Source organism: Xenopus laevis, chromosome 2S (assembly GCF_017654675.1).
Source record: "Xenopus laevis strain J_2021 chromosome 2S, Xenopus_laevis_v10.1, whole genome shotgun sequence".
Classification (NCBI taxonomy): domain Eukaryota; kingdom Metazoa; phylum Chordata; class Amphibia; order Anura; family Pipidae; genus Xenopus; species Xenopus laevis.
In genome coordinates, this window is record NC_054374.1 from 42,039,823 (window position 1) to 42,161,718 (window position 121,896).

The 121,896-nt window shown below is 37.9% G+C and overlaps 3 protein-coding genes and 1 pseudogene across 6 annotated transcripts; 1 reads left to right on the plus strand and 3 right to left on the minus strand.

Moving 5' to 3' along the window:
• Positions 1-11,441: 11,441 nt before the first annotated feature.
• LOC108709373 (uncharacterized protein C6orf132 homolog) lies at positions 11,442-38,364 on the minus strand. The gene is made up of 5 exons (XM_018249143.2): positions 37,988-38,364; positions 22,787-22,887; positions 20,637-20,694; positions 16,960-20,509; positions 11,442-11,897 (listed from the first exon to the last, which is right to left on the minus strand). The coding sequence occupies exons 1-5, from the start codon at positions 38,109-38,111 to the stop codon at positions 11,807-11,809; spliced, it is 3,924 nt and encodes a 1,307-aa protein (XP_018104632.1). The 5' UTR covers positions 38,112-38,364; the 3' UTR covers positions 11,442-11,806.
• A 21,075-nt stretch (positions 38,365-59,439) lies between these two features.
• Positions 59,440-67,549, plus strand: guca1a.S (guanylate cyclase activator 1A S homeolog). 3 transcript variants are annotated; one of them, XM_041583197.1, is made up of 5 exons: positions 59,440-59,607; positions 59,722-59,977; positions 63,987-64,136; positions 64,775-64,865; positions 66,099-67,549. In XM_041583197.1, the coding sequence occupies exons 2-5, from the start codon at positions 59,780-59,782 to the stop codon at positions 66,266-66,268; spliced, it is 609 nt and encodes a 202-aa protein (XP_041439131.1). In that variant the 5' UTR covers positions 59,440-59,607; positions 59,722-59,779; the 3' UTR covers positions 66,269-67,549.
• Positions 67,550-69,092: 1,543 nt separating this feature from the next.
• LOC108709375 lies at positions 69,093-85,177 on the minus strand (annotated as a pseudogene).
• A 148-nt stretch (positions 85,178-85,325) lies between these two features.
• On the minus strand, positions 85,326-120,366 carry traf3ip3.S (TRAF3 interacting protein 2 S homeolog). 2 transcript variants are annotated; one of them, XM_018249145.2, is made up of 16 exons: positions 120,192-120,343; positions 114,971-115,083; positions 109,020-109,435; positions 107,579-107,717; positions 106,257-106,320; positions 104,625-104,649; positions 103,467-103,496; positions 100,996-101,091; positions 95,737-95,808; positions 94,285-94,425; positions 93,210-93,347; positions 92,335-92,479; positions 91,894-91,956; positions 88,746-88,885; positions 88,247-88,360; positions 85,326-85,624 (listed from the first exon to the last, which is right to left on the minus strand). In XM_018249145.2, the coding sequence occupies exons 3-16, from the start codon at positions 109,356-109,358 to the stop codon at positions 85,529-85,531; spliced, it is 1,602 nt and encodes a 533-aa protein (XP_018104634.1). In that variant the 5' UTR covers positions 109,359-109,435; positions 114,971-115,083; positions 120,192-120,343; the 3' UTR covers positions 85,326-85,528. The 2 variants fall into 2 exon arrangements, with proteins under 2 accessions (XP_018104634.1, XP_041439640.1); XM_041583706.1 differs by lacking the exon at positions 85,326-85,624 and adding an exon at positions 87,604-88,161 and having other exon boundaries at positions 120,192-120,366.
• Between the last annotated feature and the right edge of the window lie 1,530 nt (positions 120,367-121,896).

The window sequence follows — 121,896 nt, forward strand, 5'->3', positions numbered from 1 at the left end:
AGATAACGGAATGTGAGGAGCTGCATTTTCTGTTCACTTCTTTTCAGATCCGATTATTAAGAACAATGGCATGTGGCCACCACGGTGTATAGCCACTAATGCATTGTAAAGGGTCTTTGTATGGCCACCTTAAGGATCACAACATCTACATTAAACATTTGTTATAGATCCACTTTAATTGCGTTCCATACCTACCAACTCTGACCTTTAAAAACGGGCACGTAGCAAATGTATTGAGAAAACAATGCTGAATAGGTTTGCAGCTCTAAATCTTTGAAGGCTCAAACTCCCATAGTTTGTGATGAGTAATGCAAAGCTGGCAACTCTAACCACTTAGAAGGAACACCCATGAGTTACAGACCTTCAGTAAATGTTGACAACGGAATCATAGGAGCATATAACCAAATTGACTCACCATTCTGCTCATCAGTTTTACTGCCAGGCCTGGGGTGAGTGGCTCAGAATTCTTCTGAAACTCCTCTGTACACTGAGCTCTATGGAGCATTATAGCCACTAAGACTTTCCAACATAAGATATGCAACTTAATTAGGCACCAGAAGAGATTCTTTATGTTTTTGTTCCTGTGTTAGGAACTTGGGTTGTAGTCTTGGCAATCCTTTGCATATTCCACACTTCAGATCTTCATCAAATACCTACAATACTCTCTCAACCCTGTTTAATATGCTACTAGTTTATATATCTTTTAGAAATAATGTAATTTAAAAAATGCTAAAAATAATTTAGCAGGGTGCACGAATCATAGAGGGAAGTCATCCCCTTGCTACTGTAAAAACGTGGCTGTGCAAGGAAAAAGGAAATATAAATGTAAAGGAAGGAAGGACTTTCCCAAACAATTTTTCAGGATATCCCAGATAATTACATTTTCTGTGCTGTATTACTAGTGGCAACATTTATTCAAATGGTTAAAAGTAAAAATGGGAAAAACATGATGGATACTCATCTTAAACTATTCATTTTTATAAAATGTAACTCCCTGCTATGTCCAAGAAATGATTTGGAGCAGGTAGTTAGAATTAGCAAAGAAAAGATAAGAGCACCCCATGGGCAGAGATCTGTCAAATGAGGTCTAATGCTGATACATGCAAAGTGATGCACTTAGGCAAAACAAACTGGAATTCTACCTATACACTAAAGGGAATTGTATTGGGGCATCCTTAATGAATAAGGATTTGGAAATGATTGTGGATAAAAGAATTTGCAGTATCAGGCATGAAAGGCTGAAAATATCATTTATATAATGAGCTGCACCTTTTGGAAAGCTTGAAAGGCTGCAGCTCGGGTAAAGAGAAGGGTTTGTTTATACACATGGCTTTTTCAGTGGACTGCTTAAAAAAAGCTTGAAAGCTCCTAATATATTGCTGCCTTGAGCCAATCAAGTTTATAGAGAAAGCTCCCTTGTCAGTATGTATGCTTCCATGCAAGCTATTTAAAAAAACTAAATTACTGCATTGTATATTGTACAGTAGAATTATATATACTGTATAAGGCTACACATTATCATTTTAAAGTTTTAAATTTATCAGAAGTCAGCTGCATTTAATTGCTTTCTACAAATCAACATGAATGCAGGTACAGGTGAACGTTGTACTATGTTAGCCAGTCTTAAAGCAAAACTTTTTGCTTTAACCATAATAAAAGTCATGTAGAGGTTCCTTTGTCAAAGCTGATTACCACAGCTCTTTAAAATAGGCATAATCTGAAAAAGTACATGAGTCACAGAGCTGGAAATCTGAACATTTAGACTGTGTTGTCTATAATGTACAATGTATTCCCATGCACAGGGTCATGTTTGTGCAAGCCAGTGGTTTAAAGCAACGTGTTGAAACTATGAGATCACCCCACCTCTCATAGCACACCCAATATGTCATCAGATCATGAACACATCGAAATGATGTAGGCATTCATACATAAAATTAGAAACTCAATTAACGGTGAATCACACACCCAAGGATGGAATCTTTATGCAATTATCTTATTTATTATCTATTCCTGTTATAGGGCTTTAGCTTACTACACAACTGAGAAAGAATAAAATTCTGTGCATTCCTGTGGGAGCCTTCCAGACTTGGATGGCTTCTATTCTCAAGCTATCTTGGTCATTATCACCTTGACCTTGAGAAAGAACCATCTCATTGTTTAAAATGGGCAGTTCTTTGTTTTTCTGTGCTGTGAAGAGATATCTCTATGATCTTGCAATTGTAAAGCCCTTTTATGCCCATAAATTCTTATTTCTTAGGTTCTCAAGTTTATAAAAATTCTGTAATTCTTTGTCTGTAGGTTATGACTCTTTGGGGCAGATTTACTAATCATCAGGCGAATTTTCGCTCTGGCGAATTGTCGTTATTCCGCAAATTCAGTAAAGTGCAGATTTTACTGAACCTTACCTCTTTTGCCAGATTTGACTTCGCTAACTCAAACCAGACAAATTGCTTAAAAGAAGTTAGATCTTCCTCAATTTTCTATCACATCATATTGTGTGTGTTGAAAATGCATTAAAGTTCAAAAAACGCTGGTGACTTTTCCTTTTTTGAAGCGGAATTGCCTGCAAAAGTTCCGACAAACTGTTTTTTGAGTAACCGGTTTTCTCCATACATGCTTGCACTGCCGAAGTAACGCTAGCGAAAAGTCACCAGCATTCGGCGCCCAGGGCGCAATTTTGCATATTAGTTAATTAGTGTACTGGTAGCAAATTTGCGCCTGGCGAAGTGGTGCGTTGTGTGCGATGCAGTTACTGGTGACAATCGCCCTTTAGTGAATCTGCCCCTTTGTGAGTTCAGGATGCATGAAGCGCGTGTCAAATAAACTATCTTTTCACCTTAGTGTTCTCTGGTTCTTGAAATTCCACAACACAACCAATAGAGAAAAAAAGCACAAAGCAGACGTGCAACTAAAAAAGTAGTTTTACTTACAAATAGTAGTAAACACAATGTTTTGCAGCTCCCATCCCTTTATCAAGCATAAAGTTAACAACAGTGTCAGCATTATTTAAAGCTCAGTCAGACCCACATGCTGATATTTCCCAAGTACTGGTGCTTGCAATCATATCACTTAGAGCAGTAATCCCCAACCAGTAGCTCGTGAGCAACATGTTGCTCCCCAACCCCTTGGATGTTGCTTTCAGTGGCCTCAAAGCAGGGCTTATTTTTGGATTCCTGGCTTGCAGGCAAGTTTTGATTGTATAAAAACCTGATATACTGCCAACGAGAGCCTCTTGTAGGCTACCAGTCCTCATAGGGGCTACCAATAGTCAATCACAGCCCTCATTTGGTACCCCAGGAAAAATTTTCATACTTGTGTTGCTCCCCAACTCTTTTTACATCTGAATGTTGCTCACGGGTGAAAAAGGTTGGGGACCCATGACTTAGAGTATGGCTATACACAATAGATCAATAGAATCAGATAGAAGCTCCTCTCCCACTCCCTGGCCTAGGCGTTGATTGCCTGGTCCACGGTGACGAAGGGATCGGCACCCTCCAACAGCAAGTAGGTAAGAAATCACTGGCACTCAAGGGCAGGTGCAAGCAGGGACAGTCCCTTGCTTTTATTAGAAGAAAATACGACGTTTCGGGGTCAGGAACCTTTATCAAGCATATATATTTTCTGCTAATAAACGCAAGGAACTGTCCCTGCTTGCACCTGCCCTTGAGTGCCAGTGATTTCTTACCTATACACAATAGAATCCTGGGCTAACATTATGTTGTATAAACATTAAGGTTATATTATATGCACAGTCAAAGTTTTCATCTCAGCGACTACAGTATATACCAGTGTCTACAATGGATGGATAACATTACTACCAGTTCAGCTACAGAATCAAACACATTCAAAACATACTTGTAATTTAACCCTTCTGGTTACATAATGTGGAACATGTATCAGAAGCTTCTTTCTGTGATGGAGTATGGCCAATTTATATATAAGACACCTGTGCTAACATGATGTTCTACACATTCCAGGTTCTACAAAGTGCACATTACAAGTTATAATAAAGCTATATATATTTATATACACACACATACATACTCTCAATTTGGAATAAAGCATTCCCAGGCCAGCACTTCCCTTAGTAAATCAAGTGATTTTATTTTTCATACATTACAGTGAGGAGCACTGGGAAGTGCTGGCCTGGGAATGCTTTATTCCAAATTGCGAGTATATGATTGATATTTGGCTGTGCACCCCTGCAATTGCTTTGTTGGAGCGAGGATACTGAAGATATATATATATATATATATATATATATATATATATATATATATATATATATATATATATAAGGGGAAGGTAACCGAAAAAACTGCAGTTTAACAGAAATATCCAGCCTCCTGGCTAACAAAATAAATGCTTTGCTTTCTCTCCTGAAGCTGAGAATACCAGCAGTTTGTCTCACACACATTCAGCACTGCTGCTCAGCATCAGGTGTACTAAATAGGGCCTAGGGCCACTTGAAAATCTGGCCTCCGTCCCACCCTACTCTTGTGGATTCCCAGTAAGACCAGCCCCAGATCATCAATTACAAAAACCTTGCAGAGAGACATAGGGGCCGATTCACTAAGGGTCTAATATCGAGGGTTAATTAACCCTCGATATTCGACTAGAAATTAAAATCCTTCAACTTCAAATAGCGAAGTCGAAGGATTTAGGGCAGATAGTTCGATCGCACGATCGAAGGATAATTCTTTCGATCGAAGAAATATCCTTCGATCAAAAAAAGTTAGCCAAGCCTATGGGGACCTTCCCCATAGGCTAACATTGACTTCGGTAGCTTTTAGATGGCGAACTAGGGGGTCGAAGTTTTTTTTAAAGAGACAGTACTTCGATTATCGAATGGTCGAATAGTCTAACGATTTTTACTTCGAATCCTTCGATAGTCAAATTCGAAGGTCGAAGTAGCCCAAAAAAAACGTCGAAATTCGAAGTTTTTTAACTTTGAATCCTTCACTCGAAGTTAGTGAATCAGCCCCATAGTGTTTCTCTGCTAACAGCACTACTAGTCTCACCTCAGTAACAATATCTGAGAATCTGAGAACATACATTCCATCAATCACTTTTCCCCAGGAAACTGAGGACCTTTTTGTCACCATACCACATATCCCCCCCTCTGCTCAAGCCCGTAGGGCTGAGCACAGTATGCCACCAATGCATGTACCCTGGAGAGAGCATCTGCACTCCTTTGCATCTTTCCAGGTCTATATTCAACTGAGAACTTGAAATTTTTAAGAGACAAGAACCATCTGGTGACCCTGGCGTTCTTTTCCCTATTTTGGGCCATCCATTTAAGTGGGGCATGGTCAGTGACAAGTTTGAACTGCCTCCCTAACAGATAGTATCTCAAGCTCTCCAGTGCCCATTTGATTGCCAGACATTCTCTCTCTACAATGGCATACCTGCGTTAAGTGGGAGTTAGCTTCCTGCTTAGGTATGCTACTGGGTGTTCTTCCCCATTCACTACTTGTGACAGAACAGCCCCTAACCCAACCTCAGAGGCATCAGTCTTTACAAGAACTCTTTCTTGAAGTCAGGAGCTATCAGCACAGGGTATCTGCACAGGTATGCCTTCAAGTTTAGAAAGGCTTCCTCTGCCTCTGGGGTCCATGTAACTGTTCCAGCTTTACTCCCTTTTGTGAGGTACGTAAGCGGGGCTGCTAGGGTGGCAAAATTGGGGACAAACCTCCTGTAATATCCCACTATCCCAAGAAAGGCCCTCACTTGCTTCTCGGATTTTGGCCGGGGCCACTCCTGAATTCCCTCAATTTTGGACACCTGTGGCTAGACTACCCCTCTTCCAATAACATACCCCAAATGGCGGGCCTCTTCTAACCCCATTGCACACTTTTTGGGATTTGCGGTCAGACCTGCCTTCCAGATAGAGTCAAGGACCGCTTGTACCCGGGTCAAATGACTTTCCCAATCTGGGCTAAACATAACCACATCGTCCAGGTAAGCTGAAGCATATCCTCGATGTGGTTTGAGAATGCGGTCCATCATTCTCTGGAACGTTGCTGGGGCCCCATGTAAGCCAAACGGTAAGCGTTTATATTGCCACTGCCCCTCAGGAGTGGAAAATGCAGTCTTCTCTTTGGCCCCTTCAGTGAGGGGTACCTGCCAATACCCCTTGGTAAGATCTAGGGTGGTAATGTAGCGGGCCTGCCCTAGCCTTTCTATTAATTCGTCAACCCGGGGGATTGGATATGCATCAAACTTGCTGACCTCATTTAACTTTCTGATGTCATTGCAAAATCGGATGCTACCATCCAGTTTTGGGACAAGGACAATGGGGCTGGACCATTCACTATGGGACTCCTCAATTACATCCAGCTCCAACATCCTTCTAATCTCCTCTTTAACTGCCTGACGTCGTGCCTCGGGCATCCTATAAGGTTTGACATTGACTTTAACCCCAGATCCAGTTATAATGTCATGTTTAATAATATCAGTAATAATATCAGTAAGCCTAGGCTGGTCTGAGAATATTTGTCTATTCCGGATCAGAAACTCTTTCATCTCCTGCTTCTGACTGTTAGTGAGGGTCTCAGCCACTTTTTACCTCAGGCACCTGTGGGATTTCTACCTCTACAACTGCAGGACAGACGGACAGCGCTTCCCTATCCTTCCAGGGCTTAATTAGGTTAACATGGTAGAGCTGCTCTTTTTTCTGCTTGTCTGGTTGAGACACCTTATAATTAACGTCCCCTAGGCGTTCTATAATCTCATAGGGGCCTTTTCATTTGGCCAGGAACTTACTTTCCACCGTAGGAACCAGGACCAGGAAAGTTCGGGCACGAGCCGATCTATTATATATGCGGCTTTGAGCTTGCTGGGCCTGAAGGCATTACCTTTGCAAGACGGTCCTGCATGTCTGCAACATGCTCTACCACACTTTGTGTGGGGTGGCTTCAGACTCCCATGTCTCCTTTGCCACGTCCAACAGGTAAGGGAACTAATGGGCTGTGAAAATGGGGCATTGGGTGCCGATTTCTGACACTCTGGGCATGATTCACAATAGTTTTTTACATCTGCATGTACCCCCGGCCAAAAGAACCGCTGTAGCATTCGGTCTTTGGTTTTCTCATACGCTAGGTGGCCACCTAGTGGATGAGAATGGGCCAGATTGAGAACTGTTCTTCTATATGGCTGCGGGACCACTAGCTGTTCCATAATCTCTCCTCGAACCTTATCCACATGGTAAAGCAAGTCATTTTGTACAGCAAGGTGTGGAAATACACAATCTACCCCAGGATTTTCGGGGGTTCCCATTTTTAACCTTGACATTTTCCCAAGCTTTAGTGAGTGTCGGGTCCCTTAGCTGGGCAGTTCCGAAGTTATCCTGGGAGACCTCTAGCTCAGGCATGCTAGGTTCCTCAATGGTCTCCGCAGTTACCTCAGATTCACCAGCTAATACAGCTAAGGGAAACAACTCACTATCTTTCAACCCATCCTCGGTACCCCTTACAATAACACCTGACATGGGTGGTTCTGTTTTCTCTCCCCCGGACACTCTATTGTCCTTAACAGTTTCTATAGAAGTATCCAGTTTAATAGGGTGAGGTCTCACCTCACCATGCTCAAAACTTTTCTCAGTCTCTGGAGCTTGCTCCTTGCACAGTTCTCGAAATAAGGGAAAGTCTCTGCCCAAAATTACACTGTGCAATATGGGAGACACTGCCACTTCATGGCACACAGTCCCTGCGGGGGTCACAAAAGTCACTAAGGCTGTGGGGTATTTCTTACAGTCCCCATGTACACACACCACTCCTACTTGACGCTGGGTTAAAGGAAGTCCTTCAGGAGCTGTGTGTTTACCAGTGTGACTAAGCTACCTGTGTCTAATAGTGCATTCACAGTGCGCTTACCAATCTGGACAACACAAGTTGGTACATCAGGATCCGTAACGAGACCTGGTCGAGCGAACAGAGACAACTTCCCCTCTGTTCCACACTCCATGGGTTCTGGATGAGCTGGGCAGTTGGTGGCAATATGTCCCCACTCTCTGCACCTCCAGCACTGGGGAGCTCCTCGGGTCTGGCGGGGGCTGTCTCCACGGGGTCTTCCTCTTGTCCAGTCTAGACCTGGGTTACCGGGGTCCTCTGGGCTGGGCTTTTCCGCTGTAGCCGACTTCTTGGATGGGACCACTGCAGGAGTCCTCTTCAAGGTGGGCACCGCCCGCGTAGTGAAGTCTTCAGCAGCAAGGTATCGCTCCACCAGTTCCACCAACTGGCCTGCTGTATTTGAGTCGGCTTGGCTTACCCACCGGCGTAATTCAGGTGGGAGCGCTCTCAGGTATTGGTCCATTGTGACCCTTTCCACTATCTGAGGCGCGTAAAGCAAGTCCGCCTGCAGCCAGCGTTTCACAAGGTTAATGAGATCATACATCTGGAAGCGGGGTGATCCCTTAACCTTAAATTCCCAACTGTGGACCCGACGTGCCCTCACAGAGGTGGCTACTCCCAGTCTCCGCAGGATTTCAGACTTCAGCTTGTCATAGTCGCTTGGGTCATAAAAAGCTTTCTGGGAATCCCCCACTAGCAGTGGTGCAACAATCATCGCTCATTGCTCCCTCCACCAGGCTTGCTGCTCCACTGTCCTCTCAAAGGTACAGAGGAAGGCCTCCGCATCATCCTGCCCAGTCATTCTCCACAGGAGGTGGCTGACTGGGATGGAGCGTGGCACTCCGGGGACTAGGGCAGCATCCCCAGAGACCCTGGCTGTCAGTTGTTTTACCACCTCAATTTGCAGCTGACGATCTTTCTCTGCAGCCTGCGCCAGTGCAGTGATCTGGGCCTCCAACAGACGATTTGCCTCCTGCTGGGTGGCGGTAGACTGCTGCTGTAGCAACTGACTCTCCTGGTGGGCCTTCTGTAAGGTTGCATTGCAGCAAAGCCTTGAGGACATCCTCCATTTCACAACTTTTAAGAGTACTGTCTCTTTAAATCTCACTTATAAGTTATACAGTCCGCACAATACCCACAGGAGACTTACTGTGGTTAGGCAACTTCCGTGTGTGGCAATCAATGCCCGCATCCGAAACACCGATTGTGGGGGGTTCACTCGCTGGTAGGCTGCAAAAGAGGCGACTTCACACACCAGGATCGCATTTAAGGGCTTACTGCCCACGTTTATTTTCCAGCGGCTGCAGAAATTTCCCCTCGCAGGGGGAAGGTAACTGAAAAAACAGCAGTTTAACAGAGATAACCAGCCTCCTGGCTAACAAAATAAATGCTTTGCTTTCTCTCCTGAAGCTGAGAATACCAGCAGTTTGTCTCACACACATTCAGCACTGCTGCTCAGCATCAGGTGTACTAAATAGGGCCTAGGGCCTCTTTAAAATCTGGCCTACGGATTTGGGAATCCGTCCCACCCTACTCTTGTGGATTCCCAGTAAGACCAGCCCCGGATCATCAATTACAAAACCCTTGCAGAGAGACATAGTGTTTCTCTGCTAACAGCACTACTGGTCTCACCTCAGTAGCAATATCTGAGAATCCATGGACCAACATACATTCCATCAATCCCTTTTCCCCAGGAAACTGGGGACCTTTTTGTCACCATACCACAATATATATATATATATATATATATATATATATATATATATATATATATATATATATATATACAGTATATATATATAATTTGCAGAGCTGGATTTCCTGCGTCGGTGGACCGAGTTCCCGCCAGCACTCCCCCCCAGCGAGCGCACGTGCCGGAGCACTGGGGAGCTACGCGTCCTCAGTGCTCCTCAAATAGCAGCTAGGTGGCATGCTGCCCCTAAGATTTTCCCATCCTTGGTCTGGGCCTTTGTGGCCTTGCCACAAATCTGAGCCTTCAGGTTTGTAAATACATATGTAACAGACCAAAGTGACAGCATTCACAGGAATTAGCCTAGTTGAATAGACCAGCCCCCCACCAATGGTTTATTCCCACACTCTAAAGGTAGAGTAGGCACCTAATGAAACAAAGTCTAGACTGCAAGCTTCCCTGCAGCAGCATACCTAGACTGTACCAGGCCCCCCCCCACTTCAATCTCTGGACCTCACGGTCCAATCCCCCCCCCCCCCCGTGACCACTGCTTCCCTTAGACAAGAATCCATAAGGATTTTGTCTTAGTATATATTTCTAGGTCTGTCCATAGATGAACATTATTCAGGCTTAAATGGCTAGTATCCCTTTGCTTTAGAGCATTTTCTTGTGATTAAACTAGGGATTTTCTAAGACTTTTAATTGAAAAGTGAACATTGAAGTCATCAGTTTTTGTCTGCAGCTTAAATGAAGAGTGGTGCCAATGTTCTTCTACATCCTATGAAAACAGGTCTCCATGCCCATGCAGAGGTGTATTTAAAAATGTAATGTTTTAATTAACTAAAAGAGCTGTTCTTATAATAGTCTGGGGTATACATAATGAGATGTCACATTCCTTTTAATGTTCCACAGAAATTACATCCTTTAGTATTTGATGAATGGCAAGGCAATGCACTGATTCCTCATGCAATCTATGAAAATGGCTTGAAAATGAACTTTAAAAAAAAACATTTTTATATACTACATAAAATATTTTATTATTGTAAAATATTATTTAGGAAAGTCATGCAAATGCTATAGGCATTCTTAGTCAAAGCCAAGCTAGCAAGTACATTTCTTGTAACTTTACAAATGAAGGAACAAAAACTAGAACAAATATACAAATATAATGAACATACATTCAAAAGTGCTTTCTGTACATCACAGACAGATATCTTTGTAATTATGTACACTCTCTTTACAAGACTGTCATATTTCCTAAAACATATTTATATCTCTATAAACAAAAAGGTCTTTCTTAATCTTACAAAATAAGTATAGGCAAGACATGGGAAAATGTACATGCAAGGGAAAGACAGAGACAGACACACAAGTAGTTTGAAACTAGAGGGAAAGGCAATAAAACATTAAAAATAAGTAGGCATTTTGCATTAAATAGACAAATAATATAACCAGCAAAACTGCACTTGTCTTTAGAGCTTGTTTTCTCTAACATCACTAAAATATATAAGGATAACTATTCGATACTTTTTTTTCCATACAAATAGCTTTAAATGCATTCATGGACACTTGGGGGCAGATTTATCAAGGGTCGAATTTCGAGGGTTAAACAACCCTCGAATTCGACCCTCAAAGTAAAATCCTTCAAATTCGAATATCGAATTCGAAGGATTTTAGCGCAAAAGCTTCGTTGGAATGATCGAATAAAAATTCAAACGATTTTAAAACTTAGAAAAAGTGCTCTGGAAGGTCCCCATAGGCTAACATTGCACTTCGGTAGGTTTAAAGTGGCGAAGTATGAAGTCGAAGTTTTTTCTAAAGAGACAGTACTTCGATTATCGAATGGTTGAATAGTCTAAGTATTTTTATTTTGAATAGTTCGAATCATTCGATTTCGATCAAATTTGATCGAACTTGACCAATTCAATGGTCGAAGTAACCAAAAAAATACTTCGAACATTCGAATTATTCACTCGAGCTTAGTAAATCTGCCCCTTGGTGTGTATGAAAACTAACCTATACAACAGCAGCAATGCTTTAGCAGGTAATTGTCACCTACCACTCAGCTAGGGTAGGTCTGTAAAGCAGACAACATCAAGAAAAAGGACCAAATAAGATTATTTCAGTGTTCCTTAAGGGAGATTTGGTTTGGGTGACCCAATGTCAACATCAAGTCAACGTGGTATGGTTAATGGTTGCACTTCCACCAGGGAAATGTTCGATCTATCTACTAAAAGGTGGTTGAGAAGTTCAGCAGTCAGAGGCCTCACAGGTATCCTCCTTGGTAGGTATTTGAAATAGGCTGTCTAGTGCCGGGTCTCACACTGAAGGTCAAACCTTGGTAGGAAGTTTGAGGTCTGCAATTATAAACAAAATTAAAGGATCAATATTTTATAATATTTTATTTTATATTAGTATTTTTAACATTATTTAACAACATTGGCTCAGGACTTCATTGGTGAGGACAGTTGCCCAGTGCATGTTAAAGGCACCTCAAGGGCAAAACCTATAATCTAATGTCAGCCATCTGTAATTTACAAACCACACTGTGCACATCTTTTAACAGCTCTGAAAGCTTTGCTGGCTAGGGGCCCACAAGGCCTAGTAAAGCTACATTGTTGTACAAGAATGAGGAAGACAAATAATTACTGTAAAATCTACACATTCTTGCCATGCATGTTCTATATACAGTAATCCTTTTTCTATGAACCACAATATCTCATATTACAATAGATATTATATGGGGGAAAAAAACACGTAAAACACTTCCTTCAGTCTTGTACATTAAAAGTTTACTCATCCAACACATGTATTGAATCAGTTATCTGGAAACCTCCATTTTAATCAAATAAACATTTTTTAAAATGATCTCCCTTTTCTAGGTTTTAACAAAACAAGTTCCTTGTGCGTAATATAATTGATCCTTATGATTGCATTAAATAAATTGTTAGTATACTTAAGGTATAGAGAACCAAATTATGAAAAGGCCCCTTATACGGAGAACCCCAGGTACCATACATTCTGCATAACAGGTCCCTTACCTGTATAACAAATGTGTTACTACTTCTAAAAATCAAAACATGTACCCTGACAAAAGTATAAGCTTTTCTTTCACTTATAAAGTAATTCAAGACAAATCACATACTTTTCCACTCTACCTGCTCCTCTCCACATTCTGAAACAAAGATTTTCAAGAGAGCAGAGATCTCCATTCTCCAGCTATAATTTATATAAATATGTTCTTATATATATTCTTTATATTATGCAATAGCAAGGCTTCAGTCAATGAAATTTCTCTCAACATCTGTTAAGTTCAGAATGGGCTTTTATTAGAAATACTAATATGCTAAACTGTACCAGTGCAGTTGCCAATAGCAGCCAATCAGCAATTCATTTGACCTATTGAAAGCAAATCAAATATCTGACTTCTGACCAGTCTGCAGCAAATGGCTCTTTGAAGTTATACCTACAAGCTCCACCCAACTGTATGCTTCATACCTTTGGTTTCTGAAATGGGCACCCCAAGGCCGCGCTGTCCTAGCACCCAACCGCCCGCCCACCTTTTCGTGTGTAAACCCCCCTCCCCTCACCAGGCACACATATGCCAGAGCACTGGGAAGCTGTGCATCACCAGTGCTTCTTAGAATGCAGCTGGGCGGCATGCTGCCCCTAAAATTTTGCCCCCCTAGGCCCAGGCCTTTGTGGACGCACCGCAATTCCAGGCCTGCTTGTGATAAATCTTAATCCTTAATTTAATACAGAAATGCCTGTTGTGATTTATTTAAAAATAGGTTTATTTAGAGAATTACAGTAATCAGCACTCACAAAACAGTGATACAGATTTTACTCAGATAGCTTAGCAGCTAAATTCTCGGTGGACCTATGGAAATACAGTTTGAAGTTTGAAAATGAAAAATACCTACGCTATCATTTCTGTACTCTTGATACTGCCTCAATCACTGGAATCTTTGGTGCAACAGCTCACCGTTGCAGGGACAACTCAGGTTTACAAACCTCAATAAAACATGTGGAAAAAGATCTGAGGGGTAATTTACAAATGGTGGGGCAGGAAGCAAAGTGCAAAACTTCAGGCACAAGTTGCCATGTATTTCACAAATGGCCCTCTTGCAAAAAAATCTTCAGTAGTGCCAGGCAATCATTGCAACCCCTAACTGTGCCCGATCCATGCTCCCCACCCACTAACATGCCTTGCTCCCCTGTTCACTCTCATGTGGGAGGGCAACTGGGAAGGGGGGGATCTCTATAGTTATAGAGCAGCAGTCCCCAACCTTTTTCACCAGTGAGCAACATTCAGATCTAAAAAGAGTTGGGGAGCAACACAAGCATGAAACATGTTCCTGCGTGGTACCAAATAAGTGCTTTGATTGGTAGCCCCTATGTGGACTTGCAGCCTACAGGAGACTCTGTTTGGCAGTACATCTGGTTCTTATGCAACCAAATCTTGCCTACAACAAGCCTGGAATTCAAAAATAAGCACCTTATTTGAGGCCACTAAGAGCAACATCCAAGGGTTTGGGGAGCAACATGTTACTCACGAGCTACTGGTTGGGGATCACTGTTATAGAGGAAGCAGGACCACTGTGTTGCCCAGCCCCCCCCCCCCGACCACTGGGTCTACTTCCCTATAGTTCTGCCACTGCTTGCATCCTAGAATGGAGTGCAAGGACCTACATGCTGTACCGACCAGCATATACTGCTGCTGCATCAGGTAGGCTGCTGGCATTGTGATCTGCACCTAGTTCTGCATCCAAAATCCAGCACTAGCTGCAGCCAGACCCCAGACACAAATGAAACTTTATTGTGTTAATTAAAATGCAGTTAGACTGCAAACAGTCGAACCCTACCAACTGCTTATTGGATGTGTCCCTGGTTTTTCTTTCAGATAATCTAGTAATGCTATCCTAAAGTGATGTACCTGTAACCCTCCAGATGTGAATTTTGGAAAATGTAGTTTTACATAAGCTTGCCTATCCCCTATGTTAAAGTAGCAGAGGTCAGTGTAAACTCATGGATGAGAGGCATTATAAGTATACTATATAGAATGTAAGTGAAATATTAAAAGCACATAATTGTAATTGCCATGAGAATATATTTTTTTTCTACTAGTCTGATTGATTTAGCAGAGCAATTGTAGGTGTTTAATAATAGGCCCAGTACAAAGGCCAACCTCCTCATTGGTACAACCATTCATTTCTGCTATTCAGTGTCTAATACATTGCAGGTAGCTCCTGTAGAAGGACGTACGTTCTGCAAAATTGGTACTGAAACCATGGAAATTCTTTGTGTGCGAACAAAGAAGTCATTGCCTTAAAGCAGCTCCCACGCAAAATTAGCCATTAAACCCTTCTCAAATTCTCCATGATTAATATTCATTAATCCATCAACAGCAAAAAGACTAAAGGCAAATGCATTCTTAAAGTGGAAGCATAACTAATCAAATCTGATTGACATCACATTTTGTAAAGCTTCTACACCTGATCTAAACAAGGGGTATGATATTTCTCGATGCCTAGGGTAGAAAATAACCACTGTCACTAGCAGTTTTGTGTCTCACTTGCAAATAAAAAAAATCTACAGACAGAAATAGTGTTGCCAAAGCAGCTTGTCCATAGTTGGTGAAACTGTTCTGCAATAAAAAAAAGCAATAGCATATGAAAAACATCTGCTTGAACTGGGGAATGTCTCAGAAGGAAATTATATACAACAGGTACCGTTTTGACTCCATGTGAATGAGCTAGGAGGCATTGACTTCTGAATCACTACTTGTGATGGTAGAATTTGTCCGCCACAAAATTTCTCAGTGAATCTCCAGTGAAATTTGCGAAACGGGCGAAAAATTTGCGAATATCAAATTTTGCCGCTGGATGTCCATTCGCCGCCGTCAAAATTGTCGCTGGTGTCGTATTTTCACAGCAAATTTGTGAATTTATTCGCTGGCGGCGCAAAGCGGAAATTTGCCATGAATTTGCGGCTGCCGAATAAATGCACCCGTCATTACTCACTACAATTGTCTACACTACCAAGTGTCAAAGTCACCATCACCTTACAAATTTCATCTGGCAAGCACTGAGTGAAGTGTCCCCTGGCAATCATGCTTCCCTAGACTTGGCAAAGACCACTGAAATGTATGGCATGAAAATAATAAACCCAATAAACTTACAAAGGAACTGGTGTAGCCCATAGAACTGCATAATACATCAATTTCTGAAAGGGCAAGTGAACCCCAAAATAAAAACTTGCCTAATAGAGGAAAACATAATTCTAAGAAACATTCCAATATATTGCATGTATACTACATAGTTGCAATTTAACTATTCCAACCATTCCAGACCAGTACATTCCTCTGATTGGTTATTGAATGTTTTGCCTGTGTTTATTGTCAGCCTGTTATTCATGTACAGTATTTACTACAATGGCTTCCTCCATTTCCATTATCATGGGTTTCTGAATATTTGTTTTGTGTGCCTTTGTCTGTCTTTGCAAAGTCTAGCTAAAATCTGAATTTGAGCTCTACAAGTTAGGAGAGGTGGCTGTGAGCTGGCCAGTGACTATGGGTAAAATGAGGCACAGCATTGGCAGAAGGAGGGGGGGGGGTTAAGCAGCACAGAGCCAAACAATTCAAGGGAGCAGGGAGGGCACTGTCCACTCGCTAGGGGCCTTACGGACTATTGAACCTATATCTGGGTGTATGTTGATTAAACAACATGTGCATGGAAAAAAAAAAAGAACAAACCTCTGCATATCTATCCACAGGAAGACAAAACAAGTTACTATATTATCTCTAGTTCTTACAGACAGATTATGGAATATTAAATCTACTGCATATGGTGGCATATATCTTTATAGCTATTCATGTTATATGTATCTAAAGTCATCCTATAATGATGAGACAAGGACTATGGCGAGGCAATTTATGAGCCTGAATCATCTCAGCACTGTAAGTAATAAGCAGTAGCTAGTAGTCCCTTTGTATATACAATCTATTTTACAAAATTATAGGTATAAAATATTAATCAATTAAAGACATGTTTAAAACTGTATTCTTATCTACTAATCCAGTGATCCCCCAACCAGTGGCTCGTGAGCAACATGTTGCTCACCAACCCCTTGGCTGTTGCATGGTGGCCTTAAAGAAGACTCTTATTTTTGAATTCTTGGCTTGGACGCAAGTTTTGGTTGCAAAAAAACTAGATGTGCTGTCGAACAGATCCTCCTTTAGACTGCCAGTGCACATAGGGGGTTACTAAATAGCCAATCAAAGCCCTTATTTTGCACACCCAGGAACTTTATTTGTACTTGTGTTGCTCCCCAACTCTTTTTACAGTTGACTGTGGCTCACAGGTAAAAAAAGTTGGGGGGGCTGCACTAATTCATGGTGGTGTATACACAAAGACCTACCTGCTTGGTCTAGAAGCTGGATACTCAGGATTTTGGGCGTTGTATTTCATATCACTTTGAGAAGGTACTGCCCTGATGAGATTTTCTGTGGACACTCTCCTTCCTTGCGCAAGGTACCTTGTTGTAGAGTTGGTACGCCGAGGATCAAAAACCATGGTTGGACTGGTCTGGGGCAGCCTATGGCTATATGGTGTCGGCAAAGCTGCAGACCTTAACGTACTTGTTTTCCCATAGTTTATTGAAGTCTCTGGCTCAGGCATGTACAGTCTTTTCTTAATAAGAGAACCTTTGTGTGAATCTCTAGAAAGTCCAGTGATGGAATGATCATCCAAGTATCTGTCCCTGCTGTTTATTGTCTGGGAAATGATGGTCTGATTTGATTTATAGTTTTGCTCATAGGAGGGCTTACTATAATCAGATATAATATTATTGCCATAAATGAAAGACCTTTCTTTTTGCTCTGTATTATGAATGCTCATGTTTGGCACAGTTGGATTATTCATAAACTGTGCAGGAGGTGGAATCATTTTATATCCCATCTCATCATTTGTCCCCAAAACGGGACTAGATGAAGGGAATGAAGATATATTAAATTTCTCTACTTTTGGAGATATATTATTTTTAGCAATAGGGTGAATGACCTTGATTTGTGGACTTAAAGAGTCCTGTATCTTGTTTGTACTACTGGAATTAAGTATACTCCACCTTCTAGTGTTGTCTTCACTGGGATGCTGAGAGTCAAACATTTGAATGCTCACAGTAGGCTTTGGTTGACCTTGATCAATCCACTCTAAATTGTTTTCATATTTATCTGTACTGCTGCCTAAAAATGAGACAGTACCAGAGTCATTTAAGTAACTTGAGCTACCCTTTAGTAGAGCTTGTTGTGTGGTCTCATCCCTGGGCACAACAACAAATGTTTTAGGATTATTTATATCACTGTTATGAGAAGTTAATGAACTTAACACAACTCCATTAGAAACAGAAACTTTAGGCAGATTACTGCGTTCAATAGAACGTGATCCTTTTTGTGCACGTTTCTTTGCTGCCATGAGCAATGCCATTGGAGAGCATTCATCAACCTTCTCCCCAGTAACTGGGTGATTGAATGCACTTTCATTTTCTCTCAGGGATAATGTTGACTTAACTAAAGATGCTAGAGGAGGTGAAGCTTCCTTAGGCTCTTGATCAGTGTCTGCTTTTAAACTCAAAACTGGCTCTGACTTAGATGGCACTGATGAGACAGGTACTGTGGTCCAACTTCCAGCAGAGACCCTTCTTGCATGATGTGGCTTATATGATGGAATCAGAGTTTCACCAGTATTCAATTCATCTGATGATTTTGTTGGTAATGGAGCTGATTCTACTGTTATCTCCTTGATCATGGGATGTGGAGTTAATTCTACTATTATCTCCTTGGTTATGGAATGTGGAGCTGATTCTACTGTTATCTCCTCGGTCATGGGATGTGGAGCGGATTCTACTGTTATTTTCTTGGTCATGGTATATGATGCAGGCTGTTTATAGTTATAAATTGGTTGACTAGATGCAGGCAAATAATCAGGCTCTGGAATTTTAATATCAGTCATGTTATTCTTTGGAAGCCATTCAGATGTATCAGTATCAGTATCCTCTACAACTGGCTGTTTAGGAAGGAGTGGAACTTTCATCATTAATGAATTAACTAATGTGTTTTCTCCACCTCTTAGTGAAGCTACTTTATCATTAGGTGTCTTTTTTGGACTTTCTGGACCATGCTGAAATTGTTTAAGACTTCCCACTTTTAAGTCTTCTTTTACGGGAGAGGACAGTAAAGCTTCAAGCTCCTGTTTGATTTTTCCAACATTGATTTTTTGATCATTATCGGTATTTATAAAAGATGGCTGAGTATGTCTGGTTTCAGCAGATATATGTTTACTGTGAATCTCTTTAAAAGTATCATCTTTTATATGCAAGATCTTGGGTGGTGTTGATGGTGATATTTGAACAGATGAAGTAGCAAATGGAGGCAAAGGTGGAGGTGCTGGAGGTGCTTTTGGTGGCTGTGGTGGAGCCATTGATGGCAATACTGGTGAAGCACTGAGAGTTGCAGCTTTCGGTGATGATTGAGAGCCTGTTGGCTGGGGAGCTGGGGGAGGGGGTGGAGGAGGTGGTGGAGGATGGAGATTTGTGGCAGATGCCTTCTTTGATAGTAATAGTGGTGAACTTGTTGTTAGAGAAATGGGTGCTGTTGTGAGTGCTGCAGGGAGAGGTGGAGCTGGTGGAACTGATGGTGGATTTGATGGCACTACAATTGGAGGAGGTGGAGGGGCCACTGGAGGTGGGGATAGAGGAGTTTTAATCACTTTTACTGGTTCTGTATTTGATCCACCTGCCATGGCATCTAACGGCTTCTGTATATCCTCATCTTTTTTAGAATGTGGATTGGTATTAAATAGTTTTTGATTTTCTCCTAATATAAGTTTAAGTGAAATAATGTTAACAGTGGGCTTTGAGCTTTTTGACATCTCTGATACATAGCTGTCTTTTTTCAATGCTGTCCTATCCTCGAATGCTTTGGACCCTTCCTTAACACTATTTTTCCCTGACATTGTTGATGCAAAGTCATTGTTAATTTGCCTGACCTTACTGGTTTGTTTCTCAGGATTTTCTCTGAAACAATGCTCCTTAGAGGTATTTAATGCTGTATTTTCTTGGTCAGCACTATTTGAATTAACTTTGTTGTTGCCACTCTCAGTTTTTCCTGGCAGTGAAACATCCATTTTAGCTTTTAGATCTGTTAAACCATAGCTTTCTGTATTTGTATTAATAGCACTAGCAATTTCAATTGTGTGACTGGTCTCCATACTTTTGGCTTCACTTGGTGTATCCATTATGATCATAGATTTTCTTTTGTTTAGTATATCATTTAATGAAGACTGTTCCCGGCCTGTTGAAAAAAGTTTGGCCTGCATAGTTGGATTAAAACTTGATTGCATTGGAGATGGTGGAGGATCTTTAGTATATCTAGTATTATCAGTCTGCTGGTCAATATATTCTTGCAGTTGTATTGATGATGTCCTTGTTGGGGCAGGAGGTGGTACTTTGAATAATCTTGGCAAACTGGAATTGGGATCCATATTGGAATTTGTTTGTCCGTGGCTTGGTTGAAAAATGGAAGGATTTAAGGAGATTCTGTTTGGTAAACCCACTGGTAGATCATTGGGCAGATTATTCAGAACAGTTTCAGATTTCCATTTCGATGCACTCTGTAATTGCTGGTTACTGAGTAATGGAGGAGGTGGAGGAACAAAATTGGGCACTGAAAGTGCAGTGGAGTTGGGTGTGGGTGGTATTAGGTCTGGTGGACTAGGGGTCCCAGGACAAGACTCTGAAGGTGAAAGTGGGCTTTCATGAGGTGGATCAGGGGGTGGCATGTTAGGAGGTGGTGGTGGCGGCATAGATGGAGGTGCGGGTATTTCTTCAGGATAATCATCATAATGCATATTTCCCCTCAGATCTCCTATAGAGCTGTACATTCTGTAGTGCCCATTTAGATTTAATCCATTCTCTAAAACAAACAATGAAAGTGTAGTGAATATTTGGAAGTAAGCGTATATAAAAACATTTGCTTAGCAAAGCAAAAAAGTCTTGTCCCCATATGTCAACCTTAGTGGCATTAAACCAACATATCTTACCAATTGGATGATGTTCAACAAATACCTCTGGTACAGAAGGTGTGGGCACTGCCATGCTCTACAAGAGAAAAATATATTACAACAGGGATTAACACTCAATTAAAAAAAAAGAATATACAGGATCAGTAAAACACACATATGCAATGGAATAAAAGGGATATGCCTTCCTCTAATAAGGAGGGGAGATTAAATTAAATATATACCTTTTATATCTAAAGACCCATGATGTGACTTGTGTATAGGGATCACTTTTTATCAATATATACCAAATGAGTGCACTTCAGTCAACTATACAGGCATCATAGTGCTTATACCCTGCAAAAGAGAGTCTCTAGTTTAGCATTACATTTTCTGTAGTGTACAATTCAGTAATGTAGTTCAACAGCCAAGTGCTCCAAAATGCTGACCTAGACACATTCGGTAAGGTGCAGCAGGAATAAAATAATGATAATAGTTAATTGTGCAAAGCCATAAGTTCCATGCAGGATGTTGCTGCTTTGCAGAGAGATACCAAAATTTGAAATTCAAAATTTGAGTTTGCATTTTTTAACTTGATTTACTGCAAATGCTAATATATGCGAATATACATATGAATAGTTATGAAGAAAATACAAGGTCAAAAGAACAAAAGAAAGCAAACTCTAGCACATTTATATAGAAGCCAATAGGAATAGTCTTGAACAACTTTATTTCCCAGTTAAATAAAACATTCAAGCCTCTTTGAAAATAAATTGTTATTTTATGTAACTTTTTTTTGTTGAAAACCCACAAATATTATGTTGCATTTTAAACAAAGTTGCACTCTCTACATAATAATTTTAATTATTTAAAGAATACTTGCTAACTCTCATTGATTTAAAATTCTGCCAAGTACCCCTCTAAATGAAGACAGAAATGACAAGGTATTTAAGTAAAATTAATAAAATTCTAAACCAACTTCAGTTTTTTTCCTTGTGTGTGCAAAACATTTCTCTACCTATAAAATCTCATATAAAAATCTCATATAAAAGCCACCTTGGGGTAAAAACAAGCACAATTACAATAACAACTAGGGTTGCCAACAATACTGTATGCAGTTGGCATTGGTTACATAGTTGAGTTGTGTTGAAAAAAATCAAGTTCGACTCCTCCAAATGAACCCTGTATGCACTGGGGTTCATTTGTAGGGGTTGAAATTTATTTTTTTCAACCCAACTCAATTATGTTCGTATACAGACCTACTATATCAAAATACTCACATATATATTGCCATTGCCTAGTTATAGGTACTATATTTTTTATTGCCTTTATTAACACTATATACTGTGAAAGAAAAGTTTTTGGCATCTAGTGCAATCCTTTATTGTGGGAATTCTAATACCCTAATCCTATACAGAGGGAGACACCCCCCCCCAAATGTGTCTGATGCACTAACACAGGGATACCCAACCTTTAGAACCCGTGAGCAACATTCAGAAGTAAAAGGAGTTGGGGAGCAACACTAGCATGAAAAATGTTCCTGGGGTGCCAAATAAGGGCTGTGATTGGCCATTTAGTAGCCCCTATGTGGATTGTCAACCTACATTGAGGCTCTTTTTGGCAGTGCACCTGGTTTTTATGTAGCCAAACCTTCAAGCCTGGAATTCAAAAATAAGCACCTGCTTTGAGGCCACTGGGAGCAACATCCAAGGGGTTGGAGAGCAACATGTTGCTCACGAGCTATTGGTTGGGGATCACTGCACTAACATGTAGGAAAAAGGATTTGTAATGAACAAAAACCAGTTAGCCACTGCAAAAATATGTCTATCGGTTAATGTGAAAACCAAAAGCGAGTGAGTGATGTTACCGCAAGGAGCAGGTGTCTGGGATGGTTATGGTCTAATAACTTACCAATTTTACATCCTATCTTATTCCACACCACCAGACCTATGTGACTGTGGTATATTGCAGTATAATGAAATGAATATTTGACAGAGACTTGTTGTTGCTCGAGTATCAATTAAGATGTCTTTATGTACAGAGTAATGGATTGCCCCATCATTCCCTAACATTTTGTTTCCTTCACTGAAACTTTGTTTCAGTTTCCAACTCAAAGCCACCTGTAAGGCAGAATTGCTGGCCTCTGAGCCACCCTAATCATAAATAGTAATAAGCAGTAATAAATTACTTACATTTGTAGAGACTGGAAGCAGAGGTCTAATTCGAGGCCCAGGGCGAGCTTTCAAAGTTGCACTTCCAGAATCATCTAAAAATGAATATGACGATGGCATATCTGGGAAAAGACCACAAAATAGAAAAAAACATTTGAGACAAGGATTCACTGTTCTGTTGGTGAATAAATATTGTAATTACACAGCATAGAACTGAATAATGTAAGTTAAAACTGAAGTACCATTTAAACTGTAGTAAAAAGTGACTTTTATAGTATTATTGAAAATTATGTGCTTAACGTATTTCAGGAATGGATCATGCCAGAGTGTAAAAAGTGATGCTTCTCCAAACTTAATGAACGCTCTTATGTTGCTAAAACAATTGTGAATGAGCCTTCCCACTTGCTTGCAGGATACCACAGATTTTTTTAAAAAAAAAAATGCAATGAAAAATATAAGGACAATGACGCATGGAGATGCACAATAGATATAAACAGTCTTTATACCTGTATAAGGAATATGTAGTATGTATAAAGAAAAAAACTTTGCCAGAGTAAGGTGTAACCAATGCAAACATAACATGTTTGTGCAACTTTTTGAAATAATTTTTGTCTAAAACTGACTCTGGAATTTACAATCAGTTTTATAGACCTGGCAGCAAATTTACTAAAGGGTGAAGTGGCTAACTCTGGCAACAATTTGCCAGCATGACGTCATTTTGCCAATTTACTATGGGTTCTGGCATAAATTCTCTAGCGGAGTGGACCTACTCTAGCTTTACTTCGCACCCTTACACCAGACGAAGTTGCTCTATGGCAAAGGGATGTAACTACGCTAATTCACTAACTTGCGGATTTTACTGAACGTTACCTCTTGCGCCAGACTTGCCTTCACCACTTCAGACAAGGCAAAGTGCAATAGAGTAGATAGGAGTCTCTTCTAAAAAATGCTGCTCCTGGTACTTTAAGAGCGAATTTCTGGGGGAGGGGGGGCAGCAGCAACTTTTTAAAGGGTGATAGGCTGAAAAAGATTGTAAAATTTTTTTTGGGATACCCTCCTTCCCCCTTACATTTCCTAACATATGACACCTAAACTAAACAGTGGCCAAATGTGTAGAGCAATAGAACAACTTTCTTTTATCTTAGAAAGGATTCTCAGGCTTGTGTAGTGTAATATACTTTTTTTAGCATATAAGTCCATTATATTTGAACTTGGCGCAGTTTGCAAATTAGGCATCGCTAGCATAACTTCGCTTTGCTTGACGAATTAACGCTAGTGCAACTTCGTTACCTTTCTGAGCGCAACTTCAGATTTTAGTGAATTTGCGGTGCCCTGGTGAAATGCGGCAAAGGCGTCCCTAGCGCATTTTTGACGCTTAGTGAATTTGCTCCTTAGGGTACAAATAAGACTCCACCGTGTACTGTCATTTCTAATTATAAAGTGGAATCTGGCCTAAATTTACAAAACTCAGGGACAGATTTATCAAGGATTCAAGTTTTTTTGTGGGCCAAAACTCAAAAATATGAATAAGAATTTAGGAAACTCAAAGGTTCAAGATCTATCTAAGTGCAAAAAAACCCTAGAAAACCTCAAATGTAAAAATTCAACGTCTAAATTCCGGTGTGTTCATGTAGAGGTCAATGAGAGTCGTCCTCAACTTTTGGTTGATACAGTAAAAACATGAAGGCAGCTAAATCGCATTCTACTAATCATTTCCAATCAACTGCGTTTTTGAGACTTGAGTTTCTTAATTTTGTATATTAAAGTTTGATGAATTTTCATGTTTTTTTTCGATTTAAAAAAAAAACCCTCAAAATTTCATTTTTTTAAAATTTTTTTGAAAAATAAATATGCCTCCCCATGAAACACTTTTTGGATGACATAGCCTTTATTTGGAGGTTACAGTAACATTTATAAGCATAATAAGGCACATCCCACTATAAAATTCACTTTTGACATATAAATATAAATTTGGCAGATGTAACGTCACCTGCAGGTGGATCGTTGTTCAACAATCTATATAGGATATACACAGAAAAGAACAAAGCACTTATGTATAATATTTTCCAAACCCCTGGCACCCAGCAAGGCCTTCCCAAGGGTCAATTGATGTGGGCTAAGTCTATCATCGTCACTATCGGGAGGGATTTTGAACAGGTAACTGAAATAACTAATAAATTCCTTCAGAGGGGTTACCCACAAGGATTTTTGAACAAAGGGGGGTAGAAACATTGCTTATAGAAAATATACTGACTTATACCTCCAAACATCGAAGTGACACCTGCATAACTTTTCTTACAACATTTGACACTCGTTCTAGTAAATACTGGCAGAACAGGAAATCCTCATGGGCAATTTACAGATTAGCCTCTATTTTCATATGGGAGAGGAAAGAATTTCAGAGATCTGTTGAAGAAATTGGAGGTCCCTCCCAAATTAAGGTCCTAAACAATGTGTTTAGTGGACACATGTGGCAGTATGTATGTAATCATATAATAGGAGGAGCCACTTTCCATTTAGTGCATGAAGATGGTGGCTTTGGTGTCTGGTATCACTCAATAAATCTTCTATGCACCAGGTCTAGAAACCTATAGCAACCAATCAGAAGGTAACATTTGCTGGCAAATATCTCAACTATTGCTATAGGTGACTAGAGCAGGCACAAGCTGTATCAATTAATACATTACAACTGAGTATTCAGTGGTCGCTGACTGCACATCAATAATAAGGGGCATATTTATCAAGGGTCGAATTTCGAATTGAAAAAACATCGAAATTCAAATTCAAAAAGACCAACCGAAATTAAGTCGAAGTTTTGTTTTGGTTGAATAGGTCCATTTTCGATCGAATAGGTCATTCGAATAGCGCATTCCATCCAAGGTTTTTCCCAAAAAAAAAAAGTCCACCAATTGACTCCAAAAAGGTTCTAGGAGATCCCCCATAGGCTAAAACAGCAATTCGGCAGGTTTTAGATGGTAAATGGTTGAAGTCAAATTTGAAAGAGACAGTACATGGTAAATTTTGAAATTCAAATTTTTTAATTCTTTTCAAATTCGAATCGAATTTGGACTATTCCCTAGTCGAAGAAAAAAAAGAACAGCTCGAAATTTGAATTTTTTTCATTTGATAAATCTGACCCTAAGTCTGACCCTAAGTCTGACCCTAAGTCTGACCCTAAGTCTTTAGTTTTAAAATGTAGGAACTGGCCCACAGGTGGAGGGGGGGGGGTGAAGTTAGAAGTAGAAGCTATAAATAATCTTTACATATAAATGGTAATATTTGTTGGGGAAAACAATAGCTGTTTATTTTGACAACTATATTATTGCCATAAAACTTCCTTTACCCAAACTGCATCTACTGTAGATAGCAAATAACTGTGTACAGACTAAACTACATTCCACAAATTCCCTTCCCCATCCCTCCTGAAATACAGGTAAGCTAAGAAAGAAAGTTATTTAAATACTTCATATAAAATTCAGTAGGCAAACACTGTCGATCCAGCTAGTGATCAGGAGGTTATGAACAGAGAGCCTTTTCCACACCAAGATTAGCTGGTGGGTGGGGGTTCAAGGTTAGGGAGGCCAGCATTTGGTTAATAATTCGTTTATAGTCAGTAGACATTTCATGTTGATATTTGGATACATCCAAAAATAATAATTTCAGTGCATGAATCCAACACATTTATGCAGATTGCTCATCATGTCCCTGATTATGTTTAGGGATGCACCAAACACTGCTTTTTATGGTTCGGCCAAATACCGAACCAAATCTGAACCTGGAAATACCGGATGCACACATTTGCCGCAGAATGCAAATTGTTTCAACATACCTCCCAACATTTTAGAAATAAAAAGAGGGACAAAAAAGTTGCGTCTAGTGCGATGAAATTTTTGGACCACAACCGTTTTTGTGGCTACACCCCCTAATTACCATGTTCATTTTACAGAACATATTTCTGTGGGTTTTTTTCAGTTTTGCAAATGAAGTTTGTGCCAAACTTAAAACATAGAATTAGCATCACAAGGCTCAGAAGCTAAAACTGGGCTTTAATGACCTCTTTGTAACCTATATGAGAATGCTCTGTTATGGTGCCCAACAGATATTTGAATGTTTGCCACACGGAGATTAGGTATTAACATGGTTGCGCGTTATCACTTGTTAATTTAGCTGTTTATATTGCTGAGAATTGCCTTGTTCTTATTTTCTTTTACCACGGGCAAATGTTATTGGGCAACTAGAATGCATGCATTGGAAAACGTCTCCATACAACACAGAATAGTTTATTGTCTGGATTCATTCTATGCAGTAAATGACATGCTACAGAAAAATACACCATTTTGCTAACTTTGAGGTCAGACTCCTTCTTTAAAACCACAACCAATACACTGCTTACTAATCATGGCATTAGTACTTCACAAAGGCTGGTACCAGAGATACAACCCATTACTGCTACAAACTGTTGTTACACAGAGAAATTACATAAACGTATGTGTCAGCATATTAGTACTGGCTTCAGAAAACACAAGCATTGCACTTTCATCATTTAAATTACACTTGTATTTGAGAACGTTATCAAAACATGTTGTATGTCCCGGTTTTTCCCCATCAGCAATTATTTGCCTTGGTTAAACAAAGCATTCAATCACACCCTGCTCATTCATTTATTCATGATGACTATCTAAGGACATTCATTCCAATCAGCACACCAAGGAAATATTCTATGAGGATTGTTCCTAATGAGTCATTGGTTGTTTCACAATAAAATGACATTTTCCAGATTTTGAGCAGGACAATGGGATGCTCACAAGCTCCACCTGGACCACAACCTACCCTACCTCCTATTTTTTACACCAGCAGGTCCGAAAATTTACCCATACACACTTTTGACAGGAGCATGCAGGCCAAAGAACAACTGAGGCATTTTACAATTTTTGTGCATCATTCACTACAGGTTAGACAGCTACAAGAGGAGGCAATGAGTGATCACTTCCCTATCCACAACCTGACAGTCCTTTAATTACAGCTCCTATATTTATAGCTGGTTTGGTAACTTGGAGTTAGAGTATAAAAGATTTGTACACTATGCCCAATGCAGATACCCGACATATGATTTCCAGCTGTGTTCTGTATTCTACAGGTGGTTACCCAGCAGCTGCATTACGTTATTCACAAACACTTGTCATGTCTCATTCCAGAGGGCTCTGTGGGAGACTGTGAATTATGTTCCACTGTATAGCCTGAATAGAGCCATTTCCAATGTATTGGGACAAACTGTTGCATTTTTCTACCACCAATTTCTGTTTCAAATATAGATAAAACCTTCAGCTTTACAGGTTGCATTTAATTATTAGAAGACAAAATCAAGGCCACAAATATGTGATATTCTTGCGACATTTAGTCCTGTCCTGCAAGTCCCCCAGTGACTAGACCTGTCACCAGAAATGTTATTACCACCATGGAAAGCGACATGTTATGTTAGTGGTTGTTGTCAACAAGTGAGGAATACATCCCCTATAATACTTGCATGCAAATGGGGGGGGGGGCACTATACATATTATACATATTTCATTGTTACTAATAGTGAAGAAAGCTAAGAAGAAAAGATAAAAATACATATGGGAAGGGCAATTATTATTTTTAGAGAACAGATGTCAATAAGCTACAGGTATGGGACTTGTTATCCAAAATGCTAGGGACCTGGGGTTTTCCAGATAACAGATCTTTCTGTAATTTGAATCTCAATACCTTAAATCTATTAGAAAATCATTTAAACATTAGATAAACCCAATAGACTGGTTTTGCTTCCAGCAAGGATTCGTTTTATTTTAGTTTTGATCAAAAAAGGTACTGTTTTATTATTACAGAAAAAAAGGAACTCCTTTTTAAAAATTTGGATTATTTAGATCAAATGGGGTTTATGGGAGATAGGCTTTCTGGATAAAAGATCCCATACCTCTATAACAGAGGCTCAGAGAGCACATTCCCTGCAAAACTAGCGCCAAATGAATTTTCCAGCACTCTAAATATGCTGACAAAACAATATGCTGTGGGGATCATTTGCTTATCACACAGCCTTAGACTAACGTTATTTGGCACTCACGAATACTGGTATTAAAGGAGAAGGAAAGCTACCAAAGCAGTTTATTACCAATAGATTAGCCACAATAATGCAAGTTAGAACACTATATTTATTCTGTAGAATGCTGTACCATACCTGAGTAAACAGCTCTAGAAGCTCTCTGTTTGTTTAGGACAGCAGCTGCCATATACTTTGACGGTTTACTGGTGTATTTATATAGACTGTTCTAATGAAGCTTACTTACTTTTAATCTTTCCTTCTCCTTGAAAAGAAAAACGACTGTATTAGATGTCTCACAATTTTAATAAGCGAAAGTATTAGCCTTTGTTTTTATTTTGAGAGAATTATATTTTTGTATACAGAATACATACTTCCTAGCCCATTCTGTAAAAGTCTAATTTAAAGGACTAATACTTTATAAAAGGGACTAGGACTGTTCAGTATTTAATATGAGGAAGCTGACATTCTGCTTGTTTTACAAGGCGACATATGCTTTATACTCACTAAAAAACTGTGCATTGCTTGCTTGAATTTTTTCAATTAGTGACATATGGTTAATTTAAAGAAAAACTATACCCCCAAAATGAATACTTAAGCAACAGATAGTTTATATCAAATTGAATGACATATTAAAGAATCTTACCAAACTGGAATATATATTTACATAAATATTGCCCTTTTACATCTCTTGCCTTGAACCACCATTTCGTGACTCTATCTGTGCTGCTTCAGAGATCACCTGACCAGAAATACTACAACACTAACTGTAACAGGAAGAAGTGAGGAAGCAAAAGGCAGAACTCTGTCTGTTAATTGGCTCATGTGACCTTACATGTGGTTTGTATGTGTGCACAGTGAATCGTACGATCTCAGGGGGCGGCCCTTATTTTTTAAAATGGCAATTTTCTATTTATGATTACCCAATGGCACATACTACTAAAAAAGTATATTATTATAATAATGGTTCATTTACATGAAGCAGGGTTTTACACATGAGCTGTTTTACTCAGTATCTTTTAATAGAGACCTACATTGTTTGGGGGGTATAGTTTTCCTTTAAGGTGAACTTCCCCTTTAAAGATGAAGGTGTGGTCTCTACCCAAGGATCCAGCAAATGTTATGTTTCATATAAATCTGCAGGCCCACACCTTAGAAAGAAGAACAGTTCATAATAGGTGTGGTCTAATATACCTGGAGGAGACCAGGATCACCTTGAGCACTAACATGTTGTTTTCTGCACTGAACCAATACATGACAAGTCTGTATTGACCTTGCTAATTTGTTTTCATAGATCCTCATTATTTAAAGCAGCAAATGTAAAGGGAATACAGGTATATACCTGTTATGTAGTCCAGCATGTTTTGGACCTGGGGTTTTATGGATATAGGATCTTCCCTGATTTTATTATTTATATCATTGTTTGAATCATGTACAAGATGTTATTTCTTCATTACTGACAAAATGGAAATCAATTTTTTTTAAAAAATGAATTGATTAAAATGAGACACGGTCTTTCCTTAATCCAAAGGATTCAGATGACGGGTTTCTGTATAAAGGATCCCATACCCATAATTAGTTACTTAATGGGACAAAATAGCTTATGGGATCATATAGCAAAAGACTGTTTTGGAAGCTTTTACTCTAGCAAACAGCAATTTATATCTGGCTGGTATGATTTACCTGGATGTAATATAGTGATAAACATGTTAACCATTTCCTGTGCTAGCTCTTCTGGGTGACACTGAACAAAGCAGAAAGCCTTCATAGAGGGCTTGGTCAGGATAAAAGACCCAACCCAGGGGTAGGAATAGTTTTAATGAGTAAAATCCCTACCTAGGAAGTATATTAAAACTACAGTTAAACAACATCAATATAACTAGAAGACTTATATACTCCAACCATGAGATCATAAACCAATAGTTATAAAATGCAAGTAATTATATAATAATAATATAGCCTTCATAAATACTATTACCTTTCAATCTAGATACGCAAATTGAAGTATGAAGTACAAGTGACCTATTCATCCTTATTCATATACACAAGGATAATAATAGCACCCCCTGGTCTCTGGCCTTTTATTTGTAATGACACTAGGCTCAATTAGAATTCAGAGGTGGTATGAATATATGTTCCAGGACACAGTCCTAAAGCACCCTCTAAATCATTATCACTTGAGGTTGAAGTCCTCCAGCAAGGGCGTAACTACAGAGGAAGCAGAACCTGCGGCTGCAAGGGGGCTCCATGAGGACCCAATTAATGAGCAATTTCAACATATATTTGTAAAACAAGGCAACCTCTGGCTATGTTGGGGGCCTAAAAATTAATTTGCTGTGGGGCCCAGTAATATCTAGTTATGCCACTGTCCTTCAGTTATTCCAGGGGCATAATAATTATGCAGTGCAAAAATAAATTTGGCAAATAAAACAAGGTGTTAAGCTGTGTAAAATAAATGGCGAATTTGTGTGTAATTTTCGACCATGAGAACACCAGATTTGACGCCATTATTTTACACTGCTTCCGCCCTGTAAAAAAAATCACACTGTTTTTTACACAGCAAAGCCTGGTGATGTGTGGTGTATTATCCTGCTGTTTATTTTTACACAGCATAATAAATATGCCCCTAAATCAAAGGTCCCCAACCTTTTTAAACCCATGAAAAATGTTCCTGGTGGCGTGCCAAATATGGGCTATTTGGTAGCCTCTATGTGGACAGGCAGTCTGAAGGAAGCTCTGTTTGACAGTACATCTGGCTTTTATATTCAAAAATTAGGACCCGTTTTGAGGCCCTGGGAGCAACATTCAAAGGGTTGGTGAGCAAAATGTTCAGGAGACTGTGTATTAACTTATTCACTCCACAGAAGGTGTGGTGCATCTAAACACCTTATCCCACCAGTTAGGAGTTAAACTAACTTACATATATGTATAGAGTCAAACTAACCTAACCTCTTCATCTAATTCTGGTAGAAGCGATAACAGGTAGAAAGCACAGATTGTTCTTCTTACTCAAGAAGCCGTATGTGGCAAAATCATAACAAATAACCCTGTTTGGTACTTACAGTATAGTTTTATAGGTATTCATTCACATTTTTTTAGAATTTTGTAAAACTCAAAATATGGCCAATCAACTTCTGACACAACTGCACTAAAACTGATGTATTAAAACAGTGAGACCAATGACCCCATTGAGAGAATACGTGATGATGACTAGTGAATGATTTTTTTTTAATACTTTCAGTGTTCCTACTGCTAGTCAGTAAATCATTACTTATCCATGAAAAAAAACAAAGAGAAAATACTTTAAGGACTAAAATAAAAATAAAGTACAAACATACAGGAATGGCAAAATTCTGCTTGGCAAGAAGGGAAAATAATCTGGCACCACATGTAGGGCAGAAGGCCAAAACTCGACCATACCCAAAAGTAATGTAATTTAATGGAAATTTTGAATTTTAATTTAGTGCCCCATGACTGAGACAAAATAATCATCCAAACATACTGGACACCAAATTTAAAGTACCTTAAGTTTTAATGCTCCTAAATGCCAAGAGACAGTAAATGATGATTATGAGGTCCTAAAGAATTCCAGTAAACTATATCTAAAACAAGCTTTAAAATGTTAAGCTATAAATACAAGTATATGGTACCTTTAATTGAACTGTTAATATGATGTCGAAAGTGATATATTGAGCCAATTTGCAATTGGTTTTAATTTTTTTATGATTTATAGTTTTTAAAGGAGAAGGAAAGGCTAAAATAAAAAGGTTAAACAAACAGAGAGCTTCTAGAGCTAGTATCATAAAGCATTCTGCAGAATAAATATAGCATATTGTGGCTAATCTATTGGCAATAAACTGCTTTGGTAGCTTTCCTTCCTTCTTATTTAGCAATCTGGTTGCTAGTTACCCTATCAAATATGCATTGAGTTGAATAAGAGACTGGAATACGAATAGGAGAGGGCCTAAATAGAAAGAGGAGTTATTAAAAGTAGAATTTGTTCTTCCATGGGGTCAGTGACCCCGATTTGAAGCTGGAAAGAGTCGGAAGTAGATAATTCAAAACCTATAAAAATTGAAGAATGAAGGCCAATTAAAAAGTTGCTTAGAATTAATCCTTCTATAACATACTAAACATTAACTTAATGGAAAACCACCCCTTTAACAATGGGTTGCATATAGAATTCTAGATTTAATCTATAAAGCTGCTTTATGATTTAAGCTTACAAAAAGAAAATGAAGAAAGGACTGCCTGTCTCTGTTTAAACCCCATAGGGCTTTACTTAATACACATATTGTTTTCTAGTAAGTATTGGATGATCTATTCTTTTACATGGGAATATATATATCTATAAAATGTGGAAATTATAGGATGACTGCATCCTTTTAAATTCTAAGTTAGAGAACAGAAAGGCATATAATTACAAATAAAAAATGATTTACTATAAATTGTTTTAGGTGCTGAAATATCCAAATTGGTGAATTAGTGATTGTAACCTGCCATTTAACTAAAAGTGCAGAGGCTTGTTTCAGCAGATGATGAACCAGACAGAATAAATGGTTGCAATAGGTAATTTATGCCTTTAGCCATACACACCCAGTTGTGAGACATACTGTGTGAGCTAAACAGCATACTCAGTATTCCTCAATAAAAATAAAAGCACTAGCAGTGCCAGTGACCTTGCTCAGTAATAACTGTGCCATCATTGATATGTCCATGGTGAACCAGCAACACAACAACAACAGTGTTAATGCCATGTAAAAAATGGACCACTAATTTAGTGCATGCTCTATGGAGACCTTTGTCCTCCATTGTCTCTTAATAATTGCAATAAAATAAAAATTAAAATGCATACAGTGCTTTTTCCCACTACACTACTGTACATCACTGCTTGAACAAGTAGCAATATATATATATATATATATATATATATATATATATATATACACACACACACACACACACACACACACACATACTGTTTAGATCATATAGCTACTATAATAATACTAAAAATATAATTACATTATTCAAAACAGAGCTGGACACCGAAACTGGACACGTACTAGTTTTTCCATCTAAAGTGCAAAAACGTGCTGATCTGGATCTGCAAAATATCTCTCAAATAATGTAAAATTTGAAACACCTTAGGATATCACAGATCAATTCATTAGAAAAGATTTATATGCAAAATAGATATTCTCTGAATGCCACAACAAGCAAGATAAGGTAAAACAAACAAAAGAATAAAAGTTCTTCCAGTTATAGAGAGTACCAGATCTTCTTGGTCAATACAGAAATGATTCAGAACAGAGTGTGCCACATCCCTGTGCTCATGCAAACAGCAGCCGAGTGAGTCACAGGGAAGCCAAACCTGAACCACAACATAAACTCACGGGACATTAAGTAACTAATCACAGGAAAGTAAAATCGCATCCAAGTTTTCTGCAGCAAGGCCATTACTTTGCAGGTGTGGGAGTTTTTTCTACAAATACAGGTATGGGACCTATTATCGGGAATGCTCTGAACCTGGGGATTTTAGAGGATTTTAGGATAACAGATCTTTTTGTAATCTGGATTTTCAAGTCTACTCATGTCAGGCACTTGGATTTGGCCGAATCCGGCTGAAAGGGCCAAATCTCAAAACAAATGCTAGATTCAGTGCATCCCTAGATATAAATAATTGACATTCCAATGCAATACCTCTGGATTGGTCTACTTTTAAATATATTGATATCAATTCAATATAAATCTTAAAAGGAATGTGCAGGAAAACAAAACACATTTTAACGTTATTTTTTACTGTAACAGCTCTGCCCAAAGTCAAAGCAGCTGAATGGAACAGTTTTCTGTAGACAAAATCACTTTCAAAATCACTTGAAAACAGGAAGGGAAGAGCCCCATCTCTGAGGGTTGGAGCATGACTCTCCTTTTCAAAAATAAAAATAGCACAAAATACAGGCAATTTCCAAATAGCTTCATAATACTGATAAATGTTCATGGGCATTAGAGTCGCTATATACATTTTACTTATAACACAGAAAACTTAAGTTAATGATTTTCCTTGTTAATAGGTGTCACTCTGGAGGTGAATGGCAGGTATCTAACATTATAGTTCCCAAGCTTATGGTTACACTCCTAATCATCCAATAAAATTTTTAAAGGCCTTTTATTTTTCAATTTCCCTTTAGGGCAATGGCAGCAGTGTGACTTCATTTTCCTAGGTGCCCCTGGAAAGTAGTGTTTGAGGTTCCCATCCAATTGGCGTTACCACAACCACCTACCCTCCTGTGCCCACAAGTGAATGGATCAGACAGCATGGTTGTAGGCAGGAGGAAGGGTGTCCTGACTGCTGATAGGTACTTACACACTGGATGGTTTGAGCACCATGTTTGTAACAAATCTAGAATTTACAGGCCCTTTATGAGGGGGTGGGGGTATTCTGGATGCTTCTGCATTGCTTTTTCATACTGCTTAAAAATCACAATGCCCAAATTTACCTGGTGTACCATTTTTTTGTTCTGCAACAATTTTCTTCTTTTCTAAATAGCTTTTGTTTTCTGTGCTTACATAATTAGCATTGACCAATATTTGCACTATTCTCTGGCTACTTTACAATTTTCTTAAGGCTCAGATTCAGGAAGATTTAGTCACCTGTGATAAAGCGTCTTTTCTTCAGGGCAACTAGTATCCCCGAACTGCCTCCCACCGTCAATTTAGATTCTAGCCGGCGGGAGGCAGTTCTGAGCGCTTAGTTTTCAGAAGTCGCCCAAAGTTTCCTGGTGAATGGGGTAGGATTAGATGGTGGTAAATGTTTGAAAAGGTTGACTGGGTGACAAGAAGGAACCAAAGCCAAAATTCAACAGCTCTTATTATGCCTCTGTGCCATTACCTTGAGAGATGTTATATATGTCGATTTAAGCTTGCCAAACATCAGCAAAAAGGGGCATGGCTTAATCAAAATTTGAAATTGCCCTTTAAAGGAGTAGGAAAGCTACGGAGGCATTTTATTGCCAATAGATTAGTTGCAATAGTGCAAGCTAAAATGCTATATTTATTCTGTAGAATGTTTTACCATACCTGAGTAAAAGCTCTAGAAGCTCTCTGTTAGTTTAGGATAGCAGCTGCAGTATTAGCTTGGTGTGACATCACTTCCTGCCTGAGTCTCTCCCTGCTCACTTATAGCTCTGGGCTCAGATTACATGAGAGAAGGGGGAGGTTAGAGGAGCAATCTGAGCATGCTCATGCCCATGGCAAGGAGGTTCAAGCTGAAGGCAGGAAGTCTGATACAGAAGCCCATGTGTACACAATAGATGGAAAGAAATGCAGTGTTTCTTTTGACAGAGTACTCAGATTAGCATTACTTTGAGGGTTTACTGATACAGTATATTTAGGTGGATCTTTCTGATACGGCTTACTTAGTTTTTGCCTTTCCTTCTCCTTTAAGCTGAAAGTCTCAGTTCTTCCAAAAGACTTGCTTTTCTTATATAGTTATAATTGTATCTTTTGCTTATCTTAAATTGTTACACATGTAGTGAAGTGTATCTGCTCAGTGTTCTGATCTTTCTGCCAAAATGCCTCTTTTTTTAAGTTTCAGAATCTTTGCATCTTTTTCTGGCATCAGTGCAGGAGATCAAAGAGAAACTGGGGACATTTCAGTAAGAAACCCTGACCGCATGCCAAGCTGTCAAAATCGGGACTGTCCCAAGGAAATCTGGACAATTGGGAGGTATGAACATGTGCGGTTTCTTAAAGCAAACAAGATGCATTACAGTTACAAATGCAAAACATGGATTTAAAACATTTTAAGGGAAAAGTTGATCTAATTATCCTTATGACAAAAACAGCTATATATAGTTTGCTTTATGGCATATGTTTCATCTTTGTCAGTCTATTCTGCTTGCCTCTATTCTGGACTTCAAACTGCTGATTGCTAGGGTGAGTTGCCCCGGTAACTAAAACTCTGTTTGACAGTGATGCTAGAGCCCTAATTATTAGTATTACTGCCAGTTATTTTCCTCTTTAGTTCCTATTCATATTCCTGTCTGTCATTCAAAACATTTCCTGGGAAAGACACAATTTTGCAATGTAAGATTTTAGCCAACTATTTCTATCAGTTTACATATATTATACATATACAAAACACCATAAGAGTTAAGTGCATTTCCACTGTAACACATCTGTGAGAATAGAAAAGTATAGAATTATACAGAATATATAGATTGTTATAGGTAATATAGTAAATGAACAAATGAGTCAATTGGCACGTTTTTTTTTTTAAATAATATTGTGCCCAGGCACTGGTATGAGGATCAGGTGGGATGCTGGGATTTGTAGTGCACCAACAGCTGGAATGTAGATATCAGTATGACAGTTTACTGCAGCACTAAGCTTATGGAGTCATAGCATCTTAGCATTTCAGTGGTGATCCAAATCAGTAATATCATAGCAGTGGAATAATCTATGTCCGGGTTGTTAACCAATGTACAGAATAATGTTATTCTCCTTACTATATCATGAGGGCAAAGGAAAATATTATTCTGTGAAAATCATTTTGTTTAAGAAGAAAGGCAAGCTGTATATACCTGAAATGTGTCTTACAATGGCAGCATTTCCATGCTGTGTTGCATCTTGAAACCCATTTGTATTGCTTCGAGGCTCCCAAATAATATTTTCAGGGTCCAGTACTGTTACCTCCCCCCTAGTAACCTGCTGATTGCTGCCCATACATCAAAGCACATGTGCTATTGTATGTAGAGAACCAGTTTATTCTAAACAAGGTACAGATTTCTATCTCCGGTGCCTATTGAAACCTTACTAATGATTTGTTTTTCCTCCAGAGAAAAATAACAAGAGACAAGCAGGTGGTTACGCACCCACAATAACTACAAATTAGGCCTTTATTTAGTCAATGTTTTCTGACCCACGCACACAGTGTAGAGCTGAGAGAGTAAATTAGAACTTTGCTTTTCAATCAGATACACAACGGTGCGTTGGGCACTTCTTGATCTGCAGAGATAGCCTTCATATTTAGGGTTTCTACTTATTTAAATCACAACAGTGAACTAATTCATATTTAAAGGCAATACACAGGTAGACACACAGGTGATAAAGTCATTCCACCTTAATCCACCCCAGTCACTAACCATGATAGTCAGCTGAGCTTTTCATATTTCCCTGGGGAAGCATCCATGGTGGATTTTCTGCATACAGCGAGTTGTTATTGGCATTTTTCTTCCCAAAAAGCTTGTTCAGGGTCCCCTTCTTCATGGTGTCCGTAATAATGTGTCTTATGAGCCTTTGTACAAAGAAATGTCTTCAGTAATTAGGCATAGGCATCCTTTTTTTTTATCCAAATCAAGCAAGCAGCCTGCTGAAAGCAACAAAACAAGTCTGCGAGGATTATTCACAGGAGGTATTGAAACCTCAGATCCACCTATGTAACAGGTAAATAGCTAATTTCTGCTGGTTCTCTTGCTGACACCCTTTTTCCTACTGTCCCCTCCCTACATAAACTGAACCGGTCGCATTCCTGCTCTTACCAAGCACCACCTTGCAGAGGTAGGACTGTCTAGGTTTAACCTCTCCAGCACTGGGGTAGTTCATCACTCATTCCATATCTGTGAGCATTAGGCCACAACATGCTACCAGTGTAAGTGTGGTTAATAATTGCTGTCAGATCATCAGTTATTTCTGCTGAAATTCTGCCCTCACACAATATACTTTTTCAGTGTCACGTGGATCACAAACAAAGCAAAATACGTCTCTCATCGCCAAAGTCAAAGCTAGCAGTATATATACAACTTATTAACAATTAACTTATTAACAAAAATAAAACATTTAATCTGAAATTGTTTTAAATAAAAAAATAAAGGGATTGTTCACATTGAAGGTCGTGTTCTAGGACTATATACAAAATACTATTTATTCTTTGAGGGTTGTTTTTTTTTTCAAAATATGATTTTTTTGTTTGGAATATAAACATGATCTTATTGTAAGGTATGGGAGCTATTGTGCAGAATGCTCTAGAGTTTTACAATAAGGGATCTTTCTGTAATTTGGGTCTGCATACCTTAAGTACGCACATTTAACTCTTGTTTACCTCATTATTCTGTCATTTTTCAGAAACACCAAATAACCTACATATCTAATTCAGTTATTATTCTTTATGAAGCCCTGGATAACCAACACTATTATCCAATCCACAGAGCAAATGTTTACAAAGAACTTTAAAAAAACTTCAAAGCCATAAAAAAAATCAAAATGACAGGCTGAGTTGTTATTTAGCATATTACAGGCTAAGTAAATATGTCATTTTGTGAATGATGTTTCACGACTGTTTATGGCTCATAATGGCTGTCATAACATAGGGCAAAGGGCAGCCCTGCTGCAATTACTTTACCATGAAGCAAGAATGAATGAAGCCACTCGTGGATCCCATCATACCTGTCTAGCACTGTTGCAAGTGCTTAGTGCTAAATTGGTATTTACATTTGTACAATAGCGAAGGAATGTCAGTCTTTCACTTTTTACATACAGCTTTCAAAGGATTCTTTCTGTGCAGAACAGATATCTCACTTTCTATATGTGTCTTTCTCAATTCACATTCAGGCTGCAAAGATTGTGAGACCAGACATCCCCAACACAAGAAGATACTGTTTGACACAGACTAAATTCATGTGTATAGTAACTTTGCATACATGCTGTATATTTGGGAATAAATAATATTCTTATAAGTGCTTCTTAGAGATGTCATCAGTTACAGTCTGCCACGACTCACTGACACTTGTGTATTATTAAAAATAATGTACTCCCTGTTGGAATAAATGAGGTTATTTTTAGTCATGTGAAAGTTCCATGACCTGTATAAAATAGGCTTTTAGCCTGTCAAAGGACTCCTTTATTGAATAACAAAATCCTTATATTTTTCAATGGGACATATAAATATTATGAACAAGGGAAAGTTGCGCTCACCACTAATTTTTAAAAACATTAGGCAGGGGTGCAATGAGGCTGTGACCACAAAATACATATAGACAAATACAAGAGTCCTCTGCACTCAACCCATTATCAATATATTTAAAGGGATACTGTCTTGGGAAAAAAAAAAAAACATTAATCAGTTAATAGTGCTGCTCCAGCAGAATTCTGCACTGAAATCCATTTCTCAAAAGAGCAAACAGATTTTTTTATATTCAATTTTGAAATCAGACATGGGGCTAGACATATTGTCAATTTCCCAGCTGCCCCAAGTCATGTGACTTGTGCTCTGATAAACTTCAATCACTCTTTACTGCTGTACTGCAAGTTGGAGTGATATTGCCCCCTCCCTTTCACCCCCCCCCCAGCAGCCAAACAAAAGAACAATGGGAAGGTAACCAGATAACAGCTCCCTAACACAAGATAACAACTGCCTGGTAAACCTAAGAACAGCACTCAATAGTAAAAACCCATGTTCCACTGAGACACATTCAGTTACATTGAGAAGGAAAAACAGCCATATATTTGTCCATATATTGCAATATATTTAAGCTGGCCAACTACGTCAAAGTCATCCCATATCTGGCCAGTCCTACTTGGCTGCCCTTTTATTAGACACCAGTGGGATCACCTGACTATAGCTGGGAGGGATGGGAGCTACAACATGGAGCTGGTCACTGCTCCTGTATAACTATAGCAAACAAGGGAAAGGGCAGCCAAGTTTGGGAATTTTACTTTGAAAGCAGCTAGTAAGTTGTAAAATGTATGATGAAGCAATAGAATTCTTAATGAATCGGATGAAAATTGAGCATAGGACTGGCCAGATATGGGATGACTTTGACGTAGTTGGCCAGCTTAAATATATTGCAATATATGGACAAACAATCCCTGTTTTGTTTAAAGGGTAAGGCATTTTTCAGTAGCAGTATGCACAAAATGTCTCTGTCTTAAATATATTGATAATGGGTTGAGTGCAGAGGACTCTTGTATTTGTGTGTATATATATATATATATATATCCTTGATAAAGGCCCCAATGCGGGCCGAAACGTTGGATGCACGAGTGTTATGGCAATAAAGAAAATTTGAACACTTGAAAACTTGGTGTGCTGGTCCATTCCGAAGGATATATATATATATATATATATATATATATATATATATATATATATATATATATATATATATATATATATATATATATATATATATATATTATGGTCTATAAATATTATGGTCTATCCATGGATAAGTAAAAGCATTTCCCAACTGATTAACCAAAGTTCTAAAGGTAAAAGAGGAAGATTATTTTCTGGTGCCAAAATAATTATGTTTAAAAGAAGAAATCAAGCACATTCCTTCTCTGCAGTTAACAAATGGCTGTTTGTGTCTTGGCATTTTTTTTTTTAATTGAGATAAATCACTTGCAGGGAGCAAAGTCCTTTTTTTATATTGCTTTGTTACACTTCACTCATGCCCAACTCTTTATCCTTTAAAGGTAGCAGATAGGAGAGGGTGCATGTGATTTAGCTTTTGGTGTGACAACTTTGAATAACTAATTCCCAGACTGGGCTGAGAGTACAAAGAGATACCTAGTAAACATGTTTATGTACACACTGTCTTCCATCAAACATTTAGACTTCACAGCAGTTTGCACACATGTTGTGGTGGAATGACTAGGATAGGGACTTGTATCTATTTTAGTAGGGTATGTTACATATATTATAACAAAAATATTACTTTCATGATTTTTAAAATACCTGACCACCTTGAACCTTGACCTGTTGAACTGTTTGCATATAATTGTGAATAGTCATATTGTCAACACCTATCCATTGAGCTACATGAAATGTATTACTTTGGTAATGCAGCAGCCTCTACACCTGCAGGCAGGATGTATAACCAGAATACATTTCTTCTTTGGACAGACCAATTGTGATCCAAGGACTCTAAAAATCTCTCTTAAAAAATTGCCTCCCTAGTGCCCCATATATTTAGAAATGGTCAAGGAGTATGGGCAAGAATAGGTGAACTTCTCATCCGTATTTCTCAGTTTACTATACGGCCACCCAGGTCTGGACTGGCAAATTCCACAGGGGCATCTAAACAATGCTATAGACTATGCCAATATTTCTAGGTTTATAGGGGCAGGTTTAGGCCCTGTGTTACTGAAATACCATGGCCTATTTTAAATCTCAATCCAGGCTATAGCCACCCCTATAAACATTAGTTTCAAAGTCTCCAGAAACCACTATAAGGCACTATGAGGGGGTTATTATATAAGTCCAAATTTTTTTTTTACAATAAAATCTGAATTTTTAGTGGGAAAAAAACAAGATTTTTTGGGAATTTATTAAACCCACGGGTGTTAAAAGTCCAAAGAAAAAAATACTCCAACTCAGACTTGCCAAGTTCATGAATGGGAGAAGTCCTGAAGATATCCTGACCTGCGATGGGTTTTGTGCAATAATCCGATTCATAGTTTTTGGCCAAAAATCTGAAAAATTCGCAATTTTCGGGCGTCAAATCTGAAAAATGTGTATACGACTCAAATTTTTTCCAGCACTTAAACAATCTGTGCGGATTTGGTCAGACTATTTTACCGAAAATTATCAGAAATGTTCAGACTTTGATACAAGTGCAGATAGCAAAATGCAATTTCGAACACAATTGACATTTTTTTCCCATAATGCAGTGTTTTTCCCAGGATTCGGGCATCATTGCAGTCGGAAAGGGTTGATTCTCTTGACGCAATTGCACTGTGCCTGCTGCTATTGTGCCTGATTCACTGACCACTTATCTGGGTTCAAGTAACAGGATATAATACAAATGAAAGTAGCTACATAGTGTATGCAATGAGAATCCATTTCTTTATTGCAGATTTCATAAAAAGTACCTCTGGGTACCTTTCTGTACATTACATAGGAGTTAATCTGGACTTCTGGAAGCTTCCTAACTTGCCAAAAGGGTCTGCATATCTACCTTCTAATTATCAAATCTCCATACAGAAGATCAGTCATTTAAAAATGTTTACAAATCCTCTGCAAACACCTTGATGGCTGTTCCAGAATTAACTGGCAATTACAAAAGTATGTAAATCCCCCCCCTCCAACACACGCAGGACTATATATGAAAGTAATTTTTTTCTATAATACACAGACTTTTTAGTGACTGTAAAATCACATGGATTATGGAGGCTACAATTATAATAATGGCTGATAAATAGCAAATACAATCCGCTGCCATGGAATTCTGCTCATCCACATGTCTTTGCACCTGTGTGCATCACACATGCATAATTGCACTCCTTGTGACAAGATCTCATGTGAATGCACTGATGAGCAACATTAAAATCTTAGAAAATGCCAAGGTTAAGTCAAACCTGAACCCGCCTTTCCTGTTCTGCGGCCCATACAATTTTCTTGATGGCTTTTCTGTGCATGTCTGTGTTTGCATACTCTAGCCATAACCTTTTGGGTAATCACTGTAGAATTCTGCTTGGACTGTAGTTTAACCTGTGAACAAGGGAGAAGTTTCCTGTAATATCTGTATATGGTATAACTAGACTCAGGGTTGACTTTATCTTAGGTCCCCACCCTCAAGGTTGCCACTGGGCAGTCATTAAAAACCTTTTTGTTGTTATTAAATGGGATACACATACACATTGCATACTTTTTCCATCAACAATTTAACAAAGTCACACTGAATGCTGGGGACATGGAGTTTTCAGGATAAGTGGTCTTTCAGTAATTTGGCTCTCCATACCTTAATTAAGTCAGTGCTGTCCAATTGGCACCCCTTGTGTTGCCCTCCATTGCCTGTCTACTGTGACTGTCACAACTGAGATTAACTGGCTCCTATATTGTCCACACCACAGATTGAAGCTGTAAAAGCCCTACATGGTTTCACACCTACAAGAGCCTGTATTGATCACACCTCATACTGTCAGTGCCCTCATTTAACTATGTTACTATGTAACTATAAACTATTTTCACATATGAGTGATGATGTGTTATATCCCTGCAGTGAGCACCAACCTTTTGTTTTTTTTGTTGTGCTACTACCATTAATACTACCATTAATGTGGGTTTTAACATCTCTTCTGATAACATGGGCGTGGTTTTTAAAAAGGTTGACACTGGCTTCCATTATCGTCCCTCTACCACATATCCCAAAAAATTATGCCCCTTGGTGCCACCGAGGTTGGACAGCACTTCCTTAAAGTGATACCGACACACGTTACTATAAAAACAGGGACGTGTCAGTATCTGTAAATAGAAGCTGCACGTGAAATATAATCAGCTAAAAGCTCCCCAAAGCCAGACAGCCTGGCATCCCTTAGTAACGGTGACCCTCCAACACCATTAAATCATTTTGCTGAGTTTTTTCAGTCACGATGGGCTGGGGGTGGCATGATCCCTCGATAGGCTAATTACAAATGAAAACAGGACTCCAGCCTATGGAGGGATTGCGCCGCCCCAGCTCAGCATGACTGAAACAACTCAGCAAGATGATTTAATGGTGTTGGAGAGTTACTAAGGTTTGCCGGGATGGGGGGCGGCTTTGGGGAGCTTTTAGATGCTTAAAGTTTGCGTGCAGCTTCTTTTCACTGCATGCTGCACCCTAACCTCGCAGCATCAGTGGTAGTCAATGGAATACCTTCCCCACACTTCACACTGGCACAAGGAACGAGGCAGGGATGTCCCCTGTTCCTATTCACAATTGCGATTGAACCACTAGCATCAATCATTCAAAAAGACTCAGAGATAATAGGCTGGAAGGTGGGACCCATCCAGGGGAAAATACAGTTATATGCTGATGACTCATTGATCTACCTGGCAGATTGTAAAACATCTCTAGATAAACTGGCGTCCACCCTTCAAGCTTTTGGGGACCACTCGGGTCTGAAAGTAAACCTCTCCAAATCGACACTATTTTTAATACCTTAACCTAACCTTAATCAGTGCTCACTGGTGGTGGCCTCAGAGTTCAAATACATTAGGATATCCATGCTAATATCTTCCTACTGGTCAATGAATATCCTACCTTTGCTGGAGATGGTGGAAACCAAATTTAAACAATGGTCTGGTGTGTCGCTTAGAATAAATCCCCAGATACCGCCTACTTGTACCAGGTGTGGCACAGAATTGGGAACTTTTAAGCATATGTTATGGGACTTTACTAAAATACAAATGTACTGGAGGGAAGTGTTCACTACAATAGCGGAATCTCTGGAAATACTCCTGCCACCAACTCCTTTCACTAAACATGAATATGAATCTAGTTTCACTTTAGTACTTCCTGTCACTTCCCAATCCTGCAGAGCATATGAGAAGATAATAAATTGAATTGCCAGTCTACTGAGAAGCCCCTGATAACGAGCCACTGCTTTGAAAAGGGAGATGTCTGTTTGTTTAAAAGTAAATAAAAGTTAAAAAGTAAAAAATTACTTTTAATAGCTTTATAATGGCAAAAAATATGGATTTGGTTAATTAAAACAAGGCTGAATATAATTTTGACACAAGTTTTATTTATTGTCATTTTAGCAAAGGTGTTTTTAGGTGTATACTGCCCCTTTAATGTTGTGGGTACCAATTTGAAAATCACATCTCACATACCAAAGTCCTACCTTATCCTGTCATCTACCAGAGCAAAGGGTGAATTAATTTAACAGGCAACATTTTTACATACCACATGCACGAGTCTGTCACTTCACATGTCAGACCAAGTTTTGCTGTTTGTTTTTTGACTGTTTAAAAAGCATCTCCAGACCTGTTATTCGCTTAACCACTTTTTGCTTAGGTGAATCATTAGGTTAATGTCTTAGGTGGAGATTTGTACCTGCTATTCCTAACTGACTACACATTGGTTTCATTGTTCTATGACAGAATTAAATTGTAGTACAGGAAGAAGCTTGTTCCTCTGGACAGTTATTGTTACAAATAGCTCATAAAATCTTCACATGTACTCTTAGCCTAATCATCCCAATTTATGCGAGACAGTCCAGAATAATGTGTCCCAAAAGCATCAGGCCTTGGAAGTGTGAAAGTTTTCAGGCAGGCGTTTCTGGGTGTAACTGGGAAGGCCTTGGGAAGGGGTAAGATGAGGCCTGTGTTGTCACTACTGTTGATTTTCATATGATGGGAGGTTATAGATTTGCTTCCCGTGCACATCCATTGCAGATCTATTTTATACGCACAAATATTTGAGAAATGCTCTTGCCATGACCTAAAATATAGGCCTACTTTTAAAGGATATCTAAATCCTAAAAAATTTATGTGGTTAAAAATGCCATATTTTATACACTGAATTTATTGTATCAGTCTAAAGTTTCAGCTTCTCAGTAGCAGCAATGATACAGGACGTCATACGTGTCACAGGGGAGAAGCTAAGCTTAGGGGCCGTTGCAAATTAGCAAGCAGAAAATGAGGCTGACCTGTAATATAAGCTGATGCTACAGGTCTGATTATTAAATTCTGATGCTAATTGCACTGGTTTCTGTGCTGACATGTCGTAAATAACTGTATTAATTAATAATCAGCCTTTTCTTATATTCTAGGTGTATTGTATATCTTGAGTTGGTCCCTAAGCTCAGTGGTGACAGCAGCACAGAACATGTATAGTGAATCAGCAGAAAAGATGGGAACTACTGGGGCATCTTTAGATGCATTGAACTTTACTGCAACAAGGGCTTTGGTTGCCTTGGGCTGGTACAGAAACCCAAAACTTAATGTACAACATTTATAGCCTACTTCTTTAGTTCTCCTTTAAGAAACTGTTCATATATCAAACATATTAAATTGAAGTTAATATATAGTTACAAAGTATGTCTCTAGTCTAGTGAAATGCATAGCAATGTAAAGGACAACTAAATCTTACATAAGTACTTTGGCTAGATATTCTGTTCCTAATGGATAGTTTTTTTGTATCAACTTTGTACAGCAGCCCTAAAACACTGAAATCGAAGATCTATAGTATGCCTTAAATTTTCCACACTACAGCTCTTCATCACTTTCTGCTATTCCATTCATTTTGGCTGTCTGCTTGAACAAAAGGGACAATAAAAAGGTGGCCATGTTGTGTATAGTTATACATTCACTTTTTAAATGGCTTACATAACCTAATATCTTCCTACTTAGTGGTCTGCTCCACTCTCATGTATGCCCTCTGTGATCTTGATTTTTGTTTTTTAGTATATGCTTCGCATGAGCAAATGGCAATTACAGATAACAGTGTTACACTGGTTACCCAGGAAACAGCAGAGGGAAAAACACCATGCTCTAGGTTAGACAAGTTTTGACTTGTGTTGGTTCTTTCTGTTTAGAGTGAATCAATCAGAAAAAAGGAAATCATCCTTTGAAAAATAAAAAGGGGCAAATTTACTCAAGGGCGAAGTGTCCGTCGCTATCGAAAATTTGCCAGAAATCCAATCCGCAGGGACATCGCTAATTCACTAACAGGTGTAGTGGACAATTCGCTAGCAAAAGATTCATCGCTAACAAAGTTTTCACCTCCTTTCGCCAGGTGAATTTTTGCTCAGGCAAATAATCGTTACTCAGCAAATTCACTAAATTGTGAATTTTTCAAAATGTTACCTTTTTCGCCAGGTTATAACTGTAGAATTGATAAGATGAAGCCACATCCTCCTCAATCTTATGTCAATGACATCATATCCTCTATGCCGAAAAGTCATAAAAAAAGACAAAACACTGGCGTTTTTTCATAATTTAAAGTGGGATTGTGTTTAAAAGTTGTAACTGTTAAATATATATATTTTTAAATAATTTTTAACCACTTGAAGGTCATGCCACATTTATGTCAGGGATGGCATGCATCTAGGACAATAGAGGATCTCTTTTGTCTTTATTTTGCTTCCTTGGATATTTTAAATAATAAGGGGCCACCAGGACTGGACTGGGATTCAAAATAGGCCCTGGTATTCCTAGTACACAGAGGCCCAAACAACCCCCACCAGCCCACTTGATAGTCGCTCTCAATGGCATCTTACAGCAGCCCCTCTGGCATTTGCCAGAACCCACAGATATCAGTCCGGGCCTGGTGGCCACTTCAAGAAATTTCACCAACATCTCTATTAAAGACATATATATACCCGCCCTATTTAAATTAACCTTAGAGCAAGTGTGTTAACAAAGTTTCTCTAGTCATAAATGAACGCTAGTGAAAGTTCGGTATGAAATGCTCTCGCTGGCGAAACTTTGTCAGCATTCGTCTGCCAAGACACAACTTATTTTGATGGATTATCATATGTGCTGCAAATTAATGTCTGACGAAGTGGCACCCTTCAGTGAATTAGTTACATCAGCAGTTTACAAAAGTCATAACTAAACTTAAGGGTAGGCCAGAGAGGTAATGTTCTTAATATGTTCTCCAAGTCACCCAAACCAGTTTGCTGCAGTCACACACATGAATGTTTAATGAGCCGCTCACACTACAATGCTGTATTTGCTAATTGCGCTCAATCAGTCTCCAATATTGTCCATAGGTCCCCAACAATAACTAAAAGCCCAATTAAGTGAATGTTGCTCAGTTGAAGAGTAAAGTTGCTCAGCAGATCTCAGTCCCTCCTGCCTCCTGTTCGAAATTGTTCACAGTTGTGCCAACTGACTCAAGGGAACTACCTCCACCCCCGAACCAGGCAGTGGCGCCAGGGTTCCAACAGCACCCTTCATCAATTACAGATGCACAGCTGCACCAAAAGGATAGGGTACACATGTCAAATACAAGCCAAATGGAAAAAATTATGCCAACTGGACTTAGAAAATATCAGACACAAATGTGTTTGACACATGGCAAGCAGCGTCTGTGGTGGAAAATTACACTTTGCATGCTGCGGTGTGTGGTAAGTACTGCAAATGAGCCCTAGAGACTTCGGCAGTATAAACTAACAAACAACTTATTTAAGTACAAGATTTCAGTAACATAAATCATGTTTTTCCTAGTGCAAATTTCATTAAAGATTTTACTATGTAATAGTCTACCTCTACTGGCTGTGTAGAATATTCCTTGAGTTTTAAAATTTCTGAAACAGGACATCCAAATGAAAACCTCCATGTGCACTTATTAGTCAAGTAGGTAAATTCTTTAGTTATTAAAAGTTATTTGTTAGTTAAAAGTATATAAAGTTATTTGAATATGGTATTGCTTCTCTTCATAACAAAACCCCCAGTATCTAGAGATGTCGCGAACTGTTCGCCGGCGAACTTGTTCGCGCGAACATCGGGTGTTCGCGCTCGCCGGAAGTTCGCGAACGTCGCGCGACGTTCGCCATTTTGGGTTCGCCATTGTTGGCGCTTTTTTTTGCCCTCTCACCCCAGACCAGCAGGTACATGGCAGCCAATCAGGAAGCTCTCCCCTGGACCACTCCCCTTCCCTATAAAAACCGAAGCCCTGCAGCGTTTTTTCACTCTGCCTGTGTGTGCTGAAGAGATAGTGTAGGGAGAGAGCTGCTGCCTGTTAGTGATTTCAGGGACAGTTGAAAGTTTGCTGGCTAGTAATCGTTTTGATACTGCTCTGTTATTGGAGGGACAGAAGTCTGCAGGGGTTTGAGGGACATTTTAGCTTAGGTAGCTTTGCTGGCTAGTAATCTACCTTCTACTGCAGTGCTCTGTATGTAGCTGCAGTGGGCAGCTGTCCTGCTTCTGATCTCATCTGCTGACTGCTGCAATAACAGTAGTCCTTGTAAGGACTGCTTTTATTTATTTTTTTGTTGTTTTACTACTACTACTACTACTACTACTATAAGAGCCCAGTGCTATTAGTCTAGCAGTGTTGGGGAGTGGGACTGGTGTGCTAATCTGCTGCTCCTAGTAGTTCAGCAGCACCAACTTTAATTTTTTTTTTTTAATATTCATTTTTTTTTATTTTACTTTTTTTTATTTTACTACCGCTGTAGTAGTGTATAAGTTGACCTTTTAGGCATTATTTGCCCTGTAGGCATTATTTGCACACTGTTTTCTTCAACCCGCCATCGAGCTGTGTGACCTTGTTCCCATTCTGTCTAAATATCCATAATATTACCGTCTCCAGAAAAAACACCGGAGTCACTTTTTTCAAGCAGCATTCATATATTTTACGTAATCCGTATCCACCGCTGTAGTAGTGTATACGTTGACCTTGTAGGCATTGTTTGCCCAGTTTTTTTGGCCGCAGCCACTGAAGCACAGAGGCCAGAAAAAATATGCCATATAAATGCTGAAAATACTCATTTTTTGCCATACGTTGACTCAACGTATATGGCAAAAAATTACTATTTTCAGCATTTATATGGCATATTTTTTCTGGCAACTGTGCTTCAGTGGCTGCGACCAAAAAAGCTGGGCAAACAATGCCTACAAGGTCAACGTATGGCAAAAAATGACTATTTTCAGCATTTATATGGCATATTTTTTCTGGCAACTGTGCTTCAGTGGCTGCGTCCAAAAAAACTGGGCAAACAATGTCTACAAGGTCAACGTATGGCGAAAAATGACTATTTTCAGCATTTATATGGCATATTTTTTCTGGCAACTGTGCTTCAGTGGCTGCGTCCAAAAAAACTGGGCAAACAATGCCTACAAGGTCAACGTATGGCAGTTGTTTAAAGAGAACAGTAGATTACTAGCCAGCAAAGCTACCTAAGCTAAAATGTCCCTCAAATCCCTGCAGACTTCTGTCCCTCCAATACAGAGCAGTATCAAGCAGATTACTAGCCAGCAAACTTACTATCATCTGTCCCTGAAATCACTAACAGCTCTCCCCCTACACTATCTCTTCCAAGCACACACAGGCAGATTTTTCAGATACATTTTTGCCCTTGATCCCCCTCTGGCATGCCACTGTCCAGGTCGTTGCACCCTTTAAACAACTTTAAAATCATTTTTCTGGCCAGAAATGTCTTTTCTAGATGTTAAAGTTCGCCTTCCCATTGAAGTCTATGGGGTTCGCGAACCGTTCGCGAACCGCTCGCGTTTTTGCGCAAGTTCGCGAATATGTTCGCGAACTTTTTTTCCGACGTTCGCTACATCCCTACCAGTATCTAGATATTTGGGACTTATGGGAATTGCACAGCTTGGCCACTTGATTTCTTTCAGGACTGTAACACCTAGCAACACACTGACCTCTACCGTTATTCAGCAATTTTATTGCTATCTTCTTGCCATATAATATACTCTAGGAGTGTGCACCCAGAATATGTAATCTGAAAATGTGCAATGCTCTATGATGGTTTTTTATTGTTATGATCAGTTTTTTCCAATGATTGTTTATTTAGTTCAATTTTCTTTCCTCTTTTATTGGTTTATAGAGTATTCATCAGCACAGTAGATTCACTGCAGGACTGTGTCCTCTAAAGTGATGCTTTACTGAAATATGTTAGATGTATCTCTGGCAATGTTATATGTCTTTATTAACAAAAACAAAAATATAAGTTACAAAAGTAACAGTTTGAAACAGTATTGAGTAGAATGGCAACAATTCAGTTCAGAGTAGAAATATCCAATATTTTCATGTAGCAGGACAATCTTCAGTATTGTTTAGAATATAAGGAAATGATGATGATCACACAAGCAGGACTATTGCCGCTGTGGGAAGGTTTGGAACCTAAGAAAAATCCCTTGGATAGCAGACCCTTGAGTCTCCATTTGCACACCCAGGACTAGAGGAACATAGACATGGTTGATTCAGAATATGGTTGATTCAGAATCAGAACTAAAATATATTTTCACACAAAATTCTTTGCACATACCACATTTTGTGATGGCTTAGAGGGAACATTGGCCCTGGCTGAAGCTTGAATATTGTGTCATGGTTCATTGCTGTTTTGAGTTGTTCACTAACGTTTTCAATTTGGATCTAAATTCTGCAAAGCTTTCTGTTTTCATCAATTACACATATTTTTCATCAGGCTATCTAAATGGCTTGCTTGCAGCAATAGGGAGGGACTGCGGTGTGAAGGGCCTTATTCAAAGGAAATATGTGAAGATAGTTGGATAGGGCAGTGGCATTAAGAAACAAAATAACATTCAGGACATGTTGCTGAAGAGAAGAGTGGAACTTGAAGCCTATTTTGCACAAGAGGTCTGGGGACACATATGAAGATAGCCTGAGTGGATGTGATGGTCCTTCTATTTTAATGTTGGCAGTGCCCGCCACAAATATATTACAGGACTGACATCCATAATCTTGGGAGCCTATATTACTAAACTAGGAGGGCCCTTTCCCCTGGGTACCCAAACTATTATTTCCCATAATATGGGCCCCTTGTGTGGAAGGCTGAGCTAATTTATTAGGAAGGGGCCCATAATTACTGGTGGGGACCCTGCAATATGAACACAGTATATTGTAAGCTATATGTAGACCTTTAAGCAAAGAAACATCAAAAAGCATTCATGTTACCTGCACACATCAGCACAGGCCATAGCCGCATTCCAACAGTTCTAATTACAGAGGTACCGTATCTGTCAAAAAGTAACTTTTCCTCAGGTCACTTAGACACATTTGTCTTTCCCATATGATTGACTGCTTAGTTAGCAAAGTCGGGGCAGGGTTCAAAGTATTAAAACAGGTTGCCATTGTCCCACTTAGAAATGTCAGTGGCACTTACTGGCTACCATTGGGTTGGATATTTAATGATACAGTATTTCAAGAAGATATAGAAAATAGAGCAGAACCCTTTTGTTGTAAATATTGCTAGAATGTCCTACCACACGACCAATTATAACACACTAGGGGCAAGCCACAAGTGCAGGACCTGCACTTCATGAATGAATAAAGTGCTGCCTGCAATTGGCAGTGTTGTATTCATGAGGGGTGAGCAGGGGGAGACACACATTTGACAGTTAGATGCACAAGTTAGGCGGTAAGGACGGGGTTCACGCAGGGTGCAGGTTCTAATTCAGCCAAGGATGCAAGTGCTTCTTCATTTAGGACTAAGGGCCACGATTTTGCACCCCTCTGTGCTGTAGCACAGGCCTGTAAATTTGTCTTCAGCAAATAAAAGTGTTGCAATGAGCATATGCATAATTATCATTAACAGATCAAGAATATTTTTATAAGGGTAGTTATACAAAGCAGATAAATAGAATTTATTGGAAGCATTATAGAAGCCTTTGTTTGCATTTATAGGTGGCAGAATCATTCATTAACCACTGACTGTTAAAATCAATAAATACAGGAATGTAATTTGTGGCTTGGCCTATGATGATATTTTTTTGTTTATTAAAACCAGTCCTAAGCAACATGTGCAGGAAAAATCATACATGACAGATAGGTAATGTTTCTCACCCATTCATGCACCAGAGCATTCAGTGCTTGTTACCTTGGCCTCTTAGTGCCATCCTATATAAGCTCTTTCTGCAAGAACAAATGATGTCCCTGTAAATAGGGACATCATTTGTTCTTGGAAGGCTAATGGTACAAAAATCCATTACTTTACTATGCTTTCAGAAATAAAGGGTGAGTGGAATTGGGTTATAAAAATCCAGGACTGAATCACTATCACCCTAAAAATATGGGATTAGCTGACATCTCTGAATATTTTTATTAAACAAGTTCTTGGCTTATTTATATGCTTTCCCGTATTCATTTATCTAAATGTTTTTTAATATATTCTTTGTGCTATTAACTTTAGGCACAATGGTAGTTTGGTGGTTTAAGAATTACATGGGACAGCTACTACTACCCCCTCTCTCTCTACTTCTGTACAGTATAACAGAGATCACATTATCAAAATGTACATTTTCTATATTTCTGTTTATTATCTTCTTACTAAAAAGAGAATTCTCTGGCTTAAACATAATACCCAATAGTAAAATGAGTTAATATCAATGATTATGTAATGGCTCTTCCCAGAAACAAACATGCTAATTTTAACCTGTTCACATATTTCTCTGCTGAGCTCTCTGGGTGTCATTTGTGTACTTACATCACGCATGAGGAAGATCTGAATATCTGACATACCTGAACGGATTTTCTATTTGCTGCTAACAGTTTCATAATGAAAACAGCCAATTTGCTTGGACTGTTGTGACATTTTACCTTAAACTGTGTAACTGCAAACTGTCTGCTGATTGCTCCAATGTTTAGGCACACAATCCCCTGAATCATTTCTATATATTGGGCTTAGGTTGTATAGAACATGTATTGTATTTGAGTGGGTATAATGAGTACTGACCACTCCACTCATCTTATTCAGCAGTTACCAAACTGGTTTTGTAGCAGGCAGCACGATAAACAATTAATTTTACATAATGCAGTGTTTGCAAGAATTTTACATCAAATAAAAGCAGAAAGATGTGCCAGCCAATTCTGAGGGTTCTTGAGGTTATTCGCTGACCTAGGTATGGATATGTATGAGTGACAGCAATTAATTGATAAGGTGTGGTGGGCTGAGGCTACCTATCTCAGTACAGGCATGGGATCTCTCATTTTTATAAATTATTTCCTTTTTCTGTAATAAGTACTTTGTCCTTGAACCCAAATAAGATATAATTAATTTTTATTACAGGCCAAGCAATCCTTTTGGGTTTATCTCATGTTTAAATGATCTTTTAGCAGACAAAGTATGGAGATCCAAATTACAGAAAGACCCCTACCAGAAAACCCCAGGTTCTGCCTCCTGAGCATCTTTGGTTAACAGATCCCATACCTGTACTAGAATAGGGTGTGAGATACAGTATATTATCCAGATACGGAGAACCTGGAGTTTCTAGATAAAGGGTGTTCCCATAGTTTGGTCCTCCATGGCTGGGGAAGCTTATTTTTCAACATTCTTATTTTACTGGTTTTAGAGGTTTTTTGAAACCACAACTAAACTCTTCAACCACAAATGTCATGTTATTGAAAGATGCGAATATAAAAAGTGTGAACGAAAAAAGCGCTGAACTATGTGCTAAAAAATATGAATACCTGGAAAACCTAAAATTTTGTGTTTTTCAGACAATTCCTAGAAAAAAAAATTCGAAAACCTCTAGTCCAAATTGATTAAAAGCAGTCCAATAAGATCAGAGCATCTCCCACTGACTTTTAGGACCTCAACAACTTTTATGTTACCAAGTTTTGCATAAGAGGTTTTCTTGGTTTTTACAATTAATAAATCTCAGATTTTAAGAACTTTTAACAAATATAATGAAACCTCAAATTTTTCGAGATTTGTGGTAAAAATTTAAATTCCATTGTTAGTAAATGGGCCACTTGGTCTACTAAAAATCATTTAAAGATAAATTAAACCCAATAGGATAGTTTTGCCTCCAATAAAGATTAATTATATTGGTTGGGATCAAGTACAATTTATTGTTTTATTAATACAGAGAAAAAGGAAATCGTTTTTAAAATGTTTAACTATTTAATTAAAGTGTATATGCGAGATATCCTTCCCATAATTTGGAGCTTTCTGGATAACAGGTTTCCGGATAACTGTTCCTATACCTGTACCTGCAAAGATGAGTTAACAATGGGTCAACTTCCATGATGTTATTATAGGCCCCAGTGTTTCCAAGGGCTGAACAGATTATTACCTTTTGCATTTAGGAAACGATCATGAATGCCCTGTTCTAATTTTCTATATCTTTCATTGTGCATGTACTGTGCATTGCTATCGTGTGCTTAGGATTTGTAAAATTTTTTCAAAAAAACTTTCTCAAAAAAAAAAAGAAAATGATAAATAATAATTATTTATTTTTAATTTGAGCAAGTTAAAAGAAGCGGATAATATACTACTTCTCCTAGGCTTTTGCTGAGTGGGAATATCCCATTGGGAGTACTGCATAAATTGTAGTGAAACCCATATATATTTTAAATCAAAACAGTTGCCAAAATGCATTCTTAACATAAGCCATATTGTTACAACCTGTATCCAGAGAAGTGCCGAGATACTTCTAAATGAACAAGAGAGCCCTGCTTATCCTGGTTTTCACCTACGCCCTTTCCTATTCCTATTTTCAATTGAAGTATGCTGGAACATGGTAACAGAAGGGTTAAACTATAGGCTTGGTCGGGACTGGCAGAGTTTGATGTCGGACGGCAAGGTTCGTAGTCAAGGCAGGCAAAGGGTCATGGGCTGGCAGAACGAATCAAACAACAGACAAGGGTCAAAACCAGTAAAGATAGTCAGTAGTATACACTTATCAAGTCCAGGGAACTGAAAACAAGCTTGAGCAATGAGTTTGTGCAGAGTGCACAAGAACCAGGGTAACCAAAAATGGTCTTCCAGACAGGCAGTAGCTCTACATGTATTTATTATGTACTTGCAACACAATATCCATGGCAGATACCTGAGTCGCAAAGCAGATATTGCTGTGTTGTTCCTCAGAGGAGGATCAAATTTTCCAATGTGCTATTAGTCTCATAGCTTTAAAACTAGTACCCGCTATATGGCAATACTGTTCCTAAAGGCAATGCCGCTCATTTGCCGTCTTTTTGGACATTGATAAAAGGTTTGAAAATAATGTCTCTAATTTGATTTGTCCTTTATATTTAAAGCACATCACAATCATTTAAGGAAATGCAGAGAGAGAGAGGGATTAAAAGGGACAGAAATCAAGCAAAGAGCACATTGACCCTTAGAGCACATCACTAAGGCGATTAATTACCTTTTAAGCCTTTCTTTTAGATTTGATAATTGTAATGGGGTGATGCATGTGGAGACCTTCATGCAAGAGTACAAACGCATGTGTGTGACTGTATGATCAGCCTGTAAAAGCCAATAAAGAGAAAAGATTATTGTAATGTGACATGTGGCGCATATACGCTTTTATTTACAAATATGACAAAACTACATGCAAAGAGCAAAACTCTAAACCGTGTGTGTTTGTGTTTATACTTTCATATATTGTGTGCCCCTCATCCAGTATTATACTAACATCTTAATTTTGTTTTGTTTTTTCAAAAAATATCAACCAATATAGATTGTGGATAGTGTATAGGTTGTGCCATGACTGCAGGAGAGAAATGGTCAATGTATAGTATTTATTTGGAGGTTTTACACATACACTAACAAGATACAATACACCGTCAAGCTGAATACACCTCTTCTGAGCTAGTCTCTAGGATAAGCTTAAGAAACCTCTTCTGAGCCAGTCTCAAGGATAAGCTTTGTTTTATTTTAGTAAGACCCATGATTATTACTTAGATCAGATGGGGGGATTAGAACCTGGATTTTTTACACAAAAAGATTAAGTACTGGGCCTTCACTAGGTAGCAGACCAAATACTACCATACCTTCCCTTGTCACTTACCTCTCCTGCCCTTAGTTCACAGTACCCTGGCTGGAATTGAACCCAGGGCCCATCATTGCAAGGCACTATTTCTTTACTTTACTTTACTCCTAGTCAATACATTTTCTCTGTCCGTGTATATCAGACTGTGCGGCTTTTAATGACCAATGACTGCCTGTAAAAGCCAGTTTCAGGCAGATTCCATTCAAGTAAATGATAGGCTACATGACCAGGTTCAAGGCTTCTCTGCTGGATGAGAAACTATTTTCTGGAGGTTCCAAAAACTGAATATAAAAAGTTAGAGAATATTAAGCAATGCTAAAGCCATTTATATAAGTGCGTGGGGAGAGAGATATGCCATGAGAGTGATGTAACTATGTTTACTTCTGTTCTGCCGTGTCATATCGGTAATTATAAAAGTATCATTATAAAAGGGAATGAGTCACAAAAGAGCTTTGGCAGCTTCAGATTGATATTTATAAAACTATATTAATGAATCAGCCACATGACAATTATCATTTCCAGCTAGAATAAAGCTATTTGAAGCCTTGAGAATAGTAGATAAACTAAACTTGTGTTTTCCAAATACTACCTCCTTTTATTCGCTCCACTGCAATGCTCGCAGCCTGCCACACATGATAAAGTATATGCAGTTTAGTGATGTGTAGGTCAGGAAAAACGTAACCCACACGCACCTTTAACCGGCATAATGCTGCCATTGTAGGACCCTCACCCAACCCATTCCTGTGTTTTCCTACTCCATACTCTTCTTCTGCGCCTACCTCTTGTCCCAAGACATGGAATGTTTGGGAGCAGAGGAAAAGTGTTCTTCCCCAGTATGACCTGCACCCAAACTGAACCTGCAATTGTATCCCAAATGTTAGCCTCATCCTGTCCGACCCCTGGGTTGCAGTAGTGCTCTGGGCATGTGGGCTTGACTTCAGGAGAAGGGACATGGAAAGCTACAGATCAAATAGACATGAGTGACTAAAAGAAACAAAATGTTTAAAACATTATAAAGTTATTTGTGTATAAAACAGAATACTTCCTGAAAGTTGGAAATTATTTTAACAAAAAATTACACAGTTGTGCGATACTAATATTCTTTTAATAACCACCCATTCTTCCCTAAGCTGTGTTCAAAAATAATTAACAGTAGTTTTAAAAATTTTAGCACAATAGAAAATCTGGGTCAACACGTGCAGAACGAACACTTAGGGGGTTATTTACTAAAACTTGACTTTTTCTCATTTTATTAAAAAAAATGTTTACAAACTTCCAAACTCCAATGACCTTAAAGGGATACTGTCATGGGAAAAAAATATTTTTCCAAAATGAATCGGTTAATAGTGCTGCTCCAGCAGAATTCTGCACTGAAATCCATTTCTCAAAAGAGCAAACAGATTTTTTTATATTCAATTTTGAAATCTGACATGGGGCTAGACATATTGTCAATTTTCCAGCTGCCTCAAGTCATGTGACTTGTGCTCTGATAAACTTCAATCACTCTTTACTGCTGTACTGCAAGTTGGAGTGATATCACCCCCTCCCCCCCAGCAGCCAAACAAAAGAACAATGGGAAGGTAACCAGATAACAGCTCCCTAACACAAGATAACAACTGCCTGGTAGATCTAAGAACAACACTCAATAGTAAAAACCCATGTCCCACTGAGACACAATCAGTTACATTGAGAAGGAAAAACAGCAGTCTGCCAAAAAGCATTTCTCTCCTAAAAAGCAGGCACAAGTCACATGACCAGGGGCAGCTGGGAAATTGACAAAATGTCTAGCCCCATGTCAGATTTCAAAATTGAGTATGAAAAAATCTGTTTGCTCTTTTGAGAAATGGATTTCAGTGCAGAATTCCGCTGGAGCAGCACTATTAACCGATTCATTTTGGAAAAAATTTTTTTTTCCCATGACAGTATCCCTTTAAGGTCTGGATAACAGGCCCCATACCTCTGTTTGAATAGCACTGAAACATTTCTGCAGCAGTTTACAGAAATATTAAAATATTTTGACTAATGTTTGCAATTTACTAACCCCTTTTAAAGCTATATTCATTAAGTTTGGCTCTCTACTAAAGTACCTACAAAAAGACCTAACATAAGGTCTGGCTAATATTCCTTCCTTCTTTCACAATCTGTACAAGTTGTTCCAATGATTCCTTGCTAGAAAAGCCAGAGATGAAGGAGGTATTACCTTTAAGATAAAGTTAGCGTCCTTCTAGGTCATTAGTAATGTCAGAGCCAGATTAACAGATTAGAAATCTTGTCAGCAGTGCCATTCTCTGCTTCCCTAATCTCCTTCCTATATGTTTACGCCAACTCAATCACAAGAATGCGTTGAAGATTTTCTTTTTTTTTCTGCTGCAGGATTCCCACCTGCATGAGAATGAAGGGTTTTCTCTGTGAGGAACCGCTAGGATTGGCTAGCAGATCATTTCTCCAATACCTTAAAAGAACTTGCTCTTTTCCTAGACGAGTTTTTCCTCTGGACACACAACAGTACACAGGACTATTTCCATTGCTTGCCCCTCTTTCACTAAGTTGATTCTTCTTCCCCCTCAAATTAATTTTTTTGCTTGAGGATTTATATATATATATATATATATATATATATATATATATATATATATATATATATATATAAAGATATTTTGCTGTTTTGCCGAATTTTCACAAATTTATTTGGATTCTTTGATATTTTAGGAATCTTTCTAAAAAATTTACCATTTTATAAATCAAAATGGGGAATATGGATGGGAAGGCAGTAGAGGAACTAAGTGCCACCGAGATCCACCAATGGTACAAGAAATTTATGACGGAATGTCCTTCTGGTCAGCTTACACAGTATGAGTTCAAGCAGTTTTTTGGTTTCAAGAACTTGAGTCCAGCCTCCAACCAATACATCGAGCAAATGTTTGACACCTTCGATTTTAACAAGGTAATTTGCCGAAGATTTAACAAGTTACTATTGCTTGTATGTATAGCTGCATGTAGGTGCATAAGATATATTTGTTTATCAAAGGTCGAAGTGAAAATTCTAATTAAAAAAATTGAATTTCGAGCTAATTTTTGTGTACTTCGACTAGAGATTAATCCAAATTCAATTTGAATTTGAGAAAAATTCAAATATCGAAATTTATCATGTATTGTCTCATTAAAAATTTGACTATGATCATTCGCCATCTCAAACCTGCCGAAATGCTGTTTTAGCCTATGGGGGACCTCCTAGAACCTATTTGGAGTCAATTGGTGGACTTTGAAAAATCAGAGTTGAATCGAAATTGATCAAATGTGCTGTTTCTTCGATTCATACAATTCAAAAGCGGACCTATTTGATCAAAAACGGACATATTCGGCCAAAAAAACCTTATATTTTTTGATAAATTTCTATTGGTCTTTAATAATTTGAATTTCGAAGTTATGGGAGTTCAAAAAAACTAACATTACTTTGAAATGTGACCCTTGGTAAATCTGCCCCTTAATGTTAGGCTTGCTAGCTTGATAATCAACAGATGGTTGAGTGAAACTCAATAATTCAGTCATTCCAGCCAAAAACCAAGAATATTTTTCCTTGTATATGGCCTTCTATACAACATTTCAGCTAATCAAACAATAATTATTAATGGATAATAACAGTGGAACGTTTCCATATTCACGTGTGCCTAAATTGTTTTGTTCTAACCATTTTTAACGGACAAAAAAATAGTATCCTCTCATTAAGTCTGTCAACAAAGAAAGTTGAATTAAAATATTTCTATTCATTAATACCATTTCTATCTCCGAAATTACAGCCTATTACGGTGCTAATGTTTACACTGCAGAATTACTTGTACACAAGGAATGACTGTTATACTTCCTTGAAGGGGTGGTTAACCTTTAGATTACAGTTTCATATGTTCTAGCATGGTGAAATCGAATCAACTTTTAAATTGGCCTTCATTTTTTCTTTATTATAATTTTTAAATTATTTGTGTTATTCATCTGAATCTTTGTAGCTTTCAAATGGGGGTCACTGACTCCATCTAAAAAATGCTCTATAAGGCTACAAATGTTGTTATTGCTACTTTTTACTTCTTTTCTTTCTATTCATATCTGTCCTATTCATATTCCAGTCTCTTATTCAAACAGTGCATGGTTGCTAGGGTAATCTTGGCCCTACAACTAGATTGCTGAAACTGCAATCTAGAGAGCTGCTGAATAAAAAGCTAAATACCTCTAAAACCACAAATAATTAAAAATGAAAGTTTTATTGCATATTGTTTCACTTGTAACATTTTCTACATGATGCTAAATGTTAATTTAAAGGTGAACAAGCCCTATAACTAGTCGTTTTATTTTAAAACATTGTGGAAACATACATCTAAGAGCTTAACTACACAGGATATATTTATCTGATTTATAAGGTTAGAGTTTATCTGACCCACAAAATCTTGTCATGCAACACAATAAGATTTTGTAGCATCCTACCAAATCTGATCCTCACAGCTGTAATTCAAGCTGTGGGTTTTGTTCATGTATCTATATAAGACATATAAGAGCAGATTTATCAAAATATGAGTCTGATGGCAAATCTTCCATGTAGTTTACACCTTCTTTATAGTTTAGCCCTTGAGTTATAGTATGTGTATAGTGAAAATAGGCATTAAATGAAAGTGTAAAAGAGACAGTGTACAGGTATAGGATCAGTTATCCGGAAAACTGTTATCCAGAAAGTTTTGAATTATGGAAAGGCCGTCTCCCATAGACTCCATTTTATCCAAATAATCCAATTTTTAAAAATGATTTCCTTTTTCTCTGTAATAATAAAACAGTACCTTGTACTTGATCCCAACTAAGATATAATTAATTCTTAGAGAAGGCCCATTGCAACAAGATGTTTACTTGTAGCAATTGCTACCTATAGTCTGATCAAACTTTGCACCAATACATGCTCTGTACTGGAAGGCAAGAGCTAGAGCTCCATGAGATAAAAATTGGTGAAAATGATAGGGGGAATTGTGGGGAAAAGTACTTGTTGACAAAGAGAGCAAAAGATCAAGAAGTATAGAAAAAATACAATAGAACACTCTGAAAAGCTGTCTGCAAAGCTAAATAAGAGTATTTAGCTATCAAAAACCATTAAGAAATGTGCACAGTATGATTATACAGACACTGTAGGGACAGATTTATCAAGGGTTGAATCTAGAGTTCATGGGAACGTAAAAACTCCCATAAGCTCCCATGAACTCGAAATTTGAATAAAAAATGACCAATCGAAATTTATCAAAGAATTAGAATTTTTCAAACTTGGTTGAATGGGATCGACCCACAAACTCAAATCGAACTGGAATCGAATTCGAATAGTTTGATTCGAATTTTTTCTCTGAAAAAAAACTTATTTCAGGAAGACTGCAAACAACTTCGAATTGATCCCAGGACGTCCCCCATAGGCTAAAACAGCAATTTGGCAGGTTTAAGGTGGCAAATAGTCGACTTTGAATTCTTAAAGGGCCAGTACATGATACATTTTGAAAATCGAATTCGAATTTTTTTGTAAAAACTCGAATTCAATTTTAACTATTCCAAATTCCACTAAAAAAATTTAAAAATTCAAATTTGAAACTTCGAAATTCTAATTTTCACTTTGGCCATTGATAAATTTGCCCCTAAGTGGCAAAAGAAATAGCCCTAAAATAGAATATATGTAGCTAAAGCTACATAATGAGCTTGCTAAATTGGCTTCAAAGTATTTACAAGTGATTAAATGCCATTACAGACTCTATGCCTTAAGTGCTCATTTTACTTAGGCTTCAACAATAATTTCACTTTCTGCAGCTGTTCTTCTTGTAAAGGAAAACTCTGATACCCCTCAATCAGACCCTAAATTTCAATACTATGTTATGGCTCCTCTTCTTGCAGGAATTAAATTGTATTAAACTGTTGGAGATCAAAGAATCAAATTAAGATAGCCAGCAGTAGAAAATGATTTGTTCAGTGTTGCCAATGTTCTCTGCGTGCAGGGGCTAATTTTGAAGGCTGAACCTGAATAATAATAAAGGAATGGTCTCAGGACTCCCAAAGTCTGCCTGCTGGGTTAACGGTTGCTAGTGAAAAGCACAGAATAATCAAACTGAAAAATAACAGATCGAGTGAGGAAAAGCATTGAGTCACCAATTAGCTCAGCAGTCACAACATTTGTCACAATTATAATTTGTAGATGCCATTAAGAATTGTAAACATTATATTTTGACATTGCAATATTTTGTTTCAGTACAGATAAATTGTGATGATTAATTGTGTGCGTTAAAAAGATTATACAGGTATGGGTTCTGTCAGGGGCGCGCCGCCAATGAGGCGAGCTGAGACGCTCGCCTCAGGCGGCAACGCCAAAGCGGTTTCTAGGGGCGGCAAAAAGCCGCTCCTGCACCTTTAAGAGCCGAATTTCCGGTTTTTAAACCGGAAATTCGGCTTTACTAATGCGAGAGAGCGCAATTGCGCTCTCCGCATTAGTGTTCCTGCCTCCCCTCCCGACAAGTAAGTCAGCGAGGGGGGGCGGCATTGCAGGAGCCGCCTCAGGCGGCGCTTAGGTATGAATCGGCGCTGGGTTCTGTTATCCAGAATGCATGGGACCTGGGGCTTTCTGGATAATGGATCTTTTAATAATTTGGATCTTCATATCTTAAGTATACTACAGAATCATGTAAACATTAAATAAACCCAATAGCCTGGTTCTGCTTCCAATGATATTGTAGTTTGGATCAAGTACAAGGTACTGTTTTAGCATTCCAGAAAAAGGAAATCATTTTTTAAAATTTGGAATATTTTGATAAAATGGAGTCTACAGGAGACGGCCTTTCCATAATTCAGAGCTTTCGGAATAAGAGATCCTATACCTGTAATTTTTTAACAGTGTGATGTTATTTGAAAGTCTTAAATCTAAAAAGTATTTATATTCTTGGTTTTTCCAGGATGGATATATGGATTTCATGGAGTATGTAGCAGCCCTGAGTTTAGTGCTGAAAGGCAAGGTTGAGCAGAAGCTGAAATGGTATTTTAAGCTTTATGATGTGGATGGAAATGGCTGCATTGATAGAGGGGAACTTCTAAATATAATCAAGGTGAGTGAGGAATTCTATTAGTTATTTAATACAAAAGAGCTGTCAATTACATGTATAATAAATCCTTATAAATGGTGTTTCACAATATAATTGAAAATGTGGGTATAATGGGCTATAATGGGCTAAACAACCTGTATAAATGCACTTGTCCTGCCCCTTGTATAAGGGCATGGGACTTCTTGGAGCCTTCTAATATCAATAGGGCTTAAATTATTTCTTATATATTTGTAAGTTGCTTAGCAATATTATCAGCTGCCTGTGATAAGTTCTTTCCTTATATAAATATAAATTTTGGGCAGTGATATTTCTTACATATAGCTGCTGTATGATACTAACCACTTAACGGAAGCAATCCTGTGAAAGAAGCAATGGTTTGCTCCAAAATATTTCATTTTCATGGAATATCCTATAATAATGTATTCTTACACCCTGGCTTTTAAAGTTCAGACTTTGTAGGTTCTGACTGCTGACTGATTAAGCAACATAGTTGAGGATCAGTTTTAGTGCACTCATATTCCCAATTCATTCTTGATGATACAACATGCTATTGAATAATTTAGCTGCTATTGAATAATTTAGGTGCCCCCCACAAATAACCCTCTTGGCATGTTATAATAACCTTATTATGTGTTCTTTAGGCTATTAGGGCCATAAACAGGTGCAACGAAGACATGACTGCAGAGGAATTTACGGATATGGTTTTTGACAAAATTGACATCAATGGAGATGGTAAGTAGAAGTCCAACATTTTATCAAAACATAACTGATAGATAGTAGACAAATGGAAGCTAGATAGATAGACAAACATATATAAATCAGGATTTCAGACATATATATATATATATATATATATATATATATATATATATATATATATATATATACACACACACACACACACACACACAGGTATAGGATCCATTATCTGGAAACCCATTATACAGAAAGCTCTGAGTTACAGAATGGTGTCTCCCATAGACTCCATTTTATCCAAATAATTCAAATTTTGAAAAATCATTTTCTTTTTCTCTGTAATAATTAAACAGTACATTGTACTTGATCCAAACTAAGATATAATTAATCCTTATTGGATGTAAAACCAGCCTATTGGGGGTGATTTCATTACATTTTCTAGTAGACTTAAGCAATCAAGATCCAAATTACAGAAAGATCCAAAGATCAGCTAACCAGAATAGGTCCCATACCTGTATATATATTATATCTATTTATATATTATTTGACTATGCTCTAGTTCTTGATCTCTACTAAGCAATGTTCCGTCTAATTGTGGTGTGCACAAAGAATTTTGTGTGAAAACACAAGATTTTGTATTAATTCTAACCTGAGCAGGCAGTTTTTAAAAACTGTGCTCACAAGTTTGAAATGTGTACAAAATAACTTTTGGGCTCACATAGCCAAGAATGAATTAGAGGGAACATTGCTAATAAGTAAAATAGTTGAAGATCAATTTTAGTGGATGCAGATTGCTTTTGTGCCAGACTGGAAATTGGGCTGAAAGTCTAGTTGGAATAATTTCTGCATGTTTTCATTGCAATTGTGCTCTGGCAATTGATGCAGGCCACTGTAGGATCCCTGGAGCTAATACCTGGTTTGGAAGTGGCGGTAGCTCCAGGATTCTCCTGTGTCGATAGACAAGAACTGTGCTCCATTTAGAACAGGAGGCAGGAAAGTTTGAGTGGCACTGAGCACATCTATATAAAAAGTGCCAAGAGCACCTTTTGACTCAAGTACACAAATAGGATTTTTCACACGCTCTAAGAATAGAAGAAAAGTTTGTGTTTTGTCCTACTTTACCAAAAATATTCCCAAAATACCTTCTAGTGTTGCCCATTATTAGCCCAACAGTTCATTTTAGAATAGGATTCTAGATAAACATTGTGTTACCAGAAACTTCCCTGAACCCACTGCTCATTGTATTATGGTGTCTCTGTTCTTGCCCAGGTGAACTATCACTGGAAGAGTTTATAGAGGGAGTACAGAGAGATGAATTCCTCCTTAACGTGTTAACGCGCAGTCTGGATCTCAAACACATTGTCCACATGATCCAAAACGATGGTCAGAATATTAATTCGGAATCAGACAGGCAGGAAATCAACGGAAATGTACACTAATGAACATTTTATGTATGCATTGTATTAAATGTGTAAATCACAAACTGGTCTAAAAACCAGTAAGAAATGCTGCATTAGTAGCATTGCCAAAACTGCCAAAATTATTGCCTCTTTAAAGATTCATGAAATCTGTTATTGCCAGTATATGTTAACCGTAAAAGGTTTAACTGAATATGTAACAAATACATTGTGAAATTATTATAAGACAGAAAGTCAGTACTGCTACCTACACCTATAGCATTCATTTTTAATATGGAACGATAGAAAGATGGTACAGTCCGGAACATTGCTGCATGTTATTAAAAATAAGGTTGCCTTTGAGAAGAAGGACTGAAACCTGCCTTGTCAGGACACTGGATGTGCTTCCGTCATATGTGTGGTCTGTTGGTTTGGAATAATGACAGTAGTTAGGACAATTATTTTGAACTTCTCTCATTTACAATAATTTATTTGCTTAATTCATCAGACAACAATCTCAAACAATATATTTTCTATGCCAGCCTTTCTTCACCTTCCAGCCTGTTGTCACTGTGAAATCTATATCATCTATCTATCTATCTATCTATCTATCTGTCATCTATCTAGCTATCTATTATCTATTTATCTATCATCGATGTATATATCTTTCATATATCTATCTATTGCTATCTAGCTCTATCTATCTATCTATCTATCTATCTATCATCTATCAACAGCAATCAAATCTAATCCATCTCCATCCATTTCTATATATTTTTCATTTAATCTATTCTTCCCTATCTATGTCTGTCAATCTTTTTATGTATCCATACCTCCATTTGCATATGACTATTTGTCTCACCCCTACATTCTATTCCCTTATTTAGCTACCTCCTTACCTATTTGTATAGTTAACTATATTATATTGACTTCATCGTTATACCTATCCTTTACACATACCTCTTTTTCCTTAATAATAATAATAATAATAATAATAATAATATAAATAGCAGCAGCTTTTTATCTATACAAAAGACTATCACTTTCTGTTCATGATAATTAAAAGGTGTTCTAGCAAAATAAATCACCAATCTGGTATAATCAAAAGCACAGAATATATCTGGATAACACAGAATTCACTAACTGGCTAACAGTTCCAATATGTATCTGTACAGCATACATGTAAATGTCTTTCAACCCAACATATAAAGGAGAATTGATTTACATATTGTATATGTATTATTACCGTGCTGTTTCAGTTTAACGAGCTAAGAAAAATGTTGTGTAGTGTGATGCAATTACATAAACTATTATTTTGATGTAGTTTTGTATTTTTTTTCTTTTTTCAGTTTTTAAGTGCCTTGCAAAAGTATTGCAACCCTTGACTAATTCCTTTATTTTACTCCATATTTTACAGTCTATGCTAGAAATGGTTAAGAAAAAAAATGTTTTTTGAAGGGGATAACTGAGTGTCATTTTGCCACAAGTGAAATTGTGTTCAGTAAATTAGCAGATCACAGACTTCTTAGCAAGCAAAGACAGGAAAAAGGAACTCTTCAACACTCATTGTGCAAGATACAAAGATCTTAAACTTCCATTCAGACAAACCACATAAACAATCCATTTAACCAATAGTTCATTATCTTGTAATTTAGCTATACACCAGGGTTTCTGCATATCAATTCACATAAGTAAAATCTAATTAAAGAAAGTCAAATGTCCTCTGTTACAGTAAAATACTGCAGAAAACAAGTCAAGTTTGTTACTCCTTAATCAGTGTTTCTTATTATAATGACGAACCCCAGGTACCCTCCTTGATTTCCAGTGGTTTCACAAATGTCCTAATATTCAGAAATACAGACACATCAGGTATTTTATATTTATATTTATTTAAGAATGTTCTTGACAATTGCCAGTCACATTGACCTTTCTAGCCTCTGCCTTGCTCCTTAGTTTACTAATTTAGGACACTTAAGAAATCGGATCAAAGGAAATCCATTGGTATTGGATTACATCTGCCTAGAGGTGAAGTCAAATTTGGTAACTGCTCAGATGGAATTAGTATCTGTTTTCCATAGAACTTAGGCAAAAAATCAATCACTGGCATTAGAAAGAAGTATGAATGAGGATAATTACTAATGATATATAGAAACAATTTATTTTCAAATCTCTTAATGGTAATACATGATAATTGTGTTTTTTAATAGAATATTGCGCTATTTATTTATGGCAGTCGTGTTTTATATTAAACATGACCTACTCATATGCTACTTGGCTGATTTGGCAACACCTGTTTGTTTTTAAATATTCCTAAAACTGGGGTAAATATAAATAAACAGTGCTTTGTGATTACAAATCCATAAAAATCTTTAATACAGGACAAAATTCTTATATTTAAAAGCTCTTAAAGTCACTTGCAGTACCTCGTCTGCTGTCACAATGGACCTGACTGAGAACATGGCTCACTGACTACAAATGATGTATGACTGTGTAAAAGTTATGCAAAGGATAGATGGCCTGGAACATGAATGAATGCACTGCTTAGGATAAGACTGTAGGTTGCATCACCTGGCACCCCTTCTTTGCATGGCATGAATGACTGACAAGGAAATGATCTGCCAGGGGATGCCATGTGCTTTCATCCAATATTGCAGTGCTGTCATGTTCTGTCATTGCTGCAAACACATATAAGTGCCACTTTGTGTTCCATTCTGGGACCGCAAAGCATTGGCTATATATATATATATATATATATATATATATATATATATATATATATATATATATATATATATATATATATATATATATATATATATATATATATATATATATATATATATATATATATTTTAATGCACCTGTTCTGTACATACTATCACACAGACTGGCCAAACCTGTACCTAAGCAATTTAAGTTAACTACATTATGTCTATCTGACAAGGATGAGGTTGGCCTACTAATTGTTACAATTGACATTAATTGCGATACAAATAACCAATCTGAATAAGTTCAGATTACAAGTTTAGTGACCACGAGTAACAGTCTATATTTGCAATATGGAATAGCTATAGTACACATATGCAATAATGAACCATCTCAAATTTCTAAAAGATATACATACAATTGTGCATTATTTTCATATTTTCATAAATTCATGGCTGAACTGATTCCACTTTATCTCTCAAATGTTAGAACTCTTCTCATTAGTGTTCAGTTTGGCGTCTTGGCTTTACTTGAAGAGTTTCAAATACCTGAGTGCCATTAAAAGAGAGCACTTTTCCTTCTTTGTTCAGTAATCCAGCTTCCTGGACTCACATCCATCTGGAGCATCTTCATCACCCATGTGTCTTTGCATGCTCCATCAATAAACTCATCTAGGGATAGTTGGCCTATTGTAGTAGGAATGAAAGGAAAGGTGACACCAATGCATACAGTAAGTAACCATAATACAACACAAAATATTGGATTCGTGTCTTCCCCAACATTTATATTTATATCTCTAAGAACCTTATTATTTTATTAGGCTTAGAATTCAGTTTAACAATCCAATTTGATATACGTACACATAACCCTTTAATTTTTCTAATTCCTTAGGCGTATTTTGTATCTCTTTACTGAGTTATCCTGTGAAAAATCCTGCTGAATGTAGCTGCTAATGCCTTAATGGCATTGAGTTCTTAACAAGTACAATATAAAACTGTTTAAGTAGCATTTATTTTCAAAACTTTCATCTTGTTATAGAATGTGTAAAATAATAAATCTCCCACGTTCTAAAATGATAACGAACAGTGGACTTTTTGCCATTAACTATACTATATTGCTGAGCTTATGAAGGTAGTGAGTAATGGTATTACCCCCTGCATCCTATAAAGGAATCACCGACTGGGTCCAACCAAATTATTAATGACTACATCCATATAATGTATCACTGACAGAATTAACAAGATATCACCAACTACAAACTGCACCTAAATTAAACATATCTCTAACTCAGGTATCTCCACTAAACAGATTTTTCTTCAGCATTTGGGATGATATATTGGGGCCTACAGAGACCTGTCAGACAAGGACTGTATCAATATTTATATATGCTTCCTGCCCCATTGACATCTGGTTAATTTTCAGCCTGATATTCGCAGGGGGTGCTTGGTGGACTCCATACAAGGGCAAAGAAGCTTCTGACTTTGTCTAAAGGGGCTGAATCAGCAGCTTAAGGTGACCATACACCGCAGATTTAAGCTGCCAATATTGGTCTTTTGGCAGATTCGGCAGCTTATCTGCTTGTGTATGGGGCGTTCTTCTGACGATCTGCCAGATATCGAGGCAGGTTTGATTTACCCTTACGATTCAGGACCACACCGACTAGTTGATGTGGTCCTTGTTGCACCAGTAACTAATGCCATTGTTGTAATAACCTCCTGGGGCTGAACGATTAGATTAGCCAGATATTGCCCTGCCTTTGGTGGGCATAATGGGGAAAGATCCAATCATTTGGTGACCCCGTCAAACGAGTGGATCTTATAGTGTATGGCCACCTTTACATCTGTATGGCTACAAACTATTCCCCTTGCATATATTTCTACAACATAAAGGTTGTGTATAAGAGGAGCTTTAACAACGCTAAAGCTTTAACTTGGTACAGAAGGTTAGTACAGGTTATATAACAAACAACTATTAGTATTTTTGCTACTTTCACGTGCATTAACTAGGCAGTTACTGTTATGTAATGCAGGATTACATGTAGTGGATTGGGAAAATAAGGTCATTTGCTAAAGATCAACCATGATGCCACTAAATCAGCTTATTAGCAAGTGTGTTGAAGTACCTTTATTCCTACTGCAGTCATTAGGAGTCATTTACAAATCCTCCAGGCAGATGTAGAGGAGCAATAAGGGGCACAATAGTGTGTACCTTAATCACACAACACTTCTAACTGGGGATTACTGTGTACCTCGCTCCAGATAGGTGCACAGTGCATCATCAGGCCCCATTACAAGCTGCATCCTATGCTGCTCCATAAATCTTGTGTCTGAATGAGGCTAGGGGATGAGTAGGGACTGGAGCTGGGATGAATACATGCATGTATCCCTCATGAATCTAGTGCTGCTAAACATATATACATATACACGTACACTAGAACAGTCACAGTTCTCTGTACTCTGAAATGAAGCACAAAGACATGAATAACATTACCATCTCCATTTTCATCCACTAACTGGAATATCCTCTCAACGATGTCTTCTGGAGAAAGCAAGGGAGTTCGTTCGTCTTGTCCTTGACGACAGGCTTTTTTCAAGTTATAGATAGGCTATGAATGAAATAGGGTTTGCCTTATATAATTCAAGTAGTGAAGCAGTCATCATCATTAAAGTTGGGTTGCATACAAAGAGAGTGAAGATAGTAACTATTTAGAAAAAAAAATACAGAAATATCTTTCACACCTCAACTATTTCTAGCAGTTCTCTCGTCTATGCAGCCATTTCCATCTCTGTCATATACTTTAAATGTCGCAATAAGAATTGAGCCTGGCACTAGCAGATTTACTGCAAAATGTTTATTTAACACACGACATGTTTCGGACAATAGTCCTTTATCAAGTGGATACAACACAACCACCATACATTCTATTTAAGGATTATACCACACCCATATAATTAAGTACGTGGGAGGAGCCACTGCTATTGGGAGTACAAAGCCTAGCTCCCATGTACCAAGATATAGTGTTATATATTTTCAATTGTGGTTCAAGTATCAAGTGTCACACATTATAAAGACATCAACACAAGTCCGTAAATAAAGCAAGTGAAGTAGCAATCCATCCTTTAAGTGTTCAATTGTTGTTTCCAACTTGGTGTATAGTCCAATCTATTAATGAAAAAGTCCAATGAACTTGGGGCATTGGCATGGATGGGAACGTGAACATGAAGAAAAAATCAACTTAAAACATTTAAAACATTTGTTACTTCCTGGTACTGCCCATAGGGCCTACCAAAAGGGAATCCATTGTATATACCACAATATTATTCATGTAGATTCACATTTTAAAGCATACATTGCTGCATCAAACTTGTCTAATTTAGACATTCGGAAGGATATATAGAAGACTGCCTTAACTAATTTTAAGTTTCTTACCGCATTGTGGGTTCACTTAAATCACTATACAGAGCAGCTCTTATATTCTATCTGAAAGGGAAAGAAATAGCAATATGAGACCTGTATATACTTCACAAAAAAGGTGCAATACTCCAGTATTCATTTAACCCTATGGGGACCATACTGTTAAGTCTCTTGATCCACACTGCTTCTCTCTGAAGGAGTAATTTCTTGATATCCCCTCCCCTTTGTGGTAACCACCTCGAGGACTAGCCATTTCAATTGTGACTGATTGTGTTTATTCGAAAAGAAGTGTCGAGACACCGATGTATCAGTGGGGGTATTGGTGTTATAGTTTCTAATGTCTGATTTGTGTTCTTTTATTCTTTCTTTCACTGGGCGTATAGTTTGACCCACATACACCTTCCCACATGGGCATTTCAAGAGATACACTACGCCTGCTGTTAAACAGGTAGCGTAGTGTTTCAGTTTAATTTTGTTTCCTTTCATGGGGTGGCAGATTGAATCTCCCCTTATTACAGAGGAGCAACACACACACCCCAAACAAGGAAACGTACCTTTTTTCTCCAAACCTTGGAATAAAACCTTCTGTCTTGTCTCTTTTTTGGGTTCTGCTGTACACAGATGGTCCCTAATGGTACGTCCTTTTCTGTAACAAAATAGAGGTGGATCTATACAAAATTTTTGAAGTTGTTTATCCCCTTTATACTTTAAATGTCCATTTCAGTTTGTGCTCAAGTTTTCCTCTTAAAACAAGATTCAAAGCTGCCACGTATTCCAAAAAGTCTATAGTGTTGTCCTGCAAAAGAAAGTGCAAATTGTGTTAGCCATGTGTGTGTGTATATATATATATATATATATATATATATATATATATATATATATATATATATATATATATCGAATGAAAAAAAAAATATATATACACACAGGAGAGAGAGAGAGAGAGAGAGAGAGAGGTTCTCACCTGCCTTTGAGAGAGTATAGCATGCACTCCAAGTTAGGTTAATATTTATTGAATAAAAAATGACATTACAGAGCCTATGGGGATGACTCATTAACAAGAAAGTAAAGGATACAAAAGGTTTAATGACAGAGAGGCAGGCCCCTTAAAGATTGACCCCATTGCCTAACTCAGAGATTGGCACACTAAGGGGCACATTTACTATGGGTCGAAGTAAAATCCTTCAACTTCGAATATCGAAGGATTTACCGCATTTCATTCGTTCGTTCGGTCACAGGAAAAATCGTTTTGTTCGCTGATCCACTTGCATGAAAGTTTCGATGTTATTACAGAAAACAATTTAGCACCAATTGTCCATTTAACCCACGTGGAGCCACACAATTAATTCGAATATCCAAAAAGCCTCTCTTTTCAGCAGAGCCTTATTGTAGTCACCACCCCTTGGTCTCATGGGTATGTGGTCTATGGGCATACATCTGAAAGAAGATGGGCTGTGTCTAGCTTCTGCCCAATGTTTCACAACTAGCAGTTTGGATATGTCTTGTTTCTTTTCCAGCAATATATCAATCCACAGGGACATGTAATGATATATATCACCATAGTTGTGGTGCACGTCATCCTGTGTTTTATTTTATACCTTTTGCCTGTTTGCTCGTGATGGAAATCATACCCTAATATCAGGCTACTACACATAACACAACCACTGCATTTAACGACCCCTTGTTTCTGTGTGAGGAAGTGTTGTCTTTGCGTTTTACGTATTTTTCCAATGGATCTGGTGGACTCAAACTCTCCATCAGATTCCTCCCCCTCCTGTAGCTCAATCTAGGTTTACTGGATAATTTTTTGCTCAGGCTCTCGTCACTGGTTACTATCGGCCAATGTTTGTTTACGCATTGATTCATATAATTGGACTGTACACCATACTGGCTCATATATATATATATATATATATATATATATATATATATATATATATATATATATATATATATATATATATAGTACTGGTGGTGTCCGCACTCAATTCCTTATGAGGCTGAGGTGCACGATCAATATGGTGAACACAGAATGATGAAGGATCAGCACACTCATTTATATCTTGTGAACGAAGTGTTTATTTGTAACACATCATTATATCTGACGTTTCGGTCCCACCTGGGGACCTTTATCAAGGATAATGTGCCCATATCATGTAACAGTTTAAATACCCACCCCCACCAGTGAATTTTGGCGCCCTCATGATGTCATTAGTCCGTATACAGTCTGTTGTTTAAAAAAAAGCAATTTCCTTAGTGCTTGTAAGTGCCATTGTGTACTGTGACCATTAGGTGTCAGTGTTGTATCTCCGTAGAGGTCCTTATCTAATCAGTTGTGTATACAATTTAAAAGAGTTGCCACATTGTAACATTGAAACATTTCAAGATTTGTTAATTACAGGTAGTGGAGAATATTCACATGTTTTCTGATATAGATACTATGTATATGAAAAGATACAGTTATAGCATTGCAAATTATATTGCCAGAACACTTATTCTCAAGCCAAAAAAACAATTCAATTGTAATTGTTCAGTCCCTTGGGGGGTGACACAGCCCAGTTCATGTATCCAGAATGCGTTTTAACAACAAATTATTTATATCTCCACCCCTGGGTGGCTTTGGTTTGTGCTCAATAGGCATACACTTAAATGTAGAAGGATCATGCCTTGCTTCTTTCCAGTGTTTGGCCACTGGTTTGCTGGGCAATATCCCGTTAACTTTTCTCTCACTGCCCAATGCTGCCCTGATACTAGCCCTGTGCATGTTTATCCTTTCCTTTAGCTGTCTGGTGATTTTTCCACAATAGATAAAGCCACGTGGGCACTTTATAACATAAACCACCATTGAAGATGTGCATGTTAACCTATGTTTTACTGCATATCTTTTTCCAGTTCTCGGGTGCCTGAATTCTCCCCACAATATTAAAGTATTACATACTACACAGCCTGTGCATTTGTATACTCCCGGGCGAGGTGTTAGAAAATGGTGTATTTTGGGTCGCATGTATTTACCCACTGGGTCAGATGGACTAAGGTGTTCTTTGAGATTTGTGTTCCTGGAGTAACTGAATCTCGGTTTGTTAGGGATCTTAGTGCTTAGAACATCATCTTTAGCCACAATTTCCCAATAATTAAGTATTTACTCTTTGATGGCCTTGCTGTGGGGGGTTGTATTTACTTACGTAGTATATATCATTGTCCTCACTTGCCTTTGGTCCTTGTTTTTTGTTTTGTAACAGCTGATTACGTTCCATGGACAGTACCATGTCTGTTGTGTCTTTAATCAATTGGGCAGGGTAACCCCTTTCTAGAAATTTCTTTCCCATTTTGAACTGATCTTCCACTGTATGTAAAAATTGGTTTCAAATTTGAAATAATTTTTGTTAAGTACGAAATCAAGTAGCTGTAATGTATACACTATTGATGGCCCATTGTATGCGGGATTCTGTGTCACTAATTTGCGTACAGCTTCTATACCAGCTGCATGCGGTATACAAGTGTACAGACTTTGGACATCGATTGTGGCCATTATCAGGTTTTCAACAGGTAAATCAATACTCCCCACTACATTCAAGAAATCAGTTGTATCTTTCAAGTAGCTACTTGTGGAGGTTATGTAGGGCTGCAGTAAAATGTCTAGAATAGATAATGTGCAATTTTCTCATTTAGCGACCCTGTAGATGATATAATGGGCCGTCCTGATGGCCTCTCTGGGTTTTTATGTATTTTGGGTATAGTGTATATGACAGGCAGAGTTGGATATCTGGTTATTAAGTAGTCTCCTAGTTCTTTAGATAGCCAACCATGTGTTACCCCAATGTCAATTAGTGCTTTGACTTCCCCTTTAACTTATCTGTTGGATCGAAGGTAAGTTTGCCATAATTATTTGTATCAGATAACTGGGATAAAATCTCCATTTTGTAATACGCATAGTCCAATATTTCTAAAGCGCCTCCTTTATCAGCATTTTTAATGATGATATCCTTATTTTAAGACTTTTAATGGCCTCTTTTTCGGCTGGGGTGAGGTTCCCTTTCCATTTATGCACATTCCGGCTGTCAGTTATAGCATTATTGTTCAAAAGCCAGTGAAATATCTTTATTGAGGCATTACTGCTGGGGGGGTCGTATGTACTTTTGGGCTTAAAGAGACGTTCGCATTGGTCTCTAAGATCTTCCCTTGCTGGTCTCTAAGGGTAAGGCCACACTAAGCGATAGCGCGGCGATTTGACTCGCCGCGACTATTCGCCGCGACTTTTAATCTTCAATCGCTGGCGAACCTGTGGCGCTGGCGTCTATGGGGAATCGCTGCGTAAAAACACACGCGGCGATCTTTTTTCTATTGTCGCTCGAAATCGCCTAGCGAGGCGATTTCGAGCGACAATAGAAAAAAGATCGCCGCGTGTGTTTTTACGCAGCGATTCCCCATAGACGCCAGCGCCACAGGTTCGCCAGCGATTGAAGATTAAAAGTCGCGGCGAATAGTCGCGGCGAGTCAAATCGCCGCGCTATCGCTTAGTGTGGCCTTACCCTAAGATCTTCCCTTGCTGGGTCATTTATTGTGACAGTCCTATCCAGTACCTCAACACCTTCCTCCCCACAAAATCTGTCTCTTAATTTCAGTTGGCGTGTGAATTTGTAATTGTTAACAATATGTTCAAAAGGGTGATTACTCACCATGGGGACAAAGCTTAATCCCTTGTGCAGCAGGGTTTTCTCTGATGGGGTGAGTTGGTAAGATGGTAGGTTGAATATCATGTCTTCTTGTGCGGTGGCCTGTCCTGCTTCTGCGATCGGGTTCGTGCTGTGGTGCTTTTTCCCTCCCCTGCAGGTGGCTTTCTTGGATCCCTAGTGGCAGCTGTTGCTCCTAAAAAAGGCACTGATGTTGGTGAAGCCGTTTCAGATGCGCCTGTGTCTCTCAGCGCACTGGTATCCCGTTCGCTGTCTGATGCCTCGCTGCCCGACAGGGATCCTCCAGGTCTCGGCGGTCGGCGAGTCACTCCCCTTCTCTTAAAGGGAACAGTGCCTTGCAGCCAACGGTACGTCTGATCTCCTTATAATGTTGGATCACCTTAACCACTTTGAGTTTTTGAAAGCCAGTATCTCGATATGTACTCGGCTACTTGGTACTGCTATCTGTTTAACCAGTCTGTGACTTTGTCTGTGGTTATCGCTGGGATGTGTGTGGCCTCAAATGCTTCTAGGTTGCTCCTTAGCAGTTTGAGTTCCCACCGACCTCTTCCATTACCAATAGGATTAGATCCAAGGAGCACCGATCCAGTATATGACACCAACGCCTGCAGAATTCACGATTGGGCCTGCCAATGGAAGGTGTGTTGGTGATTCTGAATCCCCTTGGAATCTTCTACTCGCGATAATAATCTTAATTTCCATGCAAGTGTAGTTCCACTTCCTTTTTCTTTAAGCGTAAAAGTTCATGATACGCCTCTCTGGCTGCGAGGTTGCCAAAAGTTTCAGTAAAGGTTTCTTTGAACTTCAGATGTGAAGTTCTCCTTTCTGTCAGTGTGTGTGGGGGGTTGACTGGCGCTATCCATATCCACAGTGAGCTGGTAGATGTATTGCTCAGTGAATGTCCAATTCTGCGGTGCTGGACACAATTGTCAATATAACACAGTACTGGTGGTGTCTGCACTCAATTCCTTATGAGGCTGAGGTGCACGATCAATATGGTGAATACAGAATGATGAAGGATCAGCACACTCATTTATATCTTGTGAACTAAGTGTTTATTTGTAACACATCATTGTAACATATCATTTACCCACCAGTGAATTTTGGCGCCCTCATGATGTCATTGGTCCGTACCAAAGCCACCCAAGGGTGGAGATATAAATAATTTGTTGTTAAAACGCAAAGCTTCATTCTGTATACATGAACTGGGCTGTGTCATCCCCAAGGGACTGAATGGGCAATTACAATTGAATTGTTTTTTGGCTTGAGAATAAGTATTCTGGCAATATAATATGCAATGCTATAACTGTATCTTTTCGTTTTCACAGGACAATATATACATAGTATCTAATCAGAAAACATGTGAATATTCTCCACTATCTGTAAGTAACAAGTCTTGAAATGTTTCAATGTGGCAACTCTTTTAAATTGTATACACAACTGATTAGATAAGGACTTCCACAGAGATACAACACTGACACCTAATGGTCACAGTACACAATGGCTCTTACAAGCACTAAGGAAATTGCTTTTTTTGAAACAACAGACTGTATACGGATTAATGACGTCATGAGGGCGCCAAAATTCACTGGTGGGGGTGGGTATTTAAACTGTTACACGATATGGGCACATTATCCTTGATAAGTGTCCCCAGATGGGACCGAAACATTGGATATAATGATGTGTTACAAATAAACACTTTGTTCACAAGATATAAATGAGTGTGCTGATCCATAATCATTATACACCTAATCAGAATGTTTTGCAATGAATACCATATTATGAAGCTTGTTACCATCAAGTGCAAGGTATGGTATTTATTATTACAGAAAATGGAATAATTCATATTTATATTTATTCTAAATGGAGTCTATAGGAAATGAACTTCCAATAATGTGAAGCTTTCTGGATAATGGATATGTCCTACACTGTACTTTTGTTCTCTGTGATATTTTTATGTCCATGCACTGACACTCAAAATGATCTTTCCTTTACCTCTCTTCCAGGCACTTCAGGTCTGTTTGTTGCTTTTTCCATTTTCAGATAGTTCCACCTATAATCAGTTGGACTGAGATGAGTGTTTTGACTGAGACATTTTCAGACATTCACCTTTTTGTTCTGAGCCATTACACTGTAATTTTGGCCTTGAGTTTGGGAACATTAGACTAATAAAAGATAAACTTTCACCCAAGATTCCCTTATTCAGCAAACTGAAAGAGGTTCTCTTTCAGTATTTTCCTGTATTTTGTACCATCCATTTGTCGGGATATGAAATAGCATTTTTCTCTTTGGTAAGGTTGTCAAAGAGGAATTCTCCCTTCACCTGGACACTTTTTCCCAAATCAATTTGTTTAAGAGCTTTTTATTGATAAATAAGAGCAAATCGTGGATTCTAGTTTGGTCGACTTTTCTTATTTAATTTTTTTTTTATTTTTTAAATCTGAAAAATTTGGGTTTTAATAAATAACCCCTATAAGTAATAGATAAGTGGCACAGATATTTTTTTAAAATTATAACTATGTAAAAAAAAAAATCTTTTTGCAAATGTGATATTATGAATTACCATTAGGTGGCACTGGGCTGTACGATAAATGTTTGAGCATGCACTATTGTTGGCTTGATAAAATGCTGCATAAGGTCTGAAATGTTGCTGTTGCCCTGGCCAGGACCCATACTTAACACTAGTGGCTTTTAAGAAGATTTTTCCTTGTCTGTGGTGTTGCAAAAATTCTGATAATAACAAACGAATATGGCCATGTATGTAAAGATTTGATGTATAAAGTGACGCCCAAGATTTCTTCTGACAGTGTGACTTACAGTGTTTAACTGGGCAAGAGTCGCATGTAGCAGTGCTGTACCCGGAGAGCAGCAGATAATAGCTCATTTTAAGGTACTAAGCATGTGTGAAAAACAGACACTAAACTGAAGGCACATAGGTTGGATTCCGTTGTGGATAGAAACGCTAAGTGAAAAAACTGTATAAAATCTTATTTTATTAAATCTTCAGTAAAAGCACCAAAATCTGGATGAGCAGAGCAGGGGAGTGCATGGCTCAACGCGTTTTGTGACTACAGCGGTCACTTCATCAGATGAAGTGAAAAACAGACAACAGTATATAATCTGTAAAGAATGAAAGAAAATGAATATGAAAACTAATACCAAAACTCTGCTCAGATGTAAAAATGCTTGGATATTCTGGAAACATTGGTGGCACAGAGTTACAATGGTTAGCACTGCTGCCTTACGGCACAGGGGTCCTAGGTTTAAAGGGGTTGTTCACCTTTAAATTAACTTTTAGGGGCAAATTCCCTAACCTCTGAAAATTCGGCAGCGACGGCTTCGCTCACATCGCAACACTTTGCCAGGTGAAGATTCGCCAGGACAACCCTAATTCACTAAAATCCAAGTTGCGTCCAGGGTGCCGAATGCTGGCGAAGTTGCACTAGTGTTACTGCGCCAAGCAAAGCGAAGTTGTGCTATTGTTGACTAATTTACATACGGCGGGAAGTTAAAGTTCAATGGAAGTATCTGTTTCAGCCAATACATTACACTACACAAGCCCGCGAAACCTTATTAAAATAAAATAAAGTTGTTATATTGCCCTACACATGAGACCAGTGTATAGTTTATGTGCCATATGTTAGGAAATGTAGGGGGGAACCAGGGTTACCCCCAAAAAAATGTACGCTCTTTTTCAGCCTATCACCCTGAAAAAACGCCAGCATTTTTTGGGACTTAGAAAAATTTTTAACTATTTTTTTTAGGAAGTCCTATCTACTCTATTGTACTTTGCCTGGTCTGAGGTGGCTAAGGCAAGTCTGGCGCAAGAGGTAATGTTCAGTAAAATCCGCATCTTAGTGAATTTGCGTAGTTACGTCCATTTGCCAGAGTGCAAATTCTCGAGGCATTAGGGACCGAAGTACCGTTAGAGTCTATCTCCTTCGCTAGCGAAGTTACGTCAGTGACCGTTAGTAAATCGGCGAAGTAATGAAATGACGTCACGCTGGCAAATTTTTGCCCGCGTTAGTCACTTTGCCCTTTAGTAAATTTGCCCCTTAGTATGTTATGGAATGGCTAATTCTATGCAACTTTTCAATCGGTCTTCAATATTTATTTATTATAGTTTTTGAATTATTTTTTCTTTGGATTCTTCTCAGCTTTCAAATTTGGGTCACTGACCCCATGTAACAACACATGCTCTATTAGGCTATAGATGTATTGTTATTGCTACTTTTTATTACTGTCTTTCTATTCCATTCTCTTATACAAATCAGTGCATGGTTGCTAGGGTAATTTTGACCCTAGCAACCACTTGGCTAAAATTGCAAACTGGAGAGCTGCTGAATAAAAATGTAAATAACTCAGAAATCACAAATTATAAAAAAAATTAAAACCACCTGAAAATTGTCTCAGAAAATCACTCTATACATCATACTAAAAGTTAACTCAAAGGTAAACAACCCCTTTTAAGTCCAGCCAGGGCACTGTACAAGGAGTTTGTATATTCTCCCTATGCTTGAGGTGGGGTTTTTCCAACACTCCAAAATATACAGTCAGGTTAACTGGTCTCTGGTAGAATTGACAACACTGTAAATAGGATAGGGATTGTAGATGCTAAACCCCACTGGAACATGGCCTAATTTAAAATCTCTATAAAGTTCTACAAAATGTGTTGACCCTATATAAAGAATCAAACAATAATTATAATATAAATAATGAAAATGTTAAGAATTGCTTTCGGTAAGGATCAATTATATCTTTGAAAGAAAGTGAAAAAGGAAGTTTGAATCAATTGAGCAAAACGTAGTCTATGGGAGAGTGCATTCCCATAATTCAGAGCTTTTTGGATGATTTTTCTAGATAAAAGATCCTGTACCTATATAAAATTGCCTACTAGAATCTACTAGAAGTAGATAAAAAGTAAACTTTTTAAAGAAACAGTTTTTTTAAGGTGGCCATACACATAAAGACACATTCGGTTGGCGATTTCACCAAACAAGCGGATCTCTCACCGGTATGCCCAGCTTCACCAAACGATCAGATGATATGCCTTCATGGTGGGCGATATTGGACTGATCCGATTGTGGGTCCTATTTAAGCAATGCGAGTGGTCGAAACGCAGGACCGCATCAACGATCTGATGTGGTCCGCGATCTAATGGGATTTTTACCCTTGCCAGACCGACATCTGGCTGATACCTTTGTTTTGAAATGTTTGAGCATCTGGAACTACATATCTAAACGCACAAATATCTATAAGCGCAAAAAACAATAGCAAAATGTATTCACTTACCCTATTTTTGTCAAAGGATCTGAACATGTGCTTCACATAATCGACTGCTTCTTGGTTGTCTGACACCAAAGAATCGCTTGAACTCATGGATAAATAGGGTCCCACTGGGGCATTCCACAACAAACTTCTTGTACCATTCCTGGAGCTCTGCCACATCAATCTCTACTTTGCACAATTCCTTGCTCAAATGCTGGCCCATCTTTAGTAATAGTTCAGTCAAATAAAATTGTATCTTTAAAATATACAATTTATTTTACAGATGTGCTTTAGGGAATTGTTACGCCCAGTGTTTTAATGAATCAGAATGTTTCTTTTCCTGTTGATACTCCCAGAGATCGGCATCATTCTCTTGCTATCAGTCATACTAAATGCTAAAAGATATGTTGCCTATGCTCCTGAGGTTCTCTATAGCAGTTACTAGGCAGGCAAATGCACACTACACAAATCTGAACGTTTCCAGTTGCAGTGCCCCACCTTTTGTCATTCCTAATCTAATTTTTAATTGGCTTTGTTTTTGGTTCAGTTAAAAATATATAATTGAAATCTGCATTTGCATTCAGCAAGCCAAATGATTGGTCCTGTGGCTACTATACTCCAGACAAGTTAGCATAGAATAGTGCAGGGGGAGACTAATACAGAATGTGTTGTCAGGGATGGATAAGCAGAATTAAGATCATTAGTAGATAGTAGCAAAGACCTTAATAATGCCTTTTAGAGGCATAAGAGTACTATAAGATGGGGAATATGGATAATATATAATATATATTGCTTTTTTAAACAGTTTGAAAAATAAGGTAAAAAAGTGGTCAAAAGTGTATTTTTAAGGCTCAGGGCACACCTTCAGATCCGAGGACTAAACAGAAAGATTCCCTTTCTAACCCGCCGGTCAACTATTCTGATTCTGACACACACAAAATAACAAGGGTATTCACCTTCTGAGTACACTTTTAAGTTAAGTTAAACTTTTAACACTCAGCAGCTAGGTTAATTGGCAGCCCATGCACCTGATTGCCTGACAGAATTAACCCTAGAGCTGCTGGAAGAAGCATTGCTTCTTTTGCCTACATATTCCCCCACTCTGCCACACCGTACATATAAATGAAAAAAACATCAAATTGACATTAAACTCAGAAAATTTATATACAAGACTAAAATTGTGAACAATACCTATGCCAGCTATTGGTCTACCCAAGGTTGGTTTATGGACCTTAGGAAGATGGTGAAAAACATGTATCAAAAACAAGTTGAAAAAGATCTATTAAACTTCATAATACAACTAGATCTTACAGTTGTAATCTAACTTATAGTCCTCAGTTTACTCACATTAAACGCATTATCCATAAATACCTTCCAATTTTGTATCAAGATACTAAGCTAAAAAACATTGTAGGTTCAGGATGCAGATTTGTATCCAGAAAGTGCAACACACTGGGGAAAAGTCTTTCCCCAAGTGTAGTTTTTGAAAAAGATGTGAATACACCCACCTGGCTTAGATATAATGCATTCGAGAACATGTCTCTGATATTCGAAATAGAAAAAAAAACGAAAGTGTCAAAGTACTTTTTATTAACAATTTAGACCATTTTCATATACAAGGAATAGAAAGAATTACCACTTCTTATAGAGGTGATGATTTAGTGCGAAGGATACTTAAGCAAGAGGTCTTTTGGATTTTCACTATTGATACTAGATAACCGAAAGGGATGAACTCAGATTTTAATGTATCTTGTTACTATCATTAATCTTCAACTTATAAAATTGAGTATTCACATTGCCTCCACTATTTATTTGAGTAATTGATTGATTTAAGACCTTTTTACTGGATTATTATTGGGCCTTAATATGTTTGACATTCTCATCTTCTCTTGTATTTATATCTACATTCATATTATACTTATATTTATATCTTTAATTATTTTATATACTTATTTATTTATATAATTGTATTATACTAAAGCTATCTTATTAGACTTTCATGTTTTGACATTCCTATTGTTTTATTTGGAATATTCTTCCTCTTTCTTTGTGGAAATATTCGTTATATTTGTTCAGAATTTTAGTCTTGTATAGCTATTTTCTGAGTTTATTGTTAATTTTATGGGGTTTTTTTCATTTATATGTATGGTCTCCTTTAAATTTTTTGCTGCCCACTTCTGGCATGAGACCCAAGGGTAAAAGAACCTTATATTTTAGAGTCCATGTCAATTCAATTTGATGATCTGAAACCTGCAGAACCCATGTGTTTAGGCTGCCTTCCACACAAAGTGCTTGTGCTATAGACTGGTGCTGAACTTTAGCCTAGGTCCATCTGATCTGTGATCTTCTCCTGGCCCACTTCTGCCTCCATGTGCCTTTTTATAAATACTTGCGATGGCATGCCCCACCCCTTTCCATGAAATCACAGCAGAGTGGGCATATAAATATGGGAGTACACCGGGTTATGGTCGGGTGAGCTTTGACCCACACATCATTAAGTAACAGCCCGCTAATTTCTTTCATTACCAGTTTGTAACTAATAACAGATTTGCAACATTAAACGTATGAAAAGTACGGTAAAGTATCCATATACATTTCCTTGCAGGAATTATCTGAAGGTGAATTCAAGTTTGAGCATAATAAATTTTACCCAGAATGCTACATTTATTTTTGCAGTTTTAACTTGTGCACATGGTTCATGCTTTCTACGGGTGGTCTGATCGTTGGACAGCGTTTCTACAGGTGCGCCCGCGATCCGACGATTTTTAACCCTGATCAATCAACATCTGGCCAACTTTTATCTCATTGATTTTAATGGGGTAATTTAAGCTGTTGCTACACGACTAACGACAGTGTCCTCAAACTTTTCACAGTTGGTCACTAGGGGCTATGGTTAGAAAAACTGGGTGGAGCAAACAACAACCAATCATATTTTACTCCACATATGACTTCACATGTTTTTCAAACCAACATGAAGTTTGTTCTCAATCTTCCCTTTCTAGTTAAAACCACTCATTAACTAGAGAAAAGTCAGAGGCTGTTTATTAATAGTACCATCAAAGAGGGGAAAACAGACATTTCTGTTTATTACATGACTATTATTTTTCATACTGTACATATGCTTATCTATGAATGGAATACAAATAACACTTTTTGAGAAAAAAAAAACAACCCGATGAATCAGCAAAAATATGTCAGTTTAAATAAAAATGTAGCTTTATCTTCAATGTATGAAATATTCCAAGTTTGTTGAGAAAAGAAACATCGTTACCACAGCAAATATTAGTATCAAGAATGGGGTCCAGCAAGAGCATTTTCTCTGTAATTAGAGAGAAAAGAGAAGGACAATAAATACTTTAAAATAATAGTGAGACGCTTTAAAGTTTAAACCTTATTAACTGTCAAACAAACACAACAGATACTATGGTTAATTCACATAGCAGTTGATAATATAATTTAAATGCGAAAAAAGAAAATAAGCACAGCAGCAAGAAGTACTGATTTTTGTCTGAGTACCAAATTACTACCATGTTCCCATGCACAGAACATTTGTGCTCGAAATCTAGCAATAGGAACAGAGTGCAGCCCTGAAAAGTGCAAGGTCTGCCTTTTACTTAAAGCACATATAAACCCCCCCCACAAAAATTTAATCACTGAAGAGCATCTTTGAAATCTCTAAATAACAAACCACTCTGGTTATTCAAAGGTTAATAGTAAGGCTACAGCATCCACTTAATCACTAAGATATCCTTCTCCTCCTCTAACCTACTCAGCCCCCTATCTCGGGAATTTCCTTTGGCTGTTGGCTTGTGAGCATGCTCAGTTCTTCTCAGCTCAGATTAATAACACACCCTCCAGTATAGCAGCCAATGAAGAGATGGCATTGCTGGTTCCCATAGAAACTCTGCTTTAGCTGTCTGTTCCTATTTTTAAATCCTAACTCCCTCTCCTGACCTCGGCTTAACTATTACGATGCTCAATCCAAGCAGGACTTGCCATAATAGTAAATTCTGCCTGTGTATGCCTGCATTCGCATGAACTTATGTGCTGTTGGCAGATATAAATGCACTGATGATGTGTCAGAGGGAAAATGGCCCCTGGGTGAAAGCTACTATTTGTTTTAGGGAAATGTAATGGTGCTGGCAAACACAGGGGATGTATGCAGTAAAAATAATCTCATTTTGGTGGGGGAGATGTGCCCAACTTATATACATGGTAGGAAAATGTAGGCTTTACATGTCCTTTAAAGGAAAACTATGCCCCCAAAATGAACACTTAAGCAACTGATATAATATTAAGTGGCATATTAAAAAATCTTACCAAACTGGAATATATATTTAAGTAGATATTGTCCTTTTACATCTCTTGTCACCATTTCCTGATGGTCTGTGTGCTGACTCAGAGATCACCTGACCAGAAATACTACAACTGTAACAGGAAGAAGTGCTGAAGCAAAAGACAGAACTCTGTCTGTTAATTGATTCATGTGCCCTAATAAGTATTGTTTGTTGGTGTGTTTGTGTGCACAGTGAGCCCTAGATCCCAGGGGGTGGCCCTTGTTTTTTTTTTAAAATGGCAATTTTCTATTTATGATTACCCAATGGCACATACTACTAAAAAAGTTAATTATTATGAAAATGGTTTATTTACACGAAGCAGGGTTTTACACATGAGCTGTTTTATGCAATATCTTTTTTTTTATAGAGACCTACATTGTTCGGAGGGTATAGTTTCCCTCTAAAGACTGCTTTAGGCATCTCTACCACCTTCTGCATAGAATCTCTTTCCTCCTGGCCAAACATATGCAGCATCAAAAAGTTCTGCAAACACTGTATTCAGAAAACCACCACAACTCTTTGCACTTGTTTGTAAGCATGAGAGTTTCACATTTAGAAACAATGTGTATTTTGCATGTTGTAACTGTACCTTGTTCTGCAATATTAAAAAAGCTCATATTCTCTGTCATACATCATTAATTTGCTGTACAAACATTTGTGTATTCCTTTAGTCTTATGCTGGCCATAAACTGGTTTATCTAGTTGTTTCAATAGTTTGCCAAACAAATCACATGGTTGAGCAGTTCTGGAAGGCTGAACAGGCTCTATATTCTTACTTTCATTCATCAGAGAAGCCATAATTTTAGGCTTTCTACATTATTCAGTATGCTGTCCACTCAGGTGCTCGGGCTATGCATGGCTATCATTACAATTGCCTAACCAACCCACCCCCACCAAAAATCTTTGAAGGAGCGCACAGCAACTAAGTCCCAGTGACCCCACCTTTGCATCCCCCCCCCCCGTTTGCTCTCATGTGCGTACCTGCTCAATGTATTGTGCACACAACATTTTCTTTAAGAGTTCCTGGAGGGTACAAAGGTACCTGCACCTGAACATGCTTTTACAATCCTGAGGCCTGTACCAATGTGCCCCATTCATTAGATGCAAGGAATTCCTGGGAATTACCACTAGATTACCATTAGATTACCACTTCCAGGGAGGTGATGCTATTTCCAGGGTTCTTTAAGAATGGTATATTAATAGCCACTACTGACTTGTGCAAAGCAAATTATCATTAACAGCGTTGGTTATTAGCACACTGGAAGTGACAACATCTCTACTCTGAAAATGTTACATGCAACACTTGCTCTCAGTAGCTTTCATGTTACTGCAGCACTTGCAAGTTGTGGTAGATGCAACCTGTTGGCAGACAACAAATTATATGCTTTCATTCTGGGAAGAATAATGCATTGTGGGTATCTGAAAATTGCGCTTGAACTGCATTCATATATGAGGCTTTCATGTCTTTTTTTGTGCTGATGCCCTGAAGATATCCAGTATTTAGTGCAACAAAACGTTTCTGTTTAGGAAATAAGAAATTCCTGCTTTTAAACAACAATTGCTGCAGAACATTTTTTGTGGCATCCCATATCCAAAACTTTTACCTTTGGTTTTTGGTTATGAGTTCCCTTAAGTGCCTCTCTGCATTGCCTTAACTTTCTTTGGCACGACTGAAACTCCTCTGTCAGTGAATCCATTTCTGTCTGTAGATATACACACTGGAAAAATATATAATAAATAATAATACATTTACAACTTGTACTACAATGTAACTAACTCTAAAAATTGAGTAACTCTGGCCACTGCTTAGTTGGTGTACATACTTTATATAACAATGTTACTTTTTGCAAGTATTTTTTCCTAACCAAAAATGTATTTAGTGACTGATTCAACAGAGAAAAAGGCTTTATGTCTTATAGTTTGCACTAAAAAGTTATTTTGTGACCAAAACCATACCACTAATTAAACAGACCTTCAACAGAAAGCATCATACAAAATTTGACACCTGTCTAATGAACAAAATTATATGTGATTCTTGGTTTCAGTAAATTGTATGCATTTACAACACTTATACCCCACACTTGGTAGTAATAGTGCATGCACCTCTTTCTCCTTTGCTGTTAGCTTCTCGGTTAGCAGCTTTACTCTGTCTCCCTGCAGTTGCTGAGTTGGCACTCTTTCAGCATTTAAGGTCCCTGGGCTATAGGTTATGGTTGGAGTTTGATTCATGGCTAAACCTTCACCTAGAATAGAAACAGCATAGAAAAACAGATTTTAGTCAGTAGTCAAGCTAGTTCAGTACCTAGAAGTGCTACCAAGAAATGCAGATCTTTACAATAATACAATATAGTACTCAAAGGGAAAATAACATTATAATAAATAAAGCATAACTATGTAGAGAGTGAGTGCCATGAGGTACAGAAGGAAGGAAGTCCCTTCCCCCTTACAGCTTACATTCCATTTGAGTGTATAACATACAGGCACAAAATAGGAGGGCACAGTGCACAAATTTGGCCAATGACCATTTTCCAAATCTGGGCAAGTAATGATACAGTGCTCTAAAATTACAGTACAGAGAAGCTCATGGATAGGACGACGAGAGATGGCAATGCGTGTGAATGTTGTGAAAAGACAATGGCCTTGAAAAGAACCGTGGCGATAGGAATTTACAGAAAGGCTTTAAAGGGGATGTAAAGGCAGAAAGATAAAATACCATTTTTACTTTCTTTAATGAAAAAAAAACCTATCTCCAAAATACTTTAATTAAAAAATGTCTACTGTTTTTATAAGAAACCTGACTGTATGCAGTGAAATTCCCCCTTCGTTTTACATGCTCTGACTGCTGTGGATAGGAAATTTTAGACGGTCCCTAACTGCTCTGCAGGGAAAGGATCATACTTTCAAACAGCAGGAGGAGCCCCCCGCCCCACCCTACTTCCCAGAATTGGAGCAGCTTTGTTTTTTTTACCCGTAGTGCAGCCAGCGACTGTGTAGAGATTCGTATCTGCAGTAGTTCGAGCAAGTAAATAAAGGGGGAATTTCACTGCATACCATCAGGTTTGTTATAGTGGGGATAGATTTCTTTTTCAGTTAATAAAGTAAAACAGATTTTATTTTTGGCTTTACATCCTCTGTTTCCAACTCCATCTGCAGGGCCAAATTTAAACAGATAAACTGGGATTCTATTTGGAGGATTATTTTGCTGCAGCCACTGGTTCTGCAGAGTTGGAGATAGTTTGTATTAAACAATACAAAAACTATAAAATCCACATTAGATTACATGACAACACAGGACCCAGTGCAGTCTGCATATTCTGATTATTAATCATTCTTGCTGTATTGGCTTCTGGCAGATATTATTTGACTTGTGCTGTTTTGATAATTTATGACAATCCCTAAGCTTAGCCTCCCAACAGCAGCCCAGATCACACTGAGCATGTGCATGTTCTTGCAAAGATGTATAACAAAGTTACAAGATGATGACCCCCTGTGGCCAACTTTGAAAGCATAAATCCTTTGTTTAATGAGGCTTCTGGTGCAGTAAGTTCATGTTTAGTATACAAAATACAGCATTTCTAGCACAAAGCTGCCATAGACACAAAGATTTGATCGTACGAATCTCTGTTTCGTACGATTTATGGGCCATGTGTGGAGTGTCCTGACATTTTTCATGCCATGGTGATCGGTCATTCGGATGGGTTAGAAAATTTCTGTCGGCTACTGATAATGTCTCTGTATGTATTGCTGATCTGACAATATCAGTGGGAGACCAGCTTTTGTCGGACATAACTTTCGTACGATTGCTGTCAGGGGCAGAACATCGTCTGATCTGTTCTTTTACTACTTTATTTGATCTGAATGGTTAGTGGCAGGTTGGAGATGGCACCGAACGATCATCCGATATGAAGGTAAATCTGCACGTCTATGGCCACCTTTATTCTATTTTAGACTTTAGTTTCCCTTTAAATGTTAGAAAAAAGAAAGGGGTGTATCTTTGAAATAATACAGAGGAAGAAGTAGCAGGTTATGGCAATAACATTAATATGATTAGAGAAGGATAGGGACTAATTTAACATTATACCAAATTTAGACACAAAGTACATATATTTTATCTAAAAAATGTTGTAGTTATACAAGTTTCATTGATGAGTGAGCAGGTTTCAAAAACAAAAAAACAAGTTAAAATGCATTTTTAAAATACTATTACTAAAGCTTAACTGGAGAAGTAGGCTAGAAATGTTGTATATTATGTTTTGGGTATAAGCCCAAGGGAACAACATCCCTTTAGCAGTAAAGATCTGTGTCTCTGAAGTTGCCACAATAGCTCCTCATCTTCTTTTCTGCTGATTCATTGCACATGTTCTGTGTTGCTGTCACTTACTGAGCTCAGGGACCAACTCACAACATACAGTACACATAGAATATAAATGTCACAATATAAGGCTGATTAGTAATTAATACAGATAATTACTACATTGTAATTGTAACACGGATAATTACTACATGGCAAGACAAAAACCAGTGCAACTAGCATCAGAATTTATTAATCAGCCTTGTAGCATCAGCTTATATTACAGGCCAACCTCATTTTCTGCTTTACAATTTGTGACAACCCCTAAGTTTAGTTTCTCAAAAGCTGCTCACAGCCCACTGAACATGTGAGTGTCACAGGCACTTTGAAATATGGTGACCCCCTGTGAAAAGTTTATCACTGCTGCTATTGAGAAGCTGAAACTTTAGGCTGGTGCAATAAATTCAGTGTATATACAATATGGTGAGAATGCTTCATTCGAAATTACTTTGCACTACTGTACTGTACTACTGCAGGCAGAGAGTCAGGGATTGAGGACCTCCCTATAAAAAAGTTTTTTTCAACTGGCATCTATATTTTTTTGTGTGTTGTGCTATCAAGAATTTTGAAGCTGAATAATATAAACATTTTGTAAGGTATCTAAATTAGCAGACCACTGTTTGAGCATAATGGACCAATGCAGACCCCAGTGACGTCCTTACTCAACAATATTATCATATTAACTGGCAGCCAGATATCAACTGAGCACGCTGTTGTTTTAGCACCATAAAGGGTCCAATAAGCTGCTGACTTGCTGTGCAAAATAAACAGCATAAAGTACAGGGAATATTAATTTCTACTTTTTCACATGTTGTGATACAAAATATCTACATTTAGTTTTAAACTAAACACACAATTAAGAGTATGACATATGCTAACACACATTCACTGGCAACTTACTTTGAAGGTCATTCATCTTTATCTCCATCTCCAGCTTTATTACTTCGGCATTTCTCAGCCTAACTAAAAGAAAAGGGACAATTAAATTTTTTTGAGTTAAATCTCTTTATGCCTTTGAAAAGTTTTTGAACATAATATTACTGATATTTTGATCATATTTCTGATCTATCTTGATTTTTATAAAATTTTTTATGCCTTGATCTGACCCCTGGAACAATGTAGCAGAGCGTCGTGGTCATAAAAATGATATATTAACTATGAATTGTGTGACCAAATCAGTCCGCGGCAAAGAAAAGTTTGTCATCTGATTAACAGACCTAGAGAACTGACTTCTGCTACACCGTTTAAGAGTCAGAACAAGAGAACAGCTGTAATAAATAAATAAATACTACTGTCAATTGCAAATACATTTACACTTGTCTATGATGTTCTGATGCATACCTTCCATTGAATCAAGCCTTTCCTTTTTTTGCTCATTGTCCTCTTGCAGTTGTTCATTCAAGGCTTCCAGTACAGTCTTTTCTCTCTCCAGACTTTGCAGTCGACTCTGAAACTGCTGCATTTGCAAATCTTTTGTCTCTATCCACTGGCAATAAATACATTAAGAACAGTAAATCACATTTTATTCCTACTAGAAGATGACACATAGGTGCTCATAAATGAGCACTGGGCAAATCGGCACCTGGACAATAACCCATGCCAACAAATCAGCGATTTGCTTTTTTGTTCCAGACAGCTGCAGGTAGAACAATGAAAGCAAACATTTAATTGGTTGCCCCTAGTAATGGGCGAATCTGACCCATTTTGCTTCACTGAAAATTCTGGAAACAGCAAATGCCTAACTAGCTCAGCTCAGCCAAAAAGGTACACAGAGTAAAGTTAATTTCTAAATAAAAACAGCTGCAATTCACTAGGTTTCACAGAAGCACAAATCACCAGGTTTCTTTTTCCACAATGCAGCGTTCATACCCAAAATTTCAACCTCAGTGCAGTAGCAAGGGGTGATGCGTCTGATCCATTTTGCAGCACCTGAGGCATTGTAGAACTGATAAAGCAATCCGTCTTTCAAGGAAGGACATGATTACATCGGGAAAATATGTTGGTTACTGTGTCCTACAGCGAAATCATTTTAGGGTCCACTAAATACAAGGAAGATCAACTGTTTTAAAACCATACTGTATACTTAAATTGCATACCACTTAGGGTTGCTTAAAAGAGCAAGTAAAGCAATTCCATGTTTAAGATGGTGTCCTAGTGTAGTGTATATTGCTTTATTTGCTACAAGCAAAGTTCTGAGTATGGATATCAACTGGTACCTGTAGTTTGCTTTGAAGTACGTACAACTCATTCTTCAGCTCGCTGTGTTTGCTTGTCAGTTCACTCCAATCCATTTTCAGCTTCTCATATTCCTCCTTCCATAAGTCACACTCTCCTGATACCACTGCTAGCGACACCTGCAACATCGGACATAAGCAGGACTGAGGCATAAAAATATTAGCAAAAAAAGTGTGGGAATAGTTTTTCAGCACAGAGAGGCTTATTTTCTACATGTATATGTGAAATTTGTGGAAAATGGAAGCAACACTATAATGTTCCATGTAAAATAGTGTTATATACATATATCACATGTGCCTACTTCTCTCTTTTACTGCCTTTCGTGTCTTACTCTAAATAGCCCCAAGCGTTCTTAAAGGAGAACTAAGGATAGAAATCATGCACATAGTGTTTTGGAGTTCTTTTAGAACCTCTGAAGAAGCCCCTAGTTACTACCCACCTTCTTTTCTTCTTCAATCCACAACACTTTCTCTAAACTGCTGTCAGTAACCTGAGCTTACGTACCAACTCACAGTATAATGGATAAACAGCTCCTAAACCAATTCTTCATCATAATTTAACAGCCCTGAAGCATCAACTTCTATGAGGCAAACCCCATTTTCTCCTTGGTGATTTGCGATGACCCCTAAGCGTGGCTTCTCATTAGCTGCCCAGGGTACACTGAAAATGGGCAAGTGTCTCTGACACTAACAGAATCCAAGAAGTGCTGCTACCTCAGGGCTCCTTGCACCTCCCGCATCATCCACAAACACTAAACATTGTGTCAGCATTGCAATATCTCTGGCACTCAGCATCAAAATGATGTCAATGCATGATTTTTAAGGTTCAAGTACACTTTGCCTCTTGACACAGCCCACTATTGGAAACATGCAGCTACCGCCACCTTCATGTAGCACAACTAACAAACTGTCCTAACAATAAATAAGTAGCAGTGATGAAGTGTTTCATAGAAAGTACTTAGTACTATATTTATATATTTATTCATTTAAGTTCATTTAAGTTAAATAATATTGTTTTTACAATAATCTGCAAATTTTGGATTTACAGTTTACAAACCTTTGTATTCTCAAGATTTTTTTCTACAGCAAGTTTATCTTCTGCTAATTTCTGAAGAGACTCTTTAGCTTTTTCTTCATACCTCTGTTTCTGTTCTTCCATCTCTAACAAGACTTTTTTCACACTTGTCTTTGAAAAATTCTGCAAAACAACACTTTTGTTATGTGTAAAATGAACTTCATGAAAAGTTCAAGGAATACTGTCATCTATTTGCAATGCACTGTAGTAATGATTCCTAAACACTATTAGGTATCCAGTGGGAGCAAAAGTTGGATGCCCATCAGATGCTGTTAAGGAATTGTCGTTACAATGTTTTACAAATAAGCTCTTCGTATTGTTACTATAGCCTTAGTAGTGAAACAAAAGTTAAGGATGCCACTTGGCTGGTATTTATTGTATCACAATGGGGACTTACAGGGTTGGACATCTTGGAAACAAAGATAATGCTTGATAGCAAACTGCAGCCCTTGTTGATGGCTCATCGTTGCTACACAAGTAATTAATCCATATTTTTGCACTACCTAAATTTGTTTATTTAGATTCAGGATGACCTTGGGGGGAAGCATGGAATGCAAAATGTTACGAGCTAAGGGCATCGTAACACAGACCCAACAAAATCATTAACTGGGGTTTTGTACAGTGGGATTTTAATTTCATATTCAACAATGACTTGAGTTAGGGCATGGTCACATGGAGCATTGGCTGGTGGTGCTCTTTGTCTGTGGCTTTTAATCAGAAGGAGAGAAGTGGATACGCGCTAATTAGCATCTCCCTGTAGCTGCACTGATATTCACAGCTTCCACCTGCGTGAGCTACACAGAGCAGAGAGTAAGAGGAGATCAGCATAAAATTAGCTGCTTTTGCATTTTCTGGCCAATAAATGCTTCAGCTATGATTGTCAGTGCAGCTACAAGGAGATGCTTAGAGCAGATCCACTTCTCTCAGCCTGGTGAACAGTTCCATGCGGCCACACCCTAACCCAAGACATTGTTGAATATGAAAATAAAAGTCCTACTGTACAAAACTCAGCTAATGATTTTATTACATGCAAATATATACATATTGTTTTTCCCCATCTGTATTAATTCTCCTGTATTAATGTAATCTGCAACTATCTTCAGAATAACATGTGGAAGGCACACTGATACATCTGAGCCCTCATTCTCATATTCTCACTACTAGGTAGACAGGAAAGTCATCATTATGCCTATCAGCAGTGACTCATGAGCAGAAAACCAAAGCATCTTTGCAACGCTGCAGTTCCAGGAAGCAGACAGGATTGTGATTGGTTAGAAAGAGGTATAAAGATCCTTAAATCGTCATATCAAAAACAAAAATTATGTGTTCGAAAATGTATCAATTTTGGCTAGCATTTTAAATAAGTTAAATATTTTTTGCTTTAAGTGCTTCTTTAAAAGATTCATTTATTGCTTGTGAACGAAACAATACTACCTGAGAATATATGAAAAGCTGTTTTTCTAGGACATCCACTTTACATTTGAGTTTGTCTTCATTAACTTGAGCCTGGAAGACATACGACACAACATCCTAATTCAAATAGCATAAATTATGTACAAAAAGAAACCCCTTTCACTATTTAAAAATCTTACTGATTACAAGCCTTTCTACACATAGATATGGTATATTTATATCTGGAACAGGCTCTGCAAATCAACAAAGGATCTCCATTTCCTAAGATACAAAGACAACAGGCTATTGCATGAAAATATATATATAACAGAAAAATATTTACATTTGGGGGTTCTGGATCTTCTAACGTTTTACTGCAAAATAAGCCACTAACAAAAACCTTATTTGAGAACACCTCCTTGGTTATTGTAGTTCTCGTGAAACAAAGATACATTTCCTGTCTGTAAGCAAGTAGAGATGCTTTTTTCCTGTACATAGCACATATATATCATAGAGGAAGCAGCAAACCACAGCAGGGCTTATGAAGCATTGCTTAAACTGGTATCTTATCTGTGAATTTCCATTCTTAGTATTACTTTACCATTTTTTTCAGGGGTTCTTTTTTTTGTTTAATTTCTGAAGCTATTAGGCACTTTCCCTTTATGGCATAGTATATATGTCAAATTTGTCTGCAATTATCCCTGTTTTTGGCTCCTTTGGTGGAGACACAAGACCAGAGTTGTTAGTTCCACAGGAGACTGATGTGGATTCCAAAGTTTTCAGATTTTCTCATGACATTTCAAATACATTTTCTTTGAATTTGTCTTGAATTCCTCATGTCAGCTTGTTATTGGGTGATTCTCAGCAGTAGCAGTGTCTTGTAATAATGACTGTATGTTTCAGTGAAGAGCTTCCTTGGTCCTTTTAAAGGAAAACTAAACCCCAAAAATTAATCTGGCTAGAAATGACATATTTTATATACTGAACTTATTGCACCAGCCTAAAGTTTCAGCTTGTCAATAGCAGCAATGATCCAGGACTTCAAACTTGTCACAGGGGGTCACCATCTTCGAAAGTGTCTGTGACACTCACATGCTCAATGGGCTCTGAACAGCTGTTGAGAAACTAAACGTAGGGGTCATCACAAATTATCAAGCCGAAAATGAGGTTGGTCTTTAATATAAGCTGATGCTACAAAGCTGAATATTACATTTTGATGCTAATTGCACTAGTTTCTGTGCTACCATGTATTAATTATCTGTATTTATTACTAATCAGCCTTATATTGTGACATTTATATTCTATGTGTACTGTATATTCTGAGTGGGTCCCTAAGCTCAGTAAGTGACAGCAGCACAAAACATGTGCAGTGAATCAGCAGGAAAGAAGATGGGGAGCTACTAGGGCATCTTTGGAGACACAGATCTTTACTGCTAAAGGGCTGTGGTTGCCTTGGGTTGGTACAAAAGCCCAGAATATAATGTACAACATTTCTAGCTACTTTAGTTAGGCTTTAGTTCCCCTTAAAAACACAATATGTTTTATCACCTACGATTTTAGTGAATTTCTCATCTCTTAATGAACGAATGCAGTACTACATGAGTATATACATTTTATATATAGTACAGAATATCCATTAGGCGTTGTCTCCTATTAAAGGGGAACTAAAACCTTCTGGCCCATAAATGTCCCAAAGTAACTGTAGTCCATTGCACAGCCAAAACGGCATAGCCACACTACCATCTTTGGCCATAATAGTGGTCCCCAAGACCCCTCCCCAATCCTGACACCGACACCTGAACTCAAATGCTAAGTGATAAAACATCCTTTTTATCTATACCAACAGTAACAATAAGGAGTGAGCAAGAACCATTTGCACTGACCGATATGGTTAATTATTGATATAGGATAGGGGCAAATGCCATTGCCACACTCGACAGGGAAAAAGTATAACCCAGGCCCGGACTGGCAATCTGTGAGTTCTGGCAAATGCCAGAGGGGCTGCTATAAGGTGCCATAGAAATTCAGTATTTAGTGGGCTGGTGGGGGCTGTTTGGGCCTCTGTGTGGGCTGGTTGGGCCTCTGTGTACCTGAAATGCCAGGGCCTATTTTAAGTCTCAGTCCGGACCTGGTATAACCTGCTATGAGAACGCCTCCCACAGATCCGCACTGGCTGTGGTGATTCACACGTGAAGAAACTTGATTGTATGTGAGGCGCCAATGAAGCAGGATGTTGGGGAAACCAAACTTGTAGTAAAAACGTAGAATCTTTATTAGTTCAGGTTAAAACACAATCTGAAACTGCGAGCAGAGGAACCATCTTAATGCGTTTCAGAAGCCATCCTGCTTCATTGGCGTCTCACATACAATCACGTTTCTTCACGTAATTATTGATATAGCACATGCTAAAATGGCAGTTTACTATTTATGAGTACCCAATGGCACATACTACTAAAAATATATTATTATGAAAATGTTTATTTACATGAAGGAATGTTTTACATATGAGTTGTTTTATGGAATACAGGTATGGGACCGGTTATCCAGAAAGGTGGAAACCCATTATCCAGAAAGCTCAGAATTACAGAAAGGATATCTCCCATAGACTCCATTTTATCCAAATAATCCAAATTTTTAAAAATTATTTAATTTTTCTCTCTAATAATAAAACAGTACCTTGTACTTGAGCCAAACTAAGATATAATTAATACTTATTGGATCAAACCCAGCCTATTGAGTTTATTTAATGTTTACATGATTTTCTAGAAGACTTAAGGTATGAAGACCCAAATTACAGAAACATAACAGGGCCCATACCTGTATATTTTTATAGAGACTAAAATTGTTCAGGGGGGGTATAGTTTTCCTTTAATTGGTTCATGTGACCTAACTTGTATGGATTGTGTGTGTGCACCGTGAATCCTAGGATCCCAGGGGGAGGCCCTTATTTTTTTAAAATGGCAGCATTCTAGTTAGGATTACCCAATGGCACATACTACTAAAAAAGTATATTATTATGAAAAATTTTTATTTACATGTAGCAGGGTTTTACATATGAGCTGTTTTATGCAATATATTTTTATTGAGACCCACGTTGTTCTGCGGGTATAGTTTTCCTTTCAGTTGAACCCACAGAAGCCACAGATGAGTGGTGAAATGTTAAAAATACAAAAGGTTCTCTGCACTGCCTTAGCCTAATAAGAATGCATCAATCCTCTTCCAGATTACCGCTATCCCACTTCAGAAAGGGTACATAAGACCTGAAACATGTTGTGTGTCTAAGTAGTCTTAAATAAACACAAAAAAAGGTATGTAAAGGCTCTGGTAGTTTGCTTCTTCTGTCGGGTTAAATAGTGTCTGTTCTCCCTCAGACTTGTAGTAGAATTCAACCAATAGCGTAGAGAAAACCAGCGCTCACTAGCACAAAGTTAGACAAAAAAAAGAAAAGAAAAGGTAAAAAATGATACCAATATAGTGCAGTATTTTGTAGGTAAACCTGCGGGTACTGCTGGTCGGGCAGGTGACCATTGCAGGTTACGGTCAGACTGGGAAGTACACTCCGAGGGTTATTTATTAAAGTCTAAATTTAGATCATATTTTATTTTAAAAAAAAACACTATCAAACTCCTTTGCCTGATTTTAGCTTACAGTATTTTTTAATAAAGTAACTCGGAAAAACTCGAAAAAATAGTTTGAAAACCCGAATTGCTCTAATTTTTTGGGCTTTTCCCTGAATTGCTTGAATTTTTAGTCCTTTTTTCCAGAATCACTCGAATATCCTTGAAACAATAAATATACTATAAGTGCACTGAGGGTGCAAGGCGTACAAGAAATAGTCTAGCTTTATCAGGAATGCACATAAAGAGCACTATGCCCCTGTAGTTTGTGTGATGTGAATGGCATGCAATGGTGGCATAATGTGTCATGAAGGTTCAAATACCTGCCCCAGAACAAATTGGGGGTCATTTATCAACACTGGGCAAATTTACCCATGGTCAGTACCCCATGGCAACCATTTCCATTGTTGCATTCACTGTTTTACTTGCAGCTGGCTTTAAAAAGCAAATTACTGGTTACTTTCTATGGGTAACTGCCCATGGGCAAATTTGCCCAGTGTTGATAAATGAGCTCTTGAGTCTTTAGTCTCATGCCTCCCTCACTGTTCTGACTTTCCAAAAAAAAATCTGTGGAAAACATACATTTATTACATGTATAAGGGCAGTATACAGTATAAGGGCTCCCATAGACGCAAAGATCCGATCGTACGAATCAACATACTTTCCCATCTCCCGACCCACCATTAACCATTCAGATCAAAGTCTTACCATTCCCATCAAATAAAGTAGTTAAAGAACAGATCAGCCAATGTTCTGCCCCTGACAGCAATCGTACGATAGTTATGTCTGACAAAGCTGGTGACAGTCTCCCACTGAAAATCATACGATCGGCAATACATGCAGAGATATTATCGGCAGGCAACAGAAATTTTCTAACCTGTCTGATCGACCAAACGACCGATCTCCACCGGACGAAAAATGCCGGGACTCTCCACACTCGGTCCGAAAATCGTACGAATCTACGATTCGTACAATTGGATCATTGCGTCTATGGCCAGCTTAAGGCTGATTAGTGATTAATACAGGCAATTACTACATGGCAGCACAGAAACCAGTGCAACTAGCATGAAAATGTAATAATTTAATCTGCCCTGTAACATCATCTTATATTACAGGCCAACTTCATTTTCGGCTTGATAGTTTGTGACGACCCTAAGCTTAGCTTCTCAACAGCAGCTCAGAGCTCACTGAGCATGTGAGTGTCACAGACACTTTCCAAGACGGTGAAACCCTGTGACAAGTTTGAAGTCCTGGATCTGCTATTGAGAAGCTGACACATAAGGCATTTTTAGCCACATTCATTTTTAGGGTTTAGTTCTCCTTTAAAGGATCTATTCAACAGGTCACTCATCATTGCTGTTGCAGTTACAGAAACAGATTTTTTCCTTCATGGATTTCTTATCTATTATAATTATATTTTATGTATATATTATATAGGGACATATTATGCAGCACCTTATAAAAACAATACATCATTCAAATCAGTGTGCCACATCTACCATTTAAGCTAGTGGCTCCAAAGGACAAGGTGCATCTCTGCAGCTACAAATGTTAATTTTGAACACAATATGACCATATGATTAAGGTAATCAGAAGAGTAAAGAAACAAGCAATCATAGTTCTTCTCCAATAAATCAGAATAACCCTGTTACAGAATTTGTATGCTTTATCAGATATAGACTACCTTGAATGACTTTTCAGATGTCTGTAAGAGCGTATGAAACAATTCCTGCAAGGAGCACAATTTCTTTTTCAGTTTCCTCTCTCTATGGAGAGCTTCCTGCACAAATAGAAACATAAAAATAAGCAATCACAAATAATGTACCCCCTTATTGTGAAATTGAGTATTTGAGATACATAACATAATAAACAATTTTCACCCTTTAGTAAACATGCCTCGAAGTGTTACCAGAAAGTCAGGGACACATCTAAGGGCAGTTACACAAGGGCAGTTCTCCCTGCATTGCCCTGGCGATAATTTTCACTTATTCCACTGCAGGGGAGCGCAGAACAAAACACAGTTGATTCATCCTTATGTTCCTGCAATCCAACTATGTTTGGTTCTTGAATGTGCCTGTGTCAGTAGAGGGCAATAGAGGCTGTGTTTTGTTTTGCAAATGTATGCTTCAAAGCAGCACTGATTGCATTTAAATTGCAGTCAGTGCAACCCCATCTAGCTGGATTTTCTAACATGTTAATGAAGATGTAAATACGTGAGAAAATAAGAAAGTATCTCACTTTATTGGTCAGATTTTACAATACAGCAGGTGGATCAGATTTTATAGCATCTTATAAAATAGTGCTGGCAGATCAGTATTAGGTCCGATAAAGTCTAACCAAAATCTTTTGTAGTTCTGTGCAAAAACAGATATTTTGCCTTGCCTAACAGATTGTTCAGATGCACTCTATAGATAACAACGAAGCTTATTACTAGACACGCATGTAGCATTATTATTAATAGGTCCAAGTCCAAGTTTTAATGGTGTGATCTGGCAATCCTATATTTGTGTTAAATTATAAGGTACTGAACCGGTAATCACAATCAAGTGATGCCAAAAAACTCTGTCCTTGTGCATAACTTGAGCAAGTCAGAGTGAACAATTTTCGCATAGCTGAATTTGGGGAAATAAAATATATAAATTACAAATGCTGCTGAATTAGCTTGATAAATAACATTGTTATATTTTATGCAAGTTAAGATTAGGTGTAAAGGCTCTCATACAGCAGAACGGGGCCCCCAGCATTCCACACAATTTTTTTAAAAAGACATCTGTTTCCCTTTACCTGAGGGTTGTTCCCTATCCACCCCAGCTTCGACAGAGAGATATCAATTGAGCCTTCCCACCACTCTATTTTCCCTGAAGCTTTACACGTAAACAAGAAAAACTTTGCAGATGGGCAGAAGGGGTGTCTGTCTAAACCCATTTAAAACGTATTTCATATAGGTTGTTGATGAAGGACCCTGTTCTTCAGAGGGCCGCTGTGTACTTCAGCTGCAGAAAGGAAACTGGGAAAGTGGTACTTGACGGAGCACCATTCTATTGGAGCCTTTACACTTTTTATGCACTGGGCTCTCTGCTAAATTGTATACCCCTTAAAGGAACAGTAATACAAAAAATTCAATCATTTAAGGGGAATATTTATTATGCTGTGAAAAAAGATGGCAGAAGCAAAAAATAACGGCGTCAAATTTTGATAAGCCATTAATTTTTCATGGCTTTTCACACAGTTTTTTCACCAAATTTCGTTTTACACACCATAATAAATATGCCCCTTAAAGTAATGAAAACATAATGTACTGTTGTGCTGAACTGGTAAAATTGGTATGTTTGCTTCAGAAGCTCTACTATAGTTTATATAAACAAGCTGCTGTGTAGCCATGGGGGCAGCCATTCAAAGCTGAAAAAGGCACAGGATGAACAGCAGATAACAGATAAGCTCTGTAGTATACACTGGGATTATTCAGAACTTCTGTTATCTACTGTGTATCCAGTAAATACATAATTTTTACCAGTGCAGGGCAACAGTACATGATATTGCCATTTCTTTAAAACACTTTGGGGCAGATTCACTAACTTCGAGTGAAGGATTCGAATGAAAAAAATTCGAATTTCGAAGTATTTTTTGGGTACTTCGACCATCGAATTGGTTAGATTCGTTCGAATTCGAACGAAATCGAACGATTCGAAGTAAAAATCGTTCGACTATTCGACCATTCGATAGTCGAAGTACTTTCCCTTTAAAAAAAACTTCGACCCCCTACTTCGGCAGATAAAACCTACTGAAGTCAATGTTAGCCTATGGGGAAGGTCCCCATAGGCTTGCTAACCTTTTTTTGATCGAAGGATTTTCCTTCGATCGTTGGATTAAAATCGTTCGAATCGTTCGATTCGAAGGATTTAATCGTTCGATCGAAGGAAAATCCTTCGATCGATCGATCGCAGGATTAGCGCTAAATCCTTCGACTTCGATATTCGAAGTCGAAGGATTTCAATTCGAGGGTCGAATTTCGAAGTATTTTTAACTTCGAAATTCGACCCTTAGTGAATCTGCCCCTTTAAATTTTTGCAGTTACTTTTCCTGTAATATGTGATTTCTAGAAACAAAAATAGATATTGCACGATATTATAGCTAAACTTTAACTATCATGCTTACCATAAGGTATTCAGAAAGTTCCAACAATTCCTGAAAAATAAGAAAACATTTCACAAGTTACATAAATACACCTATATTCAAACGTAAACTAACACACACAAGTTGATTTTTCCACAAACGGCCAAAAGGAAATTAGATTTCCTCCAGGATCCCATATTTAGAGGAGTTTTTTCAGTAACATGAAAAGCATCACCCCCTGACCAAGGAGAATATGTTTATCCTTTGTGAAAGATTTGGCTGAATACTGAACCGAACCCTAATTTGCATATGTAAATTAGGGGAAAGAGAATGGCACACAGTAAAACATTTTTTTATTTCCTAGCTTGTGTGACAAAAAGTCACATGATTTTTTGGATTCAGATTCAGGCAGGCACTTGGATTTGGCAGTCTGAATCATGCTGAAAAAGGCTGAATCCCAAACCGAATCCCGGATTCAGTGCATCCCTAGTGTTTATTAAATTAATAGTGGTAACTGGTACCTATTTATGAAATTGGAAAAATCTTGAAAATTCAGCCTGTTTCTGCTTCAACTGAAACATTTCAATGTGATAATTCTATAACAGAAATTCAACTACAATAATGTAAACAATAATTGACTCTTTTTTATTATACTACCGCTCTGTTAACCCATGCTGCTTTGAACCCCTTGCTTATTAAACCCTTCAGCATACACTTTAAGTGTGGCTAAGAATAAAAATAAGTAAAACTGACAGTTTCAGCCAGTGTTGGACTGGGACACAAGGGGCCCACCCAAAAACCTTAGACCAGGGGCCCACTCTAGGTACTATTATTCTTTCTCTCCTCGCTCTACCTCTTGTAGTCTTTTTTCTTTACATACTATGATCTATTATTCCATCTATTTAGCCTCTTTGTTCTCATAGAAATAGGGAATGGCCATGAAATAAGTGATTAGCAGCATGAGAGCCCACTGACACCTGGGCCCACTGGGAAATTCCTGGTATCCCGGTGGGCCAGTCCGACACTGGTTTCAGCTTTCCAAGCAAATATGGTTATTTATAGAGTTAGCGAAATCTGCTGTCAGCATTACAGTTTATAGAAAATATTAGTGATATATAAATACTGTATATGTTAAGGAAAGTAAATAATGATTCAGATAACACAGTATGCAGACTATCAAAAAGAGTATAATATACTCACCCCATTTAAAACTGCTGTAGCATGACTGTAAACGATAAGATGTAGAAACATTACTTAAGATAGTGGACTCATAGGCATAAATAATTTATTTGGGAAAAAATATATATATATACAGTATATTAATATACTATCAATAATAATGTATCTATCTCCCTCTATATATATATATTATTCTATATACTGAATAATATAGCTATGTGGTTACATTTTAGAACTACAGCACAATAGGCATATTACAAGCTGGTATTTACTGAAAAGATGAAACATCGAAACAAACACATATGCATGCACGCACACATACGCCCACATGCTGCCAACATACCACTCACAGTGCATTATTGCTAAATGAAGGCAGTGCTGCACTGAGAAGGAGGCCTAATGAGGAGCACAAAGAGCTTCAGCTAAATTTTCCTTTCTACACACATCTCAAGACTGAAATGCCACAAGTAATAGCAGGATGTGTTCTATTATAAATCTGCATTATTTCTCCACATAAAGTTAGCCGTGTATATAAAAAAAGAACACAGAGAACTCATTCTAACACTGATTTCAACAGACAAAAAATGCCCTTTAAAGGGGACCTTACCTATAACCTTAAGAAATAATTCCAAATCCTTTTGTTTTGTGTTAATTGAGTGAAATAAACTTTACTTACACTATAGAAGTTTTTTTTAAATCTTGTTTCCTTTGGAATTTGCAATAACAGCAAGCAGGCAGAATAACTGTAGAGACTTTTATTAAAGCCATCTTTGTATTATCCAAAAATAATATGTATGCGCCAGAATAGGGAACCTGATGCCCATGACAGTGTTCAGGGTATACAGTTAGGAAGGTGGGAGAATGTGCGGAGAGAAGGGATCTGAGAAGTGCAGAATGGAAAGTGAATGTATCTGAAGTATTTCTGAGGCATAGAGGTGGAAAAGGCAATATATGATTGACAGCTGTGGTTTAAAAATCAGTTTTAGCAGGTATAGACATTTTAATCAAAGAAAAACAATTTTGGGGATTTATTAAACAGTGATAGTTTTTTAATAAAACATTTTTTGCATTCTACACCACTTTTAAGTCATAAGCCAGTCTCACCTTTCCCACTCAAAATCTTTGTAATCCAGCAGAACTAAAACACTACTTTCCTGTACTGAATCATATTATTCTGTCACCAGTGTTGTCTTTTGCTTTTCATTTGTCCTTTTTTGTATAATGTACTAACATCTCTCGCACTGTCTTTAGATCCCTTCTGTTCTCCACTTTCACAACTGGTACTGATCAAATAATCAGTGTCTTTGCTTTTACAGACATCAATATGCAGATGTAAATGAATTATTTTGCCTCTCAAGTCTCTCCTACCTTCCACTTCTTCTTATTGAGTGCCTTGTACTAGAACTCACTTCCATTATATATATCTGTAAATCTATTATCTGTTTGCAGGGGGGGGGATATGCTCTGCAATCTTTTCCTTCTTTGTCGTCAAAGCAAACCAACTGTGCTGGACCCATTTTTTAGAACAACATCAAGTCTTCAAAAACTAGTGATAATGGCACAACCAGTATTTCTCAGGCAGAGAAGCATAAAAACGTGCAAGTACTAAACCGTGCAAGTTTAGTACTTGCACGTTAGTAATAAAATACTTACTCTGTTTGCTGGCTAGAGTTTCTTTTTATATAGATGCTTGTTAACTCCTCACTTGTCTGAACTCCTGTAACAGAAATATTAGATAATTTATTTTACAATACATTTGCAGTAAAACATATCTGAATTTTAGTTTTATTCACATCAGTGATAACAACCATGACTGGCCTGACAGAAGAAAGTCATTCATATTAAAATTGACATATGTCAAATAAGCAAGAGAAATAGTGTACTGTCTGGTAGCGTTTATTAAAGCGTCAACGAAACATACAATGATATGTATGCAATAGGAAAAAATAGCAATCCTAGGAGAGAATGACGTTTGCTTGAAAATAATGCAAAATGAGGATAGTCCTGCCTCTTGCATATGAAAAACAGCAGCAATCTTAGGATGCAAGGAAAATGTATGTTTTATTTTCATGTAACACCTTAAAAGCCCCCAACATTGCTTATCATACCCCCACTTCATATTTGGTATAATGTAAGAGCAACTACGAGAAGATTGCAGGTGCAGATCATTGGATTATTACACAGTATTACTCTGCTATGAGTGTGAGTCACCGAATCCAGGATTTGGTTCGGGATTCGGCCATGATTCTACCTTTGCAGCAGGATTTGGACGAATTCTTCTGCCCGGCTGAACTGAATCCTAATTTGCATATGCAAATTAGGGGCAGGGAGGAAAATTGCGTGACTTTTTGTCACAAAACAAGGAGAGTGACAGCATGGGATACTCAAAGCAACTCTCAAAAGATCTGAAAAATCTTAAGCTTTCCACACCTAGTGACCTACAGCAACCAATTAGATATTTGCTTTTTGGTAGTGGGTGATGCACATATTATAGTCAACTCCAAGAGGTCCTCTGCACTCAACCCATTATCTTGACTATATGTATTTTGTGGTCACACCCTCATTGCACCCCCGCCTAATGGTTTTAAAAAATAGTGGTGAGCACAACTTTCCCTTGTTTGATGCACATATTATATTCACTTTAAAACAGATTGACTTATAAGTTCAAAAATCCAATACATCACAATAGAACAAAGTGAGGGAGGGGATACTATCAGCCTAGGAGGACTTGGAAAAAGTTTGATTTGTATAAAAATATATTTATTTCTGTAAGCGCACTACAAAAATATTTATTTTATAAGTTTATGCACCTTTTTTTTAGTTAACCTCAACTGAATAAGCCAAAAAGTCACAAAGTGGTATATATTTTCCCTTTAAGCAAATAATTATTATTTTTTTCTCTGGAAAACCACATGTTCTAAGCAATCAATGTAACAGATCCCATACCTGTATCACATACGTTCCGATTGCTTTACCTTTTTCTTTCGTGGACATCTTATTCCTGTTGATTAGGTCATGCGTAGAATCCCATTGAGAACTGTTGTTTAGTGTACCCAGGTTCAAACTTTTACAATCTAATGGGTAAGTCTTAGAATGATTATGTTTTCTGGAAACCTGCAATATAGAAAGATTCAGTGCTACATTACAAAAATGCATTTAGGTTTATATTAAAATCAGTCAGACAATTGACGGAAACATACAATGTTATCCAGTTATATCCAGTTATTTCATGTATATAAAGCTGACATGAAAAAGATGCAGGAAATTAGGAAGAACAAAACTACTGCTGAAAGGCCCATTACAGTTTTTTTAAAGCCCTTTACTTACTACTGAGCTTAATATGCAGATATAAAAAAGTCTAAATAGAACCCTGTGCATGGAGAAGTGGGGAAAACGTATCAGACGAATAATTTAGATAATAAAAGTATTGGTGGACTAAATTGGTACAGCGGTGAGAACTTATAAAGGGCAATCTTCTGTACAAAGTATGCATCTTCCCAGGGTAGTATATACTGTAGATATCTAAGAGCAGGAATGAAGATGGTGGCACCACACTGAGCACAACAGTACACCATGCTGATAAGTTCTATAAATAAGAGGAGCAGTGGCGTAACTATAAGTGCAGCACGCCAAGTGGGCCCAATAAGAAACTGTGATCCCCCGTCTCCACCTGTTGAAAATTGTCTCAGAATATCACTCTCTACATCATACTTAAAGTTAACAACCCCTTTAATGGTAAGGGGTGTGGGAGGCTGGGACTTGGCTTCAAAGGATAACACCTGGCTTTTCTACATTTATATATCGTCTTATAAACCACAACACGACTTCCATGTGGTTTGCTACATGGAATCATTTATGGATCATATTCCATTATAAACAATTTTATGACAAGTAAGGCTAATATGCAGACAAAAAGCATCTATTCACTTGTAAACACTGCCCTTGAAAAACTTTGCTTACTTCACTGAAACTAATGGATTCAGAGCACTGCACTGACCCCATACATGCCAGTAATATCCCTCCAGAAAATGGATTCAAACAAAGCCTCATCCACCCTTGCACAAGAATACTACTGCAGTACAAACTTTCCTTCTCTCAAAGTCCATGCTGCACAACTTTCACAAAAAGTATTACAGATTGCTGTGTGTTCCTCAGTAGAATGCATTTACTTCTAGTCCTCTCCAAATGAGAAGAAAGACAGTTTCAAACAGTGGGGTCAGGTAGGGCTCCTCTGAATTGAAGGTGATTGCATCAATCGCTTACCCTGAGGTAGAATTTCTTGGCTGCATTTTTTGTATTGTTAATTTTTCTGCTTAAGGACCAAGAAACTGAACCAATTAAGTTTTTCAAGTAATTGTAAGTAATTGTATAAAAAACTAGATAAATCATAATGACTCAAATATCATTAACATTTACCTTATTTGCTGATATGCCATTATCAGTAGTTATGGACTGTAAATGTATACTTTGCTTCAATGAAGAATATTTAATATATTTTTGGAACTTCGGGGGAGACCACATTCGCCTGCTTTCCAAACCCTCGGCCCACAGATGTCTTCTCTTAAAGAACTCCTGCTGACGTGGAGACTGTCCCTGGTTTTCTTGGTCTCTTCCCCAGCTGGAAATATCCTGCCGACAGGAAGTGACGTTGTATCGACTTCGCAGGATTTCATGACATTCCAGCCTCCTCTCTAGTTTGTCCTCAAACCTTTCCTGTTTTTGAGATGTAGTGGATTTTGAAGTCTCCATGACCATGGGTACCACCTTTACAGATCATTAGTATAGTCTTATACCATTCGCACAGTAAGCATCGATCTTCTTATATGTCCTTACTAAAAAGATGGAGAACAATTCATAAAAGAAGTATCTTTTGAGAACCTGCTCTAAATAAAAAAGTTCCATATGCAGGATGTGAAAGTGCTGCATCCCACAAATAATTCACTCTTTTTGGGTATTATGTAATGTCCCACAATCATTGGAATTACAGTATGCAATAGAAAGTACACAACATATGCAGTCACTAAAAATGTGAAATATTTTAGTCAGTGGCCGATTTAAAAGGGAAATCCATGCAGTCGCTCAAGTCCCTTAATTTCATGGGGACCTAGGGACAGGGCTCGGTGGATCAGGTTGCATCAGGGATGGGGCTGGGGTGGATCCGGAGTACAGCCTAGGGTAATTATTACTACAGATGAGGTAAGTGCTGACAACTTTTTAGTTTTGCATTCTTAGGGTGATGACACGGTAAGATTTGTCACCCGCCATTAAATCTGCATTGCTGTGGGTGACATATCTTACCATCTGCCCTCACCCTTAGGAATGAAGCTATAAGCTACCTGAATACAACCATATAAATGATGAAAAAAGGGTTGTCATGGATTCATGTTAACTTAATTTCAATCCAGTACATGGTACAGGAGCTGAAATCCAGAATGCTTAGTACTTGGGGTTTTACTGATAAGGGATTGTTTTGCCACCAATAAGGATTCCTTAAAGGAGAAGGAAAGGTTAAAACTAAGTAAGCTAATCAGAAAGGTCCTCCTAAATATACCAGTAGTGCTGCTCTGAGTCCTCTATCAAAAGAAACACTGCATTTCTTTCCTTCTATTGTGTACACATGGGCTTCTGTATCAGACTGTTTTCATCTTAAACCTCCTTGCCTCGGGCGTGAGCATGCTCAGTTTGCTCCTCCCCCCCTTCTCTGCTATAATCTGAGCCCAGACCTATAAGTGATCAGGGAGAGACTCAGGCAGGAAGTGATGTCACACCAAGCTAATACTGCAGCTGCTATCCTAAACAAACAGAGAGCTTCTAGAGCTTTTCACTCAGGTAATGGTAAAACATTATACAAAATAAATATAGCATTCTAGCTTGCAGTATTGCAGCTAATCTATTGGCAATAGAATGCCTCAGTAGCTTTCCTTCTCCTTTAAGCTTAGTTAGGATCAAGTACAAAGTAATGTTTTAAAAGGAAAAGGAATTGGAATTATTTGCTGAAAATTGACCCTATGGGAACTAGCCATCCTGTTGTTCGATGCTTTCTGGATAATGGGTTCTTGGATAAGACATCTAAACTTGGCTTTGACATCTAAAATCTGCTATACTAGTGTAGCGCTATAGTAAAATGAGTGCACCTTTCTCTGACTATGAGCTCCACTCCCAATATTGTGCTCCGGATGAGACCTTAAAATCTTAGGGAATAAGCCCTTGCAACAGTGTGGAGGCAGGGTGTAGTGCAACTGTAACTGTATTAAGGGTGCAAATAATTGGGCGCCAGTGGTTCTTATAACTTAACCATTGAACAGATTTATTGAACATACAATCCTCAGTGGAGTGTACATACAGGATAGCATGCAGGATCATACAGTGGATAGGCAATACTCACAGAACCTTTGGTCAATATAAGTCCCCTCGTGAACGAGGACAATGTATGCAGCCTTGAGGAGGTACACCCAGCTTTCGGCTTTTTCCCTAAGTGGAACCTGAGGAGAAACTATCATTCCTAGGTTTGTACACTTAGTCCCTACTTCTGGGCAATAAGTACCCGGGATCTTAATCCCACTCACAATCCTCGGAGGAGCCTCAAGCTGCTCAGCTAAATATCCTGTCTATCTGGCACTCCTAGAGTGACCTATGAAGGTGAGTAGCTTATCCTTACTAGACTTGACCTGTCTAGGTTCCACTCGAGCTCTGCCTGCCTGCTCAGGCTAGAGCCAGCACAAGATGGACACTGAAAATATGGCTTCAAAGGCTTTTATACTTTGCCACAATGCCATCTACTGGTCACTGTGAGAAACAACAAGGGGCATAATAGGAAACAGTTCCCCCTCCTAACTGTATTTTAGGACCCAGTTCGGTGGCTATAACACTAGGGAACTGCCTGCTAAATAATACTGGTTAACTAATTTACCAGTCCCCTACACTAGCTTAGGGGATGGGTTTAAATTTGCCCCTAAATTTATTTTATATCAAGTTTTAGGTTTATGGCAGATAATAAAGCAGCAATATATTCCTTTAGCATAAGATTATTTAAAAATAAGAAATTAATTCTTAAATCTATGTTTTTTTTATATCTAGAGCTAAACAAGTTAAACAAAAAACTATTCCATATTTCTAACTTCCTGGTTCTTCTGACGTAGCTAATTAGATTGCAAAAGAAACAATGGACTTCTGCATAAGGCTAGGGCCACACAGGCCAAAATCAGTTTGATACAATCTGCAGGCTGATGTCAACCCCTCACCATGAGCAGTATCCTCTTCTTTTTTCGCGTCCGAGTGTTTTGATCATCATTACTTGTATCTGTAGTCAAGATGCCTGCAACAATGTGCACAATACAAGCCACAATACTTCTCACTAATTTCAATTAAAAGTGATCTGTATCCCCCGGGGGGGAAAGTTACATTTTTGCTAAATTTTTTCGAATTGAACGGGAGATTTTGCTGAATTTGTTTAGCTTTTTTTTCATAAACTGAAAATTTTTGAAAAAAGACAAGATTTTTTCCCCAGGTTTGTCATTATGTAAAGGGTCAGTAACAAGCACCTGATAATAAAGTGACTGTATACCATTATCTGGGCTATATGCTGTTGCCACCTAGATTTCTAAAATTGAAACATGAAGACACAATTTCTCTGTTCATTTCTTGGTGCATAAGTCCCGCCATGTTAAGCCTTTCTGGGTACCTTCCAAGGTAGCATGTTCAATTCAGGTACACATGACTGAAAGTGATGTCACAATCAGGTTGCTGTTGTGATTCACTATGAACTGCAAACAAGTCACGTGGGCAAAGTGAGTGGTCACAGTGTGTGTAGTGTCTAATAACCCTATTTTGGCATCCTCTATACGGGTATTAGACACATACTGTATTGAAAGTCCATTTAGATCAAGTGAAACAATGGAGTCACAATACAATAATTTTTACTGGCAAGGCGTACAATAAAAATGGTTGCAGAAACATTCTCACTTTCTGTTACTGTGCCTTAAAATCTTTTGAAAACCAGCTCTCATCTGGTTAGATCCTACAGAGATATTGCATTTTTGTTCAGTTTCACAAAACCAAGTACTATATGATTTTTATTGCTTTGATTTCTCCATATTTGATTACTCCATTTTGATTGTGGCCTGGCTTTTCTGCTTCATCTCCAGTTTCTTTCTGCTCTGACCCAGCTTGTTGGGGATGTTGACTGAAAATCCAATTTTTCATGTTAATGTGGTAAACAGCCGATCTGGAAAAGTGTGTTCACATTCTTGCACTTGTACTTGCAGTATTATTTTTCAGAATTTCAGCGAAATTGCTGGCCAAATCCTGTCTCCCATAACATGAATATGATGCAATGCAGCGTCTGTTTTGTGAAGTCTAGCATGTTTTCCACCCTGTGTGTTTAAATGGTGTCACCAATGTCTTAAGGCATCAATAACAGCATTATCGTCTGATTCATTTGTTGCAAGACAGTTGCCTGGAAGCCTGGATTACTGCCAGGTCCAGGCTGACTGTAATTCAAGTGTTCCTTCGTGGTATGGGTTTGTATGTAATTCTTCAGAACCCAGTCATCAATAAGAATTTAGTAACCATACGGATAAAGAAATACAATTGTAATTATATTTTATATTTTTGTGAATTGTATTCTAATAATGCACTTTGTTACTTTTTATTCCAATGACCCCTTGTTTGTTACTACTAATTTATTGTTTTGTTGTACAGTGCTTTGCCCTCAAGGAGCGCTTTACAAATAAAAATATACATACATACATACATACAATTCAGTTTATTTTATATAATTTAATTGTTGAAAAAGAGAATATGGATTCTCAGATTTATTTTCCTTAAAATATTGTTTGTTGTAAACTATTTTAATAAATGTAATGTACTGCATCATATACATAAATTCAGGCTAGGAGGCATAGAATTAAGCCTAAACATCTCAGCAGCTATGATGCTTAAAATAGTATTAAATGTATCCATTGACTTACACATGAGAGGAAGGAAAATTAAATTTGTAGTTGGTAAAGCCACTGCAACCTATTGATATTCTGCCATACAGGTCTATGATACTTTACTCTTAGGAGACCTCCACCTTCACCTAATATCTCCTCTCTGGTATTTGAGCACCTAAACAACACACTTGTTACTTCTGGGCAGACTGTTGATTGATATAAGCCAATTGAATAGGCATACACTGCTTTTATTTAATGTTTTTCATGGCCACAGTATAATGCAGTATGTGCAGACAACCACAACTAATTGTTTCTACTCAATTTCTTCACTCCTAATTAAAAGTATGATAAATGTGCTAGGTACTTTATACAGACTAACACACACACTTTACATGGTACCTGTTGAGATTAATTCAGCAGCTGAGCAGAATTAGGGTACTTTTGGGAAGAGAGAAAAATATTGCTAAAGGTGTGTCATGTGAAAGTCAGATAATGTAGGAGTACAAATTGAAGGGATGCTGAGCAAGAGGCCATTGTTAAAAGTATCATCTAGTCTCCATATATTTTTCAAGCACATCTAGTTACTAGTCCACAGGTTTTAACAAGGTTGCCAGAGAACATTAAATGGTTGCTTGTCTATATGGAAGCTAAATAAACCAAAACACTGATGACCAAACAGTACCAGTATAATCATAGCTTTACATATGGGGCCTTTAAGCAAGTGTTCACACTATGGTAATTGCACCATTAATAAAAGGTCAAAAAAGAAAACGAGTACAGGTATGGGATCCATTATCCAGAATGCTCGGGACCTAGGTATTTCTGGATCTTTCCATAATTTGGATCTTCCTACCTAAAGAAAATTGTGTAAACATTAAATAAACCCAGTAGGCTGGTTTTGCTTCCAATAAGGATTAATTATATCTTAGTTCAAATCAAGTACAAGGTATTGTTTTATTACTACATTGAAAAATTAACAAATATGGATTATTTGATTACAATGGAGTCTATGGGAGATGGTTTTTCCCTAATTCTGAGCTTTCTGGATAAAGGGTTTCCAGATAACGGATCCCATACCTGTACATGCATCAGCACATATATTGTTTCACAGCAAACCAAAAACAGGATGTTTCAACTCTTCTACAAAGTTCAATATTGCCATCGGTATGAGGCAAAACTGTTCAAGCTCAACAATTTGCATGCAAACTGGCTGGGTATGACAATGAGTAGGCAACATATTATAACAGTTAACTGAAAAACAATTACAGTTCTTTAAAATAAGAAGCCTTTGAAATTCCCTGCCGAGTTGCAATACCCTTAAATGCCTTAATCCAAAATTTTTGGAAACAGTTGATTACTGAATAAACACTGTTTACAAGAAACGCTTAAACCTGTTATTTAAGTGAAAGTTTACAAATAACATGAAATACTCACCACTCAGGCAGAAAGACAAATGAGAGATGATGAAGAAGTGGCATGGGTTCCAAAGATAACTTTAAAGGTCTCCAAGAGTCTCCTTATCTGTTCCCTGCAGACCTCAAAGGAATCTAAATAGTTATTAACATGAGTTGGCACATTTGAAAGCATTATGCTAAATGACAGTAATTCAAATTAAAATACATGAGAGCTGGAAAGACAGATATATCACTTTAACTCCTTTCTGCACTGCTGAATAATTACAGCTGTACATGCATGGGTGATCATTCCAATTTGGCCCAGCATGTGGGTGGCCTAATCAGGCTTAGATATGCTCATTTAGTGACCTCTCAAAGCGAGAGGATATTGCAGTATATGGTCAGCTTAAAGGGGTGGTTCATCTTTTAGTACATTTAGGGGCCCATTAATTTAGCTCGAGTGAAGGAATAGAATAAAAAAAACTTTGAATTTCTAATGATTTTTTTGGATACTTCGACCATCGAATGGGCTACTTCGACTTCGAATCAAACGATTCGAACTAAAAATCGTTTGACTATTCGACCATTCGATAGTCGAAGTACTGTCTCTTTAAAAAAAACTTTGACCCCTAGTTCGCCACCTAAAACCTACCGAAGTCAATGTTAGCCTATGGGGAAGGTCCCCATAGGCCTTCTAAGTATTTTTTGGTCGAAGAAAAATCGTTAGATCGATGGATTCAAATCCTTCGTACGGAACGATTCGAACGATTTTTTGTTCGATCAAACTATTTGCGCTAAATCCTTCGACTTTGATGTCGAAGGATTTACATTCGACAGTCGAATATTGAGGGTTCAATATTTATTTTTTATAGTTTTTTATTTATTTGCTTTGTTCTTCTGACATTTTCCAGCCTACATATAGGGGGTCACTGACCCCATCTAAAAACAAATGGCCTGCAAGGCTACAGATGTATTGTTATTGCTACTTTTTATTACTTATCTTTCTATTCAGGCCTCTCCTATTCAGTTTCTTATACAAATCAATGCATGGTTGCTAGGTTAACTAGCAACCAGCTTGCTGAAACTGCAGACTCACTACATCACACTAAAAATTAACTAAAGCTGAATAACCCCTTTCACAGGATTTGTATAAGAGACCAAACAACACACAATTTACAAGGATATTTTGAATTCTTTCATAACTGTCAATAATTTAAAGAGTATTTTATTTTTTTTAAAACCCCAGCCTAGTAAGGGCTAAGAGTGTCTTCTCTCTGGATTAACATTTTGACTTTTTGTTTTCACAAAGCTAGCCAGCATTATACCTACACACACATTATTCTGCGCTAATGCAGCCATCTTTATTAGGCAATACCTTTGGCATGTACTTTTAGCAAGGCAAGTCAGTCCATCAGATAAAATAGCATCTTGCTAATCTGTGCATAACTAAAGCAGTGCCTTACATTCAAGAGAAATAAAAATGTTCATGTGGACTGACAGTGTACAAACTGATTATTAATCAACTTTACTTTGCGTCCTTTACTTTGGTTTCCAACAACCTACTTTTTAGGTGGTAGGCAAAGGGGGTTAACATAATGACAAGAGTGTAGAATTTATGTTTAAGCATTCTGTTAGCTAGGGGAAAACTGCATTATTACCAGAGTGGTGTGGTGGTTTAGAAGTCCAAGGGTTAAAAGATAAGAGTCATCCAAATAGAAGGCATGATAGTACAGTACTTACATTGTGGGGAAGAGTAGGCAAAGGTGGGCTTAAAGCAGAAACAAAGAAGTAAAAGAAGGACAGGAGCGAGAGGGGCTGAGGTTCAAATATATAGATTTATTAATATTATAAAACTAGGAAATATTATAGATATTTATAGCTATACAAATTTAAAGAACAGTGAGAAGGCATAGGAGTATTAGAAACTGAGAAATGATTGTGGAGAGTGAAAATATCAATATAGATATGAGAACTGAATAGAGTTAAAACATTCATTGACACAGTGATACAAGGAAGTGAAAGGGTCAATCTGCTTTGTGGCTAATGCCCTGGAAAATGGTTGTAGGCAAACTAACACCCAACTTCCACCTATAAGATTAAATAATGTGAAAATAAGTATTTACACAGCTAGTTATACACAAGTTCATTTATACTCTCTATCACACACACAAAACACACACTTTGTCAGATGCCCACCTGCTCTGATTTTCTTCTTCCTCACACAGAGGAGGAGCAGGAAGTTTACTGAGGAAAGGGGCGGAGCTAAGACAAAACTGCATGAGACTAGGTAGCAAACTTAGCTGAATAGCTTTGGGCTGGTACATTTTTGAAGGGGTGCTAAACCCAGGATTTAAGCCTTGCTTAAACTTGGGGCAACTCTTTATTGAAATCTTAAGAAATGTGGTCATATAACAAAGAACAAAATAAAATTATATATATATATATATATATATATATATATATATATATATATATATATATATATATATATATATATATATTGAAAAGACCCGCACTCCAGTATTGTAATCACTTCAAATTGCTTTTATTGCATATATATAGCCGAAGTTTGGGCCTTTTTTTTGGAATTTGAAGTTTGAAGTGATTACAATACTGGAGTGCAAGTCTTTTCAACAAATTTATATGCAATACATTTGACCCTGCACACGCATTAATTAAAGATTGGAGTGCAGCTACTTACTATATAGATAGATAGATAGATAGATAGATAGATAGATAGATAGATAGATAATACACAAAGGCCATGAATATCTTGTAAATGATATCCTTATGAGTACTGATGTCAGTTATAAACGATGAGTAGTGATGTCATTTCTGTCGCATGACTCACTGAAACTTGTGTATTATATTAAATAATATACCCCCTGTTGCAAAATACGAGGCTATTAGAAGTTACCTCAGAGTTCCATGACCTGTATAAAAATATATGTTTTTATATGTTCATGAAACTCCTCAGTAACTTATAATATCCTTATAATTTACAAGAGGGGGTACTTTATTCACTATATATATATATATATATATATATATATATATATATATATATATATATCAAGAGAATGTCATTTATTTTAAGTACAACACCGGGGAGGGGCAAGTGCAACCCCCTTGCCCCTATTTTTGGATGCCCATGTGTACGCTAGTTCAGAAGGTAAAAGAGTGGATTTAAAGTACAGTATGGAAGATCTCACACATGAAAAATTAAATCCTTTTTGGGGCCAAGTATCTTCCATCTACAGGTAGAGCGAAAAATTGAGGCACTTCTTATCCTCTGCAAAGCTGTTATGGTTTTATCACATATTTAATACAGGGTTCTAAACCTGCTTACCTCTCTTATATTCCTTTATAACATGTAACTCTGTCCTGCTGTGCAGGGGGGAGGTCTGCAAAATGTCAGATAAACATATCTGTGCATGTTCTTGAAAGGCTGTAGTTGTCACGGCCGGCACCCAATACCAGAACAAGTGCCAAGTACCCTGGTCTTGGCTCGGCTACACCAGTAGTGTGACCACCGTTGGGCTTCGGGAGGAGCCCTCAGCTTACTTGGGTGCCACCTGGACTTAACGAGGGTTACAAGGCGAGATGTTCTGGCTAGCAAAGGGGCACGGCTGTTAGCAGAGTCTTTTTGGGTCGAAGGTCACGGTACAAAGGATTAGGCAGAATCGTAGTCAGGCGGATAGCAAGGATCGTCAAACAGGCAAAGGGTCAAAACCGGGGATCAAACAAGTGGTTAAACAGAAGCATTGTTGAAAGCAGGCAAAGGTCAGGATCCAGAAGTAAGAATAGTCAAAATAGCCAGGCCGGGGCCAAAACAGGTTCAGAAGATAACAGACAGATTAGCACAAGGCTCAGGAGCACCAGGAAATTCAATCCTATCACGGGCAATGACAAACAGTGAGAATGCCCCTTTAATACTTTTAAATTTGGCGCCATTGCGCGCTGACGTCATTACGCCAGCGTGCATGCACCTTTAAACCCGGAAGTGTGGATGCACGCGCGCACTAAGGAAGAGCCGGCGCAAGAAGAGGAGCGGCGGGCGTCCCCGCCGAGGGGGCGGCAGGCGTCCCTGCCGTCCCCCCACTAGACTACCAGGGTGAGACTTTGTTACAGTAGTCATATACAGACCTAATTCCTAGACATGTTACAGAATGTATATACAAGCTTACACCTCAAATATCCCTAATTACTAACAAAGTAAAAAATATGAGTTTTTTTTACTGTCCTGTTTTGAGTGGGACAGCCCCTCTTTTGACAGCTCAACCTCCAGTCATGCATTTGTACTGGAAAATCCCTATTTCCCTGCACTGAACTGCCAAAAAAGATACAATGTTTCTAACTTAATTGGCTCTTGGCAGAGAGCCCAGAATAAATAATTAAGATACAGATACCTTGGCAGAGATTAGACTCACAGTTTAAAGGGCCGTTCACCTTCATGAGTAAAATTGTAATAAAACATAAAAACTACATAAATGTGCTCAAACTCTCATAACCCGGCAAATTTTGTAAAATGGGCATGGTGATTAGGGGGTGTGGGTGCAAAATTATGAGCACCAAGTCAATGAGATGTATAAGCACCAAGTTTCTAGCCTCTAAACATTTCTTCTTTGGACATCTGAATTGCTACATATGAGCAGGTGCTACCATAGAGCTACCCAGGTTCCCAAAGCAGATGGTGTTGAAGTGGTGCAGTTTTATTGCTTTGATTAAGAACAACACTCACACCAAGAATTGCATGGCTCATACTAATATGTAAACTTGCATTGGTACAAAAATCAATACTACATGAATGAAAACGTTGCTTATTTGCTTCTGTCTTTGCTTCTGAAGTTAGATTGTAAGTTCCATGAAACAGGAACAATTTAGACAATTTGTATGCAGCTCTATTAAAATCTGTACTAAATATAAGCACTATAATAAATGTATAATAATAACAAATGAAATTGAATGTTTCATTTTAAGAAAAAAAATCCTCTGTATCTTTTCTGTTCACAAGATATATTTTCCTTTAAAGAAACCGGAAATGGCGGTTTGACTCGATTGCCCTAGTGGCTAGTTCACCTGCTACCTCACTTTTTACAACACAACATAAATTAGTACAAGTACTACTGGTCAAACCAGATTCAGAGCTACAAGCCTTAAATTAGCCACTGTACATCACAATACAAATATATATATTTCAGAGGTGAAATACTTTCCATAGACAGCTGTGTTGTTACCTGTAATGTTCAAATTTCATTTACCTGAAAAATTCAAGTTTGAGTTAAAAGCATGTTTCCAACAGGTTTCTTGTACAGCTCTGCATGAAGGAATTTAGTGGTGACACATTTTAACATCCCTCGTTACTTTGTCGTGTGCGTTTTTTTTTTACCCTTTTTTAAAACAGGAAATGAAGAAAGCCACAGTACTCAGCCTTTCCGCCTCCTCACACTTGTTCTGTGCCTCTCTGAGTCGTCTGATACAGGGACAGTGGCATGTTTTAGTGGGTTTAACCCTTCAGGCAAAAACAATGCAACCGAGAATGCAAAATGTACTGATGCCCTCTTACTTTTGTAAATGTATGTTTTTGAGAAATATTTACTGGAATGATATTTAAATAGATATTTTGTTTCTAACCTTACACATGACCAAAGGCTGAACAGCAAGAGCACCCTGTGCTAGAAAGCATAATCCTTTGCATGGTGCAAAATCCTGAATATTCCATCTGCCATAAGGCAGACAGGAATTAGAGAGCCCCCAGTGGCATAGTCAATTCCCACCAACCAAATTTACATGTATGAAGGGGGAGCTCTCTGTGACTCCCCCTCATAAATACAGAATTAGCACAGCCAGGGCTCTATTCATGGGGATGGCTGTGCTGTTTTGGAGCACAAAATGCAAAAGTTCAAACTGCATTCCTAGTAAATGACTCCTTTTTTTTATAAATGATGTTTATCTATACATAATTTTCAAAGTAATTATCATTCAAAGGAGAAAAGCTCACATCAAGGAGCTAAGGTGTGACAATTTACATACCTTGACAGGATAATAATTTTAAGACACATGTTACCTACATTTTTTTCGTTTTAAAAAAACAGTACAGTAAAAGCCAAAAAAATGTAAATAAAAGCACTGATAAGACTTAAACTGGCCATAGACGCAAAGGTAATGTCAGATGAAAATTAGTTTCGTACACTTTTTGGACCGTGTGGGGAGGGTCCAGAAATTTTTCGTGTCATGGTGATCGGTCATTTAGACAATCGAACAGGTTAGATGATTTCTGATGGCTAACGGTAATATCTCTGCATGTATTACCTTACCTATCTGACAATATGAATAATTGACTGTAACTGCTATTTCGTACGATTGCTGTCGTGCCCAGAAAATTGTCTGATTTGTTCTTTTACTACTTCATTTAATCGAATGGTTAGTTGCAGGTCGGAAGATTGCTACATACAATCGTTGGATATGAGGCAAAGATCTGCATGTCTATGGCCAGCCTTAGGCTGAATTCAACTGTTTTATTGCCAGTGTTTCCAGTATCTTGGGCAGGCAACAAAATGCTCAGAATCCCCATTAATACCAATGGTATGCACCCTCAGGTCAGGTGATTATAAATGTAAATGTATTTTCAAGAAATAATTGACTGACCCTAAGGTGTGCACCTGCAGTTGCTGACGATTCGAATAAGAATGAATGGGAGGGCAATTCCCAGCATTTTGTCCACTGCCTGCCACTGGAAAACACTTGCTCAACAAAATGTGCAGAATTGCCCTGTGCACCATTATCTTAGAATCTAGACTGAAGAGGAGATATTGCATAAAACTGAATAATATGAACAGGAGAGATCTGTACAACTTAAATAAACAATTTTCTATTACAGTCTAGTATAGTGCTGTCCATCATTTAGGGTACAGAGGGCCGGAATTTTTCTGGCCTACATGGTGGAGGGCCGATAATGAAAGCCAG

Coding starts and splice junctions, on each gene's coding strand:
- LOC108709373 (XM_018249143.2), bottom strand. CDS start 38,111: ATGAAGAAGGGGACCCTGAACAAGCTTTTTGGGAAGAAAAATGCCAAT. Junction 20,695..22,786: donor TGCTTCCAGTCTCTACAAAT/GTAAGTAATTTA, acceptor TTTCTCTTGTAG/AGCATGGCAGTGCCCACACC. Junction 11,898..16,959: donor CCAGCTTCTAGACCAAGCAG/GTAGGTCTTTGT, acceptor TTATAATTGCAG/ACCTCAAACTTCCTACCAAG.
- guca1a.S (XM_041583197.1), top strand. CDS start 59,780: ATGGGGAATATGGATGGGAAGGCAGTAGAGGAACTAAGTGCCACCGAG. Junction 59,978..63,986: donor ACACCTTCGATTTTAACAAG/GTAATTTGCCGA, acceptor TGGTTTTTCCAG/GATGGATATATGGATTTCAT. Junction 64,866..66,098: donor AATTGACATCAATGGAGATG/GTAAGTAGAAGT, acceptor GTTCTTGCCCAG/GTGAACTATCACTGGAAGAG.
- traf3ip3.S (XM_041583706.1), bottom strand. CDS start 109,358: ATGGTCATGGAGACTTCAAAATCCACTACATCTCAAAAACAGGAAAGG. Junction 107,718..109,019: donor ATGGCATATCAGCAAATAAG/GTAAATGTTAAT, acceptor TCTATATTGCAG/GTTTCCAGAAAACATAATCA. Junction 88,162..88,246: donor CTCATAACCAAAAACCAAAG/GTAAAAGTTTTG, acceptor TTTCCTAAACAG/AAACGTTTTGTTGCACTAAA.